The sequence below is a fragment of the Phyllostomus hastatus genome, unplaced genomic scaffold (assembly GCF_019186645.2).
Source record: "Phyllostomus hastatus isolate PE091 unplaced genomic scaffold, TTU_PhHast_1.1 phas_scaffold_1066, whole genome shotgun sequence".
NCBI classification, from domain to species: domain Eukaryota; kingdom Metazoa; phylum Chordata; class Mammalia; order Chiroptera; family Phyllostomidae; genus Phyllostomus; species Phyllostomus hastatus.
Genome location: NW_025334004.1, coordinates 34,730,145 through 34,861,246, shown reverse-complemented (window position 1 = coordinate 34,861,246; position 131,102 = coordinate 34,730,145). Strand labels below are relative to the sequence as shown.

Here is a 131,102-nt window from a genome sequence, read left to right as displayed (position 1 = left end):
GACACGGAGGTGGCAGAGGTCTGGTGCTCGGGCGGCCACACGAGTAGGCGAGAGACAAAGTTCCCTACTGACTCCAGGTCCACCGAGGGTGCCGGTCCCGCCCCCTGCCAGTGCCCCCTCGGCGTCGGCCGTCACTGGTGCTTGTTTCTTTTCTTGCTGCTTTTAAACCCGCGTGATGCGCCGTGACCAAAACAGATGGTAGGAGGTATTCTGAAAGGGAAAAACAATCTCCATGCCGGAGTTGCACCCTCTGCCCACAAATGGCCCAGTCCCTAAGAGCAGCCGTGCGTGCGTGTCCTTGTTCCAGAATGCTCTCTCCCTCTCGCTCTCCTCACGGATCCTGCTCCGGGGCTCCGGGGCTCCGGGGCTCCAGGGCTCCGGCGCAGCTCCCTCTGCCTCTGGCCAGCCTCTGCCCTGCTTCCTCTGGGCACTGGCTCCCGCCCAACACCCTGGGCGACTCCTGTCGCCCGCCCCATGCTGAAACCCTATCTGCCCACTAGCATCTGGACTCACTGGGTGGCCAAAGCAGGAGCAGCTGCGTGAAGGAAGCTGAGGAATACGGGTCCTTCTTTCTGTCACTTTGGATTCATTGGTGAGTTTTTCATTTGTCCAACATTTTCCCCAAGATTAGATCTGAACTCGAGTTTAACCCAATAAAAGCTACTAATACTAGAAACAGACTCACATAATTGCAACTTCAGCAATTGCAACCAAGCGTCTCTCTGTCCAGAAGGAGCAGTGCTCTGCATTCCTGCACTGCAGGGCTTCCGGAAGCACAGTGAGCGAGAGGCACTGAGCTGTTCTCAGGAACTGCTAACAGCCGGCTTCCAACTCCCAGTGAAGCCCACACTAGCTTCTCCCAGGGCCAAACCCACCATTCTCCACGTCCAGAACCTCAGAGCTGTCAGCTACTGACCTGCGGCTGTAGGCCCGCCTCTCACCCGTGAGCTCTGTGGGGGGCAGCGTGTGTTCGGAGCAGACTTCCATGGCATCCCCTTCCGACTGCTTCCCGATGTCCCCGGGGGCTCCCGCCGACACATGCAAGGAGGCTGTGGGTGTGGCTGGGCTGTGGGAGGCAGGGGGCTGAGCAGGGCTCCACAGTGGTGGGTGTAGCCCCATCCGCCCCAGAAGTGAACTGGCCAGGAAGAGACTGTTTCTGCAAAGGCATTTTATGACGACTTTGGCGTCACGTAATGGTCAGGCTACCAGGATAAGGAGGAGGATTCCTGCAAGCTCGAATGTGCACGTAGACACAATAAACACGACATCTTATAACTTAGGTACAACACTTACACTTTGCCTTCAGAAGTGTTTTTATGGTGCCATGTGATAAATACCAATGAACAGCGACAGAAGTCTTTTTACACCAGTGAGAAATTCTCTAAAATTAACTATACGATATTGAGAGTCTCTTCCCTAACACTGATGTCTCGACCCAACATATAGGGTTTTTGTCCTAAAATGATCTCTCGCTAAGAAGGGAGTTCCCTCACACTCAAGGTCTTATAAAAGCCTCCCACGCTAGAGTGGGTTCCTGCAATTATTTTAAACAGCAAAATCCTGTTTGCAAGAAAAAATAAGTCTGAAAAGACAACTTTCAATATGACCTTCAGATGGATACGAAGGTCTACCTGAAAGAATCAGTTTCAAAAAAAGCAAAGAAACATCAAGCAAACTTCAGAACCATTTGCGAGGCGTCTCCCCACAGGGCACTCTAAACAGCCGTGTGTAATAAGCGGCTGTGGTCAAGTTCGTCAACACACCGGCAGGACAAATGAAAAGCCAGAGGGCCCCACGTGGGGCTCACGGGGCTGGGACGATTCCCAGAGGCCCACGGGGCAGGTGACGTGCGAGCGGGGCTGCTGTGCTGGGCGCAGGTCAGCTACAACCTCACGAGACGTGAGCGCAGACAAACACAGTGATGTCCTCAACGCCCCAAAGGAGACGCCGCGATGGCACCCTAGTGATTCCCTGTGGAGCCGGGAAGCCAGACTATCTGTGCCCTTCAGCCCTCCCTCCGGCAGGGTGGCTGCACACAGGACAGGCCCCTGTCTGCTTAACACCTACGGTCAGTAGCTCCAACTGTCAGGGTTTCTGTTAACCGCAGCCAAACTCGACAGTATGGGACACAGTATCTACGAACCCAGAGGCCTCCCTGACGGCAAGGGGTGGCCGCACCCTGCAGCGTGAGCGTGCACACCACCACACGTACCCTCTGCCTTCCTTCGGTTTGTCAAACCGGAAGTCCGCAGGGTAGAGGTGACGTCGCACCAGGTGATCCTTCCTGTCTTTGCTGGTCTTGAACTTCTCCGTGCAGCCTTCCACCAAGCACTGATACTGAAACAGAAATGGAGTTCCCTCCATCCACAGAACTGGGACCAGGGTTGGGGAGGTGCCCCCTGGTCTTGCCTGGACCCCAGAGCTGGGAGCCCCGCTCCTTAGGCAGACGGCTCCAGTCCAAGGCCCCCAGGATGCTGTGTCACCCACCATGTCCTGCCTCTCCGACAGGATCTGGAAGAGGGAGTCGTGCCACTCCAGGATGTGGATGTCCAGCAGGTGTCCCGAGGGGAAGGCCCGCTTGCAAAAGGAGCACGTGTTTCTGTGCTGGGTGTGGTAGTGGTGCTCGAAGTCCTCCAGGGTGTCGAAGACCTGGCAGCAGCCCGCCACCTGACAGGCGAACTCGGGCACCCTGGCAAAGGAAACCGCCGCTGGCTAAGAACATTAGATTGTCGACAACTTCCCTTTAAGTGGCCTGATAAAGCTTCGGATGTTTTTCTGCAATTCGAAATAACGCTTTTTTAAGAGTGAACTTTTTACAGGCCGCCCAGGTGAAGGCGAGGCCAACAAAGCGGGGCTTGGAGGGCGCGCGACTGGTCACCAGGGAGGGGCAGGCCTGGGGACCCGGGAAGGGGGCGACGAGGGGTGGCGCGGGGCGCAGAGCAGCTCACCTGGGCCTCTCCGGCGCCTCGGCCACCTGTGTGAGCACGTCCTGGAGGTACAGGTGCCGCTGCACGTCCCCATCCTGCAAGACACACGCAGTGAGCGCAAAACTAGAGGTCCCACCCACCCGGGCTCCAGCCCGCTCCCGCCTTAGCCCCGCCCCAGCATTCAACGGACTCGGCACGGAGCCGGAGGCCCCGCCCATGCCCCGCCCCGCGGCCCTAGGGCTGGCCTTTCAACTACTACCCTTTCCCTCGACTCCGTACCTCGAAGAACTCGTGCTCCCGCGGGAAGCGCACCAAGCGCGCCGCGAAGCGGAAGGGTGTGGCCCCGGCGGCAGGGTCCCGCTCCACGGGCAGCGGCTCCGCCGCCCCGGGGCCCGCCACTAGGCGGGCGTGCAGCGCGGGCGGCAGCTGCATCGTCCTGCGCTAAATGGCCTGTCACGCCCGTCGGCCACCGTCCCCGAGCAGGCCGGGGCGGGACCGGACGTAACGTCAGAACCACTTCCGCTTCCGGCAAGGGCTGCGCGACGGGTTTCGGCGGGCTCCAGAGGTGTCGCGGCGCCGGTGGTGAGTGCGGACCGTGCAGCTGGAGCGGCGGGGTCCTTCCCAACCCCCGTGGTGCAGAGGCTCGCGCCCCTCCCCCGGGTCGCTCCCGGGCCTCGGGAAGCGGGGGTTTTATCGGAAGCCTCCGCTTAAAGCCCTTCGGTGGCCCCCCATTCCCTGAGTCCTGGGCCCGCGTCCCGGAGGTCGGTCCCTGCGCTCCGCCTGCCTTCCCGTCTCCTCCGGCCGCTCAGCGCCCGAGCCGCTCAGGGCGCCGTGCCCGGTGCCCATGGCGCAAGAATCGGATGCGGTCAAGCATTTCCCAGGCTGAAATGTGATAGGCGACACGTACGGGCCCCCAGGGCGCTCGAGACTTAATGTGGCGAGTGGGCCGGGTGCTCCCAGGCGCCCGCGGCTGGGGGTTCCTGCCTGCGCCTCCCGGTTGCAGCCGCTGCTGTGCTGGCGACCTGGGCACCAGCCTGTGCCTCCTGTGCCCTCCCGCTGGGAACCAGTGTTGGATGTGTGTGCCCCGTGAACAGCAGTTGCATCCAGAGAACTTGTTTCCCATCCCCGGGATCACAGTTACGATTAGGATTCGTGGGTGAGATACTTACTGGCAGGGGAGACACCGTGCTCTCCAAGGTGGTTTTCCCAGGGCGAGGCTTATGCGTTGCAGTGCGGATGTGCTGACCCCTGCGAATTCCCCAAATGTGGGAAACTCGACTGCATAATTTGTGATGGTGGGGGACTGCGTTCGCGCTCTCCCCTAAAAAAAAGAAGAGATTCCTGAGTGATTGATTAGCTGTGGCTCCTGTGCCGGTGGTCTCTGCTGCTGGCAGCACGGCGGTCCCCAACCTCTTTTGGATCTCAGAGCCTTTGAGAATCTGTTGAAAGACTGTCTCAGGAAGTTCATGGGCAGAAATGACCCTGCCCTGATCCCAGCAGGTGTTTTGTTGTCCGTGGACCTGAGTTGGGAACCTGTGTAGGTAGATTGACACGTGTATGGGGAAGGTGTGAAGTTTGCTCCCCTTTGTTTTTCCAGTCTACAGCTGACTGCCCCTGAGTGTCTGTTCACTCCCTCCCATCAGCACTGCTGATGGCGACGGCCAACAGGGCCTGTCATCAGTGGGAGCAGAGCCCCGTGCAGGCCACTGCCGGTCCCTTGGGCACATCTCAGTTTCAGCCTTGAGACCGGGGGTTCTGTATCTAATGGGGAGACCCCGGGACATCTGGTCGGCAGGGCCAACTGAGCAGAAGTGGAACCCCACCCAACTCAGATGCACAGGGAACGGGCAGCAGTTTTAGGAAGAGCACCTCCACCTGTAGCCAAGCTTGGGCAAGAGAGGGGAAGGTCCCGGGTACCAGAGTGCAGAGAGGGTGCACACCTGAGCAGCACAGGGTTCGGGAACCAGGCGTGGGCCTCGTGGGCTGGAGCTGGGGTTTGTGCTGGGACAAGGGCCAGTGGCTCCAGCCTGTGCAGAGCTCCCTGCACAGACCCAGCCCCCCACCAGGGCCACTGAGTCTGCCCGCCACTGGCCCAGGGCCTGGTGTTGTGGCCACCTGGGGTGAAGGCGGGCCCAGCCTGAGGGTTCACAGCCTGTGCTCCTGAGCTGTGGGAGCTCGGGCGGGCCCAGCCTGGGTCCACAGGCTCCCGAGCTGAGGCGTGGGCCTGGAAGCTGGCTGCGGGTGGATCCCCAGAGGCCGTGTGCGCACTGGAGACAGTGCCCAGGGACGAATGACAAAGACAAACCACAGCAGGGCGCCACCCGCAGGCAGGGGAGGACTCACCGCACAAACGAGCCCTGGCGGGTCCACGGTCCGCAGGAGGCGGCTGTGGTGATGGCCCAGCGGGGCATCGTGTGGCACACAGGATGATGTGGTTCCTCAAAGACGCGACGTGGGCCAGGTTTGACTGCTTTTATAAATACCTTTCCTCTCACCTCAGGAGAACACTCTGGGATGCCGTCTCGGAGCCAGAGCTATGAGTGAATTTCGGATACACCACGATGTCAACGAGCTGCTCAGCCTGCTGCGTGTGCACGGGGGGGAGGGGGCCGAGGTGTACATCGACCTGCTGCAGAAGAACCGGACCCCGTACGTCACGACCACCGTGTCGGCGCACAGCGCCAAGGTGAGTGCCCGTCCCGCCCCTCGCAGGGTTCACCTTCCCCACCGGGCACCCTGGCCGTTCCGGCGATGGGGCCAGAGAACCTTGGCCAGTTTTCCTGTGGACCCCGAAGCGGTTCTGCCCCTCAGCCCAGACAGAAGGGTAGACGGAAGCTCAGGGAGCCCAGGCCCTTCACCATGCCCCCCCCATGACGGGGGGGCACGCAGCCGTGTCTCTGATGTGTGGTCACATCGTGGCACAGACGTTTCCCTGACGGAAAGGGGAGCTCCCGGGAGTGACCACCTTGAAATCCCTTTCAAGTGAATTATTTTTATTTATTCAAAAAATATGCAATTCTGTCTTCTTGGTAGCACGGTTGTGAGAGTGTTTACCTAATACGCCAAGGTTATGGGTTTGATCCCCGGTCAGGGCACATACAGGAATGGAAGTATCAGCAAGTGGAAAACAGATGAGTGTTTCTGTCTCCCTCCCTCCCCCGCCACCCTCTCTTCCACTGAAATCAATAAACAGCTCTGACTAGTATGGCTCAGGGGACTGAGTGCCGTCCTGCAAACCAAAGGGTCGCCAGTTCACTTCCCAGTCAGGGCCCAGGCCCGGGGGTCCTGGCTGGGGGCGTGGGAGAGGCAGCCCCACGTGGACGTTTCTCTCCCTCTCTTCCCCCCGTCCTTCTTCTCTCTCTAGAAATGGGCACATTTAGAAAGTTACAGTCAGCGAGGAAGCAGAGCCCCTGAGCCTGTGCCTGGTGTGCGTCTCAGGGGAGCCGAGTGGAGGGAGCTCCCAGGGGAGAGGCCGTGGCTGCCCGGGGGGGTTGGAGGTGGCGCGAGAGAGCGCTCGGAGGAGGCCGCAGTTTCACGGGGCGCGTGACGCGTCGTCTCAGTGTGCTCCGGGTGATGAGTGGCCCTTTAGCCTGACTGACTTCACTGTGTCCGGGTGGTTGTGTTCAACTTCCTGGAAGATGTTTTCACGGTTCTCCATTATTGTTGCTAACTCGCTCGTGTTTGTGCTTTCGAGGTTAAAATAGCAGAATTCTCTCGTACTCCAGAAGACTTCCTAAAGAAATACGATGAACTGAAATCTAAAAACACGCGGAACCTCGATCCCCTGGTGTACCTGTTGTCAAAGCTCACGGAGGACAAAGAGGTAGCTGCTGTCGCGCCGGCGGTCCGGCATGTGTCCAGGGGGCGTGTGCTGTGGGTGGTGCCAGTGAGTGTTTTAAGCCCACGGGCTTGCGCAGTGGAAATGGCACCTTGTGAGTCCGCTGTCCTTGCGCTTCTCCCGCCACGCGGCCTGGCTGTGGCAGCAGAGTGGAAGGAGCTCCCGACGGCAGACCCGGGAGGTGCCAAGAGCTGTTACCTCTGGGGGCTGGGTTTTGGCGGCTGTCTCGTGCCTCCATGTGTCGGCTTACGTCGTGCGTGTGATGCGTGTGACTCCACGGAGAACACGTGTCGGGCACCCAGGGGCTTGTTGGGTCCTTCCTCCTGCTGCCCGGGGCCCGGGGCCTCTTCGGGGGTGGAGGCGCAGCCGGACACCTCTAGTGCCGGGAGCGGGGTGAGGGGGGGGCGGTCAAGTGTAGAGAAGGGGCAGTGCCCTGGGCGCAGAGGTTGGGGATTGGCTGTTAGAGCCACTGCAGGGTGTTCCTCCGTGCGGGAGAGCACGCGGCACCGTGTGGCAGGAAGCTGTGAGACCAGACACCAGCTCGAGGGCTGGCAGGAGACCGGCTCTCGCCCTCCTCGGGGTCGCTGGGGCTGGGAAAGAAGGGGCTGGGGTGGCTGTGCCGGGCGGGGTGCACTCACGTGCGGCCCCGTCTCAGGCGGGGCTCCGTGTGCGCAGACACTGCAGGTCTTACAGCAGAATGCGAGGGAGAGGGCCGAGCTGGCCGCCGCGGCCGCAGCCAGCAGCAGCACCAGCCTCAGCGCCCCCGCCCCGGCCACCAGGATCTCCCTGCAGGAGCTCGAGGAGCTGAGGAAGCAGCTTGGCAGCGTGGCTGCGGGCTCCACGTGGCAGCAGGTACTGCAGCCCCCGCCCGCAGGCCCACACTCGCTGCCGCAGGGCAGGGGTGCACGGCTCACTGCCGTCTGTGAGAGGCGGGTCTGCATGTGGAGGCCGACCACGACCAGCCGTGTGTGGACGAGGGTCCTGGACAAACTGGGGCGGGGGTGTCCCACCCGGACAGTTGGCTACCTGCCAACGCAAACTGCAGTTCCCCGTCTCCCTCTGCTAGTCTGGGACAGCTCGTCTATTTCATTGATGCTTCGCAGACCATCTTCCCTGCACAGTGCCCTCTCCTCTGTGCTTACTGCTCTTCTCGGTTTTGAGTTTACGTCCCGCCCTGTTCTCTCGACGTACGTCCGCCTGCTCACGGTGTTGCCTCTGGCCTTCGAGCCCCGCAGACCGGTGTCCCTGTGAGGGCCCGAGCTGAGCTTGTTGGGTTGGGCGCAGCCGCCGTGACCGGGACAGCGGCCAGCACTGGTGGGGCGTGTCCCGTGTCCACCAGCTCGCAAAGCCCTCACGCCAGTGGCCCGTGTGACAGACGAGGAAACCGAGTCTGCCCGTGTCATCGCCACGCCTCAGCCGGCGCTTCGCAAAGCCAGGCCCCCGGGGGGGCTACTGCCGTGTGCGAGTGCCTGCGGCCAGCCCTCCCTGGGCGGTGCTCCCGCCCGTCCCCTGTCCCCAAGGGGCTTGGGCGGGGCACCTCGTCTCCAACCGTCTGTCTCTGGGGCCACGTCTTCGCCCAGCAGGTCGTGTCCAGGCCACCGGAGAAGGCGTAGGTCTTCCCGAGGGTCGGCCTGCCCTGGCGAGGTGCCCTCGCCGCCGGTGCTGCCGGCAGGTCTGTGGGCCCTGCCCCGACCGACACCCCGGCAAGGGCCTGGGTCCCCACCCCTTGCGTTTGTAGACGCACATTCCGAACCCTCGCGTGCTTAGGAACCGGCTTTTTCAGTGCCATTGGTGTTAGTTTGAACTGTTTGCCCTGAAAGTATATATTTGTTTTTGTTTTTAAAACGTTCCCACCAGTCTCTAGAACTTACAAGAAAGATGCTCCGAGACAAGCAGAACAAAAAAAATTCGGGCCAGCGCCTCCCTGTCTTCCCCGCGTGGGTGTATGAGAGGCCCACGCTGGTCGGGGACTTCCTGACCGGCTCGGGCTTGAGCACGGAAACAGCTGTGCCGATAGGTGCGTGGAGTGTGTGCTTTCGGCAGTCTGCGTGGGGGGCCCGTGGGCGGGTGGCTGGCTGCTGTGCTCGGAGCCCATCCTGCGCCCCAGGCAGGCGGGCGGGTGTGGTGCTGTGCCGTCCACTGCTGGGCCTCGGGCTCAGGTGCCCTGGGGCAGTCTGATAGTGGGCAGCTGGGGCAGTTCTCAGAGACACCCTTCTCCTGGTGCTGCCTCCAGCCCCCGACGTGTGGCCATTGGTCCAGGTGTAAGGGAGGATTCCGTGGGTTTTCTGGGGCTGGGAGCTTGGGGGCCAGGAGGCACTGGGTGGCAGTCCCACGCGGTTTCCTGGGACTGTCCTCAAGTCTGCCGGGCTGTCCTAAGGGAGCCACCTCACGCTGTGTGTTTATGACGGGACTTGTCAGTACAGGAAGCCTCCCTGTGCCCCGAGAGCAGCATGTGAACGCCGTGCACACACACAGCTCCGCTGGAAACGCTTCCCAGGCCCCTGCCTGCTCCCGTGTGGGCACAGGCCTGGGGGAGGGGTTGCTTTTGCATTTGCTTTTCTTTTTAAGGTTTTATTGCTCTGGTTGGTGTAGCTCAGTGGATTGAATGTGGGCTGTGAACCAAAGGGTTGCCAGTTCAATTCCCAGTCATGGCATGTGCCTCGGTTGCGGACCAGGTCCCCAGTAGGGGGTGCAAGAGGCAGCCACACATTGGTGTTCCTCTTTCTTCATCCGTTCCCCTCTCTCTGAAAGTAAATAAATGCTTTTTATTCAAAAGTGAAGGTCTTATTTATTTAGGGGAGAATGAAGGAAGAGAGAGATGGAGAAAAACAGTTCAGTTGCCTCTCTCAGGCCCTCAGCTGAGGACCTGGGCCACAACCCAAGCATGTGCCCTGACTGGGAATCGAACTGGCGATCTTTCGGTTCACAGCCGGCGCTCAATCCACTGAGCCATGCCAGGCATGGCCTGAGTGGAGGGATTTCTACCTGCTTAGTGCTTTTAGGCTCTGATGGGCTGGCCCGGGCTCCCTGGCCTGCCTGGGCTAGTGACTTCCGTTCTGGTGGCTTTGAAATTGCAGCCTTTGGTGCCCCGGTGGGGTCAGTCAAAGCGAAACGAGCAGCTGCTTTTTACCTCTGTAGTTACTTGAGGAAAATGAGTGAGAGCGTGACTTTTGGTGGGCAGGTTGCGGGAACAGGGGCTCCAGCCACGCGCGCGGCCCCAGCAGTGTCTGCGGCCCACAGGCTCACTGCCCCTGGCCTCCCAGGAGGCGGCCATTGTGGAGGACCTGCTCTACGTGCTGGTGGGTGTGGACGGCAGGTACATCACCGCCCAGCCCCTCACCGGGAGACAGAGCCGGACCTTCCTGGTAGACCCCAACCTGGACCTGTCCATCAGGGAGCTGGTGAACAGGATCCTCCCGGTGGCCTCCAGCTACTCCACCGTGACCAGGTAGGCGCGGGACACTGGCTCCCCGGACACGTTTGGCTGCAAGCACACGTCGCCCCAGTGTCACTCGTGGTGAGGTGGGCGGGTGCGGGGAGCCCCGTCTGCGTGTGAGAGCGGGGCGTCGGCGCCAGACGCAGAGCGCCCAGCCCCACCTGAAAATGCAGCTGTAGCTTCTCAGAGGCACCAACACCTCCTCTCCTCCTAGGTTCATCGAGGAGAAGTCCTCCTTTGAGTACGGGCAGGTGAACCAGGCGCTGGCAGCCGCCATGCGGACCCTGGTGAAGGAGCACCTGATCCTGGTCTCGCAGCTGGAGCAGCTGCAGAGGCAGGGCCTGCTGTCGCTGCCGAAGCTCTGGTTCTACGTGCAGCCGGCCCTGCGCACCGTGGACATCCTGGCCTCCCTCGGTGCGTCTCCGGGAGGCCGCGGGGCGGGGCGGGCCCTGCAGTGGTGCGGCCACTGCTGGTGTGAGGATGGGGTGGATTTTGTCCTCGTGGCTGTGAGGCCAAAGCAGTGTTGCTTCGTGTGTGACTAATTCGTGGGAGAGAACTGGAAGCTTTGTCGGTAGACTGTGCGATCAGCTACGGCTTTGCAGTTTGGGTGCATCCCCTAAGGAGGCACCGGTCCCGTGGGGAGCTGGAGGCTGGGCTCCGCGCGGCTCCTGCTTTCTCGGCACCGAGCGCAGCCTCCCCCGCAGCCACCTCCGTGGATAAAGGCGAGTGTGTCGGGGGGGCCACCCTGAGCCTGCTGCACGACCGGAGCTTCAACTACACGGGGGACAGCCAGGCGCAGGAGCTCTGCCTCTACCTGACCAAGGCTGCCAGCGTGCCCTACTTCGAGATCCTGGAGAAGTGGATCTACAGGGGCATCATCAACGACCCGTACAGGTGGGCTGGACGGGGCTCTTCCACTCCTGCCGTTGTGGGGCGGGCACGGGAGGGGTCGGGTGGAGGGCAGTGCCGGGTCGCTCAGAGGCCACAGTGGCAGCCTCGCCCCCCGCGGTCGTGACCGGGACGCCTGCCTGCTTCCAGCGAGTTCATGGTCGAGGAGCACGAGCTGCGGAAGGAGAAGATCCAGGAGGACTACAACGACCGCTACTGGGACCAGCGGTACACCGTGGTGCAGCGGCAGATCCCCTCCTTCCTGCAGAAGATGGCGGGCAAGGTGCTCAGCACAGGTGCGGCCCGGGGGCCCGCCCGCCCGCACACGTGCTCGTCCTCTGCGGCTGCGTCCCCGGGGCGGGCGCAGGTGCCGGGCTGCGAGGGCCGTGCTCTGGCTCTGGGCACTGGGTGACCATCTTGTTCCCTGACCCCAGGAGGCTGTCGCAACAGGCGCCTCGCCTTCCTCTTCACCGAGAACTTTCTAGAGTTCTGTTGCTACTTAAAGGAAACCTTGCTTTGCTCACAACTCGGACAGCACGTGTGTGGGTTTCCACACCAGCCCCCAGGCCCCCGGTTCTCTCGGGGCACCGGCCGGTGTCCTGCAGTCCCACGTAGCCCCAACGCTGATGCCCAGACCCCCCGCGAGCCCCACTTCACACGCCAGCTGTGAATGTCGGGGTCCCTGGGCCGCCGGCACTTCTGTCCGAGGCGACGACAAATCGGGGCTCCCCGTGACCCCTCCCTGGATTTTGTTTCTCGGTAACTTGCCAGAGCAGCTCACAGAACTCGGGGGCCCCCTGCTTCCCAGGAGACCCATGGATCGTAAAGGGCACCAGGTGACCAGGCGGCTGAAGAGGTCAGGGAGGGTCCCCAAGCACAGGAGCTTCTGTCCCCGTGGTTTTGGGGTGCGCCACCCCCCTGGCAGGCGGGTGTGTTCACCAGTGACCCGGAAGCTCGTCACAGCCCTCTTCAGGGTTTTGTGGAGGCCTTGTCCTGTGGGCACAGTGGGGCACGGTGGTGGCCTGGCGACCGCCTCCGTCCCGGCACCAGCCCCTCCCCCGACGCTGGGCCTGGCCTACTCCCCTGGCCGGTTCCTCAGACCACCAGCCGCACCCTGAAGCTCTGGGGGGGCAGCCGGGAGCCCCCTCAGCAGCGTAAGCTGTGGTGTGTGTCTCATTTCTCCATGTCACACGCCTTCCGGGGAAAGCCATCGAGGACACAGCCCACCGGCCAGCTGTGGTCCCGTCCCCTCACTGGGCCCAGAAGGCACATGCGGGCACTGCGCGTGTGGGTGCTGCTTGGAGCCCGGCTGGCGGCCAGGTCTCCAGTAGCTGAGAGCGGCTGCTGGAGCCCGTTTCCGTGGTCTGATCAGAGAGTCGGATGTGAGCAGTCGCCGCAAACCAGCGCGGTGACTGCTTCCCACCGCGGTTGGTGGCAGAGTCTCCACGGAGGCTAGAGTGGGTTGCCGGAGCCCCCACCCGGTCCGCCCCGTGACCTGCCCTCTGGCTGGTGCGTGTGACGGGGTGTTTAACCCGCCCCCGTCTCCTTGCAGGAAAGTACCTGAACGTGGTCAGGGAGTGTGGTCGCGATGTCACCTGCCCGGTGGCCAAAGAGGTCGTCTACACCTTGAAGGAGCGGGCGTACGTGGAGCAGATCGAGAAGGCCTTTGGCTATGCGAGCACGGTGCTGCTGGACTTCCTGATGGAGGAGCAGGAGCTTGTGGCCCACCTGAGGTGCGCCAGCCCCGGAGCGTGCAGCCCCCCCAGCGCAGCGAGTGACCTGTGGCAGGCGGGCCAAGACCCAGGGCTGCTGGCGGTCCGCCTGTTGTTTCGCAGACGGGCGGGCACAGGCCGACTCGCGTCCAGCCTCACTGCCGGGCGCCTGTGGACCCCTCCTCCGCAGCCTCGCTCCCTGCTGGGGACCACCCTGGCCCTGTCTGGGCCCCCACAGCAGCAGGCCTTGCAGGCCCAGGCCCGGCGGTCCTGCCCGAGAAAGATGGCCACGGCCACGGTCACGGTCGTGCGGCCTGTGGGGGCCGAGCCCTCTGCGCGTGCGCCTGTCTCCTCTCGGGCACCGGCAGCGTCACTCCCGAGCGCGGTTGGTCTCGGGAGCAGCCGCCCTGACGTCCGCCGCCGCCCCCCCCCCCAGGTCCATCAAGCGCTACTTCCTGATGGACCAGGGGGACTTCTTCGTGCACTTCATGGACCTGACGGAGGAGGAGCTGAAGAAGCCGGTGGACGACATCACGCCCACACGCCTGGAGGCGCTGCTGGAGCTGGCCCTGCGCATGAGCACCGCCAACACGGACCCCTTCAAGGACGACCTCAAGGTGGGCCGTCCTGGCGTCTCGGGAGTGCGCCCCACTTGGCCGTGGGGGGTGCTCCTTTCTCGTGTGGCTGCACACGGCTCCCCGGTGGTGTTCAGGACTTTTGCGTCCCTGCTTTTCCGGGACACGGGCCTGTACTGTCCCGTGTGTCTCCGGCGTGGTTCCCAGTAGCCCTGGCCTCCTACGTGGAGCGGGGAAATGTCAGGCGGGCGGGGCTGGTTCTTTCCACGTGCTGGGTTCACGGGGGGTTGGGGGGGGAGTCGCCTCGGTCTCCTTCCAGGCCCCAGGTCTGCACACACTCTTCCTGCCCGCGTCCGTTTTGGTCGCTGGTGTCCCCAGACGGGCAGCTGGGATTGGCTCCCACGGCCCTGCTGGCTTCCGTGGGGTTGACTGCGACGTCCCTGCGTTCACGTCTGGTCTCTGATTAGCATTTTCTTCCCACCCCCTTCTAGCTGCTGTGAGTTTGGCAAGTTTGTTGACCTTTCAAAGAACCAATTTGGGGTTTCATTGATTTTGATTTTGTTTTTGTTTTTGTTTTTTTTAAGATTTTATTTATTTATGTTCAGAGAGACGGGAAGGAAGAAAAAGAGAGAAACATCAGTGTGTGGTGGTCTCTTGCACGCCCCCTACTGGGGACCTGGCCTGCAACCCAGGCCTGTGCCCCGACTGGGAATCAAACCAGCGACCCTTTGGTTCACAGGCCAGCGCTCAATCCATTGAGCCACACTGGCCAAGGCCTTTTTTCTGTTGTTTTTTATGTGCTCTTATTTTTTTTTAAGCTTTTCCTCTCATACTCTCTGTCTGCGTGTGTGAGAGGCAGGGTGACAGCAGCGAGAGGTCAGCAACAAGACAAACGGCGACCGAGCACCATCGTGTCAGGCCCGGGGACGGGGCCGGCACCACAACGAGCCGCCTCCTCCTTTAGGCCCTTACAGCCTGGCCACGCACACCGTCAGATCACAGTTCTTCCCGAGGTTTCTGGGGCTCTCCAGTGACCCCAGGGCCAGGGAGCTGGTGGCACGGGGCCTGCTGCCGAGTAAGTGCTGGAGAGCGAGCACCGCACGCCCTGCTTGCGTGTGCGCAGTGTCACCCTGCGCGTCGCCACCCTGTCGCTCCTTCCCGCTGCTCCCCTCAGCTCCCCTCGCATCTCCACCGGAGCACCGCCGGCCTGGTGGCAGAGCAGCACCAGGACTCAGGCGGGCTGGGGGGTCGGGCCTGCCCTCTGTGCCGCAGCTTTGGCACTCGAGCCCTGGCCAAGAGAGACCTCGGAGCTGAGGTTTGAACGGTCTGAGAGACGCTTTGTTTGGAGAGGCGCAAAGTGGGGGGGGGGGGCTGAGGGAGCAGGTTCCCGAGGCCAAGGAAGTGCCGGGGGGGGGGAGGGGCGGGGGTTGTGCCCTGCCCTCTGCCCTGCTCCTGGCCCTTCCCCTCTCTGCGGCCTGGGGTGCAGTTGGTTCTCTCCCCGGTGTCTCGGTGTGAACCAGGTTGCCGACTCGCGCTCTCGCGTCCGTGGAGGTGCCCCCCACTGCGGCCACCTCTGCGTGCGGCTCGGCTCGGCTCGCCGTGCTGTCTTATCTCCGCTGCAGTCTTTCCGACCTGTTGCTGTGGTGTCTCATCTTCACGTTTCTGCCTTTCTCGGTGTTCCCCCCATCCCCGCCGGCCCGCTGTCTGCTGGTCCGTCCACGGCAGACAGTGGGGAACCGGGTCTCCACTACGATCGCGCGGCCGTTCCTCCTTTCAGTCTTCAGCCCGCACTCTGGGTGTCCGGGGTCGCTGCTCACGTGCGAGACTGCGTGTGTGGGGTCGATTCCCGGAAGTGGAGTTACCAGATTGAAACATATGCCCTCGCACCCTGGCTGCTGGGGCTCCAGGGGCTGGGCGTCGCCCCGTAAAGCGAAAGGCCGCTGGCTCCATTCCCGGTCAGGGCGCACGCCCGGGTTGGGGGTCAGTGCCCAGTCAGGGGTGTGGGAGAGGCAGCCGGCTGTTTCCCCCGCATGTGAGGCGCCTGTGCCGAGCTCCCCGCCCCGAGCTCCCCGCCCCCTCTCAGATGAGGGCGCCCTCACGCTGTCCCGGCGGGCGGTTGGCACTCGGTGAGCATTTGAAGACACCGACGTCGGGCCACAGCACCGCCTGGAAGGGCCGTTCTGCCTGCCCAGACCTGCCCTCTCCGGCCTGGGCCTGGGGCGCGTGGGGAGGGGGTCCCTCGGGAGGGGCTCAGGTCTGCCCGGTGCACCCTGTGGACCCTCGTCCCTACACAGCCCCTCGTAGCTCTCTTTTTCGCTTCAGTGGGAAGTGGTTGCATCTCTGCAGTGTTTCTGGAGCGGCTGGGTCTCTGAGCCGGTCCCAGGTTGCTTTCCTGGCTGGTCGGCACAGGTGGGGCGGGGGTCGCGGCCTGATGCTTTTTCACGGTGAGTTGCACAAAAGTAAAACATGTTTTTAATGACAGCTACCATGCAGCATTCCACTACTTTCAGGTGAGAGCACGGGGACGAGACGTTTGCTGGGCTGGCCAGAAAGTTCGTTTGCTTTTCCCGCAGGTCGGCCCCAGTAGCACTCAGTCGTCTCTGGTGTCGTTGGAAACAGTCTTGTTAGATTGTATCGTGACAGCTGTCACTTCAGCGTGCTTTTTTTTTTTTTTTTAAGTAAGAGGTGTCGAAAGCTTCTGGTTTTTTTGGGTTTTGTTTTTAAATTTTTTTAAGATTTTGTTTACTTACTTTTAGAGAGAAGGGAAGGGAAAGAGAAAGAGGGAGTGAAACATCAGTGTGTGGTGGCCTCTCACGCGCCCCCTGCTGGAGAACTGGCCTGCAACCCAGGCATGCACCCTGCCTGGAATCAAACCGGTGACCCTTTGGTTCGCAGGCCCAAGCTCAGTCCACTGAGCTACACCGGCCAGGTCTCAGTGTGCATTTCTAAAAACTCACCAAAGCGTCCTTCATTTCGCAGAAAAGCACTTTCATGAAGCGGACCCTGAGACCGCCCACTAGGAACTGGGGAGGGCTCGCACCCGACGCTCTGCTTCTCTCCCCCAGATTGACCTGATGCCCCACGACCTCATCACTCAGCTCCTGCGGGTGCTGGCCATCGAGACCAAGCAGGAGAAGGCGATGGTGCAGGCTGACCCCACGGAGCTCTCGCTGAGCGGCCTGGAGGCCTTCTCTTTTGACTACGTGGTGAAGTGGCCCCTGTCGCTGATCATCAACAGGTGAGCGTGGTCCCTCGGGCGCCAGCGGCGGGCAGTTTCCAGGCGGGGGCAGGGGGAGGGGCCAGGTGTGCCCGCCCTTCGGCTCGTTCTCCGCCGAGCATGCTCAGTGGGGTCGCCCCGTGGGGTGGCTGCACCGCCCGGCCGAGGTCCCCACCGGAGCCCCGTCCCAGCCCGGGCGTCGGGGCCCCGTGCCCTCTCCCCTCCCTCGGCAGGAAGGCCCTGACGCGCTACCAGATGCTGTTCCGGCACATGTTCTACTGCAAGCACGTGGAGCGGCAGCTCTGCAGCGTCTGGGTCAGCAACAAGGCCGCCAAGCAGCACGCGCTGCACTCCGCCAAGTGGTGCGTGCTGCGTGCTGCGTCCGCACGGGACGCGGACCCCGGGCATACCCCCCCCCCCCCGCCACCTGCACGGACCCGCGGGCTGGCTGCTTCTCTGGGTGGGACCCCCTGGGGACCTCAGTTCCTCCCGGGGCGGGAGCCTGTGGTGGCGGCGCTCCGCCCACTGGTCTGTGGCGCCTGTGTGGTCTGCGCCCGCGTCTGGGCCCCAGGCGGCGTGTCCCGCGTGCCGCTGAGGGCAGGCGCACCTGCGTCCCCGGCCCGCGTGGGCCTGGGGTGGGCGGGGAGCAGGAGGCCCAGTGCAGGCGCCAGCTCCCGCGACCTCTGCCCCCAGGTTCGCCAGCGCCTTCACACTGCGGCAGCGGATGCTGAACTTCGTCCAGAACATCCAGTACTACATGATGTTCGAGGTCATGGAGCCGACCTGGCACGTCCTCGAGCGGAACCTGAAATCCGTGAGTGCGGACCGGACGGGCTGGCACGCTTCCATGGCCCCGGGCGGCCAGCAGACCCGCCCCTGCAGCGCAGGGTCTGCAGGAGGGAGGGTGCTGGGTCGGGTCAGGGTCAGTGCGGCGGGTGCCGTCAGCGGGGCCGCACCCAGAGCCCCGTGAGGAGAAGCCGCGCCTGTGCACGAGCTGTCCTTCCTTGGGCCGTGCGGGGCGGGCGGGGGGGGGGGTTAGGGTCTGTTCCACGGGTGGAGCCCCAGGGTCGAGCTGTTGGAACAGCACGGGCGCCTGCCCTTGCGGGAGCCCTAGAGCCTCAAGTGGGGGGTGGCCCCCGCGCCCCCCGCAGGTGCTGGGCCCCCTGGGGCTTCTCCGCCAGAAGGCCCCTCACCCTGCACCAAGTCCCGGAAGCAGGAGGTGGCCAGCAGCCGTGCCTCCTCCTTCCTGTCTTCAGGGATCAAAACCTTAGGCTTCGGGGCACGTTCAGTGTTACTTCCTTTCAGTGGGGTCAGGTTTCCCCCCAAAAGACCACAGGCCCATTTAGAACGCGGAGACAGAACCAGCGTGCGGCGCCCGTGCTGAAGCCGGGGCGCACGTGTGGGCAGTGTGGGCGTGCTCCCCGCAGGCCTCCAACATCGACGACGTGCTGGGCCACCACACGAGCTTCCTGGACACCTGCCTGAAGGACTGCATGCTCACCAACCCCGAGCTGCTCAAGGTCTTCTCCAAGCTCATGTCTGTGTGCGTCATGTTCACCAACTGCATGCAGGTGCGGCCCCACCCCCCAGTCCAGGGCCTGCGGTCCTTCCCGGGCCGCACCGGGTGTCCCGAACACGGCCCCTCTGTCAGAGCGCGGCTCTTCCGATGCGGTGTTGGGTGGGCACCTGTCACAAGCAGGGGAACAGAAAACGAGTGTTAGGGGTGGACGGGGTGACATGGGGGGCTGGCGGGCACAGGGGCGTCTGAGCTGGTGGGGCCTGTGGGAGGGCATGGAGGCGGTGGCCAGCGACAGCAGACAGGAGCACGGTGACCGGTTCTCATTTAGGAGCCCCGTGGGGTTGCAAACTGGAAAACAAGCGTTTTCCGAGAAATTGGTCCCTAGGCCCCTGACAGGCAGCCTGGGGTGGTGTGGGTTCACCCGCAGCCTCCCGGGGGTGGGCCCGCTGTCCGCGAGCCTGCTGTGTCCCGGGCGCACGGGGCACGTGCTGCCGCAGCACACTGGTTGTGACAGAAGCAGTTTCTCTGGCCCCCAAGAGGTTCGCGCAGAGCATGAGCCTGGACGACGAGCTGGGCCGCCGGGCCCTGGAGCACGTGCTGGGGGCGCCCACGGAGGCCGAGCGGGCAGGGGAGCGCACCCGCAAGGTGGGTGGCCGCGCCGGTCAGTCCTCCTGAGGGAGCCGGCAGTGTCCGGGTCCTGCCCCCTGAGAGCCGAGCTGCTCCCAGCCTTTCATTTCTGTCTTCCCCTTGATTGAGAGGCAGCCATCTGCCTTTCTAGGAAATATGATTGATTGATCGATTGATTGATTTTTAGAGAGAGGGGAAAGGAGGGAGAAAGAGAGAAACGCCAGTGTGTGGTTGCCTCTCACCCACCCCCTTCTGGGGGCCTGGCCCACAACCGAGTACAAGCCACAGAAATCTCCACTGCCCACCCCCCAAAACCCCCTCACCCCCAGCATGGCTTGCTCCAGGCGAGGCCCTCAGAGTGGGGACAGTTCGGGCCGAGCTGGGCGCCCCGAGTGGCCTGGCGCTCGGCAGCCCCCAGGAGAGCCTCTCCTCCACTGCCCCTCAGGCCGCTAGCTCCCGTGTTCCCGTGCCGTCCCCTCGGAGGGGTGGCCACGGCAAAACCCAGCGGGCGCTGCGAGCCAGATGGCCCGGAGCAACCCCGTTCCCTGTGCAGCTCTGCCCCTACCAACCCTCGCGTCCCCGGAGCACGCGCTGACACTCGGCCTTCTGCTGGAAACGCGCGGAAGGAGGGGGGGCAAGCCGGGCTCCTGTCTTCCAGCACCTGGCGGAGCACGCGGACGCCCCGCCGCTGGCCTCCAGCTTCGAGGCCACCGTCAGCAAGTTCGACAAGAACTTCTCGGCCCACCTGCTCGACCTGCTGGCCCGCCTGAGCCTCTACAGCACCAGCGACTGCGAGCACAGCATGGCCAGCGTCATCTCCAGGTGCGCGTGGGGCCCTGGCTTCCCTCACTGGCCCCTGCCACCCTCGGGTCCCCAGACGACGTGAGGGTGTTGGCCCTTCGGCAGCTGCTGGTCCCATGTCGCCCCCTGACGTGGCAGCAGGCACCTGTCCCCTGGGGCGTGCGTTCCCCAGGGTGTGCCGCCCCCGCTCCCGCCCCCGCTCCCGATGAGCGGGGAGGTGGTGGCCAGGGGAGGGTGCTGTGTGGAAGCTGAGGCTGGTGTGCATGTGCACGTGTCATGTCCACTCGTGTGTGAGCATGCGTGTCTGAGCGTGCCGGTGGCAGCCTTCACCTGTGGTGAGGAAAAGGGGTCTCGTGCGGCCGCTGCAGGGTGGGGATCCCCCCCGCATCTGCTGGACCCGCCCAAGCCCGCCCTCGCCCCCAGGCTGGACTTCAACGGCTTCTACACGGAGCGCCTGGAGCGCCTGTCTGCAGAGAGGAGCCAGAGGGCGGCGCCCCCAGTGCCCGCCCCACGGGGACCCCCGGCCCCCGCGCCCAGAGTCGCCGTCCCCGCGCAGTGAGGCCCTCGGCGCCCGGCACCCGCCGCCGCTGGAGGGGGGCGGCGGTGGCCAGTGGGTGCTGCTGCGCATGAGTGCGTGCCGGGTTCCGGCCAGAAGCGCGAGTGCGTGGGCCGCGGCGCCGCGGCGTGCAGTCTGGACGTCACCTGCGCCCCGCGCGCGGCGTCTCCGCGGGCGCGTACCTGTGAGTGTGCGCCTGCTGAAGCGGAGCAGGGGCACCTCGGGGGGTTGTGTTTTGACTTCAAATAAAAAAGTGCGTTTCAGCAACATCGAGATGAATGCCAAGATGCCTTGTGGCGGCCAGAGGGGGCTGGGCTCCCCAGAGTCGGCCCAACCCCTCCGGCCTTGGCCGTCGAGTGCTCCCAACACTAGGGGGCAGCAGCCCCTCGTCTTGGGGTGAGTCAGGAGGCCCCGAGGGCTCGGCCGAGGCCTCCGTCCTCTTCGTCTGCAGTAGGTAGGCGTGTGGCCGCTCCGCTCCGCAGACCCACGCCCCTCCCAGCCCTGCAGTGGGTGGCACCGATGCTGCCTCGAGCACCTCCGGGTGCTCTACTGGGTCTCGCGTCATTGTTTTTAAAGATTTTATTTATTTTTTAGAGAGGGGAGGGAGGGGGAGAGAGAGAGAAACATTGATGTACGGTTGCTGGGGGCCATGGCCTGCAACCCAGGAATGTACCCTGACTGGGAATCAAACCTGAGACACTTTGGTTCGAAGCCCGTGCTTAGTCCACTGAGCTACGCCAGCCAAGTCGTGTGTTATCTTTGAAATCCAGTTCAAACCACCTGCCGCAGGCAGCCTCCTTGGCAGAGGAGGACCAAGACCTCGAGGAGGCCCAGGGGCCTAGACGAGGGCCCCTTGGGGCGTGTGCGTGCGTGGCTCTGCTCGGGCTGCTGCCTTGCAGGGCCGGGCAAGCCCGAGCTGCTTCCCCTTCTGCAGGTTGTGCAGGTGTGACCTGTGAGCACACAGGCTCACCTGCCAGCCCAGGTGGCCAGGGACTGTCGTAAAGCATGCAGACTGGGCGGAGGAGCCGCTGGCTCCGTGCAGGGCTCTGTCCCTGCCCGGGGCTGCAGCTCCAGTGACGTGCCCAGCAGCACCTGCCACTGCTGGGAGGGGACCGGTTGTGTGTGGCCTGGGGGCTGGGCGGGGGCTCCGGGCCCACAGGGTCCTGGCTGCTGGCGTGAAGCACCTGTCGGGGTCCGTGTGCAGGACGGCTGGCTCGCGGGGGGCCACGTCACGCGATGCTGTACAGGACACAAGACTGGGGAACAGAAGTGAAGTTGAGGGAGGACTTGGGGTTCACGTGGGAAGTGAGCTCGGGGGCCTGCCCCAGGGGCAACACCAGCCTCCCTGGAGCCCCGCCCACACTGCTGCCGCAGCCAGAGCCTGTCTCCTCTGCCCAAGACGCCCCAAAGCCTGCCAGCCCTCCCACCTCTTCATGCCATTCCTTTTGGGGGAAGTAGTGGTCCACTGAACTGTGACCTCTGGTCTGGGGACACCACAGCCTGTCACCTCAGCGTCCCGAGGAGCATGTACGGAATGTGGAGCGAACCCACCGGGCTCTGCTGCAGGCCAGGTCTCCAGGGGATGAACCATCCGGACCTGCCTCAAACAGCAGGCTGGCATCAGGTGGCCCCACCTGGCAGAACAGAGAGGGCAGGCTACCCCAGGTGCTGTGTGGGGACCCCTGGAGCCCAGCAGGGACCACCCCACTGGGAGGGGCCTCTGTGCAGAGTGGAGTCTGCAAAGGTGGTGTGGGCTGGATCCCCAGGTGCCCCCTCCCCAGGGAGGCCCCCCGGGCCCAGGAGAGCAGGGCCATGGCCTGGCTGGATTCACAGGTGCTGCAGGAGCCTTCTGCCTGGAAAGCCGGGGCACCCCATTTTCTACACCCCTCCCTCCAGACAGTCTTTCACCACGGGTCACTTTCCCACCGAGGCCCAGCCTTGCCAGAACAGCCCAGTCACCTCCCTCGGCCTGAACTCGGTCCACCTTTGTGAAGGCTCTCTGCGTGCTGGGCAGCAGACGCGGTGCTTGGGCCCCAGGGGACCCGAGGAGCCACAGGGCAGGAAGGACGGGAAGGGGGGCTGGGCTCCCTCCCGGAGGTGCCGAGGCCCCGCCCCCGGCGGTCTGTAGTGGGTGAGGGCTGGTGCTGGGGCAGGCCGGGGTGGGGCGGGGCGGGGAGGGGCGGGGAAGTGCCTAAAAGCCCGGGGCTGACACCGGATGCCTCCGAGAGCAGAGCCGCACTCAGCGTCCCCTCAGCCCCCAGGTCCCTGGGTCCCTGTCTGCACCCTCGGACCCCGAGCCCTGAAGCCCTGTCTCCCCATCCTCATTCCCCAGCCACCGGATCGTCGTCCGTGCCCCAGGACCCCAGACCCCACCCCTCCCCATCTCCAGACCCCCCTCCTGGGACCCCAAGCCCCCAGAGTCCCAGACCCCTAGCCGTGCTCCCGGCCCCCCAGGTCCCGGCCCTCACCGGGGCCATGTGCCGCCGCGGGCTGTGGCTGCTCGGAGTGCTGTGGCTGCAGGGTGAGTGAGCCCCTGTCCCGGGAGGGCCGGCCACCTGGCCTCAACAGAGCTGTGCTCTGGGCCAGCCCCGGGTGGTCACTCAGCAGGGAGGCTCTGGGAGGTGGACAGACTGACCTCCGAGAGGGAACTGGGGAGACCAGTGCCTGGGGCCGGGACCGAACACGTCCTCCGTGGGTCTTGGGGTGGGTACCCGCTGCTCCCGGGGCCCCAGTCCTGCCGGGAGGGGGACTGAGGGGCCCTGGAGCTGAGGGGGGCTGTCTGGGTCCTGCTCCGGCCTGGGGCAGGCTAGGGGGGCTGCTGGCCCTGCCCCCACCCCGCCCCCAGAACCTCCTGGGCTGGGGTCCTGAGACGTCTCAGCTCCACGCCCCACGCCAGAGGCAGCCAGGAGAGCAGCTGGGGGCCGCAGGGCTGGGGGCCCCCGGGGCCCCGCATTCCTGAGGTTGACGAGGTAGTGGCCACAGAGACACACCCGTCTGTGAAGAGGAAGGACAGGGTCTTCGGGCGGCTGCGGCCTGCCTGCTGTCTGTTGGTGCCAGGGAGGTGGGCCGTTGGCCAGGCAACTGGGGCGGAGAGTGCAGGGCGGGCAAGCCTCCGGCCCGGGGCCTGTGGGCTCCTGCAGGGGCTGGCTAGGGGCAGGGTCCCCCGGACCTGGCCAGGGTGGGGGTCCTGCTGCCTTTGATGCCGGACCCCATGCTGTCTCCCCTGGGAAGGGGCGCCCAGCGCAGGAGGCAGCTGCTCGGCGTGCCACAGGCTGACCCCTTTCCCCCGCAGTGGCCGCCCCCAGCGCCCGGCTGCCCCACGTGGAGCAGTACGAGGTGGTGTGGCCCCAGCGCCTGCCGGGGCCCCGGACCCGCCGAGCGCTGCCCTCCGGCTTGGTGAGTCTCGGCCGGAAAGTGGCCTGGAAGTGGGGTGGGGGTTCCCTCCTGGCCCTGCGGGGCCCGACTGTTACAGGGTTGCGAGGGGCCACCCTTGAGCCTGAGAGCCAGGTGGGCTTCTGCGCTTTGGAGCAGACCTCTCGGGAGGGGGCTCCCTCCCCCCAGGGCCTCCCCTCCCCAGCCCTGCCTCTCCCTGTGGGCTGCTCTGCCTCTCCCAGGAGCCCCGAGGCCCAGGCCACTCCCCAGTCTCACCCGCTGTGATAAGCCAAGTTCCTCCTCAGGCTGGAGGGGCGGGGTGGGCCGCTCCCCGGGAGCCTGTGCACAAGGTGCCTGCGACACACCTTTCCTGGGGCCTTTGGGGCTGGGCTGGGATTCCCCAGGACTGGCCCAGGTGACTCCTGGAGCTGGGGGGTGGGGAGTGTGTGTGAGACAGGCTGTGCTTGCCCGAGGTGGGGGCAGCCCTGTCCTGACCTCGCTGTCTAGGAAGAGCCCTGAGCCCCTGGACCCTCACCCCACTCTGGAGGCGAGGTGCACAGTGTCCCTGGCGAGGGGCAGGGAAAGGCAGGACCTCTTAGGGGGAGGACGCCTGGGCCGCAGGGGCTTCCCCCTCCCGCCCCATGCTACCTGTTGGGTTGCGTCCCCCATCCCCTCGCTTCCTGGGGGAGGGGCGTCATCGTCGTCCTTGTGCGGACAGGTGGGGAAACTGAGGCCTGCTCAGGACCCCTGCATGCAGCCCGGCCTGGCCCAGCATCCTTCACCACCCTGATGCTGAGTGACCCCCAGGGCCCCCCAAGGGCTTCCAGGCTGGGAGCCTGGGCCAGGCTGCAGTCCCACCCGCTGAGCCCTGCCCCAGCCTTGAGGGGGCCCAGCCCGGGGCAGGCCCTCACCCTGGACCCCTTCTGTTTTCCTGGCTCAGGACCTGCACCCAGAGAGCGTGAGTTATGTCCTCAGGACCCGGGGGCGCAACGTCACCCTGCACCTGCGGAAGAACAGGTGAGTAGGGCTGGGCCTGCCCACAGCACCCTGTGTCCTGGGCCCCCGGCTCCCTGGAGGACCCCCTCGGGGTGGCAGGCAGGGCCCGGGCCCCACGGTGGCTCTTTTCTAGGGACCTGGTGGCCTCGAGCTACATGGAGACCTACACAGCTGCCAACGGCTCCCAGGTGACCGAGCCGCTGCAGGGGCAGGTACGGCCCGGGCAGCCCTCCCGGGGTGGCCGAGGGGGCTCGGGGGCGAGGCCAGCAGAGCCCTCACACTCGCCCACCCTCCGCAGGACCACTGCTTCTACCAGGGCCACGTGGAGGGGCAGCCACACTCCGCTGCCAGTCTCAGCACCTGTGACGGCCTCAGGTGAGAGCTGCCGGCCCGGGCACGGGCTCAGGAGGTCAGGGCCCCGGCGCCACCCCTGGCCGTCCAGGGCAGCGAACTGAGCCCAGGGAGAGGGGCCAGACTGAGAGACACCTTGCTGCTCCTGGGCGTCCGGGCTTCTCTCACGAGTCACAGGCTCCTGACGCTCGAGGCTCCCAAGGGCCCTGGACACTGTCCCCAGCATGTCCCAGAGCAGAGCAGGGGCCTCCTGTCCCTCCAGCCTCTCTGTCCCTCCCTGGGCAGTGTGCAGGGGGCGGGGCACTGACTTGGGGCCCCCTGCCCCCCTCTGCCCACAGGGGCTTTTTCAGGGTGGGCTCAGACGTCCACCTGATCGAGCCGCTGCCGGGAGGCGGGGAGGAGGGGCAGCATGCACTCTACGAGCCCCAGTACCTGCGGCAGGAGGCCGGGACCTGCGGGGTCAGCAACACCAGCCTGGACAGCCTCCTGAGCCCGCGGACCTCCGCCGCCTTCAGGCCCCGGGTAAGGTCCCCGCCCGGCTGCGTCCCTGTCCAGGTGGTCGAGCCCGCCCCAGGCCCCCTGTGCACGCGGCGAAGTGAGCGCGCTGCCCACCGCCCCCTGGCCCGCGGGCCCGGCTCTGCCCAGCAGCTGCAGGGAGGGCTGGTGCCTTGCAGACAGGCCCCCCACCCCAAGCGAGCAGGGGTCCCGAGAGATGGTCAGCGTGGAGACTGGGCTGAGGTCAGGGGGGCTGTGGCTGGGGCCGCTGACCGGCTTCTCATTGCCACTTCACAGAACGGACCATGGTCCCAAGAAACCCACTACGTGGAGCTGTATATGGTCACAGACAGCGCAGAGGTGCCCTGGGCTGGTGGGGGAGGGCGGGCGGCACGGGTGCCCCCTGTCGGCTGTCGGCTGTCGGCTGAGGGTCTGCTGTCCTGCAGTTCCAGCGGCTGGGGAGCACAGCAGCCGTGCGCAGGCGGGTGCTGGAGGTGGTGAACCACGTGGACAAGGTGGGGACTGGGTTCACCCTGAGGGTGCCCCAGGGTCTGCCAGGGGCTCCTCCACCGCAGGGGATGCCAGGCTCCCAGCAACACAGACCCATTCCGGGCCTGGAGTCACCCACCCTGACAGAGACCCCGGTGGTTGGGGGGCGGGGGGCGGGGTGGGGACAGGCAGCCAAGCCGCCCGAGGCTCTGCCGCCGGGGCCCTGCCCCTCTCTCCAGCCGGGGGCCTGGCCTCGTCTGGGGGCCCGACCCACGCGCCGTCTTCCCGCAGCTGTATCAGGGGCTCGGCTTCCGGGTGGTCCTGGTGGGCCTGGAGATGTGGACCGGCAAGGACGAGATCGAGGTCAGCTCCAACGCCGAAACCACGCTGGACAACTTCCTGGCCTGGCGGACGCAGCGCCTGGCGGGGCGGCACGCCCACGACAACGCTCAGCTCATCACGTGAGTGGCGTTGCGCGACCGCGGCTGGAAGGGCCGCCGCCAGGAAGGGCGGCGGAGTGCTGGGGCCTCGGGAGCGTGGCCACCCCGGGGTGTCCGCCTGCAGACACCGCTCTTGTTTCCAGCGGGATCGACTTCAACGGCAACACTGTGGGGCTGGCCAAGGTGTCCACCATGTGCTCCCGGCACTCAGGGGCTGTGAACCAGGTGCGGAGGGCCCGGCCCGTGCGGGGAGCCCCGCTCAGAGCTGGAGGGGGGACGCCTGCTGGGGGGACGCCAGGGCTCAGGCCCGCCTGCTGGTCCCCAGGCTGCGCCCGCGCCCGGCCTCTTCGGGAGGGGATTCGCTTTACGAGCCGTTGACGGGAAGGGGCACCGGCCTCGCTCGGGCGGCCGGGCCAGCCGCGGGGGGCTGGGCCGAGCGGGAGGCGCCGGTCAGCACCGTCTCCTGGCAGGACCACACCACGAACCCCATCGGCGTGGCGTGCACCCTGGCCCACGAGATGGGCCACAACCTGGGCATGAACCACGACGAGAAGGTCCCGGGCTGCTACTGCCCCTCGCCCCCCCGCGACGGCAAGTGCGTCATGGCGGCCAGCATCGGGTGAGGCCTGGCCCCTTCCGGCCGGAGGGCGGGAGGTGCCGCAGAGCGGGGGTCCTGGGGCACGGCCGGCCTGCCCGCCGCCCACCCTCCTCCTGAGAGACACCCCTCCCCCCAGGTTCCCGTACCCCAAGATGTTCAGCCAGTGCAGCCGGGCCGACCTGCAGACGTTCATGGAAAACCTCCCGAAAACCTGCCTGGCCAACCAGCCCGACCTCGACCGCCTGGTGGGCGGGCCCGTGTGCGGGAATGGGTTTGTGGAGCGCGGGGAGCAGTGTGACTGCGGCCAGCCCCAGGTACGGCCGGCGCCGCCCCCCACCTGCACCAGCCCGGGTCTCCGTCCTGCAGGTTAGGACATCCGGGCCTGACCCGCTGGGCGCCCGCAGGGCCCACGGCCACCGTCGGAGCGGGCTCCGGCCCTCTGACACCCACAGTGACCAGGAGGGGCCCGTAGGAAGGCCCCGCCCCCCCCCCAGGGCGGGTCGTGGGGGGAGGCCCAGTGCTCAGCCCCTCAGCAGGGCCCCCGCCCCACAGGACTGTCAGAACCACTGCTGCAACGCCACCACCTGCCGGCTGGCCCACGGGGCCGAGTGCGCCCACGGCGCCTGCTGCCACCAGTGCAAGGTGAGCCCCCACTCCCGCCCCCGGCCCAGCTGTGCCCCGCGGTCAGTGGGTGGGCAGGGGTCCGGGGGACGGCGGGGACCGAGCAGCAGGCATGGGTCTGTCTGGGGCCTGCCGTTCCCTCCGTGAGCTCCGCTCTGCTGGGCCAGGTGAAGCCGGCTGGCGAGCTCTGCCGCCCCCGGAAGGACGCCTGTGACCTGGAGGAGCACTGTGACGGCCGCCAGCCGGCCTGCCCGGAGGACGCCTTCCAGGAGAACGGCACCCTCTGCGAGGGGGGCTACTGCTCCGGCGGGGTCTGCCCTACGCGGTCCCAGCAGTGCCGGGACCTGTGGGGGCCAGGTGAGGCGGGCTGCCAGGGAACCCGCTGTGGGCCTGGGGGGGGCGCGGGTCTCGAGCCGGAGGACTGACCTGCGGCCCCCACAGGCAGCCGGGCCGCGGTGGAGCGGTGCTACTCCTACAGCCTCCTGCCGGGCTGCAGGAGCGGTGGCCCCCTTGGCTCTGCAGGGTGAGTGTCCAGCCAAGCCTGAGTCCCCGGGCTCCGGGGACATCCCCAGCGGGGCGGGGGGGGGGGGGTCGCCCACGAAGGTCCCCCGTACAGAGGGGCAGGGGCCTGCCCGTGCTGCCCTCGTGGGAGGGAGGGCGGGCCACTGTGTCTGGGGGTGTGGGCACCCCGCCAGTGAGCCCCACAGCCCACCCAGGGGTCCTGGGCCTCAGGCCCCAGCAGCTCCCTGGCCCCCCGAGCGCATCGGCGTGCACAGAGCAGCAGGCCCAGCAGGGCGGGCCCCACGGCAAGTGCCTCCGTCCACAGGGCCACGTGCAGCATCCTGTTCTGTGCAGGTGGGCAGGTGCCCCCGGGGCGGAGCTCCTGCACCATCTCCCTCAACTCCTGCCAGGCCCTGAGCCTGGAGGGCAGCCCCGAGTACGAGCGAGTGCTCGACGGCACCAAGTGCGGCGACCAGAGGGTGAGTGACCGGACGCAGGGCAGCACGCGGCCCCGGGGGTCCCGGACGCAGCCCAGAGCAGGGCGCTGGCCGCTGGAGGGACGTGTGGGTGGAGGGACGTGTGGGCGGGCCCCTCCCCGTCCTCAGGAGAGACTCGGGAGTGCAGAGGCGCCGGGGAAGCCCAGTTAATGTGGTTCGAAGACCTTCCAGTCTGCAGGTCCCCCAGGGGACAGGGGCACCGGTCCTCTGTGGCCCTGGTGGCAGCAGTGGGCGGCAGACAAGGCCACCCTGGCTACGGTGGCCACGGCTGCCCCTCCCCGAAGCTCACCTGCAGGTTTCGGGTCTGCTTTGGCTGCTGGGGCAGTGGGGGGGCAAGGGTGGGGGTCCTGCCTGACGAGGCCTCTCCGCCCTCCAGGTCTGCTGGAGGGGGCTGTGCCAGGACCTGCACGTCTACAGATCCAGAAACTGCTCCGCCCAGTGCAGCGGCCGCGGGGTGCGTGGGCCTTGGGGTGAAGGAGACTCGAGGGCCGTGCTTAGGACGAGCCCCGGGGGACAGAGGGCAGGGGCCTGGAGTGGGCAGGGGTCTGTGGGCCACCATGGGGCCTGTGGACACGTGGGCTGCTCTGCTCTATTCTGGGAGGGGCGAGAGCGCCAGTTTTCAGTGACATGTCTGTGACGTGGGGAACAGACGGGAGATCGCTGAGAGCTTGAAACAAGAGTCTGGAGCAGACCCCAAGCCTCCTGGGGAGGGCTGTCCACCCTTCCTCTGCCCAGAAAGCCCTCTGGGGTCTGGTGTCTGGGTGAGGGGCTGCTGCTGTCTGCCTGTGTGACAGCCCTGGGCCCCTGGACTCGGGGGCCTGTCCCTGTCAGCAGGGTCACAGCAGAGCCCCTCGCCGGCCAAGGCTGGGCCCGGGGCCTCTGTGGGCCCCGAGGGCCCCTCCTGATGCCTGGCTGCCCCCAGGTGTGCAACCACAAGGGGAAGTGCCACTGCAACCCGGGCTGGGCCCCACCCCGCTGCGCGGAGCCTGTGGCAGAAGCTCGCACAGGTAGGGCCTCACTCCCCAGGGCCTCCGTGCCCTCACGGCCTGACGGGGTGGGTCCGACGGGGCCACCCGGGTGGGAGAAGCGAGCCGAGTGCCCCCAAACCACTGGGAATCGTCAGCGCAGAGACTCGGACTCACAGGCCCAGGTGCTCCCCGCCCACAGGTCCAGGGTCAGGCCCAGGGGCCTGTGACCCTTTCTCTCACAGGAGAAGGGTCCTCAGGTGGATGCTCACTGGTGGGGGATGGGGCAGGAGGGCCCTGGCCGCCCTCCCCACCCCCTGCCCTATTGACGCCTGGCCTCACGTGCCCACAGCGACCGAGAGCCTCCTGGTGCCCGTGCTGGTGCCCGTGCTGCTCCTCCTGGCTCTGGGCCTCGCCCTGGTGGCTGTGGTTGCCTACCGCAAGGCTGGGAGCCACATCCGACGGAGGTGAGGGCCCCTGGGTTGCACAACGCCCGTCTGCCACGAGCACGGCCCGTCCTCGCCCTGTGGGGCAATGGCCCTGCTGCTGCTGGAGGGGGAAGAGAGCCTGTGGTGGGGCCTGGAGGGCCTCTGGCTGGGCTGGGGCAGGTGGCAGGTGGCGCGTGCGGGGGACAGGTTGGTGATGTGGTGAAGCACTAGGGGACATCACCTCTCTTGGGATGACCACACCACCCACTTGCCGGCTGCCCACCTGGAAGAACTGTGACCCTGTGCTGGCCACAGCACGAGACACATGAGGCTGTTCTTTCTGAGTCGCTGTGGTGGTGTACCATGTGTGGGGTGGCAGGCACTGCAGCTTGGGGTACCCTGGCCAGGCCAAGAGATGCCATGCTTAGGGGCCCCCAAGCCCCTGGGTCAGACCCTGAGGCCAAGATGCATTGACTTGTCTAACCTTCTCAGCAGGAACGTGGCTCCCAAGACCACCATGGGGCTCTCCAACCCCCTCTTCTACCAGGGGGCCAGCGGGCCAGCAAAGGGCACAGCTGCGGCTGCCCCCGTAGGCCCCCCAGAGCTGGTCTCCACCACGCACACCACCCCTGGCCAGCCCTCTAGGCCCACGGCTTCTGCAGTGACCTCTAAGCGGCCACCCCCTGCCGTAAGCATCAGCCGGCTCCCCGGGCCGTGGACCCCTGAGCCGGGGCGCTCCCCCAGGGCCTCAGAGCCGCTTCCGCACGCACCCTGTTCGGAGGCAGGACGGAGGCTTTGGGCGGGCGGTCTCTGGACCCACGTGCACTGGTGACGGAACTGGAAGTTGAACTTGAATCTGAGGCTCCAGGCCTCTGCAGGGACCAAGGACAGTTCTGAAGCCCAGGCAACACCACCTCAGAACGTCCACACGGTCAAGGGAAGGGGCTGTGCGGGTGTTGGTCAGGCTGGGCGGAGCTTTATCCTTCCTCTGGGAGGGGCAGAATGTTGGGTCCTCAGCTGGGGGGTGGGTGTGGTGGGGGAGCCCCAGGAGGCACTGCCCCCCGAGACCCAGGCTCCCGCCCTGTTCCCTGCAGCCTCCGGCCACCATGTCCAGCCCGCCCTTCCCAGTCCCTGTGTACACCCAGCAATCCCCAGCACAGGTGAGCAGCAGCACGGCCCGCAGCCAGGCACTCCAGGTGGTGAAAATTGGGTCCCGGGAGGCAGGAGGTCCCGGGGCTGGATCTGGTGGGCTGGGGACCCCAGGGTGCAGCCACTGCAGTTTCAGAAGGTTGATCAGCGAGATCAGGGGTCCAGGGCCTGAGCTTCTGACTGCTCCTCCTCCTTCCAGCTCCGACCTGCTCCTCCCTCCAAGCCCCTCCCGGAGCTGAAGCCTAGACAGGTGAGAGGACCTGGCCACTTGGCCGCACAGAAGACCCCCTTGGCAGTGCCTGTGCTCTGCCCCTCGGGCCAGACCCCTCGCTGCCTGGCACCCCAAACCCCAGGACTGGGTGGGGCGCTCCCCTGCTGGCCTGACCATCTGTAGGGTCACCCAGAGCCCCTTCTGCAGGTCCCAGGGTCCGGTCCTTGTTGGCTCCCCATTGCTGGGCCTGCTCCCCGCCCACCTCGGCCCTGGACCAAGGCCGCCTCCAGCAAGCGGCTGCCTCCGCGGCTTCTGGCGCACGGGAGAGAAGGGAGGGCGGGGCTCCCCAACCAGCTGCCCCTCCTGGAGCAGGCTCTGCCCCCAGGCACCCTGTGGGGGCTCCTGGTGTCTACCTGCCTGCCACTGGCGATGTTGACCCCTGCAGGTCTCTCCCTGTGACCTCAGGTCTTGGAGATCCTTTGAGATGAGACTCCTACTACTTTTTAGACAATCCGCGTCGATCTCCCTGCAGCTCCCTTGGCTGTGGTCCTCACTTAATGGACATTCTCTGTTGCTTTCCTTAACTTTCATTCAGCACTAACTTCTGACTTACGGAAAGTTGCAAAAAATGGCCTAAGGAGGGGTTTTGACAGGCAGGATGGGGACCAAGTGGGCAGAGAGCTTTGTGGCCCAGAAAGTGGGGATGGCCAGGCAGAGGCTGTGAGGAGTCCAGCTTCTCAGTAGGGTCCCTGTGGGTCACTGAAAACTACAAATGCCAGGCGTCACCCCAGCATCCTGGGGGCCGGGGCGTGCCACCAGGCTGAGCCCGGCCGCACCAGGCCTGGGCAGCCTTCTGCCCCCACCCGGAGTTTCCGTCATTAATTCTTGGTTTGCAGCTTCCAAGACCCACGTTCTGGCAGTTTAAACACTTTTCACTGGTGCAGGGGAGGTGCGGGGGCCTTGGGAGAGGGTGACCGTCTCTGGCTAGTCTGGGTTTCATTCTGCCGGTGGTCATGGGTGGAAGGAGGGTGTGGGGTGGGGCTTTTCTGGAGAGAGCTCAGCAGGGCGGCCTGCGGTCTGGGGCAGAGCAGAGCGCTTGGCAGGACAGAGCTCTGCTCCAGCCGGGGCAGGTGGCACCCACTGTCACTGTGTCTGCTTCCTCCCAGGCGGTCAGGCCGACCTGCACGCCCCCCGTGCCACCAGTCAAGCCCCAGGCTCAAAGGGCCAACCCTGGACCCACTGAGGTGAGCCCCTCCCCTCGGGCAGTGCCCACCTGCGGGGCCGGTGGGGGCAGGCTGCGTTCCTTCAGCAGGCTGCGCCGTGGGCTGGAAGGAGAAAGTCAGCTGCGGGTTTGCTCTACCCTGGGCTTTGCTCTGCCAGACGGTTTTGCAGGGATGGCTGCTTCTCCCGGCTGTTGATTTGCCTTCACCTACTGGTCCGAGGACTGAGTGGGTCCTCTGCAGTGTTAGCCGGGGGGCTGTGGGGTCACCGTCACCACTGCGTGCACAGGGCTAGCTCACTGCTGGGTGAACTGAGAATCTAAGTTTTAAGAAGTGTGAAAGGAAGTAACCTTCAGGTGTTTTGTAGCAGGTGGTTTTTATTGTTTCATTCTTCCTTCTTCAAGGGAGCTGTTGGCCCAAAGGTCGCTCTGCAACCCCCTGTCCAGAGGCGGTGAGGGCTGAGCTCAGAGCCTTGTGGGCATCCTTGGCTGCATCTTGGATGCACCCGCTGTCTGCATCGTGTTCCTGTTCAATGAGCCCTGTGCCCTCCTCCACCGAGCCCGTCCCGCTTGGTTCACTGAGAAATCACAGCAGAAGAGCCACTTCCTCGGGGCCAAGGTCCCGCTCTAGCACCCCAGGGTCACAGCCCAGGGCCTCTGGGTCAGGACTCTGCTGCTGTTCCTGACCTTTCACGCGTGCTGGTCACGCTTCGCTACGTCCGCGGGGCAGGGTCAGCCACAGTGGCCTGTGCGCGCGTCTCCCAACGGCCATGGCCTTCCCCAGCGTGCGGAGGAGGCTCCTGCACCCGCTCCCCGCTGCTCCGGACCCCTCCAGGCGGAAGGCCCGCGCGTGTGCACACGCCTGTGAGCCCACGCTTGTCGCAGGAAGACCCCGCCGCCGCGCCCTGGCTGCAAGCCCCTCCCTCTTCGGAGCCTGTTTCCCGGTTTCCCTGATATTTAAGAAGGAAAAGCTAGTTTTTACTATTAAATTATTGATCAACTTCCAAATGACTGGATGCATTTTTATTGGATGGAAGCCCAACAAGGTGGAATTCAATTTGTAAGATTTAAGGGTCCAATGCTTGTTAAAATAAAACGTGCCCTGTACGAAGGCGGCGACGTTATGTTTTCCTTGCTCTCCGATTGTATCATAACCCCCTAAACTGAGCAGCCCGAGTGCCCCGTCGCGGAAACACGTCGAGGGTCCCCAGCCCCAGGCGGAACTCAATCAGCACCCGCAAAACTCCTGCCCTTCCGGCGCCCCGCCCCCCGTCTCCCGGCAACGGCTCGGTAGCCCGCCCCTTCCGGCGCCGTTTCCTGGCAACGGCCCGACAACCATCAGCCGTGAGCCAAGCTGGGCTCCCGGGCCTCGGCGCCGTGGTTGCCCAGCGCGCTCCGCGGCCTCTGCGCCTGGCTGGACGGGCTCCCGCTCAGCCGTCCCAAGCGCCACCTGGCCCGGGACTCCAGCGACGGCGGTGAGGGCTGGCGCAGCCCCGAGGCGAAGAGGGACGTGGCCGGCCAGACGCTGTGGCCAGCGTCTCACGAAGGGTCCCAGCTCCCCGGGCTCCGGGCACAGAGCTGAAAACCGCAGAGCAGGGCGTGAGGGGCGCCCCGGGAGGGGTGCGCAGGACGCGAGAAACGGGGGGAGGCGATGTGGGGGCGCTGACGCCCGGGAGGAGGAGGAGGTGGCGGCAGCGGAGAGGGGCCTCGCTGTGCATTTAGCACCGTCGCTCGGCAGCTCCCCTCCCCTGGCATCGTCTGGGACCGATGGTGCAGACTCCGGGTCCCCTCCAGCACCTCCGACCCCCGCCCAGCTCCCGCAGCCCGGGCCCTGGGCACCCACACCCTGGTCCCAGCGGTCGCTCCCCCAGGACTCCACTCTCTGTCCTGATCCACCTCAGGGCCATGGAGACTGATGATGGAAAGAAACAAGGGGGTCCTGCACCGGGTGGACGGGGCTCACCTGTAACCCCCAGCACCACCCTCAGTGCTGCTGCCGGGGATCGTGAAGCATATCCGCCCCCAGCTGGTGGACCTGCCCAGCCGTGTGCCCACCTGCAACACGGACCAGAAGCTCGGCAGCTGGAGCATTCTCAACGGGCAGGCTCTCAGCCTCTCTCCTTGGGGGGCCCCAGTCCTCGCTCCAGGAGGGCCCTCCCTCTGAAGCTGGTCTGGTGGCCACCTCTCGCACCCTTCCTGGTCTCCTGGACAGCTCTCGGGTGGCGTCCGTGCTATGGGTTTCCCTTGTCAGTGTCCGTCCGTATTTCTGTCCATCAGAATCTCACCATCAACCTGGGCTCCGGGGGGTTCCCCACCAAGAGGGCAGCACCGGTCAGCTTGAGGCCCACTCGCTAGGGTTTCAGTCCTGCCTTCTGACCGTGTGTCCAGCCCGCACGGACCACCCTCTCGCTCGCTCACTCAACCCTAACCCTGGGCTGGCCCGGCCTTCCTGGGGCTGAGAGCCTGGCGGGCAGACAGATGAGGGAGATGCATCAGGGGTGAAGGGTGCTGTGGGGGACAAGGCCGGGCACCCGGCAAGACAGTGAAGTGGGTCGACCTGCGGCTGGGGAGGGGCCGCAGTGGGGAGCAGGGGGCAGCGTCTGCGTCCCTCTGGGGAACCGAGGGCTCAGAACGAGGCCCCTGGTGTCCCTGCACACTGCACTGCGGGCCCTGCTCCTGGCCTGGGGCCCAGGACCCCACCGGGGTGAGGGCTGTGAAGGGAAGTGGAGGCGGGGGAAGGAGGTGACTGCAGCCAGATGTCGCCGGGTGAGAAGTCGGATTCTGGGTGCTGGAGGTGAAGCAGCAGGACTTCCTCGGAGTGAAGTGACTCAGGCAGGAAGGTGACCTCTGCCGCAGTGTCCCCGAGACACGCATCAGGGAGGTGATGGCCCAGGCTGGGAACACCAAGCTGACTGCACAGGGCACCCAGGATTCTTCGACCCTAGCGGGAGGGCCACCAGGCCTCCACAGGTGCAGGGCGAGAAGGGGCCCCATCCGAGGGTCCCCTCTGAGGACAGCCAGGCCACACTGCTCAAGGGTTGCACCCCACCCCTGCTTCCTGCACAGGGAAGTCACAAGCTGAGTTTCTGTGTCTCAGAGGCTGACGGCCGAGAGGTGGTGGCCAGCATGCCCGGGGCCATCGAGCCCATGCTGTGTGTGCTGAGGGAAAAGGTGGTTGCCATCGCTATCCGCGAGGACCCTCCCAGTGCAGCCACACGTGTCCTCTAGGTACTGCCTTTGAAGCTGCTGGCTGTCACGTTGGGCCACGGTCTTGTGACCTGGCAATGAGAGGGCGAAACTAGGAATTAAGTGACAAAACCAGGGAACTTTGAACGACCGCCCCCTGGTCCCCCAGCCTCTCTGCGCCCCCCTCCCCTCTGTGACTAGGAAAAGCAGGGAGGCCAGCTGGCCACGCAGTCGGGGGTCAGCCCTGCTGGGCTGAGTCTGAGGTCCCACTCTGAATTCTCTGCAGGATGCAGGCGTCTCCAGTGCTGACACTGGGGGTTGTGGGTCAGGGGGCTCGCGCCCAACCCCCATGCTGCTGGCATCCAAACCCCTGGCCCTGGAAATGGCCTATAAGGGGTGTGAGGGCGGGCAGGCGTGCTCGGGGGACACAGGGCCCATGGGGCTGGTGGGCTTCCGGGGGAGCAGCTCCGAGGGGCTCGAGAGGGCAGTCCCAACGCCCTCTTAGTTCCTGGGCCTCGGCCCCCCCCAGTGGGAGCCCACGGCTTCTGTCCAGGGGCCACACAGGGTGGACACATGTGCAAACAGAAGCTTCTGGAGGCAGTACCGCAGGGTGGCATTAGGCCATGCCGTGCCCGCGTGGCCCTGTCCCTGTGGCCTTGCCCCCACCCCAGGAGCGGCTGCGGGCCCGGCTCCCTTCTGAGGCAGAGGCCAGCGCGGGTTCTGCGGACTTGCAGGCCTGCTGCACCCCCCGGCGCCCTCCAGGGTGAAGACCCCCTGGAGTCAGAGGGCTGCGGAGAAGGCGGGACACGCTGTGTGCCAAGGGTGGGCCCTGTCTCTCGAACCCTCTGCCACTGTGCCCCAGCCACCCTTTCCCGCCAGCTGCCAGGCTGCCGGCCAGGCGTTTGCCTTCCCGTCGAGCCCCAGCTGCGAGCCCTGGAATGCAGCAGCTGCTGGAGGAGAAGCAGCAGGCGCTGGCCATTCTGCAAGAGACAGTCAAGGTGCGGTGTCCGGGGTGCCCCTCCATGTCCACACCCTGATCCGGGAGGGAGAGCAGCTGGCTGTAGGCGGTACAGGGAGGCACCGCCTTCCCTTCTCCACAGCTCGGACCCAGTGTGGGGGCCATGGCGTTGGGTGGGACACGCAGAGCCTCTGACCGGGGAGAGCCCGTATTCAGAAAACAGTTCGACTACACACGCCCAGCAACACAGGGAGAGTGTGGTGCCTCTCCCCACGAGGATGCAGCCTTGCCTCCCCAGTCCCCAGAGCCCAGGGCGAATGTTCCAGGGGCTGCAGACAGTCACGGGCCTCACCACCCCGACGTGCTGGATGGACAGCAGGCCCAGGGCCAGGGGGCCACATCGGGGGTAGAAGACAGTCTCCAAGGTGCATGCCTAGTTCTAGGGTGCCAGCCTGGTCCCACGGGCACACAAGAGGCCTTCTTCCGCGCACCTGGTTCTGAGGGCGTGCAGCAGCCTGAGGGTCTGCAGCGGCCCTGGGCCAGGAGATGCCCGGGCCCCTCGCTGGCAGGGAAGGGCCGCCCTGTGGGAGCACAGGCTGCCGCTCTGGCGGAGACAGTGGGGGCGGAGCAGGCGCGCAGGGCACCCCTGTCGGCTGGGCGTCCAAGGAGCCGGCAGGGATGGGGGTGACCCGGTGGTTCCCGGTGAGCGCTGTGGTCTCCGTGCGCTCTTTTCTTGAGAAAGCAGGAAGCTGATGTCACCGTGCGGTTGGCCTTTGCTGAGGGGCCGCGGGGAGGAAGTGCCACGGAGACACGCAACCCCTGCCTGGCCTGGCCAGGCCCCGGGCTCTGGTCCCTGTGCCAACAGAGTGGGTGGATCGTGTAACTATTGATTCTGTGAAACCCAGAGGGACGGCAGCTCTACCTGTCTTTCAGAGATTGTCACTGGTGTGGCTGTTTCAGGGGGGATGGCAGACGCTGGGGGGCTGTGGGGGCAGCAGCTGAGGGCCTGTGGGGCGGGCAGGGCTGGCAGGTGGCTTCTCAGTCCCCCCGGAGGAAGCCGGCACCCCACCGTGGGCAGCCCTTCGAGACCCTTGCTGGAGGGCAGCCCGGGGAGGGTCGTGGCCAGGATGGGTGGGTGCGACGGCCACTCACCCCTCCAGGGTTGGGGGGAGGGGAGGTGGCTGTGCCTGGAGACACAGGCGCTGGCTGGCAGCAGTGTCCTCGCCGGGGCGTGGGCCGGCCGCTGCGGACCTCATTTTGGACACGGCGTTGGGGGCAGAGAAGCCCTTCCAGCCCCCTCGGCGGCGGCTCCTCTTGCCTGCGGCCCGTGGCGGGCGAGGCCCGAGCTTCCAGGAAGCGGGGGGTGGCTCATGTGCGGCCATCCCCAGGGTTGGGGGGTGGCCAGGGCTGTCCTCGTGCTTCAGGAAAATGTTCCATTTGATTTTTTCCCTGAGAAAACGATTTAGTTTATCCTTTTAGATTTCATTTATTGATTTTAGAGAGAGGAGGGCGGGGTGGGGAGGGGGGAGAAACACGGACTTGCTGCTCCACTCGCCTCCCGCACAACCACTTGGTGCGGAGCCTGAACCAGCCATCTGGGCGCATTGGGATGACGCCCCACTCGACCCAGCGACCCGGCCAGCCATCTCTGCTCTAGACCGACTTTAGTGGGCTACAGTGGTCCATAAAGTTCTATAGGTTTTTAAAAAGATTTTATTTGTTTACTCTTAGAGAGGGGAAGAGAGAGAGAGAAGCATCAACATGTGGTTGCCTCTCACACGCCCCCACCTGGGGACTGAGCTGCAAACAAGGCATGTGCCCTGAGTGGGGAATCGAACCCGAGACTCTTTGGTTCGAAGGCTGGCGCTCAGTCAACTGAGCCACCCCAGCCAGGGTGAAATTCTATAGGTGTCGAGTGTCCGGCCCTACCGCACACCACCTGCACACTGACGCTTCCTTGACCGTTAGCTCCCAGAGGTGACCCTGGTGCCTGCCGTCCCACTGGGTCGGCCACAGAGTCAGCACAAACCCACTGGCCTGCTCCGCCCGGGGCTGCAAGGGGCAGGCAGCCCTCCCGTGCCCTGCGCCCGCGTGGCTGTCACCCCGACCCCCGGGCCCACTTCCCACAGGGCCTTGCCTGTGGCAGCCGAGTCCACCTCCCTCCGGGGCGGCCCGCTCTGCGGCCGTGCGGCCTTGCGGTAGGGCTGGCTGGACTGTCGGCCCTGGGACTGGAAACCGCCCACTCAGGGCGTCGGCCATGCAGAGACGCGCGTTTTCCTGAAGGTTTGCGCACGAAGGTGGTCGGGCTGGAGCCCCAGTGGAGCTGAAGGACGGCAGGTCGGGGAGGTGACCAGGCGTGAGGACGAGCCCCAGGGAGCGAGAGGCCAGAGAGGAAGGCTCCCGAGTCAACCGGACGCTGAATGTGAACCCGCTGGACGTCCCCAGGCTGGGGCTCTCCCGCGTGCGGCCGCACGCTGTCTGGTGGTCTGAGGGACACCTTGTGCCCAGGGTGCGGGGCACCAGTGGGCAGAAACGGGCGGTGTGGGGGCCAGGGGCTCAGCGCTGCCCAGGGTCCCCGACCAGCGTGGAGGTGAAGACGCGGGCCCGGCTGCTGTGAGCCTGGAGGGTCTCATCCCCACCTCCACTGGCAGCACCGTGTCCCCCGACCTGAAGTCCCATGGGGGAGAGCCTGCTCGAGGGGGGCTGTGTCCCCCGGGTGGTCCCCTCTGCCCGAGGGGCCGGGAGGACGGGGACAAGGCGCCTTGGGCCCTGCTGGCCACCCTCACTGCGTGGTCCCCGGTGCCTCGCGGCAGCCCCTTGAGATGGGCGGCTCACCCTGGTTTGCTTTGCGGTTTTGGGGGGTCAGGGAGGAGCTGGGCCTGCAGAGTGGGCCTCTTCCAGTCTACATGGGGTCCCTGATCCCTGGGGAGGAGCTGGCCCTGGGACTTGACCTGAGGGTGGGCAGGGCAGAGCCGGGCAAGCAGCCCCCAGCCCCGGGGATGGGGGCCGTAGAGGGACTCCAGCAGGGGGCATGGGTGTGGCCGGGATGCTCCAGATACCAAGGTTGGCCCAGGGACGGGCAGGGGCTTCTCGGTCCTGGCCCCAGGCTCCCCTGCCGCTCCTACGCACAGTGGGGGGCTGGAGGCCACCCCAGCCTTGGTTCTGTTCCCGGCTTTCGCTGTCTCATCCCAGACCCCATGCTTCCGGGCTGAGAGTCGCCCTGCCCCCACCTGGCTCTGGGAAGCGCGTCAGGATGAGAACCGCAGGCCTCCGTCAGGGTTTCAGCCTGAGTCACGCAGCCCACGTGCCCCCTGAGTCAGACGGGGTGTCACAGCCCGAGCAGGCCCCGCCCCCACAGCACGGGACGGAGCTGCCGGCACCTGGGACGGGGCCCCAGGCCCTTGCTCGGAGGCCTGGGTAAGAGGACCGGGGGCGGGCGATTGGTCTGCCCGGCCTTGAGCCTCGAGGGTCCGGAAGCTCTCAGGAGCACTGGGCGGGGTGCGGTGGATGCCTGAGTGCCCTCCGGGGGTGGCCTCGGCCGGGGGTCCGGAGCCCGCTGGCTGAGCCCTCCCAGGCGGGCAGCACCCGCCGGTCCGTGTCAACAGCGGGAAGACCCACCCTGAGACTCGGGAGCGGGGCACTCACAGCTCACACTCTGTGGCGGCTGGGGGTGGGGCAGGAAATAGCTGGGCAGGGCCGGGCCCAGAGCCTGAGTCAGGGCAGGCCCTGCTGCCTGCCTGGGAGGGGTCCGGGAGCCAGGCCAGCGTGTACCCTCACTGCAGCTTCCCTGGTACCTCCAGGGCCCAGAAACACGGACACACGTGCATACATGTGGAAGCAAGTGTCCACACGGAGCCTGTGGCTGAGCGGAGGCTGCTGTGTGTGCACACGTGTGCCTGAGTGCCCTCCGGGGCTGGGTTGAGGCAGGGCAGGGAGGGCCCGGGGCTGCAGGGAGGAGGTGGGGAGGGCACGAGCAGGGCAGCCTGAGGACTCACACTCCCCGCCTCCACCCAACACCTGCCTGCCAGGTCCCCTGAGGGCTCCGCTTGGGGTGGGGACAGAGCATGGAGTTTGGGGAATCAGCCTGGGGTGGCAGTGTGGCCCTGGCAGGGACCCGGGAGCAGGTGCTGAGCACCAGGGGCCGCGGGTAATTATTGATAAAAGCTAAATATTAATAAAGAGGAGGAACAAAGGGAATCGGTCCTTGAGTTTAATAAACTAGGAAGCAGAAGTGTGTTTGATTCACCAGGGAGTTAGGGCTTCACACCCAGGGTGCCTATTTTCCCGCTCCAGGGCCGGGTTGTGGGGGGCGGGGGCGGGCAGAGGGGGAGGTGCCGGGCCACAGCGCCTGTCAATCTAACTGGTGAGTAAACCTATCAAAAGCCCGCGACAGTGTGGGAACTGACTGGTTTTTTTGAAAAGGCATCAGATTGGTCCCAAACCCGAGCTAAGGTAGTCCCACGGGAACAAAGAAGCGCCCCCTCCCCCGCCCCCGGCCTCCTCGCTCGCGGTCTCACCCACCCGGTGATGCACTTGCCCCTGCGCGCGCCACCCCGCCGAGAGGGGGCCCGCGACCACCGGGCCCGGCGGCAGACGGACGGAGAAGCGGAGGAGAGCAAGTGCGCTGCCCGTGCGGACAGCGGGTGGGGGAGGCGCTTCCTTAGAGGGGAGGAGGGTCTTTCTGCGCGTGGAATATCTGACAACTGGGCAACTTTCGAAGGGGGCATCAGCGTGCACCCCGGTGTGGCCGCCAACAGCGACCAGAAACGCACTCCCCCCCCCGCCGCCGAGCCGAGAGCGCAGGCCAGCACTCCCGCCCCCCGCGCCCGCACCCCGCCTCCGAGCTGACCCAGCGTCTGGACCGGGCCTGGGCTTCCGGAACCCACTTCCTCATTCGAGAAAAGGGGAAGGAACGTGCTCACCGGGCGGCCGCGAGGGCCGGCTGGGGGTGCCTGGCGGGGGTGGGCCGGGCGCCAGGTCCGCCGTCCGCGGAGCCCCGGCAGCTGGCCCGAGGGCGCCCCCACGTGGCCGTTGTGTGGACAGCAGGCCCGAGGCGGGCCCGCCGCCGAGAGCGCACGCACGGTGCCCGCCCAGAAGAGCACCGGCCCTGGCACAGCCCCGGGGGCCACCCCGCCGGGTGCCCGCTTGTGCAGACAGTCGGAGGAAAGACGCCGCGAAACGGGCGGACGGAAAACCAAATGGTTAACGGTGCCCTTGGGTGGCAAAATGGTCATTTCTCCCCTGTGCTGTTTGTGACTTCCACCATAGCAGCGCGTTGTTCTGCCGCTGCGAAGGTGGCGCCCCGTCCCTCCCAGCCTGCGCGGGCGGGGCCCTGCAGCCTCCCCACGGACCTCGGGCCGTTTCAGCGGCGCGCGCCTGCCTCTGGCGCGGCCGGAGCACACCTCCAGGGGGAGAGAAGCTCCTCACTCAGAGCAGGAGGCCAAGGGTGGACCCACCGCCTTGGGGCCTCTTCACGCCCCGGGGAAAACAGAACCGCTGGACCCAGGCCTCACCCCAGGGAGACTAGGGACCCCGGCCCAGACCCCCTACCCTCCCCACCATGTTCTCAGGGGTCTTTGTCTCCCCACCCCCAACAGTGTCACAGGTCACAGGGTGGGATAACGCCATACCTCTCCCAGTGACCCCCCCCCATCCCTCTGGGCAGCCACGTGGCTGCCCAGGCAGAGGGCGGGCCCAGAGATCAAGGACAGTGGGCAGGGGCCGCAGGTCAGAGTGGGACCTGCCAGGCGGGGGTGGGGCTGACGGGAGGCTGTGGGGTGGGCAGGGGCTGTGGCACCCACACGACCGCCAGTGGCAGTCACCTGGGCACGCTGGCCTCACTCCAGAGCCCCGGCCTCGGTGCCCCCCGCCCCTGTGTGCAGCCCATGCCAGGCACGTGGCCAGTGGGTGAGGAGCCCTCTCTGGGCTCCCCGAGGGAAGACCAGCCTCTCGGGGAGGGTCTGACCCTGCCTGCACCCCCCCTGCAAGTGTCGGCCCCCAGAAGGACCCCGTTTGCTGTGGGGAAGGGAGGGAGGGAGAAGCTTAGTCCTCGAGGCCCTGAGCGCCCTCTGCCAGCCTGACCCCCTCAGGGCCCAGGCAAGTGCACCTGCTGCACCCCAGGGCCCCTCACACACGGGCATGCTTCCCGCTCGTCCTCGATGCCCGAGGGCCTGCTGGGAGCATCCAAGCTGGACACGCTGTGGCCCAGTGCTGTCCTCAGCCCTGGCTGCTGGGATGGGAGACCTAGCCTAGACGCTTCCCCAGACCCTGGGTTCACTGAGCCTTCCAGCTGCCACCCCACTTAGGGGCAGTGAGCGCCCGTGGCCACCCGGCTGGGGCCAAGCCAGGCAGCATCTCCGTCCACAGGGTAGTGGGGTGGGGTGTCCTTGGAGGGGCCTTGGGCCAGGAGGATGTTGGTTCTGACCCTGGCTGGCTCTTGTTCCTGGGAATCAAGGTCACCCTTCTGATGGAGCTCTGGCTTCCCCTTCAGCAAAGCGGGGGAGTCGGGACAGGGGCCCCAGGCTGTGCTGTCGGACACAGGGGTCGGCTGGTCTGAGGCTGAGCCCCCTCCAGCATTCCCGACCCCTGACTGACTCTCCAGGCCCCTGAGGCAGCAGTGGAGACTGGTGGGCCCAGGGAGTCACCCGCTGTGGGTCAGCCAGAGGAGGCCCCAAGAGGGCTGTGAGCCCGGCTGTGCCAGCGGCAGCCACTCCTGGGGGAGGCCTGAAGGTGACGCATCCCTCCCCAAATCTGGGGGCCCAGCCCTTCCTCAGGGGGAAAGAGGCCCCTGAACCTGGTGCTGAGACCCCAGGGGGCGTGAGTAGGAGGGGGGCAGGCTGACCACCAAGTGTGCATGTGTGAGTGTTCAAGTGTGTGCACACCTGTGTGACAAACCAGGGGCCCAGGCCCTGGGCCAGGAGCTCAGAGAGGCCCCCGATGGCCGGGGCTGGGCTGCCCAGCCCACAGTCCGGACAAAAGTGGCCACAGTCCTTCTGTGGCATGGTGGTGAGGGGGGCCTGGAAAGGCCAAGGGGGCCCTGGGAAGGGCCGCCCACGCGGTGGCCTTGGAGGGCAGAGGAAAGTTCCCAGGGCCGGCCCGTGCTCCTGATACAGCGGAGAGAGAAAGAAAATATCAAGAAGCTGGATTATCTCCCGCAGGGAGTCACACTGGCCAGCCTTGAAGCCCTGACACGGAGGCGGGGCCTGCCGGGGCTCGGGGTTAACCCTTGTCCCCCTCCCCCAGCCCGACACCCTGAACCACCCTGTGTTCAGCACAGACCTGGGGGTTCCCACGGGTACCCCGGGCCACGGAGCTCTGATCCCGCCATGCTGCCTGTGCTGCTGCCCTGGGGCAGCCCTGGCGCAGGCCCCTGCCCCTGCCCCTGGAGCCCTGAGCCCGGGCGGCCCCAGGGGCTGCAGGAACCTCTGGCCGCCGCCCCCTCGCCCTCCCAGCCCGCAGGCTCCCTTCCCCACGTGAGGCCTGAGGCCCAGACCCGGTGGCCTGTCCCTTCACCTCTGCCCACCCACGTCCTCTCCAGGCTTAGCAAAGGAAAACTCAGGACACCCAGTTAGGTTCCGCTTTCGGGGAAACAGCATTCGTGGGGACTCCGCTGTCCTCATCACCGAGCCGTGCTCCATCTCCTCCGAAAGTGGGTCTTGGGGAGGCATCCGGTCTGAGGACACTCCTGGTGGCCGATCTGGGGCCAGTGCTTCTCCTCTTGGGGAGACTCCTGGGAGTGGGTCTGCATGTCGCAGGGCAGACACACGTGTGACCTCATGGCTCCAGAGGGGTGGGCCTCGGCCAGATCCTGCTCTGACAGGTGGAGAACCTGAGGCCAGGAGGGGAGGTCCCCACAGCACTGCCCTGGGCCAGACCTCAGCGGCTGCTCTGCAGGGGGCCCACGACCCTGATAGGCTGGCCCCTTGGTGTGGAGAGCACCCGGGTGCAGGGCAGGGCAGGGCCACGGGTACGGGCGGCCTGGGAGCCAGTGCACAGGCCACAGGCCAGCGGGGACCCTCTGGGCAGGGGCCTGGAGGAACCACCAAGGGTTAATGGCGGGCTACCGCCCCTTCTGTGTGTGCGTGGGGGGTGGGGGGAGTGCTGGCCTGAGCTAGCAGACAGCTGTGGGAACCCCCCAGCCCCGGAACACGGCAGGGAGGGAGTGTGGAGCCTGAAGGCCGCCCTTATCGCCCGTCCACCACAGCCCTGGGCCAAGCACACCCCCGGGGCCCACAAGGGCGCCGTCTCCCAGGCACAGGGGTCCGGGCTGGGCGTGCCTGGTGACGGGGACCAGGACACAGAGGTCATCCAAGCCTCTTGGGGTGGGGTCTGTCTGGAGACCCCGGAGGGATGGGGCAGGGCCACACTTGTCCCTAGCCAGCGTTCCCGCCCCTTGCGGCCCCTGGGGAGTCCAGCCTGGTCCGACAGATGAAGCTGGCTGTGCACTCCGGGCTGCGTTTCGCCAGCTGCACAGAGCTAGGGGGCGGGTGGGCGTGCAGGGGAGCCGTGTGGCAGGGAGTGGCCCCAGCGTCCACCTGCGGGGCCCTCCCGGTCCCAGCGCTGTGGGGCCGGGGCCGTCCCAGGTCCACGGAGCAGGTATGTGAGGGGCGGCTCCCTGGGGGCCACAGCCAGGTGGGATTGGAGCCCCTCCCTCGGTGCCCCCAGCCGCCGCCGCGCTCTGCCCAGCTCCACATGCGGCCCGAGGGCCTGGACGCAGAATGTCGCCATGTGTCACCATGGCCTGGCCTTCGGGAGCAATGGCAGTGGGTTCAGTCCCCCCCACCCCCGGGCAAGCCCTCTGACTCCTCAACTTCGAAGGGCAAGGGGGTGGCAGGGGACAGCGAGGGGGATGCAAGAGGCAGTGACACCCGAGGGCAGGCTGGGGCCGGGCCCGGTCGTCACGCCCCTCTGGTGTGAAAGGCACTTCGTTGCCGGCTGCCCGGATTCCAGCCAGGAGGGGAGTTTAAGGGAAGAAAGTGAAGCCGGGGCCGGGTGCTCTGAGGCTGGGCCTTCAGTGCCGGTCGGGTGGGAGTGGGAGGCGTCACTGACGTCTCTCCCCTCCTTTTCCTGTTTCTGAGATCAGTAAGTACCTCCTCAGGCAAGGATTACAAAAAAAAAAAAAAAAAAAAAAAAAAGGGAAGCACCCAGGACAGCTGGGGCTTCTCTGGCCCCCGCCCCCGTCTGTCTGCATGTCTCCCCATCGAGCCCCCACCCCTTGGGGGGCGCTTCACCATCAGCCGGAGACCCAGGCGGTGGTTGCCCCTCCAGGGCCTCAGGGAGGGCGAGGAGTGCCTGTGCAGGTCAGGGAGGGACGGTGTGAGCTTGCAAGGTCCTGGAGAGCCCCCCTCCCCCGAGGCCCCGCCCCATCCCCCACGGCTCAGTGGCCTGCAGTCCCAGCAGCGTTTGGGGGAGGCCGATCCTCCCCGAGGTCGAACCCTGCACAGAAGCCCCCCCACACCCCCCTGGCGCAGACAGGCTGGTCACCCCCGGTCCCCCTCAGCCCAGCAGGGGGCCAGGCCACCGTGGGGTCCCGGTCAGTAGAGCCTGGGTGTGTCCCCAGGATGTGGGTGCTAACACCCCAACTCCCCTCACCGTCCCCCCTGCCCCCCACCCCCAGCTCCACTGAGGGGCCGCTGGGCACAGAGACACGCGGGCCCCATACAGCAGGAGCTGAGCTGCCCGCCTGGAGCTGGGGGCACCTGCCTGGGAGGGGGGTGGGTGTCTGCAGGGCCTCTCCCTGGGGGCGGCCACGGGTCTTGAATCAGCTGTCCCCGAGGTGCTGTCTCCCCAGCCTGTCCATTCTTGGCCCCAAGACTGCCGCGCTGCTGCCCCTCTCCTGACACCCCCAGGGGCATGCGGTGCCCCCCCCACCCCCAGCAGATCCTCTGGGCAAACTGGGGGAGGTGTGGCCCGGGGACTCAGTGCCCCGGGCCGGGGGTGCCGCAGTCCCCGAGCTGTGAGCAGGGAGTGGAGACTCCCGTGCGTTTTCCGGCTCTGACGCACGAGATAAGCGCCGGAGCTGGGGGGCTGGCTCCGTCCCAGGGCTCGCGCTCTCTGGCCCGTAGCGCACAACTCAGGGGTGGGCTCAGAGCAGGGCTTTGTGCCCCGGCCTCGCGGGTGCGGGGGTGGCTAGGTCCTTGGCTGGCGCGGCCTGCAACCACGTGTGACCGCCACCGCCGTGTGCCCAGCTGCCAAGGCCGTCCCTGCTCATAAATGGGGCTCGCGTCAGCTGCTGCAGAGCTCCGCGGTCCGCAGACAGCTCCCCGAGCCCCCGACCTGCGCTCCCAGGCCCTGAAGGTGTGCCAGGGGCCCAGGCCCTGGGCCGAGGCCGCACCAGGTAAGGCGCGCAGCCCACGCCCACCGGACTCGCAGGACTCCTGGGGCTCCTGCAGCTGGCCCAGCAGGGCCCCACCTGCGCCGGCAGCCGCCGACCCTCTCGTGGTTCCTTTTTCCTATGCATATACTTCTTTGAAGGTCTGGCTTGAAGAGGTGTAAAGCATGGGAAAATGGGGTGACGAGGTTCTCCCGTGCCGCCACTGCAGCCTGACGTGCCTCCACCACCGCCGCCCACCCCACCCCGGGGGGGGGGCACAACCTCCGAGTTGGCGGGCCCGCTGCGCGAGGGCGGGGGTCAGGCAAGGGCCCTGGCTGGTGGGGCTCCGCTGGCTGAACGCTGGCCTTGGAAGCAACGGGTCCCCTTTCCCGTCTAAAAATAAAATCTCTAAAAAAAAAACCAGGAAATGCCTGACCTCTGTCCCTAGGACCCCGGGCCTGGACCTCCTGCAGAGGCGAGGGTGGGGCGAGAATGTCACCGGGTTGTGGGACATTTCTGCTTCTGACTCTCGTACTTGCACAGTAACCTGAGCAGACGTTCCGACGGCAAGTGTCAATAAAGCCAGTCCCACGGGGGGTCAGTGTGGTGCCGCTGGGTCAGGGTCTCAGTGAGGCCGCGCTGGCTCCTCTCCTTGGTGCTGGGTGGGGGGCTGGGGGGTCCCGAAGGGGAGAATGGCCTTGTGAAGGAGTCACTCACACACACACATTGGGGGCCTGACACGACTCCCACAACGTGACGGGGGTGGGGAGGGTCACCCGAGGCGGGACGCCCCTAGAGCGTACTGGGCAGCAACGGGCAGGCCGGGCGTGCTGGGCCACCTGGGGGGTATGCAGCGGCCCCCGCCCCTGAGCTTCCTGGGGAGGAGCTCTGTGAACTGATCGGAAACAGTTGCCAGCCTCCACCGGTATCTGCCCAGCAAATGGAGCAATCCGCTTTTATCAGCCAGTGACCCGCCCAGTGGCTTCTCCCCTAATCTCACAGACAGGAACTGGCTCCTCCCTCAAAGGACCGCAGCCTTTCGGGGGAGGGGCCAGCGCTCTAGGGACCGGGAGCAGCAGCCCCCTCCCACTCCGCCCCTCCTCCACCAGGGCTGGGGACCGGCCCTGTTCCTGAGCCACAGGGGGCTGTAGTGGGGTCCTGGGTAAGGAGGGGGGGGCATCACACCACCCCACTGCATCAGCCGCGTGGTCCAGACGCCCACAGTCCCTGTGACGGGGGTAATAGCTAGGGGAGGAAGGCAGTACAGCTCCCGGGCCCAGGGAGAGAGTTCTCTCCCCCGAGGGTCACGTACTGCACTGTGGGGGCAGGAAGCAAATCCCCGGGGTCCCAGCCAGGTGGGCCAGAGCAGTCTGTTATCCTGGAGAGCCCAATTACTTAAAGAATTTACTGTAAAAGGAGGCGCCACCCCACGTGCTCTAAGGGACTGTGTCTGTGCAGCTTTCCCTGCCCACCCCCAAGATCAGCGAGTGTGTGCGAGCACAGACGGGGGGGGGGGGGCGGGGGGCTGTGGGGGAGGGAGCCGGGTGCCTGGCCCCTGGGAGAGAAAGGTCCACCTTCATTTCCCCCGACACCTTGGGTTGACTACAGCACCTTCTATCAGACGAACAGCCCAGCCCAGAACAACCCCTCTGGCTTCTGGCAGCTCTCAGTGAAGGGGGCGGCTGTACCTCATCTTCCACCACAAACCCTCCAGCCCGTACGGCGGGTTGGGGTCCCCGGTCCCCCCTGCACTGTGCCTCAGCACAAGGCCCGTACAGTGTGGGCGTCAGCGTGACATAGGCAGGCACGGGGTGTCTGCAGGCAGATGCCAGGCCCGCTGAGCACACGCCCCGTATGTGGGGGGAGGGTTCTCCGTGTGACACGCCCCCGCTGGGGCCTTCCGGGTGGCTGTGCTCCCTCCAAAAGTGTCCCCGGTCTCTGCCAAAACACCCAGGCCTCAGGTTCTGCTACACAAGTCTGGGCCCCCCTGGGGGGCCGCCATGTGCGCTGGGCCCCCAGGGGCCGCGAGGCGGCACATCAGAGGCTGTCTGCAGCTCGGGGCCCGCGCCGAGGACAGGGGTGCTTGTCCCACTGGGCAGGGGCCCCGGAGGGAGCCGTGGGGCCGCGCCAGAGCTGAGGGCCCAGGCAGGGATGCCCAAGGGTGCAGCGGCTAGAGGCAGCCGCCCAGGGCCTCGGGCAGTGGGCAGAAAACCAGGGGTGCGCAGGCAGCTCCAGAGAACGGGGTGCTCAGCTGTGGGTCCCACAGCTGCCGTTTGTGCTTCCCTTGGTGACTCTGGAGCCAGGTTTTAATCTGTGGGGGAGGGAGATGAGAATGGGCGAACAGGCCGCCCCCCAGCCGCACTTGGCTGACTGGGCCCAGGGGCCCCCCTTGCACCTCCGACAGCCCCATCTTCTGGGCCAGCCGCCTGCGCCCCAGGGACCCAGGCAGCACTGCGGCTGGAAGCAGCTCTCCAAGGTGCTGACCTGCTCTACCGTGAAGGCCGTGCAGGCTCGAGGCTGCCGCCTGCTGCCTGCCTCCTCGCTCAGCGCTGGGGGAGGACAGAAGTGCCAGGAACCCCTTTGGCCACAAGGCACATGGGCTCAGAAAGGACACACTCCCTGGCGCTCTGCGGCTGAAGGAGGGTGGACCACCCTCCCTCGCCTCAATTTTCGTTACAGCCCTCCGGGGTTCTGGGCCAGCGCTCTGCCTAGCTGAGTGAGCAGAGGGACCCGAGAGGGTGGCTCCAGACGGCAGAGGGTGTGGGCCTTGCAGGACGAGCACTGTGGCCCCAGGCAACCCTTGGCCCCCACCCCAGGGCACTCGGTTCCTTCCTTCCAGAAGGCAGTTTCTTTTGCCAGCAGACAAGGATCCCCTGTTCACCGGGTGCGAGGGCAGGTGGCGTAGGGTGGGTGGAGCCCACTGCAGGCAAGGCTGTCCCGCCCGCTGTGCCCCAGTCCGTCTCCTAGTTTCTGGATTCGGGGAGGAGGGGTCCGTTCAGCCAGCGTGGACACGGCCTTCTCCGAACACCAGTCTGACCCACGTGCCCTCGGCCGTTCTGGGGGGAGCAGGTTGTGCACAGTGAGTTTTCACGCTTGCCTCAAGTGCCCAGCGGGAGCACAGGCTCACTCTGGGCGACAGTGGCAGGTGGGCGGTGTGACCGGCCAGCAGGAAGGGTTCTGATGCAGGGGGATTGGCTGTTTTTTTTGGGGGGGGGGGGGCTAGTCACAGAGGATAAGCTTCAAATTTCACTTCATCTAAGCGTAAACTTACTCATAAAGGAGACTTCCACTTTTTAAGAAAGAAAACTTCCAGACAACAGCCCCCACTTCCAGCCACACAGGACCCTGAGCCTGAAGTGACGGCTGAGTCACATCAGTAAAACCCCAACAGAGGGGGTGTCCCCGGCCAACAGGGAAGTGGCCACGGAGGCCTTCCAAAGCCGACCGGCAGGAGCAGGGAGAAAAGCCCCGAGGGGGCGGGGGCGGGGCTGCCCCTACAGCACGCCTGCGAGGTCCCGGGGCCGCTGTGGTAGTCCAGACGCCAAATTAGGCCTGGGCAGGTGCCAAAGCTTCCAGACGATGTCACCTGCGACCCCGTGTCCTGAGACAGGAGCTCAGGACGACGACTAGGAACCCCTGTTCACAAAGGTGCCGCCGCTGGCGCCACAGCGCACAAGGAGGACCTGCCCGGCACAGCCGGGCCTGAGCGACGGGTCAGCGTTCACTCGCCAGAGGGGTCAGGGGACACCCCAGCCCCCGGTTCTTACAAGAATGCGCCTCCTCCCGCCGAGCACACGGAGGTGTCGGGGTGAGCCCTGCCCCCCCACCCCCACCCCAGACTTACCAGCCCCGGCCATCCCTGGCGCAGACACCGCTGTGGACCTCACCTCCTCCGTTTCCGAGGTCTGAGGGGGCCCCCCACTGCCGGAAACCCTGGCTGGGGCGGAGAGGCCCCCCGCAGACTTCAGCATCCCCTCCGGAGGCGCGTGACGGCCCCACGCAGCTGCTCTGGGAGAGCCAGTCCACAGAGCCAAAGCTGGAGGCCGGCTTTGGCCACTGGGCAGGTCACAGGAGGACAAGGCGTGCCTGAGCCTTGGGGGCAGCTCAGGCCCCTGAAGGACAGACGGTAGGGCCCACCCGCGGGGAGCACCGGGGTCTGCCTCAAGTGTAGTGGGGCTGGGCGGCACTTATAGCTCAGGAGGAGCAGGGGTGGGAATCAGATCCGCATGAACCGCTCACGTCCCCCCAGATTAGCAGCATCTAATTGCCTTCGATTCAGAGGCACAAAGGAGGCCATTCACACCTCTCCCGGCTCCACCACGTCTGGGGGAGGGACTGGTCACATCCCTTCACCTCCCCACCCCCACTGGGCAGCCGAGGCGGGAAGGTGAGGTCAGCCCGCTCCAACCTCAGCACGCAGGCTGGGGGCTTGTCCCGTGGGGGCTGGGCCAGCTCCTCTCCCCTGGCATGTTCTCCCACCCTCCCGTCGGGCGTCAGCCAGTGAGGGGTCTGTGCATCCAGGCTATCCAAGGAGGGACGTCAGTCCCTGGGCCCTTCCGTCTCCACCTCCCCAGCCCCTCGCCTCGCTGGGGTCCATGACGGGGTCCCCGGAGCTGTCTCCGGACTCCCAGGACCGAGGAAGAGGGGTCTGCCGGCTCCGGGCTCGGCACCTCCCTCCGCCCCCAGGAGGAACCGAGAGAGGATCACAGTGCCACCCCCCCCCCCGCCCCCAGACTCGTGATTCGGCGGCTGCCCTTTTTGAGCCCAAGCCTCAGCGGGGGGGTGCCCTAGGGACGGGCACCCTGTCCCCAAGGCCGGATCCAGGACGCCTCTGGGGGTGCCCCGCGCGGTGGTCGCCCGTCTGACCACGCGCCCAACCCCGAGACAGCGCCTCACCTGGGCCTCTCCCCCGACCTTGGCCAGACTACGTGTGTCCAGGATGCCACCCGGCGGACGCATGCATGTTGCGTCCAAGGTGAAAGCCCACCACGTGGCCGCCGAGCAGCGGCGGGACTTCCATGTTGGCCGTGAGGTCCGAGGCCCGGGCTCCTGGGGCAACGACCGCCAGTCCGCCGGTGGAATCCAAGGGCTCGCGGGCCTCGCCCGGGGATTAACACCCAGCCCCGCCTGCGCAGCCCCTCCAGCAGCGAAGGGCCTGGGATGTGGGAGCCTGACGCCCGCAGGCACAGCGGGGGCTGACCCGGGTCTTTCTCTGGTCCCTGGGAAACCCCGGGGTGAGGCCGGGCATCCGAGCCCCTGAAACGCGGGGCCGCGCAGAGCTCGTCCGGGAAGAGGGGGGCGGCCGAGGGCAGCGCCCGCCCCCAACTGCTCCGCGCGCCCAAAGAGGCCTGGGCGGAGGGGCCACTCTGGCTGGGACGCAGCGCTGGAACCCAAAGCGGCCGCCGCATACGGGCGCCCCGATTTCCAAAGCCGCTATTGGCCCCCCGTCATTTCCGGCCCCTCAGAGCCTCCCGCTCGCATAGGCGCACCTTCCCCGGTACCCCCGCCTCTGCTGGGCCCCAATCCCGACCTTCCGAGGCGCCTGCCCCCGCCTACACCCTCCGCAGAGGCCACGTGACCCGCCCCAGGCCCCACCCCCGCCCCTCCGCCCCTCTCCGCAGCCAGGCCTCTGACCCGGTCCCCACACCCCACCGGCTCCCAGCCGCTGGGGCCTCTCCCCGCCTCTCGCTAACCTGGATGCTCCAGCCCCGAAAGCCGGGCTGCCCGGACCCTGCCCAGCACCCTCCGAGACACGTGGGCGGTGGGCGTGGCCTTTAAGTTGGGGCGACGCCCCGCCCCCCACCCCGCGCCTGCTGTCGCGGCGTCAGCTCCCACGTGTCCCCGCCTGGCTCCCAAGTTTATGCAAAGAACCAAGAAGTGGGTGTGCGGGCAAGACCCCCATCCCAGCTGGGTGGGAGTCTAGGGAGACAGCGCCTGGCGGGGCCTCGAGTGGGTGGAGTCCGCGAGGCTCAAAACCCAAAACCTGAGGAGCAGCTAGTGGTCTGTGCGAGACCGGTTAAATACACAATAAAGGAACGTGGGACTCTTTTTTAAGCTCTTTATTTTTAGAGAAACATCAATGGGTGGCTACCTCTTGTGTGCCCCCTACTGGGGACCTGGCCCACAACCCAGATATGTGCCCTGACTGGGAATTGAACCAGAGACCTTTTGGTTCGCAGGCAGGCGCTGGGTCTACTGAGCCACACCAGCCGGGGCAGAAGGTGGGATTTTGAAAAGGGTGAAGAAACAGAGGAAAATCCTGGTGTCCTGTACAGCCCACGGGGGAACCCCAGCTGGAAGGCCTGTGGCTCCAGGCTTTGACTTGGGTGAATGGAAGGGGGGTTTGAAGGGCAATTGAATTAAATGTAAACTTAAAAGCAATGTTCTGAAGACATGACCTTAAACGAAGGAGAGAGAACGGTCCAGTACGAGAGGATTTTATGTAGGCTGAGTGTGGAATCTGAGGCATATGTGGGGCTTTAACTTAATTTATATTTAAAGATTCAGTGTCTCTCACGGGCCACGTTTTGAGGGCTCGGTGGCTGTTGGGATGGACAGTGCAGTTCCGGAACGTTCCTGCCCGAGACTCCTGCCACGGGGTGCTGCTCTGGGGACACAGGAGCCAGCCGTGACTCGGGTGGCTCCGACCTCGGGAGCAACGTGCTGCCTCGTGACAGAACGATGAGGGCGGTGACCCCGGGTCTTCAGGAAGGGACCCCCTTCGTGGGAGATTCTTGTGGCACAGCTGGTGCGGACCGTGGGAAGAGGTCGGTGGGGCGGGGACACGGACACTGCCGTGTCAGCGAGGACAGGGCTGAGCCACACCACGGCCAGGAGCAGCACAGGAGGAGGGAGCGCCTCCACAGCGAGGCGGCCCCGACCCTGGGAGGCAGAGCTGCCCGCACCCAGGGCTGGCAGGTCCCGTGCCAGGGGGGAGCCAGGCCCACGGCCCACGGTGTGGGAGCTGGTTCCCATCCCCTGGCTGCCCACCCAGAGGCCAACGGGGTCTGAAGAGCACACCAATGCCATAGCCCTGCACGAGGGGGCAAACGATGACGAGGGTCCTGGCACTGAGTGGACATGGGAAAAAGCAAAGCCCTGTCCCTGAAGCTGCTGGCTCCCACGGTCACTGCAGGTCACCCGCGCTGGCGAGGGGCTCGGGCGGCGCCGCACTTGAGGGGCCTCCGCACCGAGGAGAGGGAGAGGGAGACGCAGGTAGGTCGCCAGGAACGCCAGCCGAATGGGCCCACTGGGCAGCTGGACAGCGGGCACCCAGCCGTCAAATGTGGCGCTGCGGTCACTGCACGTGCAGTCAGTCCCTGAGGGGACGGCCACCGTCAGCAAGACAGAAGGCACGCTGGCGAGGACGTGGACAGGTGAGAACCCTGGGCGCTGCTGGTGGGAGGCGGCGGGGGTTCCTGGAAACATCCCTCACACAGCGACTCGGCAACCCCACCTCCGAGTATCTGCCCAGAGGTGAAAGCGGGGTCTTGAGGAGGTATTTGCACACCCGTGTGCACAGCGGCATTATTCACAACTGCCAGGAGGTAGGAGGAACCCAGGTGCCCCGCGTGGAGAAACCTCACGCCGCTGCCCGCAGGAAGGACCAGTGCTCAGCCTGAAAACGGAAAGAAACTGCGACTCGGGCCACGGCACGAAGGGCTGGAGGACACTGACCAGCCCATCACACAAGGCCAAACGCAGTGTGACCCCCCCTTAGGCGAGGCCCTAGGGGAGTCACGTCTGAGACTGGAGGTTGGGGGGGGCAGTGTCTCAGGGGAACAGTCTCAGTGTGGGGAGACGCCAAGTTCGGGGTGGTGGACACGCCCGTTGCCACCGGACTGCAGGCTGAAAACGAGCAGCGGGGTGAGCGGGGTGTGTCAGACCACAACAGGCGGAGGGGACCAGGAAGCTCCCCAGTGAGACCAAGGGGCACCAGCCTGAAGATCGGCCCAGGAGGCCTGGAGGTCGGGCCCAGGGAGAGAGACGTGCGGACAGGCCGGGGACGCGGGTCCCAGCAGGTGCGTTCGCCTGGCAGGCCCGCGGCCGAACCCAGGGCGCGCGCGGAGGGCACTCTGCAGCACTGAACTCGGCCTACCGCAGGGCGGGGGAGAGCCGCAGGCGAAGGGAGTCACGGGCAGAGCCAGGGGGAGGAGACCTGGGCGGGGAGCTGGGGCGGGCCTCGGACCGCCAGCCGCCAGCGTCCCTCCCCCGCCGGCTGCAAGGTCTCGCTGCAGGCCGGCCCGCAGTGCAGGTCACGCCCTGGAAGGGCGTCGGGAGGAAGCACGGGGGTGGCCCCCTGTCAAGGTGGCAGGAAGGCCCACGGGTTTCCGGCGTCCCGAAATCGCTCAAACTAGAAACTCCGCTGGTGTTTTCAGTCCTAAGACAGCTCTTCCCCAGGCCTGAGGGGCGCACCGGCCCAGCCTCGTTGCTGGGACTCGGCCCCCGGAGTGGGGGTGGGGAGTGTTTGCAACCCGACTCCCTGCCTAACAAGCTTCCTTCCAGCAGCAGCTTGGGGTCTCGGGCGCTGCTGCAGGGACGCCCTGGGTCTGAGGCAGCGAGTCTTACAGGAGATGAGCCCTGGAGTCCGTCCCGTGGGCTTGGTTTCTCCCAGAGGCCTCAACACAGCCCAGCTGAGTTCATCAGGGATCCTGCGGGCTGAGGGTCCCCTGTGGACTCTCCTGGGCCTCCAGAAAAAGCCTGGGGGAGGGGCTGCAACCCCGCCAGTCGGAGCGGCCAGCCCTCACGTGGCTGTGCGGCCCCAGGCGACCGCTGCTGTCTGAATGAGCCCCTAGTTGGCCAGACGCCCCCCACCCCGCACTCTCCCCCGGCGCGCATTGTTATGCTGGCGCAGCGCCTCAGGGCACTTCCTATCTCCGCCGCTCAGGCCCCATTCCGGCCCCACCCAGTCTTCCCCTCCCGGCCAGACCCACCGTCCAGGGTGGGGCTCAATCACTGCTCGGAAAACACTCCCAGCGATTTTGACAAAAATCCTCTCCAAGTTGCAGAGACCCCGGGCCTCACCAATGTCTAAAGCCTCAGACCTTAGCCCCTGCACCTGGGCCCACCCGGGCCAGCCCCCTTCCCTCCCTGGGGACACTACCACCCCTCCCCTGACCAGTGTCCGAGCCCCGTTTCCCGGCCGACCCGGGGTCTGGGAGGCTGCGGTGGGGGGTGCAGCCCGTTCACCATCCCCCACAGATTCAGGCAGAACTGAGCGGCGTCGCCCTCGGTTTCCCTGGGCAGGGTCCAGCCTTCTAGTTCTGCTCAGCAGGGCTCCCCGGGAGGGCGGACGCGCTGCTCGCCCCCCACAGCGAGTCTGCGCGGGCCGTTAAGTCCTGCTGGGCAGTCTGAGGACCCGACCTCAGGTTCCATAACCCCTCCCCCCGCGGACACCGCGGCACTGGTCCCTCCGGGTCTTCCTGCCCTTCCCTGGGATCCCAAAGCCATCTTAGCCTCGCCCTCCCTGCAAGGGACCGTTCCTACCTAGGAGGAACCTACACACATTCAGACGGTTTACTCGAAAAAGTAACATCTTTTATTGAACGCACCTAGGAGTGGGGGCAGGGCAACAGGATGGGATCAGGGCAGAGGGCGTCGTGGCGACGGAAGGGGCGGGCGCAGGCTCGGCCTCACGGGCGCGGGTCCCCCAGGACGCCCCGCTCGGCGGCAGCGCTGCCCAGGATGAAGCCCACGGCCAGGGACACGGTCTGGTCGAAGGAGCCGCGCAGCTGCTCCACGTGCTGGTTCAGGGTCAGGAGCTGGTCGCGCAGCGGGCCCAGCACGGCCACGATGTCGCCCAGGTGGCCCAGGGTCTGCAGGAGGGCGGCGTTCAGCGACGGGGGCGCGGGCTGCGGCGGCGAAGGGTTCTCGGGGCGGCCGGGAGGCGATTCGGGCTCTTCCCAGGCGGGGTCGAGAGGCGGCGGGGAGTCGGGGGCGTGGACGGACGCGTGGTCTTCCGGGCGGCCGGGCCCGGGGGTTAAGGTGGGGAGTGCCGTCGGGGAGCTGACGGGCCTCGGGGCCTCGGAGGGCTTGGGCGGGGAAGAATTGAATCGGAGCGCCCAGGCGGGGTCCAAGTCGGTGTCTCGGGAGCCGGACAAGGACGGTGCGTCTGCAATGCGGGGCGCGTTTGGGGCTGGGTGCCCGGACCATCGCCGCTCCCCTACCGCCAGTCCCCTCCCTGCCCACCCGCTTCTTCCGCCCGGCGCTCCCACCCCATCCCCACCCCACTTACCCTGCTCGGAGGGCGCGCCAGGGGCCGGGCGGCGGCCGCGAGGGGGTCGTCCGGGACCGGGAGAACGGCGACGGCCGCGCCTGCGCCCGGTATCGCCCAGCAACCCCATGAGCTCGCGGATCTGCGCGTCAAAGGGTCCGGGCGGCTGGTCTTGCGCGTCTCGGAGTTTGTCCTTGAGGAACTTGTAGCGGCGGCGGCACTGCGCGGGCGTGCGCCGTACCTGTTGGCGGGCCAGCTCAGCGGACACGCGCCGGTAGGTGGGCAGCGCCCGGCGACGGTCCAGCAGGAGCGCACGCCACACGGCCGGTTGCAGCAGCGTGCCCAGTAGCAACTCCGTCTCGTGGGCGCTCCAGGGCGTGCGCTGCGCTGAGCCTGGGGACACTGGGGATCCGAAGAACTCGGGGGCCCCCGATGCGCCTGGCGAGGCGGGCCGTCCAGGCGGAGTCCCTGGGACCTCCCCAGCCGCCCGTGGCTCGAGGTCTGAGCCGTCGTGTGCCAGCGATGCTGGGGGTGCGGGCGGGGGTGGCCGCCGGGGCCGGAGCAACATCTTGGGGTCGGGGAGGGGGAAGGGGGGCACGTGCTAAGGTCCGGGCGGCAGCCCGCACGGCCGCCCACACGCGCTCTGCGGGGTCTGCGCGCTTCCGCCCTCCGACGAGCTGGAGCCGGGTCTACGCGGCCCTCCCCCCGCCCCGCCCAGCCCCGCCCCCTCCGCGCCCAGTTCAACTCTGTTCCTGCGCCTCGGTTTCCCGACAAGCTTTCCGGGCCCCTAGGCCGCAGGTGCGGAGGGCAAGGCTCCGCCCCCACCCGACGGTGGGGGCAACCTGGCACGCTACTGAGGTTGGACTCTCCTAATGGTTAGATTGTGGTGCACACTAACCCGGTGACGCGTGTTAGGCGCAAAGTTCAGCTTGTGTTCACGCATGTGTCAAGCCCTCTCGCCGCTGCGCAGAGCGGCTCTGGAACCTTCCAGCCGGAAGGCTCCCGCAGGGCCCGTCTCTGCTGCCTGGCTGGGCCCGGGTGTCGTTTGTGGAAGCGTCTTGCTCTGCTCCTCGATGTCTCCTTTGGTTTGGGATGTGCACAGGTGGCTGTGCGTCGCCGTCTCCGCGTGGAGACGGCTTCGGGTTCCATTTATTAAAGGGCCGTGACCAGAGGTCAGAAGTAGGGTCATAATTCACAGAGTCCCCAGAAAGAAACTTAGGGCGAACATTACGGTCAACGCAGAGAGTGGAACATGAATACTCTCTGTGATGAGCAGTAGAACCAGGAGGCCCAGCATCGCCGTTTGTGTGCTACGCTGAGGGAGACGTTCTAGCCAGAGCGATAAGACAGGAAAAGCGAATGAGGCGGAAACAGATCAGGGAGGACCAAGGACAACTGGCTTCCCTTGCAGATTGTCTGATTGTATACACGGGGAATACAAAGTAACCGACAACCGCACCGCTGGAATTAGCCCGGGAACGTCAGGTCCTGCACGAGTGATAAACTAGTTGGCCGTCTCGCTGTACACCGGCGGCAGTGGTTTTCACAGCTGCTTCGTTTGGGAAAATCGTAGATTAGGAAGCGGGTCGCAGACAGCCCGCAGCCCCTGTGCTCCCCCACCCCTGTCCCCCACGAACGTGGCACCAGCCCTGGTGCGTTGGTCAGAGCTAAGGAGTTAATGTCGGCGCCGCCCTACGGACCGAACTGCAGACGAGATCAGGGACAGGTCTTCTGCCCACGTCCCTTCTCTGTCCCGGGGCCCCGTCCGGGGACCTGCACTCCTTCGCCGTGTCCCCTCCGTCTCGGCTGGCTGCGGCCATCCTCCGCCTCGTTTCCGTGTCGCTGCCGGTTTGAGGACTGGGGTCTGGTGTTGTGTGGCCTGTCCCTCCGCTTGTGTTTGGTGCCTTTCCGTGGTTTCGGGGAAGAGACCACGGAGGCTCCGTGCTCGCCCTGCGAGTCACGTCGGGTGCGTGGCCGCGGTGGGGCTGCGGGGCCCGCCTGAGTTCCCTGAGGCTGGGGCCTCCCTCCCTGCGCTGTCGGGGCGCCGTCTCCCCGTCTCCGGCCGGCAGCGGGGCAGTCACCGAGCCCACCCGCACTCGGGAGGAACCAAGGGGCGTCCACATGCGTTGGCCGGGCCTCCCGTGCCGCTCCCCGCCTGCGCCCCACGCACTGGTCAGGCTGCGTCAGCGTGGGCCCGTGCACGCTCCTCCCGCCCCAGGCTGCGGTCTGGCACGGGACCTGGGAACCCAGGTCTGGGAACAGGGGTTGTTGCTGCTTCCAAGCCATTGGTTCTGGGGGTATTCTCCCCCAGGGGGTGTTTGGCGGCGTGTGTGGAGGCCCTGCGGTTGTCACAACTTGGGGGGAGGGGCTGACGTGCAGTGGGTAGGGACCAGAGATGCTGCGAATCCTCCGGCAGGGCCCAGGGGGCCCAGGGCACAGAGCCATCCAGCCAACGTCCGCAGCGGGTGATGGAGAGGCCCCCCAGCGGCCCAGCCGTGTGCGCCGGCCCACGTCCACGCCTCCGCGGACTCCTTCTGCACCCCCTGGTCCCCACGCACACGGCCGGGCTCGCCCTCACGTCCCCCCAGGCTTTCCAGCGGCCTCTGCTCCGCCAGCCAGAGGCCCGGCCCCCGCGTCCGCAGCCGGTCACCAGCCGGCCCCCCTGTGCGCGGGGAGCAGCCCCGGGATCTCGGAGCCCAGCCCCAGCGCGCAGCCGCCCTCGGGCCGAGCGGTCTTCACAGGCAGCTCCTGCGGCTTCGGCCTGACCATGTCCCTTGAAAATGCCGTTCCTGGGCTTGGCCCCTGGGGGTGGGAGAGGCACATGGGGCCGGGGTTGGGGACGGTGGCAGCTCCTGCCCGTGTCCCGTGTCCTGTGTCCTACGTCCCACGAGGACGCCCACTGTCCGTGCAGCTGGCCTCAGACGGCCACAGCTGCAACGGGACGCGGCCGGGGACACCCTGGTCTCGGCAGGGAGCTGGTGGGCCAGCGGCCGGGGCCCTGCCTTCCCAGCGGAACCACTGCTCTGGGCGCTGGTGGGCTTCCCCGAACTCGAACTTCAGCACTTCCTGGGTGCGGCAGACCACCCCACGCAGTGGGGAGGTCCACCCTGGGTGACTGTGCTGGTGACTGTGTGGTCAGAGCCGGGGTGCGGACCGGGTGGACCCCGGCTCATTCCCTCGTGACTGGGCAGGCGGGGTGGCCTCTGCCCCAGGGCTGGGCACTGCTTTCTGGGCTGTGGCCTGGCTGTCAGTGGTCCCACGGGTCTGCCCCACGGGGCGTGTGCTGAGGTCCCCGTGGCTGCTGGGCAGGCTGGCTGGCTGGGCGTCTGGGCAGCTTCATGCAGCCCGCCCTGGGCTGCTCCCTGACTGCCGGCCCCTCTCCGGGCCGTCCGGCCCCCTGTGCGGTGGGGACTTTTCCCAGAGCATCGGTGCCTCGAGCCGGGCTCCTCCCAGGGTGGAGGGGACCATCCGGGTGGCTGGGGGCTGGGGCTCACGGGGGGACCCGGGTGGCGGGAGGTCGTCAGCTTTCGGTTCCTGAGGATCCGGTTAGATGGGCGCGGCGAAGGGGGGCCTGCCTCCGTGGCACCTTGCTTGGGCCTCAGGCCGGGAGGGGTGCCCGGGTTTAGCGACTTTGTGGTGGGTGGGGGCCCAAACCGCCCGCTCCCGTGACTGGGGCCCTGGGGCCGCCCGGCCACGTGGCCACTGCTGGCTGCAGCTGCGGGACTTCCTTGCTCCCAGCCTGACCGGTGGGCGGAGCCCGTCACCATCACACGGGAGCATCGGGCCAGTGGCCGATGGCCGGCTCCTCGAAGGCCACGCCCACGCCTTGTGCTGCGGGCGCCGTGAGCCCTTGGCCGTCTGCCCCGCCCGTGTGGTGCCCGCGGACCTGGGCCCCTTCCGTGAGGACCCTGCCCAGCCAGGCCCTGGCGAGGCGTGCCCTGGGAGCGGCCCACCACTGCCCTGCCCGCAGGCTGCCTGGAGGTCTGGGTGCCCGTGCGCCCACGGGACTTGCCCGGCGGGAGTGGCTGGGCCTGGGCCGTCTGTGGCAGAGCAGCCTGCGGGGGGGGGGAGGGTTGTGGTGCTGAGGGGCCTCGGGGACTCAGCTACGAGATTCTGGGTGGTTTGCCGTCGTCCCCTCAGGAGGAAGTGTGTCCTGCGGAACGAGTGTGCTGACGGCGGGGCTGCAAGGGGAAGGGGTCGGTGGCCCTGCCCTTGCCCGAGTGGCCCGAGGACCTGGCCTCGGCCCAGACGCCCCTCGACCCGAGCACGTTCACGGCACTGACTGTGTCCATCCAGTCATTTGGGGCCCCCGCTGCGGCCGCACGGGAGGAATGGGACGGGCCCCGGGGAGGCCGTCTTGGTAGAAACGACTTTATTTAGAAACCTGTGCGACAGGACAGGACAGGACGGCGCCATGCAGACCTCGCGCTAAAGCTGGAAGCCCCACCCGTCCCCCCAGTACGTTGTTGCGACTGGAACGTGTGTGCTGAGCACTGTGCGGCCTCAGGCTTCGCGGCCCTGTCTGGATAAGTTCAAAATCCGAGAGCGGAGGAGTTGATTGGCAGAACACCATCCTATAAGAGCCCGAAAAACCCCACAAACCACCCTTGCAGGGCCAGGCGTGCTGGCCCCGATTCCGCCGAGGCAGGCCCCGGGGTCTGGGGTGAGCGCCTGTGGGGACGCGGGTCCCGACGGGGGAGGGGCGGCGTCTCGTCTCAGGCTCGGCCCTCCCAGAGGGGCCGCTGGCTGCTCGCTCTGCAGAATCAGTAATCCCAAAACTCAGAGGAGCGGCCGTGGTCTTGCGGTGATTCGCAACACAGGAACGGGGTCCGGCCTCCCCCAGTGGGGAGGAGGCCCTGGGGGGGGTGGCGGACCCACCGGGCAGCCTCAGCACCGGCCCTGGGGGCGAGCTCCGCCAGCGAGGCGGTCGGCTCTGGCAGCGCGCCAGCGGCGGCAAGCGGGGGGGGCCCAGGCGTGGGCGTGTGCGTGCCATGCATGGCTGCTGAGGTCGCTGGGCAGTGGCCCCAGCCCAGGGGCTGCCAGGCCACCAGACCGGCGGGGACCTCGTGGCCCCCGAGGCTGCCTCCGCGTCAGAGCTGCTGTGATCTGTGTGCTCTGCTGGGGAGCGGAGCCGTGGCTGGGGCGCAGCTGCCCCACCAGGAGCTGCCCTTCCTGGGGGGGAGTGGGCGGCAGGCTCGTGGGGCCCGGGGGCACTGGGGGAGCCGTGAGGGTGGGGCTGTGAGGCGCCTGCCAGCAGCAGGAGGTCCGGTGGGACCCTCACTCGGCTAGGCCCAGGTTAGCCAGGGGTAGTGGGTCTGGGGGCTCTGGTGGTGGGAGTGTGAGCCAGGTTGGGGCTCAGGCCACTGGGAAGCGTCAGGGCCCCAAAGGAAGGGGTCAGAACCCCTTGGGACCTGAGGATAGTGTGGGGGTCAGAGGTCAGTCTCGGTCCTTTGTTGCTGGGCTCTGGGGGGCCAGGCCCACGGAAACGGGGTTAAACCTGCATGTGGGCGGGCGGGCGGGCTTGGGGCTGGGGTGGGCTGGACCACGGAGAACGGGGAGAGCCCTTTCTCTGATCCCGGGGCGTTTACTTACTGTTTTCATTTAAAATTTAAAATTTTTAGATTGCACTGTTAAATGTCCTGGCAGAAACACCCGGACCTCTCTGGGTCGCGGCCTGAGCCCTGTGCTGCCCCGTCCAGGTGCCCAAAGGCCCCCGCTGGGGCCGTGCTGGGGGGACCCTAGTCGAAGGTGGTGGGCGCTGCACCTGCAGTGCCGGGGCTCCGTCCCCCCAAGCCGTCCTCGGCGGCGTGGAACCTCACGGCCAGCCCCGCCGTCCCGTCACTGGAGCGTGGCTTTCATTCGCCGCAACTTGTCCTGAATCTTCCGAGAGTGCTTCTCGCTGGTGACCTGGTGGCAGGTGGCCCTGCTGTCCGAGGCCAGGAGGGACACGTCGGCCCCGCTGAACCGCGCGATCCTCTGCCTGAGGCAGGACTGCAGCTTGGGGTCGGGGGCGAAGGTGTAGGGGTTCTCCTGGAAGGCGTGCACCTGGCTGGCCACCTTGGCGATGTTCCTGCGTCGGGCGGAGAAGTCAGCGTGAGCCCGCGGCGCGGCAGCTCCCGGTGCCCCCGCTGGTGGGAGCCCCGGCTCGTCAGAGGGCGAGCTCCGGGCTGTCTCTCTGCACCAGGCTGGGCCTCGCTCCTCGCTCCTCGCCCAGGCCTGTTGTCCGTCCGTCCACCCGTCCGTCCGTCCGTCCACCCGCCCACCTTGCATTTCACAGACAGTCACTGGGAATCTGCGTCGCCCCGACTGGTGCTAAGGATCCCAACGTGAACAGCACCCCCAGTCGGCGGCTGGGGACTCGGAGGGGTGGGTGCTGTGGACGGGGGTGTGCAGGGGGCGTCCGGCCGGTGCGTCTCCCCGGCTCGGGGTCGGGGGTCGGGGAAGGTGGGACGGCAGCTGGAGCCGCCGCCCTGAGAGAGTGTCACCCCCGGGAAGTGGCAGCACTGGGAACCGCGGCTCGTCCCCAGGGAGCCGCGAGGGAGCAGTGAGCGGCAACCCCAGTGTGTCACCGAGAAAACGGGGCGGGGGGGGGGGCTCCAGGAAACACTCCCGCCCTCAGTCTGGAGGCAGCGGCGGCGAGTCCCGATGAAGGACCGCGTCCCCGGAGCGAGAGGACGGACGGCCAGGTGCCGGCGTGCACGCGAGGCCCGGCCCCGGGGACTGGCCTCGGCCCTCGCTCTGCTCTGCGGCGCTGCTGCCGGGGGTCGGGGGACCTCACACGCTGAGTGTGCACTGCGGGGTCTCCCAAACGCCACCCTAAGGCCGGCAACTGCGGGGGAGGGGATTTCAGGGCGCGGGTTGGAACCTCTGGTCGCAGGCCCTGGGCCCTGAGGTCGCGGGGCTGGGCTGAGTCTGAGCACCCCCGGCTGCCCGCCTGTGTGGGTGGGGAGAGGACGGGTGCGCTGCTGCAGGTCGTGGGGTGAGGGCCCCCAGGAGCGGCGAGGGACGGGGGCCCAGGGCTCCGAGGACAGGCAGGGCAGGGGGTGCAGCTGGTGAGGCCCCTGTCGCTGCAGAACGGAGCAGTGTCCTGTCCGGCTGCGCCACAGTGGTGGTTTTCTACGACCAGCCCCTGCGCTGTGCCCGCAGCGAGCTCGAGGGAGGGGGACCGAGGGGGACAGTGGGGACAAGGCGGGGGGATGGGATGCCCGGGGGTCAGGGAGGACAGGCTCAGGCCAGCTGAGGTGAGGCTCCCGGTGGGTGAGCCTGGACCTCCCGGCAGGAAGGTCACGCGACCTGGGGGCAGCACTTGGAGACCGGGGGTGCCCGAAGTGTGGGACCCGCTGGCCCTGTTTGTGGAGGAGGAGGCGGCTGCAGGTCATGGGAGCAGGTCAAGGGGTGGGGAGGGGGGTGAGGGTTGAGTGAGGGTCCGAGGACCAGGCCTCAGAGGAGTCGGAGGGATGGGGGGAGGCCCTCACCTGCGCCCGCTGCACCCGAGGGCCCTCACCTGAGCTTGCTCCACCTGTGGGCCCCGTTGGTCATGGTGAAGCCCCCAGTCTCCAGCTGCTGGATGTGCATGGCCAGGAGGCGGGCCGAGGGCAGGGTGGGCTGGGCCCGGAAGCGCCGCCCTTCCATCAGACACAGGCTGTCGCTCTTCAGGAACACCTGGTGGCCCAGCCAGCGGCGTGGGTGGGGGAGACGGGCCGGAGGTCAGCCCTGGACACCCAGCCAGGGCTGGCGCGGCGCGGCCTGCTCGGCACCCGTGTTCCCGCAGAGTGGCGCCACAGCCCGCGGACTTCCAGCCCGTCCAGGCACACCTTGGATTATTGGGTTGGGGGTCGAAGTCCAGGTGTCCGAGGGGCACCTTCATGCCTCTCCGCAAGCTGCTCGCCTCCCACTGCTCAAACGGCAAATGCCTCCCCCCACCCACCCTCCCATGGGGTCCCGACAAGACCATGACCGGGGCTGGCCAGCGGCGGGTGGGGCCCTAGGCTGGGGGGGCTGCCCTGCAGCCTCGTGTGGGGGAGATGCCCCATTGCTGCAAATGCCGCTGCCTCCCGCAGGGCCCCACGGGGCTGTCTCTCCCGGCTGCAGGCGGCAAGGAGGCCGGCCGGCCAGCTCAGGTCCTTGGGGCACCTGCTCCCTGTGCCACTGGCCTGGCAGGTGGCTCCCGGGGCCCCTGAGCTCCTGGCGGCATTTGCCCGGGCCAGGCGGCTCTGCACAGGGCGCTGAGGAGGCCCCGTGCTCCGTCGGGCCCCACCCCCGGCGACGCAGGTCGAGTCATTACAGGGGGGAGCCGGGGGGCACAGCTGCCCCAAGCGCACATAGAGCAGGGTACCTCCACGGCTTTCAGCTCCTCCATGATCTCCGCTATCTTTGCGGGTAAGATCCTCCAGGCCTGGAAGGGGAGCACAGGTGAGCCAGGCCCCATGGGCGAGGCCAGCGCCCCCCCCCCCCCCACCCCCGGGACTCACCGGGGACTGCCGCACAGTGAGGTGCTCCAGGCCGTCCAGGATCTGCATGGCGGTCGCGAAGTTCCTCTGCTCGTAGCACAGCTTCGCCACCAGCAGGAACTTGGACAGCAGGTTCACCTGCAACTACACAGGGGGCGGCACGCTCAGTGGCTGCGGTTACGGCCACGGCGTGACCCCGGGTCAGAGAGGTGGGAGGGGAGCGGGCAGGGGTGGCGTTACTGGAGGACAGAGAGGCCAGTGCCCGGTGAGCATGAAGACGGACGACAGAGCTGACCTCAGGCCCCTCGGGAGCTGTGGCTCCCCGGACGACCTGGGCGAGGGGAGGGGACACACGGGGCGGAATGCTCGGGAGACCCGGCCCCCGCGGCCACGAACGGGAGCTTCCCGTGTTGGCCACCGGTCAGTGTCCGCCGCAGGCTGTGTCTCAGTGCCTGGCCCAGGGCTGTCCCCTGCGGCCCCCCTGCCTCCTGTAGTTCGTTGGCCACTGGGGTCAAGGTCACGGGCTTGGCTGGAAGACCCCTGGGCAGGCCCAAAGAGAGGTCTGAGGCTGCTGGGTTTCACAGCGGACCTGAGAGGCTGAGGTCACAGACCCATGGACGGCGCTTGGCTTTCACAGTTCCAGAGACGTCTAGAAGGTTCTGCAGAAACCGTCGGGCCCCTCGTGCAGCGCTGCGTCTCCCTGCGCACCGTCCCCATGGCCAAGGCCCTTCTTCAGGAGGACACGGCACCTGTAGGTACCGACCGGACTCCCTTGCATTAGGCTCGACCCTCGTCTGCCAGGATTTTGAGGCACAGAGGTCGGAGGTCACATGGATGGTCCCTGGAGGTCATTCACCATCATGACCTCCCAGCTGCCTGGCTCGAGCACCTCCTCCGGCTGGCCGGACTCAGACGCCTGCAGGCGGGGCGGGGCTGCACCGGGCGGGTGGGCCGGGCTGGCCCCTTCCCCTCGGCGTTCCAAAGCTGCAGCTTATCTCACGAGATAAGAGCCCTGTTTGGCTTTCACACCCGCCAGTTCCCCTCTGGAGATAACCACACACTTCTCTCCAAGGTGAGGAACTGGACACTGCTCCTTCTTCTTGACCGAGCCCGCATCGCCCCAGGCTGTCCTCTGAGGTGGGGGGACGCACTGTCCCCGAGGGCTTCCCCGGCCGCCCCAGGGCGTCCTGCGGCTCAGAGCTTCAACGCCGCCGCGCCCTGTGACTCCGGCTCTCAGAGGTGAAGTCTGCACTCCTCTGAGGTGGCGGCAGGTCCCGAGGAAGGACAGGCGCTGTGGCTGAAGGCCGTCTGTCTGGTTTTGTCAGAAACGCATCCCTGCCCAGATGCCGCGGGCTCTCCCTGCGTCGTGGTGAGTGCCGCTCGCCAGAACCTTCCGCCGACAGGGACGCGGGAGCCCACTCCCGCTGCGCCCACGCTGCGGGCCGGGTGTGAGTCTGGGCTGCGGCACCACCGACCGGGCGGGCCAGAACCCGCCTGGGGGGCATCCGTGGACTCGGGACTGGAGTCCCCCCTCTGCCTTCTCGGGGGCCCGGGTTCAGGAGAGCTCCCGGGAGGCCGAGGTCCGTGGCGGGACTGCCCTGGTTCACGTCCCCGCGGGGGTCCCGGGCGAGGACCCTGGTTGGGGGTGGTGCAGCCCGCGTCACGGTGTTTGTGTCGTCCTGGGTCGGGCCGGGCCGGCGAGCCAGGCTCCCGCTCCCTCGACCTGGCGGAAGGGAGGGCGGGCCCATCCGTCCACGCCTAGATCCCTGAGCTCGACAATCTTCTCCAAGGGGAAAAGACACAGAAAACTGCCGTCACGAGTGGGACTTGGGGGTGCCCCGCGGGCCTCCAGGAGAGGGGCCGGGCATCGAGAGGAAAAGGACCTGCAGAGGCTGTTAATCCCAGGAGCCGAGGTTTTCTTGGCTCCGCCACCTGACGGGGAGGCGGTGGCCTCTGGGGCAGCTGCCGGGGCCCCGACGCAGGTGACTGTCCCTCTTGGCCCACCTTGTGCCCTGCCTGATGCAGGCGGGTCAGTTGAGGCGGAGATACTTTGGTCCAGCTGAGCCCCAGGGACCAGAGGTGGCCGGGCTGGCCCCCGGGAGTCGGCGGTTGACCTTGACTGGACCACTGACCTGAGTTTGTTTTATTTAACCCCCCGGCTGAGGGCACGTGAGGTGCTGCCTGCAAGGACCTGGCAGCGACCCAGGCGGTCCCCACCCTCGGAGAGTTCAGGTTCCTGCGACAGTTGGGAGTCCCAGCTCACAGCCGGGAGGGGGCTGAGGCAGGGGTGTGGAGAGAGGGCTGGGGGGACCTCCTCTCAGTGTGTGTGTGTGTGAGAGACGGACTGCGTGTGGACTGTGCGTGTGGGACTGCGCACGTGCGTGTGTGAGACGTGTGTGGTGGGGCGACCCGTGTGCAGTTCCGTGGACCCGAGCTCGCAGCTGCGGAGGCGCCCACCTTGGCCGTGTGGCTGGTGACGATCTCGGCGGCCACCCAGGTGCTGACGTCGTCGGCGCTCCGCAGGAGCTGCAGCAGGTACTTGTCCTGCGTGTAATCCGGCAGGAAGAGGCTGCAGGTCTTGGCCGACAGAGACTCGGAGGAGCTGGCTCTGCAAGGACGCGGGCGGGCGTCACTGGGAACTGGCGCGCGGCCCGGAGGGTCCGGCTCCGGGGCAGCCCCTGAGCCCAGCACCGCCCTTCAGCCCAGAGTGTCCGTGAGACGCAGCGGGGAAGCCCCCCAGCTCCTCCCGAGGGGCCAGCCCCTCCCCCGGGTGGACCCCTGCAGGCGGCCGCTCACTTCGGGATGGCCACGCTCCTGTCCGTGACGCCCAGGGCGCGTGAGTTTAGGAAGTGGACGGGATGGCACCTTTGAAACAGGTCCTGGGGAGACAAGGACCCAGGTAGATGGTCAGGTCCCGTTCCCAGGAACCTGTGCTCGAGGCCGGGGGACGGGAGTGCCCCGTGCACACTGGTGCTCCCCTTCCCTGTGCTGCTGGGTGGAGCCAGGGGCTCACAGTCTGCCCCGCTGTGACCCCGCTGGGTGGCTGCCACTGCAGCCACCTGTCGAGTGACAAGGATGGGGGGGGTGCCGGGAGGGGGATGCTTAGAGGCTGGGCCCAGGGTGGGAGCAAAGGGGCCCGGGATGCTGGAGCAGCTCTGGGAGGGGAGGTGGTCCCCGTGGCGTCCGAAGGGCACCCTCCGGTGCCTGGGAGGTGACGTGTCCGGGACGAAGTAGGGTGGGCGGTGGGCCCTGTGGGCCCAGAGCCAAGGCCCCGCCTCCCGTTTGGGCGGTGGCGCTCCCGGCCCGTGCCGCTGGCCACCGGGCTCAGCGTGTGTCCGTGTGTCCTTCCAGCAAACGTCTGTGGGCCCCTGCCCTCCCCCCCCCCCAACGGCCAGCCCCTTGCCTGCTGCAGCAGCGTGAGCTGGGTGAAGAGCTGGTGGGTGCTGTACTCGGTCAGGAAGTACGGCCCCTTCTCGCTGGCCTTGGCGTGGGGGCCACCGAGGTCCTCCAGGAAGCAGGGCTTGGGCAGGGCGGACGCGATGGTGTACTGGCGCTGCTTGTGGTGCGGCAGCGGCAGCGGCAGCGCCAGCCCGTTGCCCCGGGGCAGCCTCCAGGGGAAGCTCTGCAGAGGGAGGGGCGGGGGGAGAGGCCCGGGCCCAGGGCCCCTCAGCCCAGCGCAGCCAGAGCCAGGCAGCAAGTCCGTCCCGCTGCAGCCGTGTGGGCGCAAGGACACCTGGCCTGGCCCTTCCAGCGGGGTTCCCCCAGACAGAGCCACCGAGCTTTGGGGCTCCCCAGTGCTGCGGGACGGCTCCCTCAGCCACCTGCCTGGGTCTCGGCCCCAGTGCCAGGAAGGAATGGCTGCCGTAGGTCCGGCCCTCTGCTGTCCTTGCCTGGGTGGGGGGACAGGAAGTGCCACCCTACAGGGCTGGCCTCAGGGCTGGCAGCACGTCACATGTGTGCACCGGTGCCTGTACGTGAGCCTACATGCCTGTGCACGCGTGTACCCGCCCAGTCAAATGTGTAGGTGTCTGCACACATGTGATCATCCTTATTCACACATGTGCCCGGGCCTGCATATGTGTGCAGGGCACGCTGCTCCCGTGCCTGCACCCGCACATGCATGTGTGTGCCTGGGTGCACGTCTGTGTGTGCCCGCGCACGCCCACTGGCCCTCAGGGTCTGGAGCAGCACCGTCCCGGGAGGCCCTCCCCGGGGAGAGGCCCCCACCTTGCGGGCGACGCCGTCCTCTGAGAGCCTCTTACAGAGGGCGTTGAGGGGCCTGGCGTCCTCCTCCGCCTCCTTGGGGTCCTCCAGGTCTGGGCCGCGCGGGCCGCCCTCAGCCCGCCGGTCAGTGCCCACCTCCAGGAGGCCCAGCAGGTGCTCCGCGGAGCCGTCCAGGGGCAGGATCTGGACAGGACCGGGCGGTCATGGCTGCGCCCTGGGTGGGGCGGCCACCCCCCCCCCCCCCAGTGCTGCCCTGGGGCCACCTTGGAGGAGACGAAGTCGGCGAGCCTGGCCAGCAGCCCGGTGTTGCGGGTGAAGTCCACCGAGTAGCAGTCTTCCACCCAGGCCTGCAGCAGGCACAGGCTGCGCCTGTAGATCTTGGTGAAGGTCGAGCTGGGGTCCTGGTGGGCCCTGGGGGCAGACGGCCAGGCTGGGGGGTGCGCGTGAGGTCTGGAGGCAGCTCCGCCTTCACGGGGGCCCTCAGCGCTTGCCCCGCCCCCGGGGGCAGGAGGGAGGCAGAGCTACCGCACCGCAGGGGCCCTGGGCTCCACCGCGGGGCAGGACGGGACCGTCCGGGGCGCGCGGACACCGGGCGTACCTGCACAGGGTGCTGCTGATGCGGTCGAGGAGGAAGTGCAGGAAGTCCTGGGGCGTGCAGAAGTAGCGGAAGGTGTACAGGAACTGCTGCACGTAGCCCTCCAGGAAGGCGTCGCTGCGCAGAGGGCCCGTCAGCCGCGGCGCCCAGCCCCACCCCCACCCGCGCTCCCCACGGCCCTGCCGGTGGTCCTCGTGGGAGTGGGGGCGTGAGAGTGCTGCGTGTGGACGTGTGAGTTCTGCACGTGGAGTGTGGAGTCCCTTGTGGGAAGTAGAAATGTGTGTGAGCTCCGTGTGAGCCTGAGTTTCATGTGGGAGTGTGAATGTGGGAGTTGTGTGTGAACATGTGAGTTCCGCGTGAGTGTGAACGTGAGTTCTGCGTGGGAGCATCAAGTGTGAGTTCCGCATGGGCGTGTGGGTTGTGTGTGTGAATGTGAGTTCTGCGTGGATGTGTGTGAGTTCCATGAGTGTGAACGTGAGTTCTGCATGGATGCATGCATGCGTGTGAGTTCCGCGTGAGTGTGAACGTGAGTTCTGTGTGGATGTGTGTGTTCTGCATGAGTGTGAATGTGAGTTCCACATGGGCGCGTGAACATGTGTGTTCCGTGTGAGTGTGAGTTCTGCGTGGATGCGTGTGAATTCCATGTGAGTATGAATGTGAGTTCTGCGTGGATGCGTGCATGCATGTGTTTCTTGTGCGTGTGAACGTGAGTTCTGTGGACACGTGTGAGTTCTGTGTGGGAGCATGAAGTGTGAGTTCCACATGGGCGTGTGAACATGTGTGTTCCGTGTGAGTGTGAGTTCTGCCTGGACGCGTGAACACGTGTGAGTTCCACGTGGGGGGCACGTCGCTCTTCACGGCCCCGAGAGTCTCCGAGAGCCCGTGGCCACGCACAGCTGTGCTCGCAGCACGACTGCCTGCCCCTCCCCTCCTCGGGGCCTGTTTCTCTTCCTGTCTCCCTTTCCCTTTCGGAGGCCTAGGGGTGACCGGGGCGCCCCCGCGCTCCGCCCCCCGCCCCCGCCCCCGGCGCGGTGTGCACCTGGAGTAGAGGTAGGCCATGAGCCCCAGCGGCGTGCCCGCCTGCAGGACGCGGGCCTTGCGCTGGCGGCCGCCGCGCGGGTGCTTGCTGACGTTGTAGAAGATGAGGGAGGAGGACTCGTCCAGGGGGCTGAAGTCGGGCGCGCCGCAGTGGGCCGCGGCCACGTTCACGAGCAGGGGCAGGGCGCCGGGCTCCAGGCCCCACTGCTCTGCGTACAGGACCTGCGGGCCGCGGGACGGGCGCTTCTGGCGGACCTGCTGCCGCCCGGGGGTGGGGGGGAGGGTGCGGGACACGCCCCTGCCGCCCGCCCCGGCCCCGCCCCTGGGCGGGGGCACAGCGTGCGGCCCCGCAGAAGTTGGGGGAGGGGAGGGGGTCGGTGGCAGGATGGATCCCCAAGGTTGCGGCCGTGGGAAACCCGCGGGGGCCGGGTTTGGGAAGGCAGGGCGACTCGCCTGCAGGTACTTCTTGACCAGTCCGAGGAACTGCACCTTGGACTTCATTTCTTCCAGCTGCCCCTTCAGTTTGGAGAGCATTGTCTTCACCTCGGAGCCTGGGGGCGGGGCACCGTCAGCAACCCGAGGCCCTGGGCCCGCGGGTCCCCCTGGGCCGCCCTGAGCTCTCGGCCCTACCTTTACTCCGCTTCTCCTTCTGTAAGAGCTTCTGGTAGAACTTGAGGGTCTTCCGGTAGGTTCTCTGCTCCATCATGAGCTGCTGCTCCAGCTCCTGGAGAGGACAGAACCGGTGGGCAGGGCCGGCCGCGCGGCCGCAGCTCCCCTTGGACGCCCCTCTCTCTGCGGCCCCGGAATTCCCAGGTCGGTGGGACCCCACGAACGGAAGCGCGGAGACCACGCCGCGGGCAGGCACGTGTCGCTCTCGGCGAAGCCAGCGAGGGCGCTCCTGCAGCGAGACCCGTGTGTGGAACGGGGGTCGGAGCCCCGCTGGGACCCCGGAGATGCGGAGCCGCCGCACTCGGTGACGAGGGGCCATTTTCTGGAACCGGCCTTCGTGCAGAAGTGGGTTCCACTGACCCAGGAGGGCGCCGGAGGAGGGGGCTGCTGGGGGGCTGCCGCCCTCTGTTAACTGTGCCCCCCCAGACGAGCGCGAGGGTGGGGTCAGCGTCCAGTGCTCGGAACTGTCCCTGCCTCCGGGCATCCGGTCCTGTGCCTCGTGCACCCCGCCCCCCCCAGAGAGTTCTGCAGACATCACATCCATAGTGAGGAGGTTGGGCCTGCTGGGACCGTGCCTCCTTGAGGCCTCCCTGGCCCTGGGGTCGGCCGCAGGGCAGGGGGTCACCTGGCAAGTGGCAGCGTCCTCACCCAGGCAGATGCTGTCCAGCCAGGCCCCCCACAGACCCCACGTCACGGGCAGGCCCACGGAGGCCCCACCCCACACTTGGGACCCCTGCTTCCCGGCAAACCCACCCTCGTGGAATGAGGTCCCCTCTTCCCGGTCCTGCCAGGCTGGCCGAGCGGTCCCTCAAACGGCCCAGCTGAGCACTGTAGCCTCCAGAGGGCACGGCCTCCTCAGGGGCAAGCTGGGCGTCTTCGGAGACCCTGCTTTCCACACGAGGCTTGAACACACCCAGCGTGCGGCCCTGTGGCCCGTGCCATCACCCAGAGAGCGGGGGGCGGAGCGGGGGCTGCCGTCACACTCCCCGCGGCACGTCGGCCCGGCTTCTTCCTGGGGAGCTTTCACCTTCGGGAAGTGGGTGCCGTCCTCCCAGGAGGAGCCACGGGCTTGTCTGGCGGGGCATCCCCTACCGTGGACACAGCCCGGGCGCCCCTCGCACAGAGGAGGGGCAGGGCACCGAATGTCAGAAGTGCCCAGAGTCCAGACACGGCCCCTCCCCTCAAGCGGGGACCCCAGCCTGCCTCCCCCACCTGACAGCTGGCGACCCAGGGCGGCTGCACCCAGGGTTTCGCGTGCCAGGCCCGGGCACCGACAGGGTGGCCACTGGCCACGGGCGGGGTCTCGTGTTGAACAGAAGAAAAGGTCAGTGCCTCCGCTGTGGGGCCACCTGTGGGCTGGGTAGGCCTGGAACCTTCCATCGGAAAAGTCCTGTCTGGGGGCGCGGGCCGAGACACAGCGGTCAGTGCCAGTGGCCCGAGGAGCTGTGTTCACCATGGGACTCGTCCTCCCGCTGTCAGCACGTCGGGTTCGAGCGCGGCCTGGGGGTCCCGTAGCCCCTCCCCGCACGCTTGGCTCCAGTGGTTCCAGCCTCCTGAGGACGGTGGTGGCGACCCCAACCCGAGGGCAGGGCGGCGGGAGCCGTGCGTTCCAGGGCGAGCCTCCTTCCTGGGCGGCTCGGGAGGTCACTCTGTGCAAGTCCGTGTCCAGCCCACCACCCCCTGGTGCTGTGTCCAGGCCCTGAGGGAGGGTCTGCAGACGTGTTCTCAGCGTCCCAGGACCCGCAGTGTGCAAAGGCAGGTGTGAGGTCTGTCGGCAGCACTTGGCCTGTCGCTGAACCGCAGGCCGAGCCCTGAGAAGGGCTGTTCTCTCGGGTGTTAGAGACAAGCCCACGTGGGTTAAACCCACACGGCACCTGGGATGGCAGAGGAAGACCCGAGAGCCGGCGGCCGCCCGGCGGCAGAAGCACGGAAACCCTGACCGCAGAGACGCCGTCCGCCAGGGCCCCAGTGTGACGCCCCTGCGTCCAGGCCTTTCCCGGCCTGGCCCGACCAGGACTTTTTATTGGAAGTCAGAGGGCACCCCTTTTTAGAGAAGTGCGCGCGGAAGGTCTGAGGCATAGTTGGCGCACTGCTGCCGCTGGCGTCGCGGGGACCGGGAGGCGGCTGGGAGTCGGGGGGCGGGGAAACCGGGCGGAAGGAGGTCGGCCGAACCAGGAGGAGGGGGCAGAGGAGAGAGGGACTGGCCGAGGTCGGGCCCACGCCCCTGGGGACTGGGAGCAGCACAGCCCGGCAGCCGGCACAGGAGGCCAGGCGTCCGGACCACTGCTGGGCACAAGGGGGCCTGGCCCGCGGCCGCGGCAGCTGCGCCGTCAGCTCGCGCTGGGTGGACAGCACACGCGTGCCCTCGGTGGCCCCCCCCAGCACCCAGGCCTGTTTCACATGTGTTTGGTGACAAATGTGACGTGTGTCCACTCATGGTTTTATGCCCTTCGTGTTTCTCCGGGGCCCCTGCTGGGAAGCCTGCAGAGCAGGCTCTCGAGGAGAAACGTGAGGCCGTGGCCCCAGGCCGGGGTCTCCCCCAGCCCACCCACGAGGTGGGGGCCCAGGACACTTACCTGCCTGCACTCAGGCTCCAGGAGAGACGCCTTCCCAGGGGAGCAGGAAAGAGGGGAGAATGAGGTCACTGCAGGTCGTCTGCCCCCAAGTCCCTCACCTCCTGTCCCGTCCCCACGGGGACCTCCCGCAGAGTGGCGGTGGGGCCCAGGGCAGCCCCCCAGGGTGGCGTTTCAGAGACCGGAGGCCAGGGGTCCCGGCCATAGGTTCACGCCCAGTGAAACCGGACACTGGCCCAGCCGAGTCTTTGACCTGAGCCGGCCTCAGTCCAGGTTCAAGAACAACCCGAGTGACCGTCGGGTGCCGGGCTCACCGGTGGGCGTGTCTCCCTGCGAGGGGGCTGCCACCCGAGGAGGAGGACAAGGGCCCCATCGGCCTGGACCCGGCACCCGGCAGGGACCCCACAGGCACCACCCTGCTCGCCTGCCCATCCCTGTCCCTACGGGCGTGACTGCCCCCAGTGAGGGTGGCCTGTGACACAGTGGGGCGCCCCTGTCCCCCACTCTTGGCCCCAGGTCAGCGGGGCTCCGCCTCCTGCGACTGCTGAGGTCCATGTGCCAGCGCTGGGGGGACGCTGGCCACCGCGCTGGGAGCTGCGGGGAAACCCCGGGGCGACCCGGAGGTCCGTCTCCGTACTCGGACTCCACCGGCAGCCCGCCTGCCAGCCTGATTCCCATCCCCCCGTGTTGTCCCTCCACTCACTCAGTTTAAAAAAATAATTTTTTTCAAGTTTTTGTACGGGGATGAAATATGTGGAACATGACAGTTACCGCTTTAACCGTTTGCCATCACGCAGTCCAGTGGCGTGAGGCACACGTGATACTGGGCGGCCGCTGCCCCCCGAACTCCCTTGCCCCCCTGAGAATGACACTCGGCCCCCCCCACTCTCTCCCTGTGCCCCCCGCCCCCCACGCCGGCACCACGTCCACTTCCGTCTCCGTGGCTCTGCCTCCCCAGGGGCCTCGTGGGAGTGGGCGCACCCAGCCCGAGTCCTTCCGTGTCAGCTCGGCCCCCCCGGCCCACGCCCTCCCGGCCCCTCCGGGGGCAGCAGGGGGCAGGGTGTCCTTCCGCTTCGTCTGAAGGCTATTCCACTGTGGGTGGGGGGGCCACACCCTGCTCCTCTGTGCATCCCTCCGGGTGACACCCAGGCCGCTTCCGCCTCCGGGCGACGGTGGCCGGCGCTGCTGTGAGCACGTGTGCCCGTCCCTGGGGCCCGTCCTGGGGGCTCCACCCAGAGGTGGCCTCGCCGTCTTCCGCGGCCGCTGCCGTGGTCTGCCTTCCCACCCACGGCTCGCGGGACCCTCCGCGTCCTCACCGACACTGACCGTCTTCCTCTTCTTTTCTTGAAACATGTCCTATTGATTATGCTGTTACAGTTGTCCCATCTCCCCCTTTGTCCCCCTCCGCCCTGCACACCCCCTCCCACCTGCGTTCCCGCCCTTAGTTCGTGTCCACAGGTCGTACATATTAGTTCTTTGGCTTCTACATTTCCCGTACTAGTCTTACCCTCCCCCTGTCTGTTTTCTACCTGCCATTCATGCTACTTATTCTCTGTACCTTTGCCCCCTCTCTCCCCACCCCTTCCCCACTGGTAACCCTCCATGTGATCTCCTTTTGTGTGGTTCTGTTCCTGTTCTAGTTGTTTGCTTAGTTTGTTTTTGTTTTACATTCGGTTGTAAATAGCTGTGAGTTTGTCGTCATTTTACTGTTCACAGTTTTGATCTTTCTTTTAGATAAGTCCCTTTAACGTTTCATAAAATAAGGGCTGGGTGATGATGAACTCCTCTAACTTGACCTTATCTGGGAAGGACTTTATCTGCCCTTCCATTCTAAGTGATAGCTTTGCTGGATAGAGTAACCTTTGATGTAGGTCCTTGCCTTTCATGACTTGGAATACTTCTTTCTAGCCCCTTCTTGCCTGCAAGGTCTCTTTTGAGAAATCAGCTGATAGTCTTATGGGAACTCCTTTGTAGGTAACTGTCCCCTTATCTCTTGCTGCTTCTAGAATTCTCTCCTTCATTTTTACCTTGGCTGATGTAATTATGATGTGCCTTGGTGTGTTCCTCCTTGGGTCCAACTTCTTTGGTACTCTCTGGACTTCCTGGACTTCCTGGAAGTCTTTCCTTTGCCAGATTGGGGAAGTTCTCCTTCATTATTTTTTCAAATAAGTTTTCAATTTCATTCTCTTCTTCTCCTTCTGGCACCACGATTTGGATGTTGGAACGTTTAAAGTTGTCCTGGAGGTTCCTAAGGCTCTCATTTTTTAAAATTCTTATTTCTTCATTCTGTTTTGGTTGAATATTTCTTTCTTCCTTCTGGTCCAAACCATAGATTTGAGTCCCAGTTTCCTTCCCATCACTGTTGGTTCCCTGTGCATTTTCCTTTGTTTCACTTAGCATGGCCTGCATTTTTTCATCTAATTTGTGATTATATTTAACCAATTCTGTGAGCATCCTGATGACCGGTGTTTCGAACTGTGCATCTGATAGGTTGGCTGTCTCTTCGTCACTAAGTTGAACTTTTTCTGGAGCTTTGATCTGTTCTTTCATTTGGGCCATTTTTTTTTTGTTTTGTTGCACCTGTTATGTAGTAAGGGGTGGAGCCTTAGGTGTTCACCAGGGTGGGGCAACCCAAATTGCTGCGTTGTGGTGCTGTGTGTGGGGGAGGGGTCCGAGAGGGAACAGTGCCACTTGCTCTGCTCTCTGCCAGTTTTCAGTCACTTCCCCCGCTACCCACAAGCAAAGTGGGTCCTTCTGGTGCTGGTTCCCGTGTGGGTGGGCTTGTGTGCGTTCTAGGACCCTGTGGGTCTCTCCAACAAACTCTCCTGGGAGGCTGGGAGTTTCCCCCGCTGCCTCAACCCTCACAGGTGTTTTCAGCCAGAGCTTTGAGGCTTTATTTCCCCGCACTGAACCCTGAGCTGCGCGGTCTGTCCCGCTCCCCAGTTGTTCCTCCGGGTTCATCCACACGCGAATGTGGGGCTGACCAGTTCGCAATCCACCGCCTCGCTGGGTCCGCCGGCCACAGCCTTGCTGCGGGTCCTGTGCGCACGGCTGCCCGCCCCTCCTGCTGGTCTGGGTGAGTGTTTCTTCTTCACTCCTTGGTTGTCAGACTTCCACACAGTTCGATTTCCTGGCAGTTCTGGTTGTTTTTTCATCTTTAAATTTGCTGTTGCCCTTCTTTTGGTTGTGCGAGGAGGCGCAGCGTGTCTGCCTACGCCTCAGAGGGGGTATGAAGCGTATCTCGTGGTGCTGATTTGCTTTTCCCTGACCATGGACGACGCCGACCACGTTTTCACGTGCTCTCCGGCCGTTTTACGTTCTCCTTGGAGAGCGTCTGCGGAAGCCCCGTCCTCGGGTGTGTGGCCGCGCGCAGGCTGTCCGGCCGCTGACCTCGGGGTGGACCCCGCGTCCGGCTCGGACCCCATTCACGACCTGTGGGCGCTTCCGCCCGCCTGCCCCTGGACGCCCGGGCGCTGGCGTGTCGGCGGTTCCGTGCTCGCTCTCACTGTGGCCGCCTGTGTGTCTGCGGTCGCACACGGGGGCAGCGCCAGCCCGGTGTGGGGGGCTCCCCCACCCCATTTTCTTCCGGGAGTTTAAAGTTCGGCCCCCCAGCCCCCACCCCAGTGCAGGTGTCTGAGGTTTTGGTCGGTTTCTGAGTGCGGCAGCGGCGGGTGGGCGGCTTCGTTCTTTTGCGTGGGGGCGTCCACCGTTTGCGGCTGTACCTGCTGGGGGCACTGTCCCCCCGCACTGGTGGTCTCGGCCCCCGTCTGACCGCAGTCGTGCGGGCTCGTCCCCGGGCTCCCTGTTGTGTCCCCCGGCCGTGTCTGCCCCGGGCCGGGGCCGCGCTGGCCTGGTTAAGGCGGCGCCACGGTGAGCCCTGAGGTCAGGAGCCGGTGCTTCCCAGCTCGGTGCTTCCCCACAGCCGCCTGGGTCACTCGGGGTTCTCTGAGGCGCACGTGAGTTCTGGGAGGGGTTTTTGCCTTTTTAAAAAAATAGATTTTATGTGTGCATTTATTTTTTAGAGAAAGGGAGGAGGAAGAAAGAGGAAGAAAAACATTGACTTGTGGTTGCCTCCTGGGGACCTGGCCCGCAACACAGGCATGTGCCGTGGCTGGGAATCGAACTGTCCACTCGTTAGTTCCTGGGCTGGCGCTCAGTCCACTGAGCCACACCAGCCAGGGCTCATCTTTCCGTGAAAACGTTACTGGGTGTCCGTCCTGTTTCATCTCGACTGTGTATCCGTGTGGACGTCCGCACACCTGCTCCGTCCTCTGGGTCCCACGCCAATGCTGTGTCCCTTGTGTCCCTCTGGCCGTGACCACCGGGGGCTCCTCGGTGGCCCCTGTGACCTCTCGCCCATCACTGCGTTCTTCACGCGCCGGCTCATCTTGTGTTTCCCCCACAGCAGGCCCAGACCGCCGCTCCACAGGGAGCCTGGTCCCTTCGACCGGAGAGGGCTGTGGGCCGACCGGGCCAGGACCTGTGGCTGTGGGGCCAGGCGCACTGCTTGGCCCCTACCTCCTTTCGCCACCCCTTCGCGGCAAACCCCTGCTGTCCGTGAGCTCTCGCGATCCTCCAGCGCCAGGACGGCCCCGCTGGGGGAGGGTCCGACCCACCTCGGGCACCAGGCCTGCTCGCCTGGGCTGTCGTGAGCGGCAGCTGTCCCCGGTGCCCACTCCGCCCCTTACCCTCCCGAGCCTCGGCTACCCGGTGGTGGGAGGACGCAGGGTGCTGGCCCTGCTGGCCACCACTGCTCAGAGCTGGCTGCTTTCCACTCCTGGGAAAGGCCACCGCTGGATGGGACATGCAGCAGCTCCGAGCGGGCCTCGCTGGGCGCCTGCGGAGGGAGGGCAGGAGGCGGAGGGAAGCAGACTGTGTCTGGGCTGGGGGCCGCCCTCCCCGGGCTGAGCTCCAGGCTCTGGCACAGTTGCATCAGCTTCCTCGTGGCCTCGGCAGCTCTGTTGGCCCCGCCCTGGGCGCCAGGCAGGAAGGCCAGGCTGCCTTCCTCCCCAGGGCCCCACGGGAGGTCCTGGCCCTCCCCGGCGCACGCTGTCTGGCCCGGTGGTCAGGGTGCCCGAGGACGCAGCCTGGAGCCCTGTCCCCAGGACAGCGTGTGCCAGGATGGCGCAGGGGCGGGGTCCCTGTCTGGCTGGGACTGAGTGGTAGGTAACTCGATGTCCAGCCGGCGGTGGGAGGTGGACAGGAGAGACACCGGGGACGCTCGGACGGTGCCGAGGGCCGTGGGACGCACGCCTGTGGCTCGTGGCTCGGAGGCCAGACTGCTGACGGGCCCCCTCCCGTCCGGCACCCGGGGACCACAGACGCCGGGCCAGGCGGACTCGGGCCCGGGCCGAACTGACCGCCACCGCAGGTGCTCCTCAAGGGCGTGTGGCCCAGGGCGGGAGCCCGGAGGGCCGCCCAGGCCGAGGGAGCCACACCTGCCAGAGCCAGGGCCACGGCCCGGATGGGACCGAGCTCTCCGGGGCGGGATGGCTTCCTGCCAGCTGTCCCCTGTGTGTCCCCTGTGTGCAGTGTGTCCCCACACACTCCACCGGCAAGAACAGAAGGGCCATCCCCTCCCCCAGAGGGTGGAGGGCACGTGCTGACCAGCACGGGGAGGGTGCCTTGGCCGGCGCGGGGGTCCCTGGGCAAGTGGGTGCTGGAAGTGGGGGACCCAGGGAGGACCCCGGCCCCCTGTGAGACCAGAGCCCTGCTTGGACGGGGGCCTCCCGCCCCTGCTGTGGCCAGAGGCCCAGCACTTACCTGGCCCGAGGGGTCGGGGGCCCCGCCGGCCTCCCGCGCCCCCAGCCCCCGCACGTAGCTGTGGATGTCGGCCCCGAAGCAGCCGGCCTCGTAGAAGGCGCTGCTCCAGCCGGGGCTGCAGCTCTGGAAGGCGGCCGGGCCTGGGTTCGGGGCCGGGCCGCCCTTCTTAGGCCGGGCCGGCCGCACCACTGCCTCCAAGTCCGAGGCCTCTCCAGCCAGCTCTGGGCCCCCCGCCTGCTGCCGGTCCTCCGTGGCCTCGGGCAGCTGCTCCCTCCTCTGGGGCCGGAACCCCACCTCCAAGTTGCCCCGGGACAGCTCCTCTGAATCCACGTCGGACAGCGAGGGGGGCAGGCCTGGGGCTCTGCTGCCGTGAGCGGCCGGCGTGTCCTTCCCTGGACAGAGGGCAGAGAGTGGGGGCAGCAGCTGCGGGTCATGCGGGGGCCTGCAGTGACCTGTCCACAGAGGCTGCATGCACCCTGCTGGGGACGCGAGGCCCTTTGGGACAGCCAGGCGGCCCCACCTCTGCTCTAGGGGGCCCTCGGGGTCTGGGGTGGGGTCCCAAAAACCCAGCTGTCCCGGGGCAAGGGGTAAATGTGACCATGGAGGTTTGAGGGAACCCTGGCCTGCGTGCAGACAGATGGACACAATAAAGTCTGTCTGTCTGTCTGTCTGTGGAGGGAAGGTCAGAGCAGGTGAAGGGGGGTGAGGGCCCCAAGGCCACCAGGGTGCCCGGCCCCTCACAGTGCTGGTGCCCGGGGAGGAGGACAGGAGAGCCACATGGAGGGGGCCTGGAGGAGTCTGCCGTGAACAGGCCCCAGGCCCTGCCCTTACCTGCTCCACGCAGCAAGGGCCTCTTGCTGGCAGGGGAACCGCTGCTGGGTGAGCTGGCCCGGCCGCTGCCGTCGGGCTGTGACCCCGCCTCCTCCGGAGCACTGCCACCAGAGTGGGGGACATTTAGGCTCTGGGGCAGTCCCCATGCCCCCCAGCTCCCCTCCACTTCGCCCTCTGAGGGAAACCCCTCGAACCAGAGACCCCGCCCCACACAGCGACCGAGTGCGGTGAGCCCTGGGGGCCATGCTCGCCCAGGTAACAGGGCTCCATGGTGGGCAGCCCCGCCCACGCCCGCATGTCCAGGGCCAGCCTGACCGACCCTCGTGGGCGCCCCCCTCCCAGAGCACACAGAGTGGCACAGGCTCCTTGTGCGTCCTTGTTGGGTCCCTGGACGCCTGTCCCAGGGCTGGGACAGCGTGGGGTCTGCCACCCTCAGTGGGTCTCACGGGCGGGTGCACCTCACTGTGAGTGCCTGTGACCCTGGGAGGCGGGGCTGTGATGGCTGCTGTGCGGCCTCTGCGTGTCCTGTGGCCTGCTGTGTGGTCGCCCGGCAGGCAGGGCTGTCGGGGGCACAGGGCTGCCCTGGGGTCCGGGTGTTGGGCTGCTCCAGGCTGCTCCCCTGCAGCCCAGGGCGGGGGGCCGGGCCCTGTGCCCTGGAGCACTGGGGAGCAGTCTGTGAAGGGGGGTGGAGCATGGGCAGACACAGTTCTCTGCGGGGACCTCCCTCTGGGGGTCCTGGTCTTCTGCCTCCTCTGGCCAGTCCCTGAGCAGGGAGATGCCCCTCCTGGCCCCTGGTGGTCCCGGAGGCCTGCTTTTCCGCCCCAAAGGAGCAGGTGCTGACATGGAAAACTGGGGGCAGGTGGGCTCAGGCCACGAGAGGGGCCCTTGGTGGGCGGCTCCTGTTGGGGGCCTGGAGCTGAGACCGGGGCAGGGAGAGAGCGTGGCCCCTGCACCTGGGGGTCTGCCTTGGGGGCCCGGCAGGGGCACTCACCTCGCGGGGGGCGACGTCCTGCCGTTCACCACGCGGAAAAGGTTCTGCAGCAGCTTCTCCCCCCAGTAGAGGTCACAGAACTTCTCGGCGATGGCCCCACAGAAGGTGGCGTAGGTGAGGTCTTTCAAGGCGTAAATGTATTCCCCTGGTGGTGTGAGGGGAGAGGGGCAAGTTACAACGTGGGTGAGCTGTGGCGGGGGGTTCCCCACTTCCCTCAGGAGCGAGACTGATCTCGGGCCAGGGCGGGCGGGCGGGCGGCTGGGCTCTGCCACCCTCTTTGCTGCCAGACGACCCCTGGGGGCCCCGGCTCTGCCCCTACTGCAGGGGAGTGGGGCCCCCCTAACCCCTCACGCCGCCCCGCCCCCGCGCACGGCGCCCCACGGCCCCGCACCCATGATCAGCGCCTCCAGCCCGTGGTCCAGGTAGCCGTCGAAGGCGAACTCCTCGCGGATGAGGCGCGTGGCCTCCTGCAGCGACGGGCAGGCCGGGCTCCGGGGGGCTGGCGAGGCGTCCACGCCGGGCGGACACGGCTTGCGGTCTGCCGGCCGGGGTCTCTCGGGGTGGCCGACTGTGGCACCCCTGGGGCTGTCGGGACTCGCCTCGGCCGGGGGGGGGCTGAGGGGAGCTGACGGGGGGCTCCGGGGCTCCCGGCCGGGGCCCTTGGGGGCCTTGCTCCTGGGCGGCTTGGCCGGGTGGTGCGGGCCCTGGGGGCCTGCGGGGGTCCCTGGGGCGGGGGGCCTGAGGCCGCCAGAGGCATCTCCAGAGGGGGCCGGCTCCTGTGCCTTCAGGGGCGGGGCTGGGGCAGGAGACCGGGGTGACTCGGACGCGGCGGGAGCTGGGGGGCAGGGGCCGCCCTGGGCTGCCCCTCCCGGCACCAGCTCTCTGGGGGGTCCAGGCGCCAGCCGGTCAGGCGTCTCCGGGCTGTCGGCCGTGGCCTGGCCCTCAGGAGCCTTCTTCCCGTCCACGTCCCCGTCCAGCATGCCGTTCCTCTCCTCCGGCTCCTCCGCCGTCCCCACGGCCCCGGCAGGGGGGTCCCTGTGAGCCGAGAAAGGGCTCAGGGGGGGCTCTCGGAGGCAGCCGGCTCCCGGCCACACCTGCCACTCACCTGGTCACACCTGCTCCTGCTGCGAGGACCGTGGGCTTGACGTGCACGACTGCGGAGGAGAAAGCGGGGGGCAGCTGTGAGGCCCCCACGGAGCGGGGGGGGGGGTCGAGCAGGCACGGGCCCCTGCATGGCCACCAGCCTGGAGTCGCTGCCGACCTCCGTGAGGCCTGGGACAAACTTGGGGTGCATGTGGGCGGGGGTGCCAGGCCGAGGTGGTTCCTCTGGCCACTGGAGGGTGCTGTGACCCTGTCCACACCCCCCAAACGTGCCAGCCCCCCGGGGAAAGACGACTTCGCAGAGGGAGGCCCAGCCCGGGCAGCAGGCACTGGGAGGGGGTGGGGGCGATGGAAACCCCCACAAACGGGATGGGGCAGGTGCCACGGGGACAGGACACGGCTCTGGGGAGGGGACGCGGGGTGGGGCCAGCACTGGGGGGTCAGCGATAAGGCCGTGCGAGGGTGACGGTCGGAACCGCCACCTGGTGGCTGGCGACCTGGGAGAGGACTGGGGGCGGGCGTTCAGAAGAGACTGGGGCAGAGGGGGGACCAGGCTGGTGGGGGGTCGCACGGGGTGCAGGGGCGGCACCTCACTCTGGTGGGCGGCAGGGCCGTCGTGGGGCAGGGTGGGCCGGACCCGGGCGGGGGGACCCACCTGAGCCGGGCCTGGGGTCGGGCTCCGTGCCGGGGGTCAGCTCGAGCGCCGAGAATGCCTTCTGGAGACTGATGGTCTCTTCCTCCTGGTGGACCTGCAGCGGTGGCGGACACAGCCCAGTGGCCGTGACGCCACGGCCCCAGGACGCTCGGTGCGCCCCGCGCTCCAGCGACGGCCGACTCTCAGAGCCGGCCCGCCTCTCTCTGGGGCAGGAGCCTCGGCGGCACGCACGTCCCGACCCAGCCGGGTGTCCTGAGGCTCCGGGGCCCGGGGCCGTGTGCCGTCCGAGGCCCTGGGGGCGCGGCGTGCCCGTCTGCTGCCCGAGGGACCCGGGTGTGCCCCGCCCCGCCTGGGTCAGAGGACCAGGGGCGGCCACTCACGACGGCGGGGAGGGTGTCGCGTCAGAGCCCCCTCCCCACACTCCACCATCGACGGGGGAGACGAGACCCTCACCTCTCGGGGCCCCAGGGCTGGCTCAGGTGCTCCCACCTGAGCCTGGGAAGTGGCCCCGTACCTTGCAGGTAGACGCCCTCAGGTGGGCTAAAATCTCCCTGCTGTCCATGCCTCGCTGGAGGAGGTAGCTGCCACAGGTCTGGAAGCAAGGACACAGGCCCCACGTCCGACACGCGGAGACGCGGGCGGCTCGGCCACCAGCCCCGCGTCCCGCCGGACTGGACGGAGCCTCAGCGCAGGCCGTGGGGCCCCTGGCGCTCCTCTACGGGAAGACCGGGGCGGCCAGGCCGGCGGCCCGTGAGGAGCGTGGGCGCCCGCACGCCGAGTGCTCCCCTCCCGGCACGCCCTCGGTGGGGACGAAAACTGGACGGAGGTGGCCACCGCCTCTCCCCACCCCGCCCCGCCGGCAGCCACCGGCATGCAGGGGCGGCCGCCAGGGGCCCAGGGCTGAGACAGAGGCCGGAGGATGCAGGACCTTCCCGGCCGCCCCCCGAGAAACTGCGAGGAGGGTGAGGTCTCGGGACCATGGCCAGCGGGGGCAGCAGCTGCCAGCCCGCACACGCCCAGACGCACCCCGACACCTTGGCCCAGAGCAGAGCGGTTCCCCGCCCACTACAGGGAAGGGAGCGGACCCATGGACCCAGGGGACCCCGAGTCCGTACGCCCAGGGCAAGGCGGAGGCCCTCGTGGACAGACAGAGGCAGACGGGGCCCCCGGGGCCCCCGGGCACTGAGCGGGTGTCCGTCCCTCGCCCTGAGCCTCTGCAGGAGGAAGCGTGTCCCCTCTCGGTGCGGCCACGTGCCCCGCGAGCCCCAACACGCTCGTTTCCGGGGGGCAGACAGGCCCCCCCCCCCCCAGGCTGCAGCCCCAGACCATCCCCTCCCCCCGACTGCACAGAGCGGCTCCTTCTGAAGGTCCCGCGGCCCCAGGTCAGGCAAACAGCGGTGGGCTTCCCCTGCTCTCGTCACTTGGGAGGAGGGCCCCTCGCCCCTGGCCTGCACAGGCGAGGAGGCAGATGACCGGGGGGGGGGCATGTGGGGGATGGACTCGGCCCCCCCGCCCCAGCAGGGCCCAAGGGCAGGGTCCAGGCCGGCCTGCTGCTGTGGGGACAGCTCTGGGGGGGTGGGCCCACCACAAATAAAACCCTTGCCCTCCCTGCCCAGCACCTGCCGTTCCTGGAAGCCAGGTCCAGCTCTCCTTCCCTGTGGACGCCCCCCCAGGCCACCAGGCCTGGCCACTACCTTGCTGGCCTCGGCCACTGACGGCCGCTCCTGGGCGCTACGCCTGGCCATCTCCAGCAGAAGGGCCTTGAGCCTGCGTGGCAGGACCAGCTTGTGGTCTTGGGGGACGCCGAACTTGGCTGCCGTCCACAGCACCGCGGCCACACAGTACACCGAGGCCTGCGGAGGGGAGAGGCCGGCCATGCTCAGCAGACGGGCCCCGGTCCCGACAGCTGCCCCCGCTGGGACCCCACAGGCGCCTCCTCGGAGCCCGGAGCCCCCCCGCCCCCAGGTGCGTGTTTAACGCGTGTGCACACACGAGGGCCCACAGGCCCCAAACACTCAGGGGCGAGCCGGCAACTCGGCGTCTGAGGCCACGCGTCCCCTGAACCAGGCTGTGCTGCTGAGGGGCCAGGCCCAGTGGTCTGGGCAGTGTCCACAGGGAAGGGGCTCTCAACGGAAAACACGGGCACACGAGAGTTTGTTCTGAATGCACTGATGTGTGTGGCATGCGGTGTGTTCGCAAGGATACACGCACACCCGTGTTCAGTGCAGCATCACCCACGGTGGCAGATGGGGGGGTGCGGGGGGGGGCCTCAATGCAGGGCTGGACACAGAGGACGCAGTGCAGGCGCACCCTTACGGGACACCGCTCGGCTGTGAGGAGGGGCGGGTACTGCCCTCTGCCGCCACGTGGGTGGGCCCTGAGGGTTTCGTACTACGTGAAGTTAAGTCGGCAGAAAAAGCCTAGAACCGTGTTGAGTCCACTCACTTGCGGGGCATGAGAGGGAAACCCAGACACACACAGAGGACAGTGTGGTGGTGACCGGAGGGGGGGCGGGCGGGCGGGTGGGGGCAGGAAGGTGGAGCCACATGGTGACGGAGTGGGGAGGTCTGACTGTGGGTGGGGGCGCTGACCGCGGCACTAGACGGTGCGGCACAGGCCCGTGCGCCCGAAACCCTCGAGCTCTGCTTCACCCACACCGCCCGGCACGGGCAAACAGGAAGGGTGTGGAGCAGGGTTTAAAACCAACGAAAGGCACTGCTCTCTCTTTTTTAAGTTCCACGGAGTGATCGATCCCCCCCGAGTCCCAGTGGGTCTCTATCCAGCTCTGGGTGCACATCCCGCAGGTGTTTCTGTCCGTCCCCACGAGGAAGACGATGGTGAGGCAGGCGCCTGAGTGGCAGCTCCGGACCGGGGCAGCTGGTGAACTGGAACAGGTCTCAGGCTGAGTGACCTGGGCTCCCCCGTGGGTTTGAGCGTGTCGACGACCTCGGGCACTGCGTCCGTCCTGGCGTGCACAACACCGTCGGTCAGGCCCTGAGAGGAGCGGCCCGGGCGCCCGGATACAGGGCCGCCGCCTCCCGCGGCTCAGCTCGGTGCACAGGGAAACGGAGCGACTCGCCGAGTGTTTATTTATTAGCCTCTGGGGACCCGCGCCCCGTGCAGAGACCAATGTGGTCGCACACGCGCGGCTGCGAGGAACCCCCCGTCTTCCCCACCCGCCCCCACGGTCAGGCCTTGGCAATGCCCCACAGCACCGCAGCCGGGGCGCCGCCACCGTCACCGACACGGCCCAGAGGCAGGACGTTCCTCCCGCCCCATCCCCACCTCGGTCCCCGGCCGCCGCTCCCCGGTGGCCGTTTCCGGGCTGCTGTCGGTTCCTGCAGGACACCACGTGTCACACTGCACAGCGTGCCGCTTCGGGGACCGGCCCCTCTCTGCGCCGTCCGGGCTGCCACGCCCCCTCCGCTGCTCCTGCCGCCGACCACTCACTCACAGACGGTTTCCGGGCCGGGGCCGTCCCAGATGGCGCTGCCGGGGGCGTTCACGGGCAGGACGCTGTGCGAACGCTTCTCCAGCACAGGGGCCGGGGAGCGGATTTCTGGCTTGGGTGGTCGTGGCCCGCGTGGCTTTGTGAGAGACCACCCACTGTGTTCAGCGAGGGGGGGCAGCAGAAGGCTTGTTCCCGGCAGCGGGGAGCGGGAGGGTCTGGCGTCCGGCGCCGCGAGCGTCTGGGTTTCAGTCGTGCTGACGGCGGGGCCGTGACCCCTCCCCGTGGCGGCAGGCGCAGTGGGCGTCTCCGCCGGCTGGTCTGCTGCGTGGCTGCTTCCTGGGCACGGCGTCTGGGCACAGCTCTTGCTCCCTCTCAGCTGGGTCGTTTCTTTCCTTATCGTTGACTGCTAAGGGTCCTCGGCAGGGCTGGGACAGGAGCGCTTCGTCACAGGGGGGCTTGCGAACCCTTCTCCCCGTCTGGGGCTGGTCGTCGTGGCGTCCGACAGCCTCTCCGGCCGCCACAGTGCCTGCAAAGGCCGACGTTGCTTCTCCTCCCGGGGACAGTGCTCCGGCGCCGCGGCGACACGCTCACCGCCCGGATTTCCTCCTGCGTCATCCCGTAGGAGTTCTGCGGTTTTGCATTTTCCACGTGGGACTGTGACCAGTTTTGAACTGGTCTTTGTGGAAGTGTCAGGTCTGGGCAAACACTGTTGTTTCTGCGCGTGGACGCCCAGCGGTCCCAGCGTCACTCGTCTCAGAGTCGGGTTCTGTCCACCGGGTTGTCGTTGCTCCTTGTCCGAGACCGCAGGTGACTGTTCCCAGGACTGATTTCCGGACTCCGGTTCGCTCCACAGACCCATCTGTCCGCTCTGGGACCACGCCGTCCGGTCACTGCGGCTTCACGGCGAGTCTCGGGGCCGGGCGGCCTCCGTCCTCCGACCCTCCCTTCTCCCTCGACCCTGCGTCGGCCGTTCTGGGTCCGTCAACTCTTCCCCACACAAACCTCGGAATCAGCCCGTCGGCAGCACCCACGGGGGCCTGCAGGGGTGTCGGTGAGACGGCACGGAGCCCGCAGACCGAGTCGGGGAGCCTGCCCTCTCGACCGCGGTGGGTCCTCCTGTCCGTGAGCAGGGAACGCGTCTCCGTTTGCTCAGATCTTTGCTGTTTCTTTTTAAATCAGAATTTTGCAGTTTTCCTCACACAGACCTTGTAGGTGTTCTGTTAGGTTTCCACGTAGTGATTTTGGGGGCGTTAGTGCAAATGGGACTGTGTTTTAACTTCAGGTTCCGCTGCTGGTTGCGGGTGTGGGGAGGTGGCTGACTCTTGCACACTTACCGAGTGCCGTGGGACTCCGCAGCCGTTGCACACGAGCTCCGGGCTCGTTGTTGGTTCTCCGGGGTTTTCTAGAGACAACCGTGTCCCCTGTGGACGAAGACCCCTCGTTCCTCCTCCCCAACCTGCACGCCCTCACCTCACGCCCTTCCCCCGACCCTCCCCCTCAGGCAGGACCCCCAGCAGGACGAGGAGCCGTGGGAGGGGACCCCTGGCCGTCCCCGACCTTCGGGGAGACACCCGGTTTCCCGCCACCCAGCGACTCCTGGAGGTTTTCCTGGACGTTCTTCATCGAGTTGTGGGCATTCTCCCTGCCTCCTGGTTTGCTGAGAGTTTTGCTCTCGAGCGGGTCATGGGTTTTGTTGGGTCGTGGGCATCTACCGACGAAAACATACAACTGTCCTTTGGGCCACCGATGAGATGCCTTCCGTGACCAGACTGTCATCTGCTGAGCCGGCCCACGTGCTCAGTCTCGAACTCGTGTGAAGGTCGAATTATCTGCTTTGCTTTTTGTGGGTGAGGTTACAGACTGTGGGTCTGGCGTCCTGTCCAAGCTCTCTCTGCCTGGCCCCGAAGATTTTCCGTGGTTTCTCTCACCGGCATCTTGTGGTTGCCACCACAGACCCCTGGGCCTGCATTGATGGGCTTACACCCACGTGTTTCATCCTTTGGGGTGACACTAAGTGTGACATATGTCCAGTGTCGGTGTCCACACGTCCATGGCCAATGTACGGAAACACAACATACTTCTGCATGTTCACCTTGTATCTCGTGGCCTTTCAGAGCTCACTCCTGAGTTCTCCGAGTTTTTGGCAGATTCTTTGGGATGCCTTGGAGTTTTCTGCGTAGAAGACGGTCCTCTGCCAACGGCACCATCCCTTCCCCCCGGCCCCGGTGCCCTTCTCCTGCCCGTCTCCCGCGTGACTGCTGGGTGGCACCAGGCAAGCGGTGGCCTGGCGGCGGCCCGTTCCCAGGCCCAGGGGACACTCGGCCCCTCACTGAGCATGAAGCAGGAGCGCAGCCGTCCGGTATTTTTTAGGTGCTCTTTCATAGCGGAAGTTTCTTCTATTTCTACCTCTCTGTGTTTTTCAAAACCAGGAACGGGGGCCGAATTTTGCCAGGTGCTTCGCCTGCACCCACGAACTCAGTCGTGGGTTCTCCTCTCGCTGGGCGGACACCAGCCAACTCGGCCCGGGTGCAACCGCCGGCCCGGCCTGGCACCCAGCAGCCCCGCTTGGGGACGGCGCGGGGCCAGTGCTGCCCGAGGCTGAGCTCTGCCCGCGGCTGAGCTCTGTGTGCGTGGGTTCTCTGGGGGGCAGCTGCCTTCCGGTTCAGGGGGGTCGTGGCCTGTGTGAAGGACTCTGTCCCGCCCTCGTCCGGTCTGGTGTTGGGGGGGCATCAGCCTCAGACGACCAAAGGGGCTGCGTCCTCTCGTTCTCTGGAAGGAAGGGTGCAGCGCGGGGACGGACTCGCTAGTCCAACAGTCCGGGCTGAGGGACTGTTTTCCGAGAGTTTTACACCAAAACGCTCAATTTCCTTATGGTTGCAGGGCTGCTCCACGGTAGGTGAGTTGCAGTGGCTTGTTTTCCGAAGAATCGGTCCTTCCGTCGGAGGGACGCAGGTCCTGCGTGTGCAGGTCCTTGTGTGTCTTCGCGGCGAGGGGAAGGGAACCCAGGGCGCTCCCTGCTGCGCCCTCCCCAGCAGGCGCTGCTCTCCACCCGCCCCCCATCGTCTCCTCCTGGTTTTAGGGACCACCAGGGGGCTCCAGGGGTGCTGTGGAGGGGGCAGCTGGGGAGTGGTGTCTCGGAAGTGGGAGTTCTGCCTTGGTTTTGAATGTGGTTCATCTGATTGTAAGTTGTACCATTTAACAAGTGCAGCCCTGGCTGGTGTGGCTCAGTGGACTGAGTGCCGGCCTGCGAACTGAAGGGTCGCTGGTTCGATTCCCAGTCGGGGCACAGGCCTGGGTGGTGGGCCAGGCCTGTAGTAGGAGGCATATGAGAGGCAACCACACACTGATGTTTCTCTCCCTCCCTTTCTTCCTCCCTTCCCCTCTCTCTGAAAGTAAATTAAATCTTAAAAACAAAAATAGGAAAAAAACCCAAGTGCAGCTATCCCTGAGATTTCAGCAGTAGGTTCTGACAGGTCAGCGCTCATTGCCCGGGGCCGTCCCCACCGAAGTCCCCTCTGGGGATGAAACAGCCAGGGCCAGGCTGGGCCAGGGAGGTGCCTGAGGGCGGGGGGTGGTACGGGGGGGGGCTGCCCAGGCCAGGCCGAGCTGGGGTGTGGACGCATGTGCTGCACTGGGGCCCCCAGGGCCCCTCGGAGCCGGAGGCTGTGTCCCCGCCCCCCGCTCTCTGGACGGTGGGGGGTGGCATCACCGAGGGGGGACGGGTGCAGCGGGGAGGGGCACGGAGGAGGCCACCGGAAGGCACGTGTCGGGGGGGTCAGGCACCTTTTCAGTCACTGGCTTCTGCTCTGCAACCTCAGGGGCCAGGAAGAAGGAGTCGGGAGCACCTGCGAGAGAGAACCCCGAACCCCGCTGAGCTCCCTTTGCACTCGGTGGCTGACAGGGGGCGCAGCCAGGGTGAGCCCACACCCGCAGACCCACCGTCAGCGGGAGGCGGCCCGAAGAGCACGGCCCCGTCCTCGGCCACCAGCACGGAGTCCGGACACAGGCAGGCTGCAGCGGAAGGTGCGGTCAGGGCGGTGGGCTCGCTGCGGGGACCTGCTCCCCGGAGCCCTGCAGGGATGTGGCCGGGGGAGGTGGCCCCCTTGCCACCCAAGGGCCCCTGGGTCATCCCAGGGGACGCAAGGATGCTGGGTCCCTTGCTGGATGCAGCAAAGGGGGCCCTGGCTCGGCCTCCTCCGCTCCCCAGAGGCACCTGGCAGGCGGCCAGAGGGACGGGACCCAGGGACCCTGAGCCACCCCACCCCCACCCGGCCCAGAGCTGCTACTGGGGCACAAGGAGCAGGAAATGAGACACGTGTGAGGGAAGTGGCGGGGGATGGGGGGCAGCTGGACCCCGAAGGCCTGGGACTGTGACCCCCAAGTGCAGCTGGAGGGCACATGTGCCCTGTCCCCACGACCCGCTGGCACCGCAGACGGGCCGTGGACCCGGCACAGCGTCCCCCAGGCCACGCTTGGGGGTCACAGAGCAGTGGGACATCCAGGCCCCTCCCCCAGCCAGGCCACGTCCCCTACTGGGGACAGCGTCCCCGGTTCAGAGGGTGTGGCCCCTGCGGCCTCGACCCCCTCGGTCCCGACCCCCTCGGTCCCGAGCCCAGAGCAGACGCCCCGCAGGGCCCCCCCCACCCCGGTCACGGTGCGGATGCTGCGCCCACGCGGCCCACAGGGCGGGACAAGGGCCACACGGCGCGTGTCACCTGGGTGCCGGCGGTAGGTGCGCAGCGCGCCGAGGCAGGCGTGGGCCAGGGCCCACAGCTCGTAGTCCCTGAAGGGCCGGCCCAGCTGCGTCAGGAGGTCCTGCAGGGAGACGCCCTGGGGGGGACAGGCAAGAACAGCTTCAGACTCGGGGGGGGGTGCCTCCCACGCGACCCCCACCCCGACAAACCTGCTGGGAACCAACGCCCCCACATCGAGTCAGCGGGTGCTGGGAGGGTGCGGAGACGGGGCCCTGGGTCCAGAGTGGGCACGGGAAAAACAGCTGCCCTGGGGCCCACAGCCCTCCTCCGGGCGGCGGCGGCCACGACAGGTAGGGGTGGCGGTAGCAGCAGCGCCCGCGGACCACTGACGGCCACGGAGGAAAATGTGTCGGAGGAGGCTAGGCTCAGGGGGCAGCCGAGACGGGAAGCACACCCAGCGCGGGGCCGCCAGGGTGGACTTTGTTTTAGGGTCACTACACCTTCCTCACAAGTCACCCTCGGGTCGTGTCCGGTGTGAATGAGAATGGAAACCACAGGCTTTGCCCCCGGCCCTTGGGTCGGCAAAGCCCAGTGGGAATGAGGGTTCCGTGCCACCCGTGGGGCCGGGCCCGGTGCCATCCCCAGCAGCTCATGGGGACACGGAGCTTCAGGGGTGACTTGTCCGGAGCCGGGCAGGAGAGCGAGTTCAGCTGGGTTCTGCCCGGTGTCCTCGGCCACAGAGGGCCACTCCGAGTGCCCGCCGGGACTCTAAGCACACCCCCAACTCCCAGAATGCGCTCCTAACAGAGTTCCCTGTCCCTCCCTGTCGACGAAGGGGCAGCATCAAGCCTGGGGGACCCTCCCCGGCCACAGGCCCCTCGGGACACGCCGTCACCCACCTGCTCCGTGGCTGCACCTCCCGGCTGCCCGGCTCCCCCGGGAGTCTGCTCATCGGCCCCCAGTGCCCCTGGGTCTCGGCTGGCATCTTCGGGGTCCTCAGCGTGGGGTGGGCGGCCTTCCTCCACAGGGCCCCGGCCGTGACCCACCCCTCGAGCCCCCTCCCGCTGGTGTTCAGGCTCCTGCTCCGGCCACAGCCTGGGCTTGGGCTGGGCCTTGAGGCTGGAGAGGCCATTTTTCCCCTCAGGGAAGGCTTTCTGGGGGTCCGGCAGGAAGAACTCCGACGTCGGCGGCTGGTTTTTCAGGCTGGTCAGCGGCGGGCAGAGGGCACTGGCCTCGGGGCCCTCGGGCAGGAGCCGGGGGACCGTCTGCACTTTCCGCAGGCGGCCCCTCTCTGCGGGGCGCTGGGCGTCCAGGAGGAGGCTGGCCAGCGCCCCCTGGCTGTGGCTCTCTCCGTTTTTCACGGGGGGCGACAGTGGAGGCTTGGAGGGCAGGGCCCCGGGGTCGGGGTCGCACTCGGGGGCCTGGGACCGGCCCTGAGGGGCGAGGGGGGCCTCCGGGCCAGGGCTGTGGTCCCCAGGCTGCCTCTTGGGCCCCAGGCTTCTCGGAGCCGGTCTCCCCCTCCAGGTGCTCTCGCTGACGTCTGGACAGAAGCAGGACGGGTCATGACCTCCAGCCAGGGGTGCAGCCCAGGACAGCCACCGACACCCGCCCCCCCCCCCGGCCACCAGCTGCCTCCTCCCTACCACGGCCACCTCTGAAGGGGCTCCTGCAAGACCCGCACCCCCACCGGTCACACGCTGGCCCAGAGACGTCTCGCTGCCTCGTTAATCACATAATCCCGGCTAATTAAGAGGCAGCCCGGTCCCCCGGGCCAGGCCAGCTCCCTGTGGGGGCAGCTGAGGCCCGTCTAATTATCTCGTCCAAAAAGCACATCGAGTTTTATTTCGAGGACTCCAGTGAGACTCCCCACAGGAAGCACGAACTGTCGCCTGGGCCCCACCCGCCCTGGTGGCAGCCTCCACACTCGCTGTCTCCCTGAGGACTGCCAGACATGCGGCCCCCGCCCCCCACCCACGGGGACCCTTCCCCCTGCTCTGCTGGAGCAGCACAGCCCAGCCAGCGCTGCTGCACCCAAACAGGCGACCAGGGCCGACCCCATGCGCCCCTCCCCCACAGGCACCGGCAGAGCAGACGCTGGCCTTTGTTCAGAACCCGATCTGAGCCGAGTCCCACGAGAGCCGTGGAAACCCAGACACCACAGCGACAGCCTATGCGGCGGGGAAGTGGTGTGCCACCTGACACGGCGGGAACGGTCCCAGCCAGTCCCCGGGCCGGGATGCGCAGGGTGGCCGAGCCAGGCAAGCAGCCCCGTGCCTGGCCAGCCGCTTCTCGACTCGACCTTGGTTCTCGCCTCTGCCGGCGGCGTCTGCAGGTCGCGAGTCTCCTGCACATGGGCCCATCGTGTGTGGTGCGGGCGCGGTGCTTGTGGGTGAGGGTGCAGTGCCAATGGGTGTGTACAGCTTGCACAAACGTGTGACCCAGGTTAATGTCAGTGCACATTTATGTGCACATGTGGGTGTGTGACGTACACCTGGGAGCGCGTGTGGGCGCGTGTGCGGCGTGCTCACCTTGGAACGCTCCGAAGGACTCGATGGAGAGCACTCGCCTCCCGACGGCCGAGAGGCTGCGGCACAGGCGGCAGGAGGACGCGAGCTGCATCTTCTCCTCGCACAGCGCGATGACGCTCTGCACACACCGGTGCGTCACTCGGGGGCCCGCCCGCCCGCCCCCACGCCCTCTCTCCGATATGCAAAGCAGCGCGTATGGGACGACAGAAAATCGGGGGGCTGTTGAGCCCGTGAGAGTTACCGGCCAGACCGCTTCTCCACAGAACGTGTAAAAAAACCAAGTTGTCATTTAAACGAGATGCGGTGCCACCAAATCCCAGGGCGGAGCCCGAGTGACGCGGGGCGGGGCAGAGGAGGGCCCAGTGCGTGCGCGGGCGCGGGCGAGCGCGTGCGCAGCGTGCGTGTGCGTGGGCGGGCGCGGGCGAGCGCGTGCGCAGCGTGCGTGTGCGCGGGGGAGCGCGTGCGCGCGGTCCAAGGCATCGGGCCGCAAGGAGGGCGTCGGGGCTCAGCCTGTGGGCTGAGACGAGGGGACTGCCGGCGAGTTACCTCGAGGTCCGGCCGGTCCCGGGGGTCCTCCGCCTGCATCTGGTCCAGCAGCGCCTCTAGGTCGCGGCTCAGCCTGGGCTCCGGCTCCGCCACGTACTCGAGAGCCGCCTTCAGCGTGGCCCCCAGGGAGTAGATGTGTGCCTGCGGCCCCGGAGAGCCCGTGAGTCCGCGGGCCTGTGCTCCTGCCCCCACGGCCGCTGTCCCCAGGCCGGGCGCACGTGTCTGGGGACCACGCCCGCTCCTTACGGCCGCCTGCCCCCCTGCGGCGACTGTCCTGGCGCTGAGCCACGCCCCGGGGGCCCGCTGCGCCAGCCCGCAGCCCCGACCCTCCCGGGCACAGGCCCCTGGGCGCCCTGCCCTGATGGTGCTGCGTCTCCGAAGGCAGCGACTTTGCATGTCTTTCTGTGCTCTGGTCTTTAAAACCAGGCATGAACCAGAGGAAAGAGGGGGTCTCTCAGTTTGAAAGTGGGGTGCACGCGAGTGTGGACTCTTCGGGCTGAGCAGGCCGGAACAGACTGTGCGGGGGAGGGGCGCTGCCTCACAACACGCGCACGGCGCCCTGCCCCCACCCCACCCTGCCTTCCCACTTTATCAACAGGAAGCTGAGCCCAGAGAGGTTCAGAGACCTGCCCGGGGCCACACGGCCAGGCTGGGAGGCGAGGGCCCTGGGCCGCGTGGCTCCCGAAGGGCCGGTCACACCACACACAGCAGAGGCCTGGGCCCTGACCGAGGGCTGGGCTGCCCGCCGCCCTGCCCGGTGCTCCCTTCCCTGGCTCAGTCCGCCACTCCCGCCCCTTGGCGCCCCCTCTGGCCCACGGCCGCCCGCCCTCTGGGGCCAGACCCAGCGTGACTGTGGTGAGGTCCCGGCGGCCAGCGCTCGCCCTGGGCGGCCTTGTCCGAGGACAGTCCGGGCCCAGCTCTCCACCTGCTGTCCAGCCGAGGACGACCAGCCCTCTGCAGGACCGGCTGGTTGGCGCTGGCCCCTGCCGAGAGCCCCTCTGCAGACCTGTCCCTACTCTGTCTCAGCAGCGGGCCTGTGGGGTCCACACCCTGTGCGCTGGTGCTCCCCACTCAGGGCATCCCCACAACGTGTGCCGTTGTGACCGGCGGGCCGGGGGCCCCGCTGGAGTCCGTGTGCAGCGCGTCACGTCACCAGGGGCCCCGTCCCAGCAGTGCGTCGCCGGGTCTGGGTCCACCCACGATGGCCCGATGACGCTGATGCGCTCCTCCGGCCCGACCCGCGGGCGCAGACCTGCCGCCGGGTGCGTGCGCCTCGCGGCCTCCAGCTGCCGGTGTGCGTGTCGTCACCGGCGGGACTGGACGCTCTCCTCTCCTCTGCTCGCCCTCTCGACCCCTTGATGTCCACCCGCGGGCTTGGCCGGTTCGCCGGCTCTGGGCGCAGCGGGGGCTGGCCCCCGGTCCCTCCGCCTGTCCCCTGTCTTGTAGCTTTGTTCGTGTGTCTTTGGACACTCAGAAATTTCAATGTTGAACTTGGGAAATCAGGTATTTTCTTCGGTATCTTCTTAGAACGCCCTTCCCCACCCCACGACGATAAAACCAGCTTTCTTCTGCTTCTGATATTTTCAAAGTTTGTGAGCGTCTGAAGATCGAATCCACTGGAAATCTGTGTGCACGCTGGACACTGGTGTCTGGAGAGGAACCCCACCCCTGCGCCCCGAACCCGGCCCTGCTCTCGGCCCCGCCCCCTGCCGCACTGTTCCTCGCGTCTCCCCCTCTGTCCAGACTCGGCTGCTGCGGTGACTTCACAGAACGGTGGGAGGACGAGCCAGCCTTCAGCTGTTTATTTTTCCCAGACAGTCTATTTTCACATTTGTCAGATTAAAAAAAAAACCCCAAATACAGCTCCCCCCATTCCCACCCAAACAGCAAACCGAAAACGGCCGGAGTTCTGTCCTGACTGCACCAACGCTGCAGAATGTTGGGAAGCCGACATCTTACGAAGTAAAGGAAATACTCAGGGCGTCGCAAGACAGACGTCGCCGGGGAGCAGCCCCGGGGCCACAGGGTGGCGTCTGCCGCGGACAGAGCGCCGCGGTGGCGGCCGAGGGACCCAGCACCACACACGGGGGACCTGGCGGCGGTGACGCCCACCTGGGCGGCAGGTGGGAGGCGGACAGACCTGGGTCCTGGCTGCGGACCCTTTGTCTGGACTGACGTGGAAAAACAGAGCACAGATAAACAAAATCAGAAACAGAAGAAGAAACATCACAACTCATTCCGCAGAAATACAGAGGGTCGTGGGAGACACCGTGGACACAGGCACACGGGCAACCTGGACGACCCAGAAGCAACAGATAAATTCCAAGAAACACGCAGCCCGGCAAGACCGAGTCCCAAGGGCAAGCCGACAGACCACCCCGCGGCCGGGGCCCGAGTCACCGACCAAATGCTGGCCCACACAGGGCGGCCCAGGGCCAGATGGCTTCCCTGGTCAGTTCTGCCAGCTACTCAGAGAAGACTCACGCCAGTACTTCTCAGATTCTTCCGGAAACCTGGCGAGGGAGGCGCCCTCCCTCACTCACTTCACGAGGCTGGTGCTACCTCCCCTCCCCTCCTCACCAGAGCCAGACCGGGCCACCACAACTCAGAAAAGACTGATGTCCCCGACGGCTGTGAGTGCGTAAATTCTCAACAAGGTGTGAGCAAACCAGAGTCGCGCGTGTGTTAGAAAGCTCCTGCGGGTCAAGGGGGGCTGGTGCCAGGACACGGGACCGCACCGCACCGCAGATCCGCCAGCGTGGCGCACGCCGAGTGGGGAGCCTGCGAGTCTCGGGTCATCTCGGAAGATGCGGGAAAGCACCAGAGAGTCCGGCACCCTCTCGTGACGAGACGTCCCCCCAGACGGGCACGGGAAGGAGTGGAGCCCTCGTCACCCCAGAGCACAGACGACGTGGGAGGCCTCTCGTCCAGGACCAGCCGGAGCTGGCCCCCTGCCTCCCGCCCCGCCCCCCATGGGAAGTCCCCGCCGGAGAAGCCAGGCGGGAAGGAGCAAGTCCCCGTGAGGCAGGAAGAGGTGAAACCGTCTCTGTGTGCAGGCGACACGGCCACACCCAGAGCGTCCCGAACACCTGCCACCCCAGCCCGCTAGGACTCGTCAGCGAACTCAGTGAAACTTCAGAACGCAACGTCGGCCGACAGCGAAACACCTGGAGAAGAAATACAAGAAACAGCCCCATCCACCACGGCATCACAAACAGCACCGAGTGCCGGAGGAGAACCAGCACCGGGAGGAGAACCGCGTCCCACCAGCAGCTGCACAGAAAGACCGGGACGGAAGCGCGGCCTCCGGAGCGGAAGACAGCGCTCGCAGGCCGAGACTCTCCCGGGCGGTGGAGGTCCAGCGGCTGCAGGGACCTCGCACAGCTCACCCGCGATACAACCCTGATCGAAACATGGGCAGCGGAACCGAACACACGTCTTTCCAAAAACCCCCGCAGCCGGCCAACAGGCGCGTGAGAAGATGCCCAGCGTCGCCCGTCGCCAGGGAGATGCAGACCAGCCCACAGCGAGGTGTCGCTCGAGCGAGCGTCCAGGGTCCCCTCAGCCGAGCAGTGGCCTCCCACGGGCCGCAGCCCGGGTGTGACCTCCAGAGCGCGTCGGGGTGGCCGCCGGTCACTCGTGGACCAGTGTCTGCAGGCTGCCACCCACCTGCTAGTCCTCGGAGACACGGCAGTTCCCGCCAGCCGCCACTGCTAATTTCAGGCACTTGTAACGGGTTGAATGGAGAAAACTCACACTTAGAAAACACACACACACACACACACGACTGTGAAGACACACGCCTCCACACGCCAGGCCGTCACGGGAGCCGGAGCCGCCTGCCCGAGGGAGTGACAGGGTGGGGCGCCCACGGGCAGCTGCGCAGGGACACCCCCACCGCAGCCCTTGCCGGTCCCCCCGCCGCTGGCCGCACCCCCCCCCACCCCGTCACGGCCCACTGGCTGCCACTTACCTCAAAGGTGTTCCCAGTCACGTCGAACTCTGGGGGCACAAAGGCCCCCTCGGGGTCGTCTGGGGAGGGAAAGGGGAGACGCTGAGATCAGGTGCCCACGATGCCTGTGGGGAGGAGGCGGTGGTGCCGGGGGTGGGGGGGGCAGACCCCAGCCCCGGGCTCTCCAGGACTCGACTCTGCCTCCTGCCCCTTCTCCGCCCTGTCCCTGAGCAGAAGCTGCCACCCGCCCGGCAAGTGTGGGAAGGTGGGTCCACAGAGGAAGAATGGGGGCCGTCTTCCCCGAGGAGGAGGAGGGAGCCGAAGGCCTCAGAGCCCTCCTGGGTGGGGGGCAGCCCCGTACCCACTCGCTGCAGGGCCCCCCCCGTCCTTAGAGGGGCCGGCGCCCGGCCTCACCGCTGAGCTGCTCCATGAAGCACACGTTGCCACTGGTGTTGAAGGCCAGGGTGTCGGGCGTGATGCAGAGCGTCTGGAAGATGGCGGCGCGGGCGACGCTGCGCATGGACAGGCTGCACTCCAGGCACACGGCCCAGGCCTCCTGCTCGCTGAGGCCGCTGTCCCGCAGGGAGAGGATGTCGGCCAGGGTCACGTTCTCCTGCCGACACAGGCCTGGCTGACGCCCGCGGGGATGGGCCCCACCCCAGGGAGCCCCGGCCTCCAGGCTGACCCTGCGTCAGGGCCGGGCTCTGGCGAGCCTTTACGGAGAAAGGACAGCGGAAAGCCCCCTACGGTGTCCGGATGCGGGCAGCCCAGGGTGTTTAGAGAGAGGAGGGGCAACTGGGCACAGGTGTTCACACCTGCGCTGGGACCTGGGCCTCTGCCCCGCGGCCCCTGGAGGGGCCACCACTTGCTGTGACATCCCCGACCACACAGGGCCCGGCACGTGGGGCACCCCCTCCCCGGGCTGTGAGCCAAGGAGTGAGACATCAGACGGGATGGAGTCGCGCCAGGAGGGCGCAGCTGTGCCCAGGGAGCTGGTAACAGGCTGACACCTGTGTGGTCTCACCGCACAACCGTGGGACACGTGGCGACACACGTGTGGCCTGCTGGCTGCAGAGCCGCTGGAGTTCCCTCCGGGCAGTTCACATGGGGGACACAGCCAGGCCCCGGGGTCTCCCTCCCCTGTGCAAGTCACTCCCCAGATCGGGGCCCTGCCCCTGGGAGAGCCCAGCTGTGACCGTGTCGCCGACAGGCATGTGCATGCCACGTCCCTCCACACCCGCAGACACATACCAGCAGGCACCCACACACTCCAGCACGAGTGTGCCCACGTGCACGCAGACACAATGTCTCACACACACTGGACACCTTGGACCCCAGCCCTCCCCTGCTCGTCCACGTGTCCCTGGGCCTGGTCCCCAGAAGGGAGGCTGGACGAGGCGGCTGGCTGGGAGCCGGGCTGGAGGAACTGCGTGGGGGGGTCTGGGGGGGCCTGAGGGAGCCGGGCACTTGGCCTGTGAGGGGGATGGAGAGGGGGATGGGCGGGGGGTCGGTGCAGAGGTGGGGCCGAGCCCCCCGCAGACCCGGTGCTCCCCCTGCACCCTGGAGCTCCTGGGGCGACTATCCCAGCAGACAGGCTGTCAGGCCCTAAACAGCTCCTCCCGCCCATCCTCGAATGTCCCCCCGGCATGGCAGGGGCCCCACTCCAGGGACAGGGGACAAGGGACTTAACCCCATGAAGGCAGAGAGAATAGTGACTGGTGTGCCCGTTGGCTAAGCCTCTGGGGTCGGCCAAGGGGGTGGTGGGAGTGGGGACCAGGGCCAGGCTCTGGGCTCAGCGATGCCCTTCCAGCTCCGTGCGTGGGGGTGGGGGCAGGAGGGCAGGGCGGCTGGTGGGAGCTGGTTCAAGGCGTGGCCACAGGGACCCGCAGCCCCGGAGCCGCAAGCCCCTGGTCAGGTCCCAGAGACGGATCCCTGTGAGGAAGCACGGACACATGCCCGCACCCCCACGTGTGCACGGCGTGTGTGCGCACCTGAACCTGCGGCGCTCACATACGACACCACCCACGAAACACATGCCGGCATACCACACAAACATATGCTGCACACACGTGGCACACGCTAATGCACAGTGCACAGGCCACACGGGTTGTGCTTCTGGAGGACGAAGCTGGCCCACAGCGCAAGCCTGGGTCAGCGCCCTGCGGCCGGCAGCCCACCGCTCACACAGCAGCCGACGGGTGCCCAGCCAAGAGGGGCGTGCAGGCCGCCGCTGCCCACGGGGATGACTCCTGACCCACCGCTCACTTCCTGCTCGGGCCCAGGCCCTGCCCGCCCTGCAGCCCCTGTTCACAGCGGGGGCACCTAATCAGGGGCTTCTCTGCGTGACTTTACGGGGTGACATCCTGGAGTCACAAGTCACTGCTTCTGAGACCCAGCAACGGCCATAACAGGAGGGTGGAGTTCAGCTGCCACATGAGCCCCAACAGAGCCCGGGGTGCTGCCGGCTCCCCGAGAGCAGCGCTCCCAATCCCTGGGCCCCCCGGGGCCTCGAGCCCCACTCCTTGCTGACCCTCATTGAGGCAGTGCCTGGGCAGGCTGTGGGGTAGGTGCCAGGGTGGGACCCCCCAAGTCCTGTTCCTTGCAGGGTGGGGAAGGGTGGTCTCCACCTGGCAGCTGTGCAGAGAGTTGGCCCACCCTGGGTGGGAGGCAGGCACAGCGGGGCTGCTCCCCAGGGCTGCCCCCTGCTGGCCAGTCCCTGGGGCCCTGGGCAGGGCCGGCTCCCCACCCGGGGCTGGTCTGGCTGCAGCAAGGACGGACTCTGTGCCAGGGCTCTGTGGGACCCAGGGGTTGGGCATGGGGCCCGCCAGCACAAAACCCAGTCGCTGCTGAGGCCTGTCAACAGCCCCCAGGCCTGCGGGGAGGTCCCCCCAGCTGCCAGACCCCCCAGGCCTGGGGAGTGCCACAGCCTGGCTGGGCATCTGCCTGCTTGCCCCAAAGAGCCCCCAGCTGGTAACAATGACCCCCCCCACCCCCCGCCCCATGGAGCGCTCTCCTGGACTCTCCAGCTGCCGGCTGCTCTGAGCTCATTTCCGGGCGTCATGCGAACCTTCCAGGGCCCAGTGGGGGTGCCCCCTCCTCCTCTCCAGGCTCCCAGCTGTGCGCTCCTCCGAGGGGCGACAAAGTCCCCGTCTGCCGTGGGCTCCCCGAGCCCAGCCCGCTGCTCAGCTGCCCACAGTGCTGGGGGGTCTCGCTCAGCTGGGGAAGGATCCGAATGCCTCTCACCCCTCAGGGGAGGCTGGGGGCCAGGAGAGGCCCTGCCCCATCTCCCCGGCCTGAACCGGGGTGCCGCCTTCCCGCCCCAGCCTGCCGCCCCACGGCCCCTCGACGTCTGGTGCCTGCCTCGCCTGCAGCCACTGTCCCGCCTGACCGGCTGCTCTGCCTGACCCTGGCGTCCCCTCCTTCGCTGTCTGCAGGTGACCGGGGACCAGCCTGGCTGCCAGCCCCTCACCACCTGCCCCGGGGGCCCCCAGCAGAGTCCTGGCACGTGCCAGCACCCACAGGACACACAGCAGCGTGGCGGTGCTGGACGCAGGCTGTGGCACCTCCACTTTGTGTGGAAGGAACGCCCAGCTGCTGTCCACAGACTGCCCCCCCCAGGCCCCCCCACCAGGAGGGTCTCGCCGACCTGGCGCCGTGGAGAGGCATCCGCAGAGGAGAGCTTTCCACGCCCCGTCCCAGTGAAGTCCGACATGTTTTCTTGCGCTCACGGACCACCTGGGTTTTCTCAGGGGCGGCTGGGGGTCCAGAGGGTGCTGTTTCCGGACCTCCCTGCACAGCCCGTTGACGTAAGTGGCCGGCTCCTGTGTCCCCTGAGCTTGTACGTGTCCTGGGTCTGGTGCCGGCCGTCCCTCCCTGGGGCTGCCGTGTCCACCGTCCCGGCTCCCGGGGCGCCGTCAGCAGGGCTGCCCAGGTGGCACGTGGCTGGCTCCTCCCTCACCTTGCACAGGACGGCGTTCCTGCTGCCGCCGGACCGCATGCTGCTGGAGCAGGCACTCACGTGGCCCTGACGCAGACTGAAAACCGTCACGCCGACCCAGCCGCGTGTGGGGGTGCGGGGGAAGCCGGTGGGCTCTCAGGAGCAGGCCGTGCCTGCTCCAGGGCCTGGGCCCGGGGGACCGGCCTCCTGTCCTGGGAGAGCAGCGCCTGTCTGTCTTGGGGGGGGAGCAGAAGGGTCCCTTGGACCTTCCTGCTGCATGCTCAGCAGTGGGGCCACGGGGACATCCCACATCACCTGGAGGCCTCGGTCCCAGGACAGTGGGCACCCCAGGCCCCGTGCACTGTGCACAGAGGGCACCACAGACACCCTGCGGGAAGGAGCCGGGGTGCAGGGGGAGGGCAGGCTGTGGCCGGGTGGCAGCTTCAGGTCTGGTCCTGGCTCCTGCCCCGTGTCCTTGGCCCCGGTCCTGCTCAGTGCGCCCGGCACAGAGGAGGCGGTCAGTGTGGGCGGCCGGCCCTGCGTCTGCTGTGCCGGTTCAGGATGCGACTCATCTCACAGACACCCTGGAAGGCGTCCTCGGGGGGGCCGGACAGGCCCATCAAAGCCTCGGAGATGGGCGAGGGTTTATTTATTCCCTCGCCTCTCTTTCCTGCAGCTCCTCTCGTCAAATCCAGGTCACCATGGGGAAAGGAGGGGCCGCTCCAGCCCCTGGACACCGGCCCTGCAGGCCCTCCAGCCAGCAGGGGTCCCTGAGACGGACTCTGCTGCCCAGAAGGAAGGACTGGGCTTCTGCGGCCTGAGCTGCAGAGGGGCAGGCTTGGGGGCAGTCGGGGAGCCAGAAGCCCTGGGCACCGACCGCAGCCTTGCTGGCCACGAGCCCCTTCTCCACCCAGGAGGCCCGGCCAGCCTGGCTCCCTCAGACGGGCACGTGGAGGGTCTCCACCAGCGCTGGGCAGAGGGAAGGTGTCCAAACGGCCGCACCGCCCCGGCCCTCAACAGTGGGCAGGGAAGCCCGGGGCCCCAGGCACCTGCCTGCCAGAGGCCTGGAGGGTTGTCTGCCCAGGACCGACAGCCTCAGGACACCAGAGAGCCTTTCTTCCAGGGAGGGGCTGCAGCCCCGGGGCCACCTCCCGTGCACAGGGGCCCGGTTTGCTCACAGCCCTGGAGTTCATTCCTCTGACCCAGAGCCTGGGGGCACCACAGGGGAGCCAGAGCGAGGGCGGTCCACCCAGACCGAGTGGGGGCTGGTTCGTCCCCCGCGCTTGCAAGCGTCTGACTAGAGTGATGCCCAGAAACCCCATGTGAGACCCCTGTGCGTCCTGCGGGGAGGAGGGGCTCACTCCGACTCTGCGTGAGGGCCCCGCCCTGAGCAGGACGCAGCCCCTGTCCCCCCAGCTCCCCCACAGCCCCGCCGGACCCATGGGGCTGGGCAGGCACCTCTCCCTGCACAGAGGAAACAGGGCTTATGCCCCCAGGCGCGCCCCGCACGCGGCCGCCCAGCACCGATGGGAGGAGCCCCCTCCTCGCAGAGCTTCAACTTCAGCGACGGCGCCCCCACGGCCGTCCCAGGAGGCATTACGGAGCCCTGCCCCCCCCCCCCAGGAGAAAACGTTTAAGGCCGGCAGGGGTGGGCGGTGCGGTGAGACCAGCTGGGGGTCCTCCTACCGCGGGAGGCACCCTCTCCGGGGACTCTCCGCCGAACCTTCCTCCAGGGAAGGTGGGGGGCCCACCGTGGGGCCCGGGACTCACCTCGTCCTCGGGTAGAGTGGGGAGCGGCTCAAAGTCGTAGAAGTCCAGGTCTTTGCCGTCCTCCTCATAAAAATCCGCTGCGGCCGGGTCCATGGCCTGCATCCTGCGAGCGCGCCGGCGGCGCCCGGCCTAGGCCCGCTCTGGCTGCGCGCTCCGGGCCCCGCACGCGCCCCTGCCCGGCTCGCCGGGCCCTCCCGCGGCCTCTGCGTTTGGGTCTGCCAGGCTGGCTCCGCTCGGGTCTGGCTACGCGCGCCCCGGCGCCATGGCAACGCGCCCTGCGCCGCCCCCCGCTGCCCCCGCCCGCTGAGCCCTCGGTGCGCCCCGCCCGCGAGTCTGCCGCAGTGTCGCCCGAGCTGGGAGCGGGCACTCCTGGGGCCGCACTGGGAGGCCTGACGCTCGCCGGGCCGCGCCCACTCTTGCGGGCGCTAGATTCCCTTGGGGACCTTGGCCGCTTTCTGGGGGGATGCGCGGAGGAGGGGCGGCCCGTGGGGGCGGGGCCAGGCCTATGGCCTGGGTGCTGTTCCCAGAGGCGCCGCCGGGGGCCGCGCTCAGCCAGGCGCGCAGGGGGCCGAGGCCCGTGGCGTACCCCAAAGGCAGCGATATGCGGGGCGTGGACCCTCAGCCAGGTCCCTGCCCGCCTCGCCCTAGAGGCCCGGGGTGGAGCTGCCACAGTGCCCGCGGGGGCAGAGGCAGCCGAGGTGCCCGGGGCCGGCAGGGAGAGGTGAGGTGGGCAGGGTGGGCAGAGACCTGGTAGAGCAGCTGGAGGGTGGCCAGCCCGTTCGCCAGAGCAAGGGTCCAACGGACGCTATGTGGGGACAGACAGTTACAGCTTCAGCGGCAGCTGGTCAGCCAGCCGCTGGGTGTGGGACAGAAGACCAGACCCCCGCCCCTCTGAGAGCAGCGCTGTGAGTGAGGTTTCCCTGGAGGTGGCCAGCCCTGTGCCCCCAGCCCCGCCTGGCCAGGCCTGCAGCCCGCGCTCCGTGAATGAATGCTCCTTGCCTGACCGAGGCGGGGCTGTGGCCGGCCTGGAGGGGAGGGGGTCAGCCGGCATCGGGCAGGGACACTAATCCTTAACGTTCTGTGCTTGGGTCAGGCCGCTGTGGCTTGGGGCCCTGGGGCGTGACATCTGAGGATATGAGAGGCCCCACGTCGCCGGAGAAGCAGACGGGCGGTGGGGGCTGGGCAGCTCTGTCTTGTGTGCAACGCAGACCCTGGGCCCCGTCTCGACCAAAGCAGAAGTTGGGGGCGGCCTCCCCGCAGCGTGGGGCATTTGCAGGCTGGGAGCAGCACCCAGGTGGACGGGGTGGGGCAGGGGCGCTGACCCGGAGAAGAGACACCTCGCCGATGTGTTTCTCGGGCCGTTGGACCCTGAGTTCTCTGAGGGCAGCACGCAGGAGGCAGCTGACAGCCCCGGCGGGCCCTGCCCCCCGACTCTGGGACTCCAGCCGCGCCCCGTCCTCAGGCCCTGGGTCCACAGTGCTGGGCACCCTGGCCGCAGGGCTGGGGAGGGGGTCTGGGCACCAGCAGCGTGCTTGCTGCAGGGCCTCATGGGGAAGGGCCTGGGGCTTTGTCTGGTTCTCGGGTCGCCGTGCAGGCCCCTGGTTTAGGGCGAGGACTGACTGGGACAAGGCAAAGGTCACGTCATGCCTGAGGGAGGAGTGACACTACGTGTGCCCCTGGGCATGAGGATGCAGCGCCTCTTCCAGGAGAGGGCGCGCCCAGTTTGGGTAAAGTGCAGACCGGATGGGCCGCCGCCATCTGCCGAGTCAGCCTTGGCCCCAGCAGCCTGGATGCAGGGGCGGGACTGCCACTCAGGGACAGGGGCGGGGCGCCCCGCGGCTCCTCCCACCCGCCTGCCTCGGGGCAGAGTTGGTGGTCGGGGTCTTCTTGTTGGCGGAGTCACGTGAGACTTTCCGAGCGCCCCTGCACCGGCCCGCTGCACTCCAAGGAGCCGGTGGCCTTGCCCTCCAGCGCAGCAGGTGCCGATTACAGCCGTTGGCTGGGGGCCTGGCTCCCGAGGTCGGGGCCCCGCGGACAGGGCACTGCAACCAGAGCCGACAGGGCAGCGAGACGTGTGCGCGGCCCCGGCGTCCACTGGGCGGGAATTCCAAGCTCAGCTCCAGACAGCGCTGAATCCTCCCTGGCACGGCCCCGGGCCGGCCTCTGCGCCTGCCTCCGCACGGTCCCTGCGTGCCCAGGTCACGCCTGTGGCACCCTTCCTTCCCGAGGCCTCCCTCAGGTGCTGCCTGAATCCTGCAGGGGTCCCAGGGGCCCTGGCAGGGGGTCTTCTCACCCGTCTCGCTGGCCAGCCTCACTCACGCTCCGCCCCGCCCCCTCCCTGCAGAGGCCCCGCCCCTCTCCTCCTCCGCAGGACAGGGCGCTGTGGTTCAGACCTGACCTGTCCACTGACCTCTCTCCAGGCCGGGGCCCGGACAGGAGCGCCGCACGGGCAGGGCCTCCTGCCAAGCCTGCTCCATGCCGGTCTCGGGCCCTTGTCACAGTCGGGCACTGCCAGGAGCTGGTCTTGTCCCCCGGGCCCCGTCTCTCCCCAGGGGCCCCCTCGGCTTGGCCAGGCTGACCCTAGGCGGACAGAGCCTGGGCACTCACTTTCTCTAAAACGACTTGAACAGCCGCCAAACCCTTTGCACGTTTTGAAGCCGACATCCAAATTAAAAAAAAAGCACAAAATATAAATAATTGCATCAAACGTCACACCTGGTGTGGCGGAAGCATGGACACTTGGAGATGAAGCTGTTGGTCCCTCTGGTGACTAAGCTCAGGAGCCGCACGCCAGCGCGGTTCTGGTGCCCACCGCCGAGCACTCACCGAGGCTCAGAAACACGGTGTTCTGTGCCCGTCGGGGGCCCTGCCCCGGGCGCTGCTCATGCCACTCCCGGCAGCCGTCCGGCCTCACCCCGAGTTTGGCTCTGCTCCGACGCGCCCATGCCGGGAAGTCTCTGCACACCCCGATGGCACCTTCTGGCCGCAGGCAGGCTCGCGTGTCGGCTTTAGTGACTGGGGCACTGACCGAGTCAGCGACTCAGACGTGTCCCAGTGACGGACGGGGAGGCCCCTGTGACGCCGCCTTTGCGCTCCCGGGGTAAAGCGAGGGGTGCTGCTGCTCACGGAGACCGGAGCGGACCCCGGATGAGGACCCCTGGCTGCCCGCCACGGGGGAGCCTCGGTGGGTGTCCCCGTTTCTGCACCCCGGCCGTCCCGCCCTGCCCGCCGTCTCAGTGCGGGGGAGGAGCCCCTCCCAGAGCCAGCCTCGTCACCCCCCATCAGGGACGCGGCACCTGTGGGGCCAGCCCCCCCACCCTCGGGGGTCTGGGCCCCCAGTCCTAACAGCCCCGTGCCTCTCCCGTGGTCCCCGGGGCCTCGCGCCGTCCGCCTGCACCCGCCCGTGAGCCCGCGGCACCGGAGCGCCCAGGCCCCCGGCACGGCCATCCTCTCTGCGGGGGTCGCCGTGCGGCCCCCGCTTTCCCGCTGGCCCGGACCAGGCCGCTCCTCTCACTTCGGGGTGCGGACCTGCTGCCCGCCTGCCATTGCGATCGCCCCGACTGCAGCTGAGCCACACTCCCTCGGGGGTGGGGGCACGCAGGGGCCAGGGCTTGCGCCTCATCCCACACTGCCCCTCGCCACCAGCCCCGCGACCCCGGGCCCGAGCCCCTCGCACGGCCCCCACTGCCCTCCTGGGGACCCTCGGTGCTTCTTTACAGGGCCTGGGGAATGAAGGGGTGCCCAGGCCAGCTGCCCCGCTCCGTACGTAACACACCTGAAGGGGCAACACTCAAAGACCCCAGATGTGACCTCCCACTGCTGGGGAGCGTGAGAGAGACTGGGGCCCCTACCCCACAAGAATCTGTCCGAGAGGGGCGGCCTGGGCAGGGCTGGAGAGGGGCCTGTCGACCCCGGACCCCGTGGCCCTGACCTGAGCGCACCGCTGAGCCCAGCTGGGGACGGGTGGGGAGGCTCCCTCCCTCACCGCCCCGCCCCTCGCTCTGATGCCAGGACCGCGGACCACAGATGGCTCCACAGGCGGCTCCACAGGCTGCCCCTCAAAGGCGTGTGTGGGTGTGGCCGGAGCTGTGGGTGTGGCCAGGGCTGTGGGTGTGGCCGGAGCTGTGGGTGCGGAGGAACCTGGCACCTGAGAGAGGGAGCCTTGACATGATGCAGCTGGAGACGAGTGAATTTCCAGTATCGCTCGGGGTGGGACCCGCCCTGCACGGGGTCGGGGACACGGCAGCATCCGGCCATGCCCGGGGACACCCCGGGAGGACACCGCAGGGCTGACACCCGTGGTGACACTTGGTAGGCATGAGGGCAGCAGGGAGGAGGAGGAGCACTGTGGGTGCTGTTACCCAGAGGAGCTCTGGAGAGGCCCCCCCAGTGCACCCTCCTGGTCCGCTGCCCTGTCCAGGCCTGGGGGCTGCTGGTCCTCAGACGGTCGTGGTCTTCTCTGTGCTGTCGGGTTAAGGCCTTTGGGTCCACAGCCTGGAGGGGTTGCTGCCTGGCACCTGGGAGGACTGTCCCTCGGGTGGCCTGCCTCTGTCACACACGTCTGCCTGTCTCAGCTCCATCCAGCACCCTCTCCCTCTGGCCCACGGCAGCCGGCACCGTGGAGCTTGGGGTGGGGGCTCACCCCATCGCCCCCCAATCCCCAGCCCGCTGCCATGAGATGAAGGCGGTGGCCGAGCGTCACGTCTGAGGGGCGCACCTCCCACTCGAGCCTCCTCCTGCTCTGCCCGCCCCCGAGTGGCCAGAGCTCTCAGCAGCGACCGCCCAGCCCGCTGAAGAGCACATACACACTCACGTACACAAACACACACAAAGTGTGCACATGGATGACACATGAATGCACACATGGCTTGTGTAAACATGTGCATGCCCACACAGGTGAAACACATGCACACAAACATGCACACCCCAGTCACACCCTAACACACGCGTGCACGGGCTCCAGTATGCACAGCTGTGTGGCCCCACACACATGCTCTTCTCTGTGTCCTCGCTCTCGTTGCACACTCGTGCACTCGCACGACTCGCACACCGCCCCACCCGCACCCGTGCACACAGGCAAACGAGGGCAGAGAGCGGGGCGGAGAGCCTGGGCTCCATCCGCGCCCCTCCCTTCCGGAAGCGCCTTCCCCAGGAGCGCCTGCGGGCAGCCGCCCTGCGGTCTTTGTGCTCCGGAAGCCTCACAGGCCTGGGGTCACAGCGCGGCCCCCCGGGCCCCGGAGGCTGAGCCCAGGCCACACTCCCGAGGTCACTTTCTCGGGGCCCAGTGACTCTGGCTGGAGTAACGAGGGGCACCCTCCGTTCTGCCGGGACCACTGAGGGTGGCGGGGTGCTGCGGAACAGGGGAGAGCAGTGCCCCGCCCCAGCACCAGGGCCCAGGGCAGGCCTCGCCCAGGGGTGGCCGCCCCGGGGCTCAGAGACTCACACGGGGGCCATTGAGCAGCCACACGCGGGCGAACCACGCAAACACTGTATTTCGCCTCACGGCTCTGCGTCTGCAGCGTGGACACGGCACAGCATCGGGTCTCGGGCGCGGCGGCCGCGGCGGCGGGCGGAGGGGCTGGGCGGTGACGGGGGCAGGAGCTGCCCAGCGGTCGCCCGTGGGGCTGACCCGTGAGGACGACCTGTGAGGACACGCGGGGCACGGGGCACGCACCGACGCTGCACTCGTCACAGCTCCACTGTGGGGTGTGGGGGGGTCCCGGGAAGTGAGGCTCCTTGTGCTCCGAGCCCGAGTGTGGGAGCCGGCCGCCCGACACGCTTGCTCTGCGCCCCCCGCCCCCACCCTGTGTGTGTGAAGGGAGGTGCCTCCCCTGTGACCGCAGCCACCTGGACGGCAGAGCAGGGCCGCGAGTAGCGGCCGCGAGTAGCAGCCGCGGTGGCCGTGCCGAGCGCGGGACACCCAGCCGCTCTGCCTGTGTGTGAGGTACTGTGTGCACGTGTGTGTGGTGGTGACGTGTGCAGGGGAGGGGTGGTCGCGTGTGCACACGTGTGGCACCTGTACAGGTGTGTTGCGTGTGTCTGCATGTGTCGGTTCCAGGAGGAGGAGGGAGGGTGGCCGTCTGGATGTCCAGGCTGCTGCCCCGGTGCGGCCTGCGGCCCCTTCCGTCCTCTGAGCCAGGCCTTGTGCCCACATGTTCGGGGGAATGCCAGCCCCTCCTGCTTCGGGGGCAGGGGGCCTCGTTTTTCCCAGATGCCCCTGTTGGAGCGGGCCCCAGTCCTGACCGGGGCTGGCTTTGGAAGTCCGTTTTCGTTAAGGGCTTTGGGGCATTTGCAGAGCCTGGACCCTGACCCCCCTGAGGGTGACCTGCCCCCGGAGCCCAGCTGGCGCCCCTTTGTCTGCGGCTCCCGGGCCTGCGGGGCGGGGGCTGCACCCAGGACGGGTGCTGCGGGTGGGCGTGGCGCCGGCACAGGCTCGGACAGGGGTCCCCAGGCCCGGAGCCCACCAGACTGACCAGCAGGCTGCCCTCCGCCGGGACAAAATTCAACGCACACGCTGAACACTGGAACACATCCGTGGTGCCTACTGCCGTGGCCGTGTGGCTGGGTGGCCGGGGGCTGTGGCTGCAGCTGGAAAGCTGTGGCTGTGGGCGTGGACGGCTTGTCCAGCCTCAGGGTTGGGGAGGCGGCACCCCCCCAAAGTGTGTTCCCACTGGAGTCCTTCACAGCGAGGGGTCAGCGGGGGCTGCCAGCCACCCCTGAGAGGGTCGGTTACGTGGGGACCCCCAACCCCGGCCCCCAGGAGGCAGAGGGTCCCCGCTCTGCCCCGACACCCGCTGAGGAGGGGCCGGCCCCCCCCCCCCGCTACACGGTCGTCTCGTTCCTCCAGGGCCCCGTCCGGATGTTGCCGGTGCTGTCGGTGCCGTAGGGCCCTGCCTCGCCCAGGCTGCCCTTGAGCACCCCGTTGGGGCCAGGCCCCCCGAAGGGCAGGGACTGTGTCCGCCGGAGCATCTCGAAGTGGGTGGGGCCCCGGGCCCCCTCCCGGCCGGGCCGCGGGCCGCAGCCGTAGAGGGTGGGGCTGGCGCGGCTGCCCTCGGGCTGGCTGACCAAGGGGAAGGGGTCGTCCTGGGCGCAGCAGGCCAGGCCGTGCATCCCCGCGGGGCCCTCGAGCGAGCTGGGGGGGCTGTCCTCCGTGCCCGAGCTGCGGGGGCTGCCGTCCAGGCTGGACGGGATGTGGTAGGCGTACTCCTGCTCGGCCGTGGCCGCGCGGTGCCGGCTGAAGTGGTGCGGCCTCGTCCTGCCCCGGAGGCACCCGTGCAGGCGGGGGTCGTGGCCGCAGGGGTCGTGGCCGCAGGGGTCCTCCCCGTGCGCGTGGACCGCGTCCTGCAGCAGCTGCTCGCAGTGCCTCTGGGCGCAGCAGGGCGTGGCCGGCGACAGGCAGCTGACGTGGCTCTGGGCGGCCTGCAGGTTGGTCATCTTGCAGTGGCCGGCCGGGGGGTGGCCGAAGCCCCGCGGCTGGCCGGGGCAGGGCAGGTCCTGCAGGCAGGCGGCGCGCCCCAGGGCGTCCCCGTTGGCGTCCAGGGCGGGGCGGGCGCCCCGGCGGGCGGGGCAGCAGGACCACCAGCAGTGCCACACGTCGTCCCGCTTGGCGCAGTGGTGGATGAGCACAAACAGCCCCAGCGTCACGCAGAAGGCGCCGTAGAGGCAGCTGAAGACCAGGTCCAGGAAGGGGCCCTGGGACACGGCCAGCGCCCCGAAGGCCCAGGTGGCCGCGAACAGGAGCAGCGTGAAGGCGGCCGCCCGCAGCTGGGCCTCCAGGGAGTGCTCGTTCTGCAGCAGCGAGGCGGGCGGCCGCCCCGGGGGCGCCCGGGGGCTGGGGGCGGCCTCCGGCCCCGGCGGCCGGTGCTGCTCCTCCGCCCGCCCCCTGAGCTCGTGCCGGCGCTCAGGGTGGCGCCGCAGCTGCACGTGGGCGCCCAGGAAGTGCACGCAGGCGACGAGCGCGATGAAGGCCGCCGGCCCGTAGAACGCGCCCAGGCTGGGCTCCCAGGCCATCCAGCAGCTGCGGGGGGAGAGCCGGTCAGCGTGGGGGCCACGCCGTGGAGGGCGCCCGGTGGGGACGGGGGCCCCGCCCCTGAGCTCGGGGGCGGAGGACGCCCCGCAGGGCGAGTGCAGGTGTGACGGGGGCACCAACAGCGAGGCCTGCAGCGGTGACACTGGCACCGAGTCACCGGGTCAGAGCAAGCAGGGGCCCGGGGTGTGGGCGCACAGGGGACGCCGCCGTGTCCTGTGCCGGCCACTCTCTGCGCCGCTGCTTTTCTCGTGTCCCTCTGCCCCTCCCCCGCTGGGCCCCGGGACGGCGGGGGGGGGGGCGGCGAGCCGCGGAGGGAACAGCTGTGGGTCCTGGGCGCAGGGTGAGGGCGGAGAAGGAGCCAGTGATGGGGGCGGGGGGCAGCTCAGGGGCCCCGAGGGCCTGGGGAGGGCACTGCTGTGAGTGTGGGGGTGAGACTGGCCTTTGAAGGGGCTGTGGGGAGGGTGCCCGGTGCTGACTGTGCCGCCTGCACCCTGAGGTGCCCGTGGAAGTCACTGTGTGGTGTGGACAACGTGCGGCCTCATGGTCAGGAGACGAGCAAGAGGCCTGCCCACCAGGGCCATTGGTGCTCCTTGGCTCGAGGACCGGCGGGTGCTGGGAAGTGTCCGGGGCGGTGCAGCCGGGGGCAGGCGTCCTGGGGGTCTGACTCAGCTTCTGCTGGCCTGGGCCCTCCTGCCCGGTGCCGCTGGTCCCCGGGCCCCCACCCCCACAGAGCCAGCCCCCAGTGCCCAGGGAAGGAGGCGGGGGAACGGAGTCTGTCAGGGAGGGGGACAGCTTTGGACACCCAGACCGCGCTCTGTGAGCAGAGGGACGCCCGGGGACAGTCACGAGGTGGCGCCGGACCCTCCCTGCGCGGCCTCATTTCTGGGCTGTTTCAGTCTGTCGTCCCCGAGTGGCCGTGACTGCTGGGCACCCTGAGGTCTGGGCAACTGGACCCGGGAGGCGCTCTGGGGCCCCCTCCCCCTCCTGGGGTCCACCTCCCCCCAGTGCTTGTACTCACTACGCTGCGTCCTCATCCTCCGGGCCGTAATTCTTGATGTTGGTGGCGGCCGTGACCCCGCAGATGACGAAGGGAACACCGCCGCTGACGAGGTAGAGCCTGCGGACAGCAGGAGGCCACTCACCGCCCCCGAACCCAGCAGGGTCCCCGAGCACAGCGCCGCATCCGGGGCCAAGGTGGGGGGCCCTGGCCAAGCAGCACCCGCCGCCGTGCCGGCCCAGCTGGCAGGGATGCCCGTGGCTAGTCCCCGCTCCCGCCCCCTCTGCCCCCCCCACTGTCAGACACCCTGAGTGGCTTTCCTGCGGGAGGGCGGGGCAGGCCCTGTGTGGACGCCCCCGCGGCAAAGGTGCCCCGTGGGTCCACGGACCCCTGCCGCCCCTCCCACAGAGACCCCGCAGCAGGCCCGGCCTCTGGCCTCGCCCTCGCTCCTGCTGCCCAGTTTGCTTCCCAATGCCCGGTGATGTTCCCTGGCGCCAGCGGCCCAGAGGCGCCCCACGTGGCACCCGGGGACCCCCTCCCTGTGAGTATTGTAACCCCCAATCTCAGTGCGTCCTGGGGCCTCTGGGCTCTGCTCTGTGTCACGGCCCCAGGGCCCCTCCCTGGCAGAGGGAGCGGACCCAGGTCGGATCCTTCTGGGCCCAGTCCCGGGACCCCCCACAGCGGCAGCCAGGTCTGCCGGTCACCCGCACTCGGAACACAGGGTTCAGTCTGACACTCCGTCCACACCCCGCTCAGGTCAGGCGCAGAAGATGCCCATTCCTGGACATTTTAAATGCATGTACGGCTCTGGCTGGTGTGGCTCAGTGGATTGAACATGGGCTGCCAACCAAAGGGTCGCTGGTTCGATTCCCAGTCGGGGCACATGCCTGGGTTGCCGGCCAGGTCCCCAGTAGGGGGCGTGCGAGACGCAACCACACCTTGATGTTTTTCTCCTTCTCTTTCTTCCTCCCTTCCTCTCTGTCTAAAAATAAGTAAATCTCTAAAAAAACAAAAAGCATGTACGATGCAGATTGGGGGTGGGGGGTGCTGCAACAGGTGGTGGGAGGAGCCGTCCCGAATAAGGACGCCTCTGGGTTGAGCTGCAGGAGTAGCTGCTGGGCCGGGAGGGCCTGGGAGGAAAGTCCCCGTCCGACCCCTGTCCGCCAGCCCCTGGTCTCCTGGGGGAAACCCCAGGCCCAGCACGTTGGCCTCCAGCCCCAGGCCGGGCAGAGAGCGGCGGAGGGGCGGCCGTGGTGCAGGCCTGAGCCGACGCCCCTGCCCCACCCCCGGGGGTCTGCGCCTGTGGGCGGGGCGCACACCGGAGACCAAGGGAGCTGCAGGGGTCTCGGCACCACGCACCCCGCGCCCAGCCCACGTGAGGCCCTCCGGGACACAGAGGTGGTGGTGGCGGAGGTGACCTCCAGACGGCCCCGGAGCCGCTGTAAGTCCCAACAGCGGACTCGGAGGTCTGCAGGCCCAGGAGCCCCGGCGCGTGGCTGGCTGGGGGCTGGTGAAGTTGTGGCAGAGGACAGCACCCCGGTGGCCCCCGCCTCTGTCTCATTCCTCAAAGAGCCAGGCAACCCTTGGGTCACTGGCTGCAGACCAGGGTGGGCGCTGAGATGCCATTTATACCCAGGGGCCTGGGGCCTCCGAGGGGAGACAAGGTAACGCATCCCGGCCTCCTGTCTCCCGCACACGCACCGTGGGCCCCAGGGGCCACGCGGCTGAAAGCCAGATGAGGTGAGGGTCCCCCTGGTGGGGGTCACCTCGGTGCCGCAGGCAGCACGGGGCCCTGTGTTGTCTGCCTCCAAACGGGGCCTGTCGGGCCCCTGGGGGTGTGGGCAGAGAGCCCTCCAAGGTCAGAGCCAGACCGAGCCCAGCCCTAGGGGCGAGGCGCCCACGTCCCCGACCTTCACTGTGGCAGCAGTAGCGGCTTCCCCTCACGGGACCACCCGGGCACCCCAGGGCCACCCGGCCTGAGAACGTAACCGGGCGCCTGCCTGGAGCCGGGCCCCTGTCCCAAAGCCGCCGTGAGCCCCAGATGAAGGGCCCAGGGCCCGTCTCCTTGAAACAGCAACTCGAGCCACTGTGCTGCCTCGGTTTCCCCGGCTAACAAGCAGGAGTCTTAACTCAGAGACCCACGTATAACCCAGGCCACTGAAGACCCTCCCCACCCTGTCCCAGTGCCCGGAGCATTCTGCACCACGGGCCCCCCACGGCACGGAGCTCAGCAGCCCTGGACAGACACGCAGGCCCCAAGACCCCCTGGAATCCCCCAGCCCCCGGCTACCTCGTCCTCGGGCCCCGAGTTCTCCCGTGAGCCACTCGGCCGACACCCCCATCGTGGGTGCAGGGCTGGGGCCCCGGGAGCCCGGGGGGCCGGGGGGTCCCGCGTGCGCCTGGGTACCTGAGCAGGGGCTGCCGGGAGTACGGCGGCCGGTCTGCGCCCGGGCACGGCGGCGCCTTCCTGGTCACCTGCTTGTAGATGTTCCGGGCGGCCACGGCGATCCACAGCATGGCGCAGAGCGTGCAGTAGTGCAGCGCGATGCCCACCTGCGGGGGGGGACCGGTCAGCCACTGCCTGCCAGCGAGCTGGCCTCCGGCGGCAGGCCCGGCCGTCCAGCCTCCCACCCCCAACCCCCGAGTCCTCAGCGGGCAGCTCCGCAGTGACGGGGGCACCGGGGTCCTGGCTCCGGCAGATGCCGCACTTCCCCGGGGCCTCTCCGGGCTGCAGGGCAGCCTCAGCTCGGCCGCCGAGGGCTCTGGCGGAGCTGCCTGTGTGCACAGCGCCCGGGCGTGGTCCACATCGGGCGGGGACGTGGGTGACCCTGAGGGGTGTGCACACACCCTGCACGTGGGGCCCGGGGGCACGTGGCCTGTGGTGGGCGTGGCCGGGGCGTGGCCCTGCCAGCCCAGGGAGCAGGTGCCCGCCGTCCCCCCACCGACCCCCATGGAGCCGGTGCCGCGTGCGGTGGCAGTCCCCCGGGTGCCGGCGTTTTGTGCCGGTGCTGCCGGAGAGACCAGCATCTTCTGGATCGAGGGGCAGGTCGCTCCCTGCAAACCAGAGGTGCCCGTTACTATGGGAACAGCGCCGGTGCGCCCCGGCGCCGCACCTGCTGCATTAGCTAATCACGCCCCCCGCGTTCCGTCTGGTGCGGCTCCAGAGCGCGGGGTGACCTCTGAAGTGGAACCTGACATGGCTCGGTGACGGGCGGAAGGCGGCTGTAACCGGAAGGACATCGGTGTTCAAGGGACACAGGCTCCCTGAGAAAGCCAGCCCTGCCCATCACGATGATTTATCAGCCGCAGAGTTCGGTGTCAGCTCCTGAGAAAACTCCAAGTGATTGATGAGCCCCTGGGGGGGGATCCCTGCATTGTATTTAGAGTTTTGGACAGGCTCCCGCCCGTGGGCGAGTCCGGCCTTTTCCTGGGCCCCGAGCTCTTCCCACGCACACGGCCTCACCCCCCGGCTGGCGGGGGCGGGGGGCGGGCGGTGCTGGGGTCAGGGACGCGCTCGGCACCAGCAGAAGCAGCGGCGGGGGCGGGGCCCGCTGCCTGGCTCTCAGCCCAGGGCCAGCCCGACTCTCCTCCCAGGGGGCGGCAGTGTGGCCGTCCTGGCGTGCAAGCACAGCCAGAGACGCAGCGGGGGAGGCGAGGAGGGCAGGGAGCGTGCGGAGGCGAGGAGGGCAGGGAGCGTGGGGAGGCGAGGAGGGCAGGGAGCGTGGGGAGGCGAGGAGGGCAGGGAGCGTGGGGAGGCGAGGAGGGCAGGGAGCGTGGGGAGGCGAGGAGGGCAGGGAGCGTGCGGAGCCGATGGGGCGGGCGCGGGCGCGGGGGGCGGGGGGCTGAGCTGCGCCCCGGCCGCACGTGTGGGGGTCTCGAGGGCTGGCGAGTGGCAGAGCCCCGCCTCGGACCCCCGGACTCAGGCTGGACACACGGTGGGTCCGCGGGGGCCCGTCCTGGCTGTCAGGCAGTGCTCGACGCTGCCCCACGCTCCCGGCCCAGGTTGGCGCGGACGCACACGTGTGTCCTGTGGAGACGAAGCTGCCGCCTGTCTGTGTCTGTGATGTCATTTCGCGCTTTAATGAGGCACACGGTCATTTTTGTTGCCATAACAACCGCCTGTTCTCTCCGCCATCCGGAGCTCGGACCACTTCTCGTGCATCACTCACTGTCGCCCTGGGCGGCACCGGACGGGGAAGGCGGCCAGGCCATGCGTGGTGTCCCCAGTCGAGGTGGGGCCGGCCCGCAGTCAGCGCGCTGGAGGCCCCGGAGACTGACGGCGCGATTCGTCGTGTCTGTGTCCAAAGGCCGGAGATGGGCTTGTTTCCCACTCAGGATTTCCTCCTGTTCGGGCCCCAGCAGGCTGGACGGGGCCACCACACTGGGCGGGGGGGCCATCAGCTCACTCACCCCCAACACTGCCTTGGACACGCCCAGAGTCACGGTTGACCTGTCTGGGTGCCCGGGGACCCGTCAGAGGGACACGCGAGGTGGCCGCTGCCCTGTCCTCTGCCCCCGGCCCCTCCGTGGTGGTGGGCCTGCGCCCGGAGGGCTCTGTGTGGCTGAAGCGCCGGCAGGTCACTGCTGCCTGCGTGCCCCTCCGCAGGGGCCGGAGGGCTTGCCCTTGGCTGCACCCCCAGCACCCGCAGGTCCCCTGTGCATTTCTGGGGATGGACGAGAAGGTCATGGGGAGGTCAGGGCCAGCTGCTCCGCAGGGTCCAGAGGGTGCCCCTGCCAGGGGACAGAGCATCCCTCACACCAGCGTGACCTCCACCGACGCCACCTCTCCCGATGCCTCCAGGCTGGGCACAGGCTGGACCACGCGGAAAACCAACCGTTGACGCGATCGGACGCTGAGCGAAGTCCCCAGCCTCACCGGCTCTGTACCAGGGACACGCCGGGCGCCTCGCCGTCCCTCCCCAAGAAACACCTGGGCAGACGCCCGCCGCGCCCCCACAGACAGGACAGTCGCCCGCGGCGGCGGGAGAGCAGCGGGAGGCGGGCGTGGGCAGCACTCACCGCCTGGCACAGCACGGGGTGGGCCGTGCGGTTGATGCCCCCGGCGAACACGGCGCAGGTCAGGGCCGCGTGCAGGCAGAAGTTCAGGAGCGTGTGCCGGCCCTTGCGGCTGATCCGGATGGCGCTGCGGAGACAGGGGTGCGGAGTCAGGACCCCGCCTCCCGGTAGAGCCCCCCCCCCCGGCAGAGCCCCCCCGGCCCTTCCCCGCTCAGGGTGCTCCCGTGGGAGCCGGGCAGAGAGACCCGCCCCGAGGACCGCGGGGAGGGGAAGACGGGTGTACCCTGTGGAGTCTGCCCCTCGGGTGCGGCTGGTGGGGTTTGGCGTTAAGTACCCCCGGAACACGAGGACCGGGAGGGTTCGGGGAGACCTCGCACCATCTGGCCATCGACAGGTGAGGACACCTGTCCGGTCACGAAGCCGGCGGCAGGGGTGGGTGCGGCAGGCACCCCTGGTCTCCCGGTCCCTCACACAGCAGAAGTCTGGTCCCCTCGAGAGGCCGTGACAGGGGTGACTGCCCGCTGACCCCGGCCGCAGGCCTGCCCCCGGCTGCGGCCACGCCGGAGATCGCCACCAGCCCCGAGCTCACAGCTGTGCCTGCGGCCACAGCCTCTTCCCGTGGCCGCGGCTGTGTGGCTGTGCCACTGCCCTGGCTTTGCCCACAACTAGAGCTGTGGGCTAGACCCTGACATGGCGGGGACCCCTCCTCCCGCTCCCCAGGGTGCCGTGGAGTGACAGGGATGCGGCCGGCCATCTCCCTGCTCCGAGGCAGAGGTGGCCAGGACACCCGCCCAGCAGAGACCTGGACGGCCTCCCCGAGTTCTAGAAGAACAGGCACCATGCCGGCGGCCTCTGGGTCTGTCGGCTGCTGCAGCTCCCCACGGGTTGCGGCTCCCAGGAGCTGAGCGGAGGCTGGGCTGCAGGAGGAGGAACTCACGGCCCCAGGTGCAGTGGGCACGTGGACACCTGGAGTGGACGGGTGTGGCTGCCCCTGACGCTCGGCCACCCTCGCCGCCCGCAGGGCCCCCTGGGCCGGGCAGGCTCAGGCTGGCTGGCCACCTGTGACGAGTCTTCCAGGGACGGCTCGGTCCTCCGGGGGGGGTCTCACTTTGGGGTTTGCCTCCAGGGGGCGCCGTGGGGCCTCACCTGCGGTGCACGAGGTAGGTGATGACGGAGGTGAGCAGGCAGAGCAGCATGACGGCCGTGCAGGCGTACACCACGGGGTGCAGGAACTCCCCTGGGTGCTGGGGCAGGGAGAGCACAGTCTTCAGATCCTGGAAGGAGCACAGCACAGGCCCCCGTGAGCGGCGTGGCTGGGAAGCCACGTGCGTGGCCCAGCCACGGGGTTCTCCCCGAGGCCCCACCCGACCCCGCCCTGCAAGTCACCTGAGGCATTTTCTGAACCGGGGGGCCTTGGCAGGGTCTCCGCAGAGGCAGCCACCCCGCCACAGCCGGGCAAGACCCTGCTCAGGGGGGTGCTCATGGGGGGGTGGGGGACCACGGCCTCCTGGGCCTGTGTATGGCGTCGCCCTCAGGGTTGGCTCCGTGGCTGTCTTCACGGGGCTCTGACGGCCCTCGGGGGATTTTCCCGGGGACTGAGTGCCGTCGGCTGCCCCCAGGACAGCAGAGTGGCCTCCCGTAGGTGCCCCTGATGCCCAGGGGCTTCCGCAGGGTCTGACGGCCGAGGGGCCCTCAGCTGAGGGACCGAGGGGTCCACCACTGAGGCCAGAAACAGCGTCCTGGCCCAGACGCAGCGATGACTGGACGTGGTCAGGGGACGGCGCTGGGCACGGGCGCCCAGCAGCAGCAGCCAACTGGAAGCACCGTCCATGCTGGGCCCCGAGGAGGGTCTGCGACCACATGGCCACAGGCCTGGCCCCGGCCACCTGGCCTCTCGCCTGCCGGGCCTGCCGCCCTGCCCTGGGGGCCCTGCACCTGTGTGAGGACAGCGTCTGTGACGGGGAGAGCTGCCCGTTGATGGGGAGCAGCTCAGGCTGAGGGAGCCTGGGGGGTGGGCGCTGCCGGACAGCAGGGTCCCGGGGCCTGCGGGGCCCACACCCCCCGCTCAGCACCCGGACGTCCACGAGTCCCGTGTTCCTCACGGCTCAGCACCGCCCCGGCCGCCCACTCGTGGCTGAAGCCTGCCGTCCGGCCACAGCTGGACGTTACCCTTCCCTCGCTGCTTCCTCCCAGTGGGCCGAGGAGCCGGGTCTGGCTGGGTGTGCGGATGTCTCCACGTGGGGAACTCCTGAGCCGTCCTCCTCCTCCTCCTCCTCCTCCTCCTCGTGGGAGTCCTCGGCTCCTCCCGCCCGAGACAGCCCCCCCCACGGCCCGTCCCTCCGCTCTCGCCGGCGCGGAGCCCGGCGTCCACGTCCTCGAGCTGGATGGCCGGCGCCCCCTGCCCTGGGGCTCGCCCGCCCTCGAGGCCTTTCCCAGGGCACCACCCCGGGCGGTGATGCTGGGGGAGCCGCACGGCTCCCTAGAGACCTGCGGCTTCGTGTTGGCGCCAGATTCGGGGGCCGGGCGCCGGGCGGCAGTGGAGAGGGCTCCACACGGCCCGCCCACCCACCCGCCCTTCAGACAAACGAGAAGCCAGGAGGAGACTTCCTGTGCTGGGCGAACACTCAGGGCCTCGGTCCCAGACGCAGGGGCGTTTTGGGGGGACGCGCCCAGGCCGGCCCCGCAGGCCAGGCAGTCACCTGGCAGCAGGTGCCGCCGCCTCCCCCTCCTCCCCCTCCTCCTCCTCCTCCTCGGGCCCAGGGCTGAGCTGCCCGGTGCTGGGGCAGCAGGAGGCACCCCACCACCCCTTCCTGCCCAGAGCAGTTGCACCCGCAGCGGGCAGGACACCGTCAGCTCCCGCTGGCCTGGCTTTCCTCTTTCTCCGGCGCGGTGCGCCTCTCTCCATTTTTAGAGGTGACATTTAAAATGCAAAACAGAGACATATTTCATATTTCCCAGTTCACACATGTGCGAGTTCCTCTTGGAAGCGTCTACGCTGCAAGCGTCCCACGAGCCGATCGATCCTCACGATTGCCGTGTGCGGTCGGCGGCGCTGGGCTGACGGACTCCCGGGCGCGTCCCCGAGGCTGCGGCCCTCGGAGCCGCGAGCCTGCGTCGGTGGGCGGAGCCCGGGCCTCACGGCTGGAGGGCTGGGAGCCCCGGGGTGCAGTGGGGGCGGGGCCCACCTTGGCCACAGGAGGGCCTGGCCGTGTGTTTGTCTGCATTCCCGTGTCTCGTGTTGGCGTGGCTTCCTTTTACATAACATCATTTTACTCGCACGTGTGTTTCTGTATGTTCTGCAAATCACATCAGTCAGGATGCCGAGAACGGCCGGAAGGGGGCAGTGGACCAGGCTGTGTGTCACTCGTCTGAGCAGACCGTCACCCTCTGCTGAGAGTGACGGTGACACGGGCGAAGGGGCCCGGCCGGCGGGGGACGCAGGCAAGGGGCGCACAGGCGTCCTTCCTCGAGGCCCGAGCGGCCGAGGCTGATTCCACCAGAGCCTGGTGTCCCTGGTCGCCTTTCGAATGATAATTGCGTTTTATCGATCTGTCAACCTTTCGTCAAAGTGCTCCCGGGGGAGAAGCAGAGGAAGAAGATCAGTAATTTGTTCATTCGGAGCGCAGATCTCCCTGATTGGACGCCGCACTTACATGCTTGCTGTGGTTCCTTTTGGGGGGCGTGCGGGCCGGCCGGCTGCTGAGAGCTGGGGCCGGCCCCTGAGCACCCCCCCCGCCCCCGGACCTCCCTGCTGGGCCCGGTGTCACCTGCCTAACGCTGGTCGCATTAAGGGGACGCGTGGCAGGGGCCAGTCCCCAGCTGTGAGACGGGGGTGGTTCTGGGAGCATCCAGAGGAGCAGGAACTGGGCGGGACTACAGGCAGCCAACGGGAAGCCCTCACGGGTTCTCTCGCGTCCACAGCCGGCGGGACGGCCTTTCGGGCGAGGCTGGAGGCGCCGGCCGGCGGGTGGCAGGGCCCTGGGCTCGGCCCGGCGGGCGGGTGTGGGGGGGACACGCAGGCGGACGAATGGCAGCCAACTCAGGGCTGGAGCGTCCCGGGCGGCGCTGGGCCCAGGGCCTGGGCGGCTCTGACGACCTGCAGTCCCCTCAGCTGGCCTCACAGACACCCCGCCCGGCTTCGGCCCTGGTGTCTTTGGGGGTCTTAAGTCCCTCTTCGAAGGGGGGGCACTTATGTGGGGAAAAGGGTGCCGGAAGCCTGCTGTGTGTCTCGACACCAAGCCTGGCTGGGCAGGGGCTGGCCTCCGCCCCGTCCTGGCTTCGGGGCCCTGACTCCGAGCTCAGCCCCAAAGTCCCAGCATGCGGGGGCTCTGCGGGGGTCCGAACAGGAGTCCAGCCCTGCTGCTGTGGTGCCTCCTAAGCCAGGTCCACCCCGGATGGGCCGAGTGGCCTTTGTGCCGTTGGAGCCGGCGGGGCAGGGACGGGAGCTCGCCCACAGCGCACCCTGAGGTGGCCGTGCCCGGAGGTGAGAGCAGGTGGCCGCACTGCCCACGCCAGGCCTCTCCCTGCAGCCCCAGCCCGGCCCACTGCGCGGGAGCTGGGCCCTGACGCAGCCCTGGAAGGGGGCAGAGAAGGTGCGAGGGCCCAGACGGTCTTCCGTCAGAGGAGGGGTGGGCGGTCCCCGAGGGCCATGGAGGAACGCATGCCTGGAGCCGGCCCGCATTCCACCCCCGCCCGCGGCAGCCGGGGTGGGCCGGCCACAGCCGCTCCCTTTTCTAGCCGCTGGGACAAGGTGGGGCAGCGGTGGCCTCAGGTGCCAGACACAGAACTCCCCGGGGCAGCCCTGGGCATCCAGACCTGGCCCGAGCACCAGGCAGAGGGCAGCGCGTCCTGGAAGGAGGCTGGGGCCCGGGGGGCCTGCCCGGGGCGCGTGGCGGTCAGCGCAGCTGGCCTGCAGTGGGTGCCTGTGGGGACGCAGGGCCCCGGAGGCCGCGTGCCGACCGCAGGGGCCAGCAGGGCAGTGGCCTGGGGCAGGCAGGGGCGGGCCACCTGCCGGCTGAGCCCTCAGGCTCTCCCCCCCGATGCCCCGCGGACTCAGATGCCCACCGGGAAGGGCTCACGCCCGAATGTCCCGCATGGGGGGGCGGGCGTTCTCTGTCTTGCCTAGGACCTGTCTCCGGGGCGGTTGTTGTCTGTTAGCACGACGCCCAGCCAGGTGCTGCTGCGACCCCAGCTCTGGGGGCACGGCTGGGCGTGCAGACCCGCCGGGGACACGGATACCAGCGTGGGGGAGGGCCGGCGGGCAGCGGGCCCCGCAGGGGCCCGGGCGCCCCTGCCAGGCCACCTCTCCTCCACCAGCCGCGGCTCCGCTCTGCCCAGGGGGCCCACCTCCGAGGAGGGACAGCTTGGGACTCTGCTGCGGGGAGGCCACGGCCACCCTCCCCCTCGCCCGTCTCCCTCGGGCAACAAGTGCACGCAGGGTGGGGGGAGGGGGTCCAGCGAGCGGGGGGCTGGGCGGCTGCCGGCCTCCGCACGGAGCGGCCTGTGCCCGGAACATGCAGCCCCCCCGCCGTCAGAACGGCGAGGGCCTGGCGTCCTTCCAGCCCCTGAGGCGTGGGGCGGCCTGGGCGTGACGCCGGGCTCTGGCAGAAAGCGTCGCCCTCGCTCGGACATTTCTAGTCGAGAGGAGACGGACGGGTGACTCGGGGCGACCCTTCCCCGGGAAGCGGACCGCCGGGTCTGGCTGGCCCTCCCTGTCCGGGTCCGTGGCCGCTGCCGGCCGCGCTGTCCTCCGGCCGTCAGCATTCCCCGCACGCGCCCCGCCGGCCGCCCCTCACACACACAATGCATCATTCACTCGGCCCTCGTCGACCTTCCGGAGTCCCAGCCGGCAGCCCCACAGCCGGCCGCACCCGGGGGCGGGATGAGCCCTCACAGGCCCCCGCAGCTCACGGCAGTCGGCCCCCCTTTGCCGGTGAGAGGAGCACCCCCGTGTTTGCCGTAGGTGCGGCTGAAGCCCACCCACACCCGCCTGGGGTCCTGCCAACTTTCTGCAGGGAAGGGGTGGGCGGGGCTGCAGCGGGAGGGCCGGGCCCAGGGCCAGGAAGGGGCTCCCAGCCTTGGATCTGGGGAGACGGGGGCGTGGGGCGGACCTCTCCTCCGCTGCCAACGACGTGATTCAACATCGAGGCACGCCATCCGCTGATTAGCGTGGTCCTCGCCGAGCAGCCGGGCGGGCGGGCGGGCGGCGGGAGGCAAGTGGCCGCCTCACCCCCCAGGACCCCCGGGGACGGGACCGGTCTGGGCCCCGCTGCCCACTGGCTGACCACCCGACCACTCGCTGGCCCTGCCCTGGCCCCCGTGCGCAGGGTGCCGCCCTCGGCGTGGCCCCGGCCCGGCCCCTGCAAGTGTGGACTCACCATGAGCACGCGAAGTTGCTGAGGGGCGGGCGCCGTGGAGGCAGGTGGCGTTGCCGCCGGCCGACTAGGTTGCACCTCTCTCCCTGCCAGCCTCCATGGCCGTCCAGAAGGTCAAGGCGCCAAGCAGCGGCCACGGGGGTGAGCCCTGGGCCACGGGCCTCAGGGCGACTCCGGTGGGGCGAGTGAGAGTGGACCCACCTGCAAAGACAGGGCCCGGTCAGGGCAGGGGAGGGTCTCCCGGCTGCCCCCGCCCCACAGCAGGGCCCCGTGCCTCCCGGGGTTGCCCCGTCTCGGCCGCTCTCAGCCCAGCCGGCCAGTGGACTCTCTGACTTGGGGCTCCATCTGTGAGGGGCGCTCGGAGGCCACGGGGGCGCCCTGGGCAGGGGAGCCTCAGGGGCCACGGCCCGGCAGCTGGACTGCCCCCCAGGGAGAGCTTCCTTCTCCACATTTAAAAATCAGCCTCTGCCCGGCGCCCAGCCCAGGACCCTGCCCTCGCAGAGCTGGGCAGCTGCCTGTCCGCTCGCGTCCAGAGAACCCATAAACCTTGAATTAACCTCCCGAAGAACAGCCGGCCCTAGACAGGGGACACAGCCGGCTCCGGGGCTGGCGGCCCCCCGCCCCCACAGACCCAGGGTTCGGCTGCGGCTCGCGCTCTCGGCTTCGCCCAAAGTTACTCGGAACCTGCATTTCCAGGAGCAGGAACCGCCACACCGGGTCGGCGCCGATGCGGGAGCCAGAACCTCGCCTCCCCCCACCTCCTGCTGCTTCCCGGCCGGGCCCACCCGCTGCTCAGACCCCGAGACAGGAAGCCCGACTTCTCACCTATTTTGGCAAAAACAGCCGGAGCGGCAGCGGCGCTGCGCCTGTTGCCCGGGAGCGGCGGCGAGCTCGCGGTGCTGGGGAGCGGGTCTCCATTCCCGGGGCCCGTGCGCCGGGCTCGCGGGCGATCAACAGATTGCAGGGCTGCGGCCGGGAGGCGTGAGTCAGAGCCAGCGCGGGCAGACCTGCAGCGCGGCGCTCAGCACGCAGCTCCCGGGACGCGGGCGAGGAGCGCCAGCCGCCGCTGCGCCGGCTTCGGCGGGCGGCAGCCGCGGACGAGGGCCGGCAGGAAGCGGGAGCCGTAACCATGGGGATGGGGGAGGCGGATGGCGGCGCGGCGGCCGGCTCCCTGCCGCAGGCTGGGAGTGGTTCTTCCCGCGCCCATCACCGGCCGCAGAGCCGATTTAAAGAGACAACCGGCCAGGCTCGGCCTCGCTCCCAGCGGTGGCGGCACGGCTCACGTGAAAGGGCCCCCTGCAAGGAGGCAGGAGGGCCGGCGGGCGTGCCTTCCGAGCGAGCGCAGCGCGGCGCGCGTGTGTGTGCAGGGCCCCCAGACGAGCCGTGAGCGGGGAGCCGCTCCGAGAGGGGTTTTCACGTCCTTGTGTTCAAGCAGCACGAACCCAGACATGTGCAGGCACAGGCGAGCCCCCCAGGAGCCCGTCCCTGCGTGAGTCAGCAGGGCGGCCCTGCTGCCGGCGCTGGGCGCGAGAGGCCGCGGCCCCCGCCCCAGCCAGGCCCCAGACCCCCGCAGGCCAGAGGGGGAGGGCCGGCAGGCGGCTGCCACGGGGAGGTCGGCCCGCTGCGCCCCCCGCCCCCCCGGGGTCTGGGCTCGGCCGGTGGGAGCCTGGAGGGGGCAGCGGGTCCCTCCTCCCTGTAGGGCCCTGGGCTGTGACTCTGCCCAGCAGTCCCCAGGGCCCTGCGGCCCGGGTTTGGAGGAGCCCTGTTTTAAGGGTGTCATTAAGGGAAAAGTGATGAGAGGCCCCAGGGCTCCTTGCCAGGCTCTGCCTGGAGGGCGAGGGGCGTGGACCCCCGGGGGGGGAAGTGGCCTCCAGGTGCCAGGCAGTGGGGGTCAGAGTGGGGGTCGGAGACCCACCTGCCTCCTGGGCTTGGTTGCCAGACCTGTGGGTTGCGGTGGGCTCCCGGGGGCCGGGGGCCAGCGGACCCGAGGGGCAGGGAGGGGGGGGGAGACTCACCCTGAACCGGGGGTTCTGCCCAGACTCCCCCAGGCTGGAGTGAGCCCCACGGTGCTTGTGCCCCGGTGCCCTGCACCCTGCAGCCCCTCCATCAGACTGACGGGGCACGGGGTCATGGGGGCACGGGGTCCAGGCGGAGTCGGGTCAGCCCCTCGCTGCCCGCAGGTCTCCTGGCCCAGAGATGCAGGAAGACCGGGTGAAGAGCCAGCCCCCCAGGGGCCCGGACCCCCAGGACAGTGGCAGGGGCTGGGGGAGGGGAGCTATGTGGGGCCACTGCCGTCACCCGCTGTCCCCTTTGCCTGGTGCGGGGCCTCGGGCGCTGCCCCCGAGCCTCTCCCAGGAGTCGGTGACGTGTCCTGGCCTCGGAGCTGGGGGCCGAAACCACACCCGGGCGTCCTGGGGTCCGTCCTGCCCGATGCGCCCGAATGCACAGTCTGAGCTCCGGATCCCTCAGGCCCTGGTGGGGGGCACAGGGGGCCCAGGGGGCTGGGGGAGCCTTCTGGGGTCTGATGGGACATGGGGAGTGCCCCTGGGGGCCCTACAGGCAGACAGGCCTGGCTGGCCGCTCACACCCTGACCCTGCGTGGCTGGACCCAGGGGAGGCCGGCACCCTGAATCCCAGGGGCACCCTGGGTGGAAGTGGGGGTGTCCCTCGAGAAAAGCCGGCTGTGCTGTGGCCTGTCAAGGAGCCTCCATCTGAGGAACCGTGAGGCTCTGTGAGGGGCTGGCGTACCTACCGGCCAGCAGCCCTGCCACTGGCAGCTGTCCCACCGCCCCTCCTGATCCTTGGCCCCCGGGCCCCCAGGCCTGGGAGCTGCCAGGGAGGGGCGTCTGCTCCAACCCCGGTCTCTGGGGCTGGGGGGCACCAGGCGCTGCATCTTCTTCCTCTTTTTTTTTTTTAAAGAAGACTGAGTCCTCCCTGAAGTGAGAGATTCTTCTTCTTCTTTTTTTTAAGATTTTATTTATTTATTTTTAGAGAGGGAAGGGAGGGAGAAAGAGAGAGAGAAACATCAATGTGCGGTTGCTGGGGGCCGTGGCCTGCAACCTAGGCATGTGCCCTGACTGGGAATCGAACCTGCGATGCTCTGGTTCGCAGCCCAAGCTCAATCCACTGAGCTACGCCAGCCAGAGCTTGCGCTGCATCTTCTTGCACCACCTCAGGGAGCAGGTGGGGCTCTGTACTCAGCAGAGGGCAGTGCCCTGAGGTGTGGGGAAGCTGAGGCACAGAGCTGTGGGCCATCTTGCTGGCTGCCTGGTTAGAGAGTCACCCTCGGACGGGCCGCCTTGCCCTTTGCTGCTGCTCCATGGGGCCCGCCTGGTCCTGTCGGTGTGTCCTGTGTGGGGACAGCAGGCCCAGGGCGCCGGGGGCCTCAGGTCTTCGTCCGGCTCGGAGAACTCAGAGGGACCCCGTTCGGTGTGACAGGCCTGGGAAGTCACGGGTGCCGTGCGTTGTCACGGGAACAGGGAACACCCCCTGGCCGGGGCCCGCCCCGGCGCCGCTGTGGACGTGGAGGTCGAGGGAGCCCGGCCCCTGAGCCCATGCTCTGTGCCCTCTAGCTCGTGGAGGAAACCTCCACTTTCTCGAGCCTGGGGTCAGTGCAGGGGCACCAGCATCCCCCCCCGCCCCCGGCCCTTCTGACGCGCAGGCTCCTCTTGGAAGGGCAGCAGGTGTGTGGGACGCTGGCCGGGACGCCCGTGGGCGAGGAGCCTGCAGTGGGACCCGAAGAAAAGACCCGCTTCCTCCCAGGACAGCAGAGTCTGCTGCCGCCTTCGGCCCCTTGGCCCCTCCCGGGCCCTGGGTCTCCGCTTCCCCTCAGGGTGGCCGGCTTGGGGGCTCCTCCTGCGTCCAGGACACCCTGCCGAAGCCTGGACACCGCGGCGTGGGTCCGCGGCAGGGGTCCGCGGCGACCTGCGGGAGCCCAGCGCCTGGAACGCCGCTCAGTGGCCGGCGTTCGTCTCTCTGCGGAGGCCACGCTGCCACGGGGTGGCCCTGCTGGCGCTCAGCCCGCGTGTGGGAGAACCGGAGGCGTCGGCGGAAGGACACGGGTCTCGGTGGACGGCACCGAAGGTCAGACCCTAGTGTGGGGGTGCTCAGCCCCGTGGCGGGGCTGTCTGCTGTTGAGGCACACCTCGGGGTCACGGGGGGGGGCGGGGGGGCTCTCCCGGGGAGCGCGCGGCCCCTGGCGCGTGCACGCGAGGAGCTGGCCGAAAACGCGCCGTCTCTGGAACGAGCATGGCCTCCGCTGGGCTGTGGACGGCCCGGGCCGATCGGGCCTCCGTCGCGCTGACCACTTCAGAGAGCTCTGGAGGGGCGACGTGTGCAGCCCCTGCGTGGGGAGAAGCCCCGAGACACTGGGGGGGGCCTTCCCGCCCGAGCGCAGCCTGGCCGGGAGGGCAGGGGACGCGGGGCCGGCCTCCGCGGCGGCTCAGCTCCAGGGCTCGCGGAGCGGAGCTGGAGCCGGGTCTCCAGTTGCCGTGGCAACCGGCCGTGTGCCTCTCCCGTTCCCTCCCCGCCCGCCCGGGGTGTCGGTTTGAATTTGTGCAGACCGTCTCTCACAGAGATTCATGCCAGCGAATTCACTCAGCCCCGAGGTGAAGGCCTAGTTTGGAACCAAATAATAAAATTAACAAACGTGGAATGTTCGGAGCGGGCCCTTCCGCGGGTAAAGTGCTCCTTGGGCCCCAGGAGAAGCCAGGCTGCTGTCCAAGGTCACGGGGAGGTCGTGGGGGTGTTCTGTGCGGCTTCTCGCTGCCCATTGGCGATAAACAGGCAGCGTCAGGGTGCTTTCGAGCCCCGTGCAGGAGGAGGGTCTCAGGTGGGCCTCATCTGGAAGGCTTGCCAGGGGCCTGTGTGCACACCCGGGCGCAGGGCGCGGGGCGCGGGCCCTGTGGGCTGGGGCTGCGCAGACCCCGGCTGGGCCTGGGCGTGGGCGGAGCAGGGACTGCTCGGCGGGTGGAGTCCCCGGGGACCACCTCTGTCTCCGAGTGGCCAGTGCTGGCCCCAGACCTCCGCCCTCCCGGGCGCCTGGGGGCCTGGCCCCCCTGCGACCTTCAGGGCCCGTCGCAAGGGCCACTGCGAGAAGGCACTGGAAAGGAGGGGACCAGAGGGGACACACAGGACACCCGGGATGTTGACCACGTGCCCACTCTGTTCCTCCTGGCCTCTCCCAAGTGGTTGCTCCGCGTTTGTTCCCTCTCTCCCACAAACCGCATTATCTCTTCTCCTTCCTGGGCCTCAGAAGCTCCCGGACCCCAGGCCCTCGGCCCTCCATCCCACAGGGAAGGTGCTGAGGGAGGGTCAGGGGCTGGGGAGGGGAGTGAGTGACCAGGCAGGGCGGGTGATGGGCGCTGGGTGTGCACGGGGCTCATCCCATGGGGCGGGGGCGGGGGTCTCCGGCCTCCTCTGAGAGGTGTGTGGGATGGGCTGGGGCCCCGTGCCCACAGCCCAAGGGTGGGGCTGCAGGGCGGTGTCCAGGCCTGACAGGAGGGACCGAGGGAGGCCAGCTGTCCAGAGCTGTCCTTGGTGCTGCCCACCCCCACCACCGGATACACCTCCACCCAGCTGGGGCCTCCGGCTCAGCCGTGTGACCCCGGCTGACCCTGTGGGACCCACGTGGCCCTGCCTGGGCTGGCTGGTCAGAGTCAGAACAGCGGGGCTTGGGCTGACCTCGCCTCTTCCGCTGTCCTTGTCGCTGCCTGTCAGTAGCCTCCTGCCTGGTCGTTGCCAAGGCTCCTGGCATTCGGGACAAAGCTCCTGGCGTTCGGGACAAAGCCAGGAGACCCAGGAACGCCCTTAGGCCAGAAAC

General features: G+C 67.7%; 7 protein-coding genes and 1 non-coding gene across 17 annotated transcripts in view; 4 read left to right on the top strand and 4 right to left on the bottom strand.

The window, feature by feature from the left end:
- The window catches only part of ZNF511 (zinc finger protein 511), a 6,295-nt gene extending 2,936 nt beyond the window's left edge, over positions 1-3,359 (bottom strand). For 4 of the 5 annotated variants that reach the window (XR_006787504.1, XR_006787505.1, XR_006787506.1 and 1 more), the window contains exons 1-6: positions 3,207-3,359; positions 2,949-3,022; positions 2,488-2,689; positions 2,213-2,337; positions 942-1,066; positions 1-210 (exon numbers count right to left, since the gene is read on the bottom strand). The exon at positions 1-210 is cut by the window's left edge. Coding sequence is in view for 2 of the 5 variants with exons in the window: in XM_045853875.1 (XP_045709831.1) it covers positions 65-210; positions 942-1,066; positions 2,213-2,337; positions 2,488-2,689; positions 2,949-3,022; positions 3,207-3,359 (825 nt within the window). In the remaining 3 variants the exon portion in view is untranslated. Of the gene's footprint in view, positions 211-916; positions 1,067-2,212; positions 2,338-2,487; positions 2,690-2,948; positions 3,023-3,206 lie in introns of all 5 variants that reach the window. The other variant, XM_045853876.1, reaches the window with a different exon arrangement.
- Positions 3,360-3,389: 30 nt separating this feature from the next.
- On the top strand, positions 3,390-20,363 carry TUBGCP2 (tubulin gamma complex associated protein 2). 2 transcript variants are annotated; one of them, XM_045853873.1, is made up of 18 exons: positions 3,390-3,509; positions 5,428-5,613; positions 6,622-6,750; positions 7,441-7,617; positions 8,623-8,782; positions 10,006-10,213; positions 10,416-10,615; positions 10,906-11,095; positions 11,240-11,385; positions 12,642-12,822; positions 13,238-13,418; positions 16,442-16,614; positions 16,827-16,955; positions 17,287-17,407; positions 18,021-18,164; positions 18,650-18,757; positions 19,398-19,561; positions 19,964-20,363. In XM_045853873.1, exons 2-18 carry the CDS (start codon positions 5,464-5,466, stop codon positions 20,097-20,099), a joined length of 2,697 nt encoding a protein of 898 aa, XP_045709829.1. In that variant the 5' UTR covers positions 3,390-3,509; positions 5,428-5,463; the 3' UTR covers positions 20,100-20,363. The 2 variants fall into 2 exon arrangements, with proteins under 2 accessions (XP_045709829.1, XP_045709830.1); XM_045853874.1 differs by lacking the exon at positions 3,390-3,509 and adding an exon at positions 3,529-4,083.
- LOC123829155 lies at positions 4,089-4,251 on the top strand. The gene has a single exon (XR_006787549.1). It is a non-coding gene; the product is annotated as a U1 spliceosomal RNA (small nuclear RNA).
- A 1,966-nt stretch (positions 20,364-22,329) lies between the features above and the next one.
- Positions 22,330-33,526, top strand: ADAM8 (ADAM metallopeptidase domain 8). 4 transcript variants are annotated; one of them, XM_045854584.1, is made up of 24 exons: positions 22,330-22,617; positions 23,389-23,492; positions 24,409-24,485; positions 24,598-24,676; positions 24,763-24,839; positions 25,154-25,337; positions 25,608-25,670; positions 25,757-25,825; positions 26,091-26,260; positions 26,383-26,464; positions 26,710-26,858; positions 26,974-27,151; positions 27,390-27,479; positions 27,626-27,815; positions 27,900-27,981; positions 28,285-28,438; positions 28,833-28,910; positions 29,379-29,463; positions 29,774-29,888; positions 30,345-30,537; positions 30,944-31,009; positions 31,198-31,248; positions 32,376-32,453; positions 32,834-33,526. In XM_045854584.1, the coding sequence occupies exons 1-24, from the start codon at positions 22,572-22,574 to the stop codon at positions 32,882-32,884; spliced, it is 2,511 nt and encodes an 836-aa protein (XP_045710540.1). In that variant the 5' UTR covers positions 22,330-22,571; the 3' UTR covers positions 32,885-33,526. The 4 variants fall into 4 exon arrangements, 2 of the variants coding, with proteins under 2 accessions (XP_045710540.1, XP_045710539.1); XM_045854583.1 differs by having other exon boundaries at positions 22,331-22,617; positions 30,342-30,537; XR_006787539.1 differs by lacking the exons at positions 32,376-32,453; positions 32,834-33,526 and having other exon boundaries at positions 28,314-28,438; positions 31,198-31,243.
- On the top strand, positions 33,199-39,189 carry LOC123828712 (sperm flagellar protein 1-like). The gene is made up of 8 exons (XM_045853815.1): positions 33,199-33,292; positions 33,778-33,903; positions 34,417-34,532; positions 35,495-35,633; positions 36,349-36,436; positions 36,513-36,612; positions 38,589-38,770; positions 39,018-39,189. The coding sequence occupies exons 1-8, from the start codon at positions 33,199-33,201 to the stop codon at positions 39,187-39,189; spliced, it is 1,017 nt and encodes a 338-aa protein (XP_045709771.1).
- A 17,327-nt stretch (positions 39,190-56,516) lies between these two features.
- On the bottom strand, positions 56,517-57,665 carry UTF1 (undifferentiated embryonic cell transcription factor 1). The gene is made up of 2 exons (XM_045853814.1): positions 57,119-57,665; positions 56,517-56,995 (listed from the first exon to the last, which is right to left on the bottom strand). Exons 1-2 carry the CDS (start codon positions 57,663-57,665, stop codon positions 56,517-56,519), a joined length of 1,026 nt encoding a protein of 341 aa, XP_045709770.1.
- A 5,014-nt stretch (positions 57,666-62,679) lies between these two features.
- Positions 62,680-104,989, bottom strand: KNDC1 (kinase non-catalytic C-lobe domain containing 1). The gene is made up of 31 exons (XM_045854238.1): positions 104,866-104,989; positions 99,573-99,771; positions 99,180-99,238; positions 95,207-95,347; positions 94,661-94,778; positions 93,032-93,672; positions 92,154-92,268; positions 91,378-91,449; positions 91,222-91,283; positions 85,682-85,840; positions 84,502-84,579; positions 83,988-84,081; positions 83,337-83,385; positions 82,623-83,266; positions 82,232-82,376; positions 81,241-81,341; positions 80,410-80,801; positions 74,650-74,679; positions 72,035-72,128; positions 71,858-71,955; positions 71,406-71,626; positions 70,370-70,483; positions 70,035-70,182; positions 69,775-69,954; positions 68,951-69,169; positions 68,344-68,426; positions 68,005-68,155; positions 65,569-65,691; positions 65,433-65,492; positions 64,602-64,759; positions 62,680-63,167 (listed from the first exon to the last, which is right to left on the bottom strand). The coding sequence occupies exons 1-31, from the start codon at positions 104,965-104,967 to the stop codon at positions 62,936-62,938; spliced, it is 5,082 nt and encodes a 1,693-aa protein (XP_045710194.1). The 5' UTR covers positions 104,968-104,989; the 3' UTR covers positions 62,680-62,935.
- Positions 104,990-111,482: 6,493 nt separating this feature from the next.
- Positions 111,483-126,218, bottom strand: ADGRA1 (adhesion G protein-coupled receptor A1). Of its 2 annotated transcripts, XM_045854317.1 has the most exons (7): positions 126,107-126,218; positions 125,285-125,482; positions 120,054-120,181; positions 118,911-119,034; positions 116,299-116,444; positions 113,913-114,011; positions 111,483-112,882 (listed from the first exon to the last, which is right to left on the bottom strand). In XM_045854317.1, the coding sequence occupies exons 2-7, from the start codon at positions 125,285-125,287 to the stop codon at positions 111,688-111,690; spliced, it is 1,695 nt and encodes a 564-aa protein (XP_045710273.1). In that variant the 5' UTR covers positions 125,288-125,482; positions 126,107-126,218; the 3' UTR covers positions 111,483-111,687. The 2 variants fall into 2 exon arrangements, with proteins under 2 accessions (XP_045710273.1, XP_045710274.1); XM_045854318.1 differs by lacking the exons at positions 118,911-119,034; positions 120,054-120,181; positions 125,285-125,482; positions 126,107-126,218 and adding an exon at positions 117,005-117,026.
- Between the last annotated feature and the right edge of the window lie 4,884 nt (positions 126,219-131,102).

Excerpts from the sequence above, each read along its gene's own strand:
- ADAM8 (XM_045854583.1), top strand. The coding sequence starts at position 22,572 with ATGTGCCGCCGCGGGCTGTGGCTGCTCGGAGTGCTGTGGCTGCAGG. Across the intron at positions 23,493-24,408 it reads GAGCGCTGCCCTCCGGCTTG|GACCTGCACCCAGAGAGCGT; the intron begins GTGAGTCTCGGC and ends TTCCTGGCTCAG. Across the intron at positions 25,671-25,756 it reads TGGTCACAGACAGCGCAGAG|TTCCAGCGGCTGGGGAGCAC; the intron begins GTGCCCTGGGCT and ends GCTGTCCTGCAG.
- LOC123828712 (XM_045853815.1), top strand. The coding sequence starts at position 33,199 with ATGGCCTTCCCCAGCGTGCGGAGGAGGCTCCTGCACCCGCTCCCCGCT. Across the intron at positions 33,293-33,777 it reads CCGCGCGTGTGCACACGCCT|CCAAGCTGGGCTCCCGGGCC; the intron begins GTGAGCCCACGC and ends ATCAGCCGTGAG. Across the intron at positions 36,437-36,512 it reads GGACACGCTGTGTGCCAAGG|GCGTTTGCCTTCCCGTCGAG; the intron begins GTGGGCCCTGTC and ends GCTGCCGGCCAG.
- UTF1 (XM_045853814.1), bottom strand. The coding sequence starts at position 57,665 with ATGTTGCTCCGGCCCCGGCGGCCACCCCCGCCCGCACCCCCAGCATCG. Across the intron at positions 56,996-57,118 it reads TGGCGCGCCCTCCGAGCAGG|ACGCACCGTCCTTGTCCGGC; the intron begins GTAAGTGGGGTG and ends CCCGCATTGCAG.
- ADGRA1 (XM_045854317.1), bottom strand. Across the intron at positions 116,445-118,910 it reads ACCCCGTGCTGTGCCAGGCG|GTGGGCATCGCGCTGCACTA; the intron begins GTGAGTGCTGCC and ends CCCCCCCCGCAG. Across the intron at positions 114,012-116,298 it reads TCCCGGCAGCCCCTGCTCAG|GCTCTACCTCGTCAGCGGCG; the intron begins GTACCCAGGCGC and ends TGCTGTCCGCAG.
- KNDC1 (XM_045854238.1), bottom strand. The coding sequence starts at position 104,967 with ATGCAGGCCATGGACCCGGCCGCAGCGGATTTTTATGAGGAGGACGGC. Across the intron at positions 91,450-92,153 it reads CACCTACCGCCGGCACCCAG|CCTGCCTGTGTCCGGACTCC; the intron begins GTGACACGCGCC and ends CTTCCGCTGCAG. Across the intron at positions 72,129-74,649 it reads TGGAGCCTGAGTGCAGGCAG|GAGCTGGAGCAGCAGCTCAT; the intron begins GTAAGTGTCCTG and ends TGTCCTCTCCAG.
- TUBGCP2 (XM_045853873.1), top strand. The coding sequence starts at position 5,464 with ATGAGTGAATTTCGGATACACCACGATGTCAACGAGCTGCTCAGCCTG. Across the intron at positions 5,614-6,621 it reads TGTCGGCGCACAGCGCCAAG|GTTAAAATAGCAGAATTCTC; the intron begins GTGAGTGCCCGT and ends TGTGCTTTCGAG. Across the intron at positions 8,783-10,005 it reads GGAAACAGCTGTGCCGATAG|GCTCACTGCCCCTGGCCTCC; the intron begins GTGCGTGGAGTG and ends TGCGGCCCACAG.